Source organism: Ascaphus truei, chromosome 19 (genome assembly GCF_040206685.1).
Source record: "Ascaphus truei isolate aAscTru1 chromosome 19, aAscTru1.hap1, whole genome shotgun sequence".
Taxonomy (NCBI): domain Eukaryota; kingdom Metazoa; phylum Chordata; class Amphibia; order Anura; family Ascaphidae; genus Ascaphus; species Ascaphus truei.
The window spans coordinates 15,410,179-15,554,357 of record NC_134501.1 but is presented as its reverse complement, the minus strand read 5'-3'; the positions used below and the strand labels follow the sequence as shown (position 1 = coordinate 15,554,357).

The 144,179-nt window shown below is 45.0% G+C and overlaps 6 protein-coding genes across 7 annotated transcripts; 3 read left to right on the top strand and 3 right to left on the bottom strand.

Annotated features, from left to right (window-relative positions):
- The first annotated feature begins 8,840 nt into the window (after window positions 1-8,840).
- ATMIN (ATM interactor) lies at window positions 8,841-19,257 on the top strand. Its single transcript, XM_075576731.1, has 4 exons — window positions 8,841-9,104; window positions 16,079-16,204; window positions 16,656-16,855; window positions 17,039-19,257. The coding sequence occupies exons 1-4, from the start codon at window positions 8,910-8,912 to the stop codon at window positions 18,810-18,812; spliced, it is 2,295 nt and encodes a 764-aa protein (XP_075432846.1). The 5' UTR covers window positions 8,841-8,909; the 3' UTR covers window positions 18,813-19,257.
- A 1,511-nt stretch (window positions 19,258-20,768) lies between these two features.
- On the bottom strand, window positions 20,769-23,547 carry C19H16orf46 (chromosome 19 C16orf46 homolog). 2 transcript variants are annotated; one of them, XM_075576729.1, is made up of 3 exons: window positions 23,422-23,547; window positions 22,358-22,567; window positions 20,769-21,949 (listed from the first exon to the last, which is right to left on the bottom strand). In XM_075576729.1, exons 1-3 carry the CDS (start codon window positions 23,434-23,436, stop codon window positions 20,927-20,929), a joined length of 1,248 nt encoding a protein of 415 aa, XP_075432844.1. In that variant the 5' UTR covers window positions 23,437-23,547; the 3' UTR covers window positions 20,769-20,926. The 2 variants fall into 2 exon arrangements, with proteins under 2 accessions (XP_075432844.1, XP_075432845.1); XM_075576730.1 differs by having other exon boundaries at window positions 23,355-23,475.
- A 6,994-nt stretch (window positions 23,548-30,541) lies between these two features.
- Window positions 30,542-32,646, top strand: LOC142469940 (protein phosphatase 1 regulatory subunit 3D-like). The gene has a single exon (XM_075576728.1). It carries the CDS (start codon window positions 30,623-30,625, stop codon window positions 31,487-31,489), a length of 867 nt encoding a protein of 288 aa, XP_075432843.1. The 5' UTR covers window positions 30,542-30,622; the 3' UTR covers window positions 31,490-32,646.
- A 12,860-nt stretch (window positions 32,647-45,506) lies between these two features.
- Window positions 45,507-55,039, top strand: LOC142469938 (deoxyribodipyrimidine photo-lyase-like). Its single transcript, XM_075576726.1, has 8 exons — window positions 45,507-45,851; window positions 48,205-49,144; window positions 49,548-49,720; window positions 50,352-50,436; window positions 50,599-50,831; window positions 51,026-51,220; window positions 51,540-51,765; window positions 53,091-55,039. The coding sequence occupies exons 1-8, from the start codon at window positions 45,633-45,635 to the stop codon at window positions 53,627-53,629; spliced, it is 2,610 nt and encodes an 869-aa protein (XP_075432841.1). The 5' UTR covers window positions 45,507-45,632; the 3' UTR covers window positions 53,630-55,039.
- Window positions 54,063-63,450, bottom strand: GCSH (glycine cleavage system protein H). The gene is made up of 5 exons (XM_075576727.1): window positions 63,237-63,450; window positions 57,665-57,744; window positions 57,033-57,096; window positions 55,992-56,123; window positions 54,063-55,193 (listed from the first exon to the last, which is right to left on the bottom strand). The coding sequence occupies exons 1-5, from the start codon at window positions 63,388-63,390 to the stop codon at window positions 55,096-55,098; spliced, it is 528 nt and encodes a 175-aa protein (XP_075432842.1). The 5' UTR covers window positions 63,391-63,450; the 3' UTR covers window positions 54,063-55,095.
- A 6,625-nt stretch (window positions 63,451-70,075) lies between these two features.
- Window positions 70,076-132,364, bottom strand: LOC142469937 (polycystin-1-like protein 2). Its single transcript, XM_075576725.1, has 43 exons — window positions 132,079-132,364; window positions 130,566-130,730; window positions 128,753-128,956; window positions 125,474-125,584; window positions 124,867-125,014; window positions 123,276-123,502; window positions 121,956-122,351; window positions 121,562-121,666; window positions 121,318-121,358; window positions 120,012-120,126; window positions 117,949-118,156; window positions 113,167-113,284; window positions 111,613-111,757; window positions 109,938-110,141; window positions 108,651-108,796; window positions 108,191-108,385; window positions 106,784-106,909; window positions 104,845-105,009; window positions 104,046-104,170; window positions 101,575-101,701; window positions 98,988-99,119; window positions 97,065-97,290; window positions 90,942-91,126; window positions 90,044-90,274; window positions 89,626-89,727; window positions 88,968-89,146; window positions 87,994-88,140; window positions 86,916-87,115; window positions 86,031-86,254; window positions 85,094-85,304; window positions 83,591-83,801; window positions 82,803-83,031; window positions 81,661-81,754; window positions 79,840-79,974; window positions 79,209-79,394; window positions 77,935-78,262; window positions 76,448-76,581; window positions 75,958-76,085; window positions 75,021-75,181; window positions 74,285-74,495; window positions 73,623-73,724; window positions 72,109-72,240; window positions 70,076-70,429 (listed from the first exon to the last, which is right to left on the bottom strand). The coding sequence occupies exons 1-43, from the start codon at window positions 132,362-132,364 to the stop codon at window positions 70,295-70,297; spliced, it is 7,380 nt and encodes a 2,459-aa protein (XP_075432840.1). The 3' UTR covers window positions 70,076-70,294.
- Between the last annotated feature and the right edge of the window lie 11,815 nt (window positions 132,365-144,179).

Below are 144,179 nucleotides of genomic sequence, written 5' to 3'. Positions count from 1 at the left end.
TGCCATCCTTTTCTCCCTCCCCCGACGGCTGCTGACCTTCGCTGCAGGATGCCGTCCTTTTCACCCTCCCCCGACGGCTGCTGACCTTCGCTGCAGGATGCCATCCTTTTCTCCCTCCCCCGACGGCTGCTGACCTTCGCTGCAGGATGCCGTCCTTTTCTCCCTCCCCCGACGGCTGATGACCTTCGCTGCAGGATGCCATCCTTTTCACCCTCCCCCGACGGCTGATGACCTTCGCTGCAGGATGCCGTCCTTTTCTCCCTCCCCCGACGGCTGATGACCTTCGCTGCAGGATGCCGTCCTTTTCTCCCTCCCCCGACGGCTGCTGACCTTTGCTGCAGGATGCCGTCCTTCTCTTCCATCGCCGTGGCTGCTGTCATCCAAACCTACTTGGCCGGGTACCCGGCTACCAGGCCTGGTAATTTTTCTTTTTTCCCTGGGTACCCGGCGGTTCTTTTTAGGAGCCGGTCCATCACTATTGTGATATAGATAGCTGCAGTGAGTGTATATGGAGGTCCTTCAATATATTTGCAATTTTATTTTAATTAAAAAAGAATCTATATAACTATACAACATTGGCTGTTATTTATGAAAATAGCCTACATTTAGCCTATAATATTAATAATCCCATCAGACAGGGCACTCACTACTGGCCAATAAATTATATATATGAGAGCAAGGGCGATTTCTGTCCTGCGTAGTTGCGGGCGCAGGTGGGCGTGCCTGTGACGTCACGTGAGCGATTCGCCCTCATTGGCAGAACCGCGCACGTGACCAGGGCAAGTGCAACAAATTCAAAAGTATTTGTCTCGCCAAGCAGCTGAGTGCAGAGCGCTCATGGTCGCGCAGAGCGCTCATGGTCGCGCAGAGCGCTCATGGTCGCGCAGAGCGCTCATGGTCGCGCATGTTGGTGAACACATTGTCGTAATGTGTTTGATTGTGCTGAGCACGAGAGTGCATGCGCGCTCACTCTCGGCCTGGAGGGGGGGGGAGGAGGAGGGAGTATTTTCTATATGGGTTGGGGGGGTTGGGGTCTTTTTTTATATGTATTGGGGGTTGGGGTACTTTATATATTTATTGGGGGGTTTGGGGTATTTTAATATTTATTGGGGGGGTTGGGGTACTTTATATATGTATTGGGGGGTATTTTATATATGTATTGGGGGGATTGGGGTATTTTAAATATGTATTGGGGGGGTTGGGGTATTTTATATATGTATTGGGGGGGTTGGGGTATTTTATATATGTATTGGGGGGGTTGGGGTATTTTATATATGGTTTGGGGAGGTTGAGGTCTTTTATATATGTATTGGTTGGGTTGGGGTACGTTATATGTATTGGGGGTGTTTTATGTATTGGGGTATTTTATATATGTATTGGGGGGGTTGGGGTATTTTATATATGTATTGGGGGGGGTTGGGGTATTTTATATATGTATTGAGGGGGTTGGGGTATTTTAGATATGTGTTGGGGTACTGGGGGATTTTATATATGTATTGGGGAGGGGGGGGGGGGTTGGGGTATTTTATATATGTACTGAGAGGTGCTCCATGGGACTTAGGGGGGACCGGAGCTGTCGACTGTTTGCTATTCACTCTATAGCGATATCTACAATTTAATCAATATACTGCTGCTATGTATTAGTATACACAGACGTTTCTAAAAGGTAACATTGTACCAGCACTCTAAGATTGACGTTATCATATACATACTACCTGTGTGGTACAACAGCGCACCTAGCCAGCTGTTTTATTCTTTTTCTATGAGTTTGTCCGGTCCTCACCACCGGGGTTTTAATATTCACACACTGTAAATAATGTGCACATTATGAGTCAAGTATATATGTTAATCAATATTTGATTCTTTTTTTTTTTTATTACCCCCCTTAGAGGTAGTTATCATGACCGGTCTCTCTTATTGGTCCTAATATAGCCCATGGTAGATATTTACCTTCAAAATAAGACACCAATACCAGGTTTGTTTAAGACTTTAATAGGTTGAGTGCAGCATTTGGGGACCTTTTCTCTGATCTTCTCTGATCAGACTCATCAGTTGGAAAATAGCGATCTGATGGTAGTCTGGGACATTTGACTCCACTGGTGTTTTACCACGACCTCGCCGCAGGGACACTGCCATTGATCAGCGCAGTGCAGCACCACCTAATGGCTGGAGGAGAAATTGTCAGACCCTGCTTTTCTCTCTGCATCCGGCAAAACCGGGAGATAGAAGAAGACCGGTAGGGTGACCTGATGTCCCAGTTTAGCCTGGACAGTCACAGATTTTAGGGCTCTGTCCTGACTTTTTCGGCTGCTGTCCTGGTTTTCTGGACTCCTGGCGAGCACGAACTGCGCATGCGTGATCGGCAATTGACGACTACTCTTGCGCATGCGCGATCGGCATTTGCCGGCTGCTCGTGCGTATACGCGATCGGAAAGCTCTGATCGCGCATGAGTAACCCAGTAAACGACTTCGCATGCGTGACATTTTGTCCCAGTTTTTGCCGGGACAAATTTTGTTACCCTAGCCAGGAAGCATGGAGGTGGGGAGGGAGAGATCTGAGGGAGATGGGAGAGGGACTGGGGGAGGTGTGAGAGGGACTGGGGGAGGTGTGAGAGGGACTGGGGGAGGTGTGAGAGGGGCTGGGGGAGGTGTGAGAGGGGCTGGGGGAGGTGTGAGAGGGGCTGGGGGAGGTGTGAGAGGGGCTGAGAGAGGTGTGAGAGGGGCTGGGGGAGGTGTGTGAGGGAGATGTGAGAGGGACTGGGGGAGGTGTGAGAGGGACTGGGGGAGGTGTGAGAGTGACTGGGGGAGGTGTGAGAGGGACTGGGGGAGGTGTGAGAGGGGCTGGGGGAGGTGTGAGAGGGGCTGGGGGAGGTGTGTTAGGGAGGTGTGAGAGGGACTGAGGAAACATGTGAGAAGGATTCTCTCTGCCCTCCCTGGTCTGTCTCTGCCCTCCATGGTCTGTTTCTGCCCTGGACAAAAGAAACACTATAATGATAATCAAGTAGCAATATGTAAATATTTTACGAAAGGCAAATAAATACTTTATTTCAATTAAATGTTGTTTTTCATTTCTCACTATAACACATGAAACGTCCTCGCTTGGGACCAAATTTAGGCACTCTCTGTCGCTCTGCAACCTGAAAGAGAACAGAAGTACACAGATTTTATTCATTAGCATACACCATACTATAGACCCTTAGGGCTCCACTGTTGGCAGTGGTGACAATGTAACTCTTCAACATAACAGTATGGGAGATACTTGTAGTATTTGGGATTAGGCTTCTTTATAGCCGGCCTTCCAAATCCTTAACCCAAACCATTTTCTTTAGGACTACCCGATCTCTGACGGACCTCCATCGACATCCTTTACCTACCCTAATATGGCTTAAGGGTAACATAAAAGGGACCCATGAGACTAGGGCCAATGACAGGTTTCGGCAGAACTCTAGGATACACCCGTGGTTTCTTCGAGTACCACCACGAATGCTTCCATTGGGTTCTCTATATGGACATCAATCAAGATGATGCACGAGATACCAGACGGTTTCGGCAGAATCCCTTAAGTATGCTCACGGTCTCCCCTATTAACTAGTTACATCTGCGAACACCCCCCCAGAACACTCTCTCTCTAAACACAGCCAAACAAAGGTGGTGCACGATTACCTGACCATAGTCAAGAGGGGTCAGAGCAAAGTTCAGCACAGGGGTGGCATGGGTAGGGACATGGCGTGCTAGGGCCCGGGGGCAGGGGCATAGCAAAGTCTATGGCATGTCCAGAACTTTTCATCTTGCCTTTTCCCCATGGGTATGACAGAAGAAGGGACTCAGGGGAGCGACCACCCTTTTTCTTCTCTGCAGCCACACTGCGGGAAGTGCGGGGTAAACAGGGACTCACCCTCCCTGGCGGTGCGGGCATAGTATGAGGCAGCTCGCACGACCGGTACTCCTTGCAGTTGAGCACAAAGCAGGGTGCCTCCGCCGATAGCAAGGCAGCTTCCCGGGGTCTACCCCTGCCGCGGAAGGGGGTCGTAGCTGGTGATGGGGAAGCACCCACCGCTTCTGGGACTAGGGTGGGGCAACCAGCCTTTTCTTGGACGCCATCTTTGTGACATCATCTGCAAGGGCCAGTCTTGCGAGAGCACCAGGCCAGCACAAGCCCGGCGCCAGTGATGACGTCACTTCTGGTTAAATCAGAAGTTCGTCACCGATCTGCGCACCGGACAAGGCCGCACCCAGCGCTTCTCCCGAGTAGGCCGCAACTGAACCTGGAATGGAGGAAGACAGGAACTGCTCACCTAACACCAGGTAGGGGACATCCCTCGTCTCTCCATAGGTGGATCAAGCACAGCATCGGCTTCATCTGTGGGCGCGGATCTCCTCAGACGTCCCGGAACCTTCGCCTTCTCTCCGATGGATGCTTCTGGACTGGGACTTCGCTGGAACGGGCAGGTAAGCTGTGGGCTCTTCTCCACAGGTACCGCCCGGCTGATGTCATCTGAGACCGCACTGGATGGGGAAACCTCCGCCAGGACGCTATGACGGAGCGAGTCAATCGCCCGGGCGACCATACGTATGGAGCTACCATGCTCCGCAGTCGCCTGGGGACTCACACCCGACACCCCTGGGGCAGTCCACTCACCCTCAGGAGCAGCAACGTGGGATCCCCGTTCTGGGATCGTAGATAGGGCACACAGCCCCACCACTGGCTCCGCAGAGTAGAGACCAGGCGACGCTGCATCTTTGGGCAGCAGGGCCTGATAAGTGGAAGTAGGTGGCACCGGACCACTTGGGCATCAGGACACGATAAGGGCGAACGGGCCCACGGCATCTGTGACATTAATTTGGTGTGGTACCGGACCACTTCAATAAGGGCCCACAGCATCCGTGCCGGGGAATAGAAAGGGAACCGCACCGGTCGGTGTGACGGCTCCAGATGAGGGCTGGCTCACCTCTGTAGTTACCGGACTGGCAGACCTTAGGTAGTAGTTGTGAGTCTGCCTTCAGCCCGTGGCTGACTGTGGTTGGTTGAATTCTCTCCAGCTCCTCCCCTGGGTGGAATCGGAGGCAGGGGTAATTAGACTCGGGTGTGACCTGACTCCGACTGAGCCAGTCACGATTAGGGGCGGCAACCACTGTTTGGCACCGAGAGGATGCATTTGCTTTGCAAACTTTTGCAAATCTGAAACTTGCAACCCATGCGGCCCCGTTTTCTTGGTGGGAGCGCCATTTTGGACTTTCTTGCACCTGGTACCACGCGGTAACACTCCTTGCATGTTTTGTCTCCTTAGGCTGCAGATAATCTGTCACATCCCTCATCTAGGCAAAACTCCTTTTCAGTATACTGTACACGATATAGGTCAGTTTAAGCACCCTTTTTGACTCCCTATGCTCCCAACGACTAGAAAGCGCCACCTACTCTCGGCTGCCAGCTTCCCGAATCCTTCCCTCAGAGGCTCCTGGGGACTTACCAGGTACACCCCCTTCTAGGCATCCGGTCTACCCGCCTCAGGGTGACTAGAACAGCAATAGTCTTCTGGTTGCAGCATAATTTGTCTTGTGGGTCAGCATAGCAATGCCTTTCCCCCTTCCCTGGTACTCTTACTGACAGTATACTTTACTCTTTCTGTCTTGCTCTCTGAGAACTCGCCCTGTTTGGCATCTCCTCTGCTAAGCACTGAAAGCCTGATCTCAGCAGCGCCTCCAAATGTAACACTGTTTCCCCCACCCTCTGGGAGATCTACATTCTATTACAAGGGTTGTGGTGCAGTTACCTGTTGGATCAGGAGACTTGAGAGCGATCTGCAGTATGTAGAGATCAGGACAGGCTTTTCTGAGGATCTCTGATGTTCTTTGTTGGTACTTTAGCGCCTCCAGTTGTGATGGGCTCCAGGGATCCAGGAGATCAGTCCCAACCATAACACACTCACCCCTCCTGCCCAGGAACTGACACTCAGGCAGGGGTATTTATCAGTTGATGCAATCACTGCAGATCTTGTACTGCGGAGTACAGGTTCTTCCATGTTCCAGAGTGAAAGAACAGTGCTGACCCTGACAGTAGAGGGTCTCCTTGGGTGATTCTGAGGGGCCTGAGGTGGCACGCTCATCTTGCCATAAGAGAGACTCACAGCCTTAGGCCGAGGCCCCGCTGCATGCGCCCACCTTGCTTGCCGGCGTTGCGTGCAAGTCACTGCACCGCGATCTGCAGCTGACTTTTTTCGCACGCGGGGGAGGGGGGGTGGCCAAAACGGGTCAGGGAGGCGCGGCCATTGAGCACGGGGAGGGGTGGAGGAGCTTGTGGGTCCGCAGGAGGAGGGGTTGTAGGTCCGGGAGGAGAGGGATAGGGGCCATCTACTTTGCAGACAACACTTCCCTCCCAAGCCGCCTCCCTCCCGTAGCTCCCCTCCTTATTGGCTGACTCGTGCACCACGTGACACGTCAGCGCTTCTATAACCAGGAGCTTGCAGCTCCGGCAGGCTGACGCGTCACAGCACGCAGTCAGCCCTGTCGGAAGGAGGCAGCGGGGGCCAGCACACTCGAGATATGGAGCTGGTGGTCCGCGTGCCGCCGACCGCAGCGGGGCCTCAGCCTAAGCCCTCGTTCAGGGTGCCAGAGGCAGGAGTTGGAGGGCGGGCGTTCGCGTGTGCGCACGTCAGTCTCCTGGGCGATGTCTGCACATCATCCCCAGCAGACATTTTCAAGAGTTGAGGAGATGGGGAGGGGGCGGGGCTACAGACCTCAGCTTAGGGATGGGTGTTGCTGTCTTGAAATCATTCTCAAGAATGATTTCATTTGCTGCCAAAGTACCAGTGACGCTGCTGCAGCTTCAAAAAAACGCTACCTCTCTCTTCAGCAGCCAGAGCAGAAACAACTAAGGCCTCGGTCCCGCTGCGCTCGTTGGCGCGGGCGGCCATGTCACGAGTTCCCCACCAGCAGGGGAATCCTCGCGAGCCGGTCCCGGTCCCCCCTGGCTGCACAGCGCACTACACGCTGTGGCGCGTCAGCCGCTAGGAGACACAAGAGAATGGTGTTCCCTAGCGTCGACGCGTCACGTGGTGTGGCTGTGAGCCAATGGGGAGGGGAGGCTTCGGGAAGAGGAGAGGCAGCGGGGAGGAGTGTGGAGTGACAGCAGCGTGAGTGCCTGTCTGTGTGTGTGTGTGTGTGTGTGTGTATGAGTGCGTGAGTGCCTGCCTGTGTGTGCGCGCGTGTGTGTATGAGTGCGTGAGTGCCTGCCTGCCTGTGTGTGTGTGTGTGTGTGTATGTATGAGTGCCTGCGTGTGTGTGTTTAAACTTACCCTCAGCAGCTCCAGCCCGAGCCCGTGGAGGGAGGGAGGGGGGGAGAGTAGCGGGTCCCTCCGCTCAAGCCACGCCCCCCCTCCCTGTCAATCCTCCTCCCCCCCTCCCTGTCAATCCCCCCCCTCCCTGTCAATCCTCCCCCCCCCTGTCAATCCTCCCCCCCCCCTCCCTGTCAATCCTCCCACTCCCGCCCACCTCCCGCTCCGGCTCCCACTCCCTACAGACCGCATATCGCTGTCTGTGTATGTCAGCGCCCCGCCTGTCTGCAGTGCGGGTGCGCTGACTCTGGGAGCGGGGCCTTAGCCTAAATTGTGGTGCTGCTTCCTAGAGGAAGCGGAAGAGGCGGGCTCATGGTCTATACCTCTATTGGCTATACACAGACCATGAGTCACCACCACCTTCTGCCACTCACAGAGCAGACAAGAGGGGGTCTAATGCCCACAGGATTAACCTGTTACTCCCTGCAGCTAGCAGGAGTTACATAACAGGCAGGAAAGAAGTGCAGAAGGGGATACCCTGTTACGTGTGTGTACGTGTGTGTGTATACTTAAGTTATGGTGGGTAAAAAAAAGTGACAAAGACCCTCCACAGCAACGCATATAGCAAATGGAAATTTTACTGTATGCTCATTTGCATGTCTTAGACAGGTCTGCAACCCCGCCTTTCACCATTATCTCCAAGCACACAGCATATATATACACACACGTGCAATGGAATAAGGTTTAATTAATTCTGAGCTACGCTGTTGGGGGGAGATCATGTAACCAGGCAGTCATTAGTTACATTGTGCTCGTGCACAGCTAGATAGAGGGAGGGCAGGACTCAGAAAGGGGTGTGCCAGGGCCTCTTATATGCAAGGAAGAGGTTGAGCCTTTTGTAAGGCTGCGGTCCCAGTGACTGCTACAGCGCACGTGTGCGTTCAACCTCCGCTCCCCCAGTCAGGCCGGTCCTAGTTGGTACCCTGTCGCGCACCTTTCCCCTGCGGTGCGCGACAGGTTTTCAGGCAGGCTGTGAAACCTCAAAGTTTGAGCTCAGCCAATGAGGGCGAACCAGCCGTGGGATGTCATGGCCATGCCCCTGCAAACCCACCGCCACGCCCTCTCCCGTCGCAAGCGTTCCCTCAGACCGCGGTGTAGCGATGTGCATGCGCCGCCCCCACCCCCCCACCGGGCGCGCGTGCCGCAGTGCTGAATGGGGACTCACCCTAAGAGCAAAAATCCTGGTTACATTAGAATACATTAAAAATTGTCTTTAAAATTAAAAAGAAAATGCTACAAGTGTTTTCTCATAGTACAGAACTGATTTATTAAAACAAAACACACATGCAGGATATTCCTAGGACTGCAGCTTTAAGGTTTAACCCATGAGCGCTTTCCAAGGGGTTGCATCAGCGGTAGGTTACATCCTCAGCGCGGAGGGATATGACTAGCCAGGCGCAGCACAGTGTTGTGAGTGGCAACGCTCCCTATGCGTGACTCCGCCTTCCGTATGCAAATGAGCGGCTGTTCGACCAATTGGGGCGCGTCTTTGGCACCCTAGCCCCGCCCCCCGGAAGTGGCTCGCAGCGGCCTGGGAGTGCACGCTGTTGGTGCGCGGCCCCCGGGGGTTGCGGCTTGATGGCGGCCCGGGGAGGAGGAACCGGAGTCCGGCCGCTGCACTCCTGCGAGCATTGGGAGATCGTCAAGCCGTCCGTGAGCGAGCTGTCCCGGGAGGTTCGGACCAATATCCTGTGCACGGTGAAGGGATGCGGGAAGGTGCTGCCCAACCCACCGGCGCTCAACATGCACCTGGTGAAATCCCACCGAGTCCAGGTATGGGTGAGAGGGAGCGTGGGGAGGAGGGGGAGCGTGGGGAGGAGGGGGAGCGTGGGGAGGAGGGGGAGCGTGGGGAGGAGGGGGAGCACAGGGTGAGTGAGGGGGAGCACAGGGTGGAGGGGGTGTGTGTGAGGGGGAGCACAGGGTGGAGGTGGGTGAGTGAGGGGGAGCACAGGGTGGAGGGGGGTGAGTGAGGGGGAGCACAGGGTGGAGGTGGGTGAGTGAGGGGGAGCACAGGGTGGAGGGGGTGAGTGAGGGGGAGCACAGGGTGGAGGGGGGGTGAGTGAGGGGGAGCACAGGGTGGAGGGGGGGTGAGTGAGGGGGAGCACAGGGTGGAGGGGGGGTGAGTGAGGGGGAGCACAGGGTGGAGGGGGGGGTGAGGGGGAGCACAGGGTGGAGGTGGGGTGAGGGGGAGCACAGGGTGAAGGGGGGGTGAGGGGGAGCACAGGGTGAAGGGGGGGTGAGGGGGAGCACAGGGTGGAGGGGGGGTGAGGGGGAGCACAGGGTGGAGGGGGGGTGAGGGGGAGCACAGGGTGGAGGGGGGGTGAGGGGGAGCAAAGGGTGGAGGGAGGTGAGGGGGAGCAAAGGGTGGAGGGAGGTGAGGGGGAGCAAAGGGTGGAGGGAGGTGAGGGGGAGCACAGGGTGGAGGGGAGGGGGAGCACAGGGTGGAGGGGAGGGGGAGCACAGGGTGGAGGGGAGGGGGAGCACAGGGTGGAGGGGAGGGGGAGCACAGGGTGGAGGGGGGGTGAGGGGGAGCACAGGGTGGAGGAAGGTGAGGGGGAGCACAGGGTGGAGGGAGGTGAGGGGGAGCACAGGGTGGAGGGAGGTGAGGGGGAGCACAGGGTGGAGGGAGGTGAGGGGGAGCAAAGGGTGGAGGGAGGTGAGGGGGAGCACAGGGTGGAGGGGAGGGGGAGCACAGGGTGGAGGGGGGGTGAGGGGGAGCACAGGGTGGAGGGGGGGTGAGGGGGAGCACAGGGTGGAGGGGGGGTGAGGGGGAGCAAAGGGTGGAGGGAGGTGAGGGGGAGCAAAGGGTGGAGGGAGGTGAGGGGGAGCACAGGGTGGAGGGGAGGGGGAGCACAGGGTGGAGGGGAGGGGGAGCACAGGGTGGAGGGGGGGGTGAGGGGGAGCACAGGGTGGAGGAAGGTGAGGGGGAGCACAGGGTGGAGGGAGGTGAGGGGGAGCACAGGGTGGAGGGAGGTGAGGGGGAGCACAGGGTGGAGGGAGGTGAGGGGGAGCACAGGGTGGAGGGAGGTGAGGGGGAGCACAGGGTGGAGGGGGGTGAGGGGGAGCACAGGGTGGAGGGGGGGTGAGGGGGAGCACAGGGTGGAGGGGGGGTGAGGGGGAGCACAGGGTGGAGGGAGGTGAGGGGGAGCACAGGGGGGAGGGGGAGCACAGGGTGGAGGGGAGGGGGAGCACAGGGTGGAGGGGAGGGGGAGCACAGGGTGGTGGGGGGGTGAGGGGGAGCACAGGGTGGAGGGAGGTGAGGGGGAGCACAGGGTGGAGGGAGGTGAGGGGGAGCACAGGGTGGAGGGGAGGGGGAGCACAGGGTGGAGGGGAGGGGGAGCACAGGGTGGAGGGGGGTGAGTTAGGGGGAGCTCAGGGTGGAGGGAGGTGAGGGGGAGCACAGGGTGGAGGGAGGTGAGGGGGAGCACAGGGTGGAGGGGAGGGGGAGCACAGGGTGGAGGGGGGTGAGTTAGGGGGAGCTCAGGGTGGAGGGGGAGAACAAGGTGGAGGGGGGAGGTGAGTGTGGGGGAGCACAGGGTGGAGGGGGGTGAGTGAGGGGGAGCACAGGGTGGAGGGGGTGAGTGAGGGGGAGCACAGGGTGGAGGGGGTGAGTGAGGGGGAGCACAGGGTGGAGGGAGTGAGTGAGGGGGAGCACAGGGTGGAGGGGGGAGTGAGTGAGGGGGAGCACAGGGTGGAGGGGGGGAGTGAGTGAGGGGGAGCACAGGGTGGAGGGGAGGGAGTGAGTGAGGGGGAGCACATGGTGGAGTGGGGGAGGGGGAGAACAGGGTGGAGGGGGAGCACAGGGTGGAGAGGGGGGGAGCACAGGGTGGAGGGGGGAGTGAGTGAGGGGGAGCACAGGGTGGAGGGGGGGAGTGAGTGAGGGGGAGCACAGGGTGGAGGGGAGGGAGTGAGTGAGGGGGAGCACAGGGTGGAGTGGGGGAGGGGGAGAACAGGGTGGAGGGGGAGCACAGGGTGGAGAGGGGGGTGAGTGAGGGTGAGCACAGGGTGGAGGGGGGTGGGTGAGTGAGGGGGAGCACAGGGTGGAGGGGGGGTGGGTGAGTGAGGGGGAGCACAGGGTGGAGGGGGGTGGGTGAGTGAGGTGGAGCACAGGGTGGAGGGGGGGTGGGTGAGTGAGGGGGAGCACAGGGTGGAGGGGGGGGGTGAGTGAGGGGGAGCACAGGGTGGAGGGGGGGGTGGGTGAGTGAGGGGGAGCACAGGGTGGAGGGGGGGTGGGTGAGTGAGGGGCAGCACAGGGTGGAGGTGGGGGGTGAGTGAGGGGGAGCACAGGGTGAGGGGGGGGTGGTTGAGTGAGGAGGAGCACAGGGTGAGGGGGGTGGGGGAGGGGGAGCACAGGGTGGAGAGGGGGGTGAGCACAGGGTGGAGGGGGGGAGCACAGGGTGGAGGGGGGGTGGGCTAGTGAGGGGGAGCACAGGGTGGAGGGGGGGTGAGTGAGGGGGGGTGAGTGAGGGGGAGCACTGGGTGGAGGGGGGGTGAGTGAGGGGGAGCACTGGGGTGAGGGGGAGCACTGGGGTGAGGGGGAGCACAGGGTGGAGGGGGGGTGAGTGAGGGGGAGCACAGGGTGGAGGGGGGGTGAGTGAGGGGGAGCACAGGGTGGAGGGGAGGTGAGTGAGGGGGAGCACAGGGTGGAAGGGGGGGTGAGTGAGGGGGGGTGATGGAATGGGACATGTATGTCTCTAAAGCTGCGTTCATAGAAGGGGGAGCCGCGCTCAGCGCTGAGGTTCGTCTGCACAATCAGGAGCGATTGCATGAACTAGCAGACGAGTCAGCGTGCGCGATCAGGAGGCGGGGCACTGACGTCACTGGGCCAATCGCCCACGAAGCGCCAACAGCGCTGTGACGTTGACGCTGCTTCGCTCTGATTGGAGGTTTGGAGGTCATGTGACCCCTTAGCACGCCTGAAAGAGATATTAATCTGTCTCTGCAAGTGCCTAGCACCCCCGAGCGTACGGACTTCATTGTGCTTGTACCAAAGAGTTAAATGTCACTAGGCAATGTGCTTTGGTTACAGGATAGATTGTAGAACCATTTACGTTGATGGAAAAAGGGGCTAGTGGGCCAGATTTATGGGGAGATAAAGTATGAGCTCAGTTTTAGCCATATACCAGTTCACCAAATGATTGTGTGTAGAGAGAGCGGCTGCATTTCTGCGCCGCTTGGCGCGTCGGCACAATGAAAATGAATGTGTCCACTTAAGTTTAAACTGCTGCTCCAGAGACTGGTGACACCTATGAATTGGCATATTCCAGTGTTTATTCTCAAGAATGCTGGGGACATTACCTTTGTCGCCAGAGATCCGGTAAATGAATTACAGAGGCCTTGCGCGATCCCCTGGCATTTAATTAAAATGTTTTGAGGAAGAGCATGGCGCCTCTGTAAACGCCACCCCCCTCACCCCCAGTTTGCGCACCCCTGGTTTAGTGTATACGCTCAAACTTTGCAGGGTTCGTCAGTTTTGCAGTTGTACAGCGAATCGGAGATTATATCCAGTTTGTAGCATGATCGTTTACAGTTGGGAGAGAATGTGGGTGTAACAGTGTGTATATATGTGGGTGGTTCAGTCTTCTTGATTCCTGACTCCAGTCAGTAGTGTTATTATATTGCAAAAGTTGTCACGTTTTCCTCCTTGACACCTTTCACACACAACTACTAGCATTAAATGTACCTTAGCTGCATATCCCCCTGTCCCACCTTATAATGTCAATATCCCAGTATTCTATTATATAATATTCTGCATCATCTCGTGTGCTGTATTAGGCCTCGATTATAGTGCATGCTCCGCGTGACGTCCCGCTTGCAAACCATGCACTAGAGGCGACGGGTAGGTGTGGCGGAGGCGTGGCCATGATGTCACGTGAGCGGCTCGCCCTCATTGGCTGAACCGCTCACGTGATGTTGCCGTCGCCCGGGGAAAAAAATCAATTTCTGTGATTTGTTTAAAATTTGCGCGCTTTGCACATCTATCGTGTACACTAGGTGCGCGCTCAATTACTTGGTCTTGGCGGCACGCGCCAGCACTTGCGCGCCCCATTATAATCACGGCCTTACTGCCACAGCTGAAGGACACTTATTGGGAGTTTGAAAGCTTGTGTACTGTAAACTAGGGTTTCTCAACGGCTACTAACAGGCCAGGTGTTCAAGATTTAAATTTAGCATTGGTTGAACTTGAAGGTCATGTCTTTTTTTTCAACCTCATCTATTATGTAACCACTGAAACAGCTTGTGTAGGTATGTGTTGCCTTAAACCTGTCCTGTTGGTAGCCCTTGGGGTCGCAATGTGAGCCCTGCTCTAAACCTCCTGTTGATCCAGTGAAAGGTATAATTTGAATACTAACCTAGTTACCTGGGTTAATCCCACAATGCTGAATATAGTAACAAGTGATTGTATAAGGGCTGTTATATAGTGGGCGCGCATGCTCCGCCGTGCGCGCGGCACTTATAATTGGCTGTGGTTAGTCAGGCTTTTCTATAATAGGGCCGCTCGCGCGCACGGCAGTGTGCATGGAGCCGGCCGACCGACAGATGAGAAGATGGGGAAAAGAATCTTTTTGCGCCGCTACCGGCACTGTGGTGTGTGTGTGTGTGTGTGTGTGTGTGTGTGTGTGTGTGTGTGTGTGTGTGTGTGTGTGTGTGTGTGTGTGTGTCAAAGTTGCAGGAGAAGGAGTGGCTCAATGAGTAACGACACAGAGTTTGAAGCAGGGGAGCCTGGTTCAATTCACGGTGTTGGCTCCTTGTGAACTTGGGCAAGTCCCTTTATCTCCCTATGCCGCAGGCACCAAAAACATAGATTGTAAGCTCCACGGGGCAGGGACCTGTGCCTGCAAAATGTCTCTGTAAAGCGCTATGTACAACTAGCAGCGCTATACAAGAACATGCTATTATTATTCAACATGTTTTTTTTTTTTTTTAAAGTATTTTTTAATAAATTATTAACTCACATATATACACACACACACACACACAGTACCTTCCAACCGTCGCTCACAGCATACACACAAAAAGTGTGCGTCACGTGCACGCGCGTTCGCACAGGCGCGCGTGCGCACAATATATTACGGGCCTCGGAGGTCTGTGATACATTTGATGTGTTCCGTGTTGGAGGCGTCTGCTCATTACACTGCTGCAGGTAACCACACGAAAGGAGTTATAAAATGCAGCGATTACCGCGCATGTCTGTGCCTGTACCATCATTACTGCACAATTCAGCCATGAACAAGTGATGACTGAACCCTTTAGTTCTTATCTTGTCGCAGGAGAATGATTTTGTACCCCACAGCTCCTGAAGCCTGCCGGTGTGTTTATAATGTGCATTGATGCATGCTTGCAGAGTCATGCTAATTGGCTGAGCTGCATCTGATGTTGCACTAATCTAATCTTTGGAGCTCCGATACTGGTTGCCAGGGAAGGTCTGTCCTTCAGTAACCTGACCCCAAGGCCGGTCTTTCTCTCATTGTTGCTGGCCAGATACAGTAGCACAGACTCAGTAAGGTGATACAGGGGAATGGATGTTCTGACATGGTTGGCTCTGAGATCGCCGTCCTTGTTCCAAGTTTGTACTCTAGGAAAATGCTACATTTAGCTGGCGAGACGTTGCTCAGCTGAACATAGCACAGCAGTGTCTAGAATTTTGATTGTTATTGTGATTTCCTTAAAACATAATTTTTTTAAAATCCAAATATATCTGCCTGTTTTTTTTTTTTTTTGTAATTGTCTACAATTCACATTAAAAAAAAGTTTGACTAGGTATCTATCCATATCCATCCCTAGATTTGCATGAACTATTTAACATGCCCTGGCTATAACACTGATTGCTGCAAATAATCCTGTTAGGATTTAAAAAAATGTTAGAATACATTCCAGAATAAAAATACAAGGGGGGAAAAGTAGATGATCAACCTGTTATGACCTGGAATCAGTAATTCCACAAGTCTTGCAACATTTTGCTCAATTGTCACAATGTTACAGGATTTCAAAGAATAAAGAGAAACGCACATAGGGGGCCAGTATTACCCTCGTGAAAATGCCTGTCGGAGCAGTCACTAGAAAACTAGCATTCGCCCACGCTGTACTCCAGTGTTATCAGGGGTTATACGCAGTGGTCTCCAAGCTTTTTAGTACGAGGGACACATTGTATATTCTACACATTTTCACGGGCCGTGTGTGTGTGTGTGATTGTTTGTGTGTGTGTGTGATTGTGTGTGATTTTTTTTTCAAGTTGCTGCGGCCCGGATAAAATCTTGTGGGGGGTCTGAGGTGACCCCCGGGCCGTAGTTTGGAGACTCCTGGGTTATGGGGATAATCTGCCCCAAATGTTACATTTGTTTTTACATATCTGGAACCTCCAAAGCTGAACCGCTCCAGTTTTAGCTTTGGGGACCCCTCCATTCAAGATATACTTACTGGAGAAAGTCCTGGTGTTTCCTCATGGAGAATTAAATATGGCTGCCAGTGTCATGCAATAGGTAGCCAAACCAAAGACAGCGCAGCTTCCTATTGGCTTGCGGGTTCTGTGAGATTTGGTGGCCATATTTTCTCCCCAGGAGAGAACTTGACACCCAGTTCCAATAATGTGAAAAAAAAGAAAGCGGGATTTCTGCTTCACTTTTTATTGTAAATTTGGCGTTTGATAATTGAACTTAGTTTGAACTGAATTTAGTATTCAACTAAACTTTTCTCTTTCCTACCTTTTAGAATACTGCTCAAATAACTTCTTATTTTACTCTTCTTAGGATGGAACGAGCAATCCCACGTTACGGAAAGATTTAAAGGCATCCCAGAAGTTATACTGCTGTCCGATCGAAGGGTGCCCCAGGGGAACAAACAGGCCCTTTTCTCAGTTCTCTCTTGTAAAACAGGTGTATATAAGTTAAAAGGGCTTTATAGTCTTTGTGGGGCTCGTTATGGAATAGAAATAAATGGAACTTGGGAAGTACTAATATGTATGTATAAAATGAGCATAACTCACACCAATAAAAAACAAATCTTGATATTAAATACTTATTGGGGCAATGTTAAGTAAATTGTTTTCTTCAGCTGAGACGCTTTTTTTTCTGGCTTGTCTTGTTACCCAAAAAAGTTTGTTTTTTTGCCAAGTTAGTGTGCTGCTCTTGTAATAAAAATGCAAGAAGGAGGCTGTAGGAATACGAACAAGCATTGAACAGAACATTCTTATTCACCTGAAGAGCTTATCTGTTATGAAAATAATCTTGACATTCATATTTTCACGTTATCATGCCTGCTGCGGATGGCGTTTTGTATAGAATTTCTTTTTTTCTTGAAAGTAGCAATCCTGTTGATGTATTTCAGCACTTTATGAAAATGCACGCGGAAAAGAAGCATAAATGTGACAAGTGCGGGAGCTTGTACGGCACAGAATGGGATTTAAAGCGGCATGTTGGGTACTGTGGGAAGATCTTCCAGTGCACCTGTGGGTGTCCTTATGCCAGCAGAACAGCACTGCTGTCGCACATCCACAGAACTGGCCACGAGATCCCTGTTGAACACAGGTGAAAGCTATTTACAAAATCTAAATGATTGTCGTTAACCTCAACTATCTGTTGTGAGGTTTTTGTTTTCCTCATACTATCCTCCTATTTTCTTTAATTCTTCTGCTACTTTGTTTCCGTGTTTTTCATGCAATGTTATTTTTGATTGCCAAGCCTTTAAAATATTTGCTCCATCTCTTCCAGAGACCCCCCTGGAAAGAAAAGGAAAATTGAAGCATCCGTGCAAAACCAGAAGGCTGCAAATGAAAGGGGACTTTTCAAGCATGACCTATGTACAGTTCATGCTACTCGAGACCAGGAATCGGCAGAGGTAAAACCACTGCCTTATGGTGAAGGTTTCAGCGGCTCTTGTGTTATGGAGAACACGCCCTGGCATTCAAATCCCACTCGAAAGTTGCTGCTACCAAAGCCTAAATTGGCTCTAGTTAAACTCCCAGTAATGCAACTAGCTCATTTGCCTGTTTTAGTTCCATCTTCTGAATGTTCTATTAAACCTATGGTAGTTGCATTTAACAGTCGGGGATCTGTTATGACTACTGTACAATTACTCCCTCAGTATAATGGCACACTCCTGCCATCTCTGGAGCCTGAAGCTTCCTTACCTACAAATATTCCTTTCTCCAGACATGTAGATTACACTACAGTTGGACCTGCCAACTCTTATGTGCAAGTGAACTTGAATAAATCCCTATCTAGTACCATGCTGCCCGAGATGAGTGATGTCGCTCACAATAACAGAATCACGTTGGACGTTCAGACCGATTTATCATATTTTGCTCAAAATATAGTGCCAGAAACCACCTGGATTTCCAATGAATCTTCCGTTTCCTCTTGTTCCCAAACAGACTTATCATTTAGTGCTCAGATGTCACTGCCCATCAGTGTCGAGACCCAAACACTACAGTTGAATTCTGAGGGACCGTCTTTCTTGGGGGCTCGAAAAGAAGCTTCTGTCAATGCTTGTTTCACTTGCGGTGTTTCTCAGGAGACTCAGACTAAGAGTGTTGATTTGTCAACAGATAACATTGTACAAGTAGACCAAGCTGTCATGTGTGACAATATTTTTAGTGGTGTTCACTCTTCTTACACAGTTTCAACGCAAACAAGTCAGGCAAAAAACAATTTCATCCCTGGAACTTTGGACCAAAATGTACTAGATGCGGATGACCTCAAGGTTATGAGGGATGACTCTCTGAAATCCGCACCTTTTATCGGTTTCAACACACACAACACTGCATTCCCATCACAAAACATGGCTGATAATCAAACTCAAACAATGGAACTTTTAAGTGACCTGGAAAAAATCTTATCTGATAATATATCTGGCCAGTCCGGTGAAACACATTTATCAGCAAGCTGTACACACAACCCAGGCATAGATTTTGACATAGATGAGTTCTTTTCTGCATCCAATATCCAGACCCAAACTGAAGAGAGTGAGTTGGGGAATCTCGCCTCTGAATATCTGGACATTGAAACACAAACAGACTTTCTGTTTTCATACGACTCTACCCAATCTTACTCTAACAAAGGAAACGCTAACCTCATGGGAATGGAGATGTTTGATACGCAGACACAGACAGACTTGAATTTCTTTCTTGACAACAGTTCTCACTTGCCTTTAGGTAGCATGCTGAAACAGTCGAGCTTTTCAATAAGCACCGACTCCTCTGATGCAGAAAGCCACCCAGATGTAGTTTGTGAGAGCAAAAATATTGCATGTCACAACCTGGAAGGTCAAGTATCGCAGAACAGTGCTGAGACTCAGACTACTGATACCTGCTGTGAAACTCTAGGAAGCTTATTCCTTACGAGCAATGAGACCCAGACTGCAATGGATGACTTCCTTCTTGCCGACCTGGCATGGAACACCATTGAGTCTCAGTTCAGTTCTGTAGAAACACAGACTTGTGAGGAGTTGTTCTCCTTGTTCTCTTCTGAAAAGTCAGATAACTGATCAGTTCACCTCAGAGTTGGTGATGCCGATAGTAGTGAATGAGCTATCTCCAGCCCTCAAGAAGAAAACCCTTTTTTGGTTCTATTTAAGGCCTTGCATGTCTTACTGTGGTGTTTGAAAGAACAGAAATATTGTATGCATTAAGTGTCTTTACAAACTGATATCTGAGACATACTATGTTGACTGTCATATCACATCTCTCTAAAATCGGCTTCTACAGGCAGATATTCTGTGTTATGAGTGCACTTCATGTGGACATTTTAAATTATTGTGATCTGATTAATGCATGGCTATCTGTATATGCCATATTTGTAGAGGTTTGGTCTATTTTGTATAATGGCTGTTACACATAGAAAAGCACTTTATTTATTTTATTTTGTTGTAAATTATTTATACAGTGATAAAGAATATATCTGGCAAACAAAAAAAAAATCTGTGTCTTAATCTAAGAATGTCAAAGTTGTTTTTGCTAAATGGTTTTAAATATTACACGCAAGATTATGATGCCTAACGAGGATAAAACCTTAAAAGTGCAAGAACTTTCAATGCCACAAGGAAGTGTGGCATGCAGAATTGAAAGTCCCATGCCAGGTATGGCATGCTTTCAGTACAGGAAGTTTTACAAGGACTATCCAAATATTTACCCACTTTTAAAAATATCCAAGGATGCTATTGTTCTAACTATCGCAGCAATTATTTATTTGCCCCATGTTCTCAATTAGAGAGAAAGCAAATGCCAACAATTACAATGTTTGAATGAAGCATACTGAGACATATTTTGGAATACTTTTCATTTAATGTCATTCTAAATGTAACTTAACTAGAAATGAGAAAACAAACAAGCTTGCTTGTATAAGAATTTTTATTACAGTATAAAAAAAGGTAATAAAGCTCACTTGCATGTGAGAAAACACCGACGGGCGGCAAATCCTCCAGTCTCGGCGTCCTGCACTGAATATCAGAAGTGACGTCATGCGCACTTGGAAGTTTTTGCCTCCGCTTTCTCGTCTGCTAGCAAAAGCTTCAGACAATGAGGCTGCCACTCTCTCGACCCGCTCCTCCTATTTGGTTCTGGCGTCCGCCAACAAACATAGACTGGCCAAACAGCGTCTGGCTCTGTGCTAACATTAGGGTGCCCATCTCATAGCCTTACGCGTTTTACACACTCGGCTTGACAAAGCCGAGTGTGCAAACGCATAGGGCTATGAGATGGGCACCTAGTGTTAGCACGGAGCCAGAAGCTGTTTGGCCAGTCTGTTTGTTGGCATATGCCAGAACCAAAGAGGAGCGGGTCGAGAGAGTGGCAGCCTTGCATACCCCAACTGGGACCAGCTGAGAGATCTCTACACTCCACGATCCTTGCGCCCGTGCTACCACACGCCCGCCGGTGTTCTCACGTGAGCTTTATTACCTATTTATATTGTAATACATTTTTTGTTATACAAGCGGTGCTTGTTTTTCTTACCCAAGGTACCCCCCTCCAGGGGAACTTTGGACTTATTCACCTAAGCCCGTACAGACTGAGCACGCTGTTTATAAGCCCTTATTTATCCAGAAATCTGTATAGTTGAGCACAGCACAGTTGCATTGTGTATGTTTTTACTTAACGATAGGTATGGTAAGCAACACTGCTATATAGATCAATAAGGCTCATAGGCTGGGATTCATAAAGTCACAATAAGGAGCTGGATCCTATTTTAAATGCTATTGATTTCAATTACTGTTAACACATGATTGAGATTCAATACCCCCTAATCGGAGCTGAATAAATGCCAACCCCTGTGTCTGATCTCCCTATAAGTCTGATTTATAAACACTGGTTGATGTACAAAACACAAGGAATAATATTTTACAACATGGTATCTGTTAATACTGCAGAAATGAACTGGAAGAATATTTTCATAAAAATCTGCTAAAATATGGAAAAGGACTAAAATAGTAAATGTTCCAGGCGCATTTATGAATATTCAAATTTTATTGGCACTATTGTCATACTATACATACAATAATCGCAGAGGTAGTTAACTGAAGTAATACTGTTTCCACCTAAATCTTTTATTAGGTTTTCTGAATTGATAACGGTCAGGGAACTGCACAAGATAAATTAACTCCGGTTACAATGGTCTGTAATGTATCACTGGTATTTCTACTCTTGTAACTGTTAGGGGAGGCAGAAGTGGGCTTGTAAGCAGTGAGGTCGTCCCTGATTTTGCTCTACTTCTTAACTTGGCCTCATTAAGATGTCTGATATCCTGCCTCATATTGCGCTTGTTCTGTACTACTCTCGTATGCAGAAATCCCACTGACGTAGGATTGGCACTCTGTTTCAAAGTAAGAGCACTGGGAATAGCTGTGCTGGTTTTATGGTTTAGAAATGAGCACTCCCAGTGCAGTTCTGTGTCTCTGAGAGAGGTTTTTGGAGTACAAGGAGTGACAAAAGACACCAAATTTGGTACGTTTAACTCCTCTCTTGGCAGGTCATGCATTGCCTCAACATGTCTCCTCTCTCCCCTCAGCTCCGTTTTGTTGATAAATTGCACATTCGGGTGATTCCCTAGAAAGTTCTTTGAGGGAAGCTTCTCAAGGTGATGGACCAGAACGTCTTTGTTTTTCCTCTTTGGTGGATCTATATGACCATTGCAAGCTGCTGCTTTGAGGGGAGGCAGTACTACAGCTGAAGTACTCATCCGCAAATCCTTGGTATCACAACTACTTGCACAATTTGGGATGACCAGAACGGGGCTGGCTTCCGTCATCATGAGCGGAGACGTGCAGCTTTCTGAATCTTTCTCCTTACCTTGTTTTTGTCCTCCATGGAATACGTCGGTAGAGGAGGCTTTGTCACAAGAGGTTTCTATTTTGGAAACTACTGTAGCAGAAGAGCAGTGATCTGTATAATCACGGGGGGAGTCCTCTGCAGGGGGTAAACCATTGTGTGTAAGTAGGTGTTCAGCGCCTGATATCTCAGTGAGAGAGGCATCTGTTGTAGTTTTTGTTTCCAGGGTCCTGTTTTTATCTGTGAGTTGACACATCTCTAAGCAAAGGATGCAACTGGGGACGCCTCCGGGCTTACGTTTTTTTGGTTTCGTCTGAGGCTGCAGACAGGCAGTTGGAGAAACGGTACCCCATCCACACACCTGCAAAAAGAGAGAGGAAACTGCAGTAAACCAAAGAATATAAAACATGAATGTGTAACATTTTAGATTTGTAGTTGGCAAGATAATTACCACTCTACCCAAGACTAAATCTGATTTATTTATCTCCAGCAAGTCTTAGTTAACCCTTTCTCTACCAGGGGAGATGGAAACACATTGTTCTTTATTATGACGATCCGAAAGTGCAATACAAATACTAACATTCAGTGCATCGGCTAAATCTTATACAAAGTATTAGTTACTTTAGTCTTATATTTAGCTTACGATTGTCTTGATAATAGATTAATACATAGTATAGACAAAATAGGTTGCTGGCCCGAAGAGTTTACGATCTTTTGCCTGGTGCTTAACACACACAGGGACCTAAAGGGAATGAATGTCATAACTTACGGCTTCTTCCCATCCTGTTCCAATAAACGACTCCATTGATTTCTGATCATCTTCCAAATGTTTATTGCTGATTTCCACAAGTGTTTCAGTAAGATCCTTTTCCGTTTGGCCTTCCTTTACAAAGCAGATTTTTAACTGAATTTCCTCTGTCTCCCCAGATTTGTCTAAATTTATTTCTTCTTCACGGGCAGCCATTGTTCTGAATTCATTCTGAAATTGAAAGTGACTGTTAGTCTAGCACTATTTTAATAGTACAGATGAGTACTTGACACATTAGTTTGATGTAGTTTATGAATTAAGTTATTTATTGCACAATTACAATACAAGGGTCAATTAAACTGTTATTCTAAGTGGTGAAAGTGCGATGAATTCACAAACCAAAACGTCCACTCTGTTCTTAATTTGAAGAATGTTATTAAAAAAAAAAAACATCCGTTATATTCTTATAGAATAAATTGTGTTCGTTAACTATTTAGGGTGGCAATAGTAGACACGGCTATTGCACCCCATGTTTCAATCTAAATAATAATGGCTCAGGATTATCCTCAGGCTGTCCAAAACAAATATTTCATAAAAATTGCCTTCCACTTTACATTAATATCACTGTATAATTCAAACAGGCATGTTTCCTATGGGAGGAATGTTGATTGTAAATCATGTGATGAATAAGCGGTGTGACTGATTTACTGGACTATCGCGTGTGTGTGTATAACATTTTTTTTTAATGTAAGTGGCATACAATAACAAAGGGTTTCTGTGGGTGACATTAATAATGAGTGTATTACTAGGTGAGGTGATTAAGGTGCTCTAACACCAGAGATTAGCACTGAAAATATATTTCCCCTCTCCATCACATGACGCTGTATGGGGACCCCAGAGCACCCCCACCCACCCACCTAACAGATCCCAGCACCCCCCCCCCCCCCCAAACTGACCCCAGCAGCCCCCCCTCCGATATCAGACCCCGTTCGGGACCCCAGCTCCCCCGGTAACAGACCCAGCTCCCCCGGCCTCTCCAGCATGAGCCTGCTCTGGATCCCCCTCCTCTTTGCACCAAAACAAACCGCAGCCGTTGCCATGGGATACCGCCGGGGACACGTGTGGATGACGGAAGTGACGAAGGTGGGCGTGTTCCGAGGTGACCCTCCAGGCTGCTGACCTTGGTTCTGATCAGAAAGTGTTGGGCTGGGGGAGCTCACTGAGAACAGCTCACTCACAGGGAACCTCACTCACACACAGGGAACCTCACACACACACAGGGAACCTCACACACACAGGGAACCTCACACACAAGAAACATTACTCACTGAGAGCAGACTCACTCGCTCACACACAGGCACAGGGAACCTCACTCACTGACAGCAGCTCACACAGGCACAGGGAAACTAACTCACACAGGGCAGGCTCACTCACACACATGGAACCTCACTCACACAGGGCAATCTCACTCACACAGGGCAGTCTCATTTACACAAACAAACACCCACACAAAGCAGCCTCACTCACACAGGGCAGTCTCACTCAGACACTGAACCTCACTCACACGGGGCAGTCTCATTTACACACACACACACACACACACACACACACACACACACACACACACACAACCTCACTCACACACAGGGCAGTCTCATTTACACAAACACACACACACACACACACACACACACAAAAGCCTCACTCACACATGGCAGTCTAACTCACACACAGACCCGGAACCTCACTCACACGTGGCAGCCTCACTCACACAGATACAGGGAACCTCACACAGGACAGCCTCACTAACACACATACACACATGGAACTTCACTCACACAGGGCAGCCTCACTCCCACAGAACCGCCTCACAAACAGACACAGGGAACTTCACTCACACAGACACACACACACACACCCACACGGAACCTCAATCACACAAACAGGGAAACTCTCTCACACAGGGAACCTCACAGAGGGCAGCCGCACATACAGGGAACCTCACTCACACACACAGACACAGGGAACCTCACTCATACAGGGCAGTGTCACTCAAATGCACAGACACACACACCGTACAGCCTTGCTCACTCACACAGGGAACCTCACTCAGGGCAGCCTCACACACACACACAGGGTAGACTTACAGAAGGGAGCTCTGCACTCACTGTTGGCAGCATGTGAAGTGTAATTTTTATTCCATAAGAATGTATTACAATAACGTGTAATTTTCTATTTACAGAAAGTCCAGCCGTGGATATTTGCTTCTCTCTTATTGTTGTGAATAATGTAAAAACAGTCACATTACCTGAAATAAATGCTGTGACACCATAGATAACAATGCAAACTTTCTGGACCACATAAGCCAGAACCGAGCATGGAGCGGGTGAGGTTCTGCTTGTAACCACTGACTAAATCACAAATCATGTTCCTAGTCCTAAAGCACCAAAATAAACCTAAAAGTTCTATGAGGTAGGAAAAAGCATTATGTACATAACATTGCAGTACAACATAAAATAATACTAAATATCATATTAATATTAATATTAATAATATCATATTAATATTAGTTTCTTATGTGAGAAGCATTCATTATGTTATCCTATATGTACACAGCATTGGACACAGTTAGACAATACATACAATTAATTCCTCCACAAACATCTTGCAAACAAATTTTCCCTTGAGACAGATACAAAGATGGCAAAGTGACTTGACCACATATAAATGTATCAATGTATCTAAAATTGGAGTCCCTGTCTGTAGAGGTCACACGGCTATTCCTTATTAAGGCAAGAAGGTTTTATTGACCACCATATAATACAGTCAGTCACCTGATGACAACCATTAATGAATCACAAATATGCAAAGCTGAGAACCAAAAATCAATTGTGTTTGAGTCCATAGAGATGAGCTTCTCTGAGCCTCCATTGGTTTATTTCCAGGGACTTCTCTGACAATCAAGTGTCAAAAGGTCAGCCAGATGGTGACTGACAGTATAATGATCAATACATCCATTTCCCACTTGCAGAGCAATGAGTCCTCCGGCACACATGGGGTTAAAATGCAGATCTCCCCATGTTTGAAATAAAAGAATCCAAACCTCTCTTCCAAAGTCTTTCACCGCTGCTGTCACTGGGAGACTTGTCTCGTGCCCCCCTGGGCCGGCCTATAAAAGGAGTCACTGGAATATGACTCTGAAGAGTCTGTGCTAGCCCAGGTCCAACCCTTATGGATTTGTTACCACAATGTTGTCACTTTAAAGCAGGTTAATCAGAAAGATACAAATCATGGCAGAAGAATGTATATGTTACAATTGAGCGTAGCTTCCAGTGGTGTCTGGTAGGGACGGGGTTATCCGTAAAGATGGGCAAATCCGCCAAAATCCGTTTCCCGGATTTTCGCTGATGTTACCCTAAAAAATCCGTTTTGCGGAGTCAAATCCGCAGACGGATTTGCTCAGTTTCAATCCGCGCGGATTCATCAAAAACCGTCATTGGATGCAACCTGTGGACGGATTTGTAGAATCCAATCCGCGGATTCATCTTAAGGCCGTGCTTATAGCCCCGGCGACAGCAACGCAACGGCGTGATGTCATCCGTCACAATAGCGATTTCTGCATATAGTATAGGAGATAAGAGACTGCGACTGGGTGGCGGTGGCGTGGCCATGAGTGGTTTGCCTTCATTGGCTGAACCGCTCACGTGCTCATGGCATCACGCGGCGGTCGCCGAAAAAAATCAATTTTCATTGACTTCAGCGATTTTGGTCGCTGTGTCACGCGGTCGCACCCGCTAAAGGTGCACACGATGGATTAAATCGACTTGTTTTGACGTGACGCGCTGTCTCCAGGACTATAAGCGCAGCCTAAGAATCCGCCAACAGATTGCTAAATCCGCGTATTGGATTCTACAAATCTGTCCACAGGTTGCCGAATTCGTGGAGTGTATGGGTAATAATATTTAAAAATCCGCAAATCGACCTTTTTCAGATTGATCCGCCGAAATCCGCGGACCAAAGGAACTGGACGATCCGCTGCAGATCCGTATATGCCCAAAATATGTGCCCATCTCTAGTTATAGGCAGTTAGAAGAGACTAGCTATTTTCTATGTTCATTTTGCCCTCTTTTTAACTAGATGGCAGTAGTTATTGCAGTGTGAAGGCATCAGCCAGTGGATAAAGGTTATAGCAAAATGACCGCTAGTTCTGTTCAGATGCCCAACAGAACGGTTTTGATTCAAATGAATGACTTTGACATTCAAAGTTACATGACTTCCTGATGAAGAGCATGACTCCAAATGTGTCTGAAACCCAGCCAACAGCCAAGCTACTGTATGCCCAGTGTCTACACACCAACTCATATTTGCAGCAAAACAATTGCACCAGATGCTTTAAGGAAGAACATTCTTATTAATCTGCTTTGAAATGCCTTGTTTAGCACACTTCTGCCACATTACATTTAACAACGCACAGGCATTTATGCACAAAACACAGAATCAAATAAAAATCACAAGCAGGAGACAATAGATGGTAGAAAAGTTAGAAGTTTTGTGTTGATCTTTGTGCAGAGGAATGAGGTACGGAAATGTTAAGTAAAATAAAACAAAACTAAATTATATCTAAACTACACATTTAAATAAAGACGTGTGGCAGAAAAGGTATTTTTTCCCAAACCTACTCTTAACAATGTAATAGTCACTATCACTATATAGAGATGCTTGTTGAACAATGAATGGAGGCCTTGCCACAGGTTTCCCTGCTTCTCCCCTTCTTATTATTTGCAGGTTTCTTTCCGTGCACATTCTGAGCTTCTCTAAGCGGGGGGATCTTTATTATGGGTTTATGTGTTTTGCTGTGTTAACGTCATTTTTATGTCACTTTATGTTCTTTTTAAGCTATTCATTTATTCTTCTTTGCTGCAAAGTTCTTTGGCGTAATATAAATAAACAATAACATAAGAGGTTAATATGTTTGCAGTTCTAGCTTCACAAATGTCATTTGTTAGAATTCAGACTTTATTATATAACGTCCTTGATTTATTCACATAAATGTGCTTGCCAATGTGGGGCTATGGATGCTTGTATTGGGTTTCCCACTGTACACTTTGGTTTCTTAGTAACACACAGTTCAAGTATTCACAAATCTGGGGTAGAACAGCTATTGGTTGCTACATAGCAGAGCAGTGACGTCTGTTCTCAAAGCAGTACAATATACAGTATCCTTAGCTCTGTCCTTCATAAATGCTCATTCATTCTACAAAGTCAGACAGCTATTGCAATACACAAACACATCATAGCACAGGCTGCCTCCTGGGCTTGGGAATATGTGTTTCGGGCAAAATGCTCAGTATAATAATAACATGCTTTAACAGTGTGTTATAGGTCTCTACAGCATTGAAAAGGTTAAATGCCCATGGCTATACTTCTTCATTAAGTACAGTGCTTTTAAACATTTGAAAGCAGCTGACATATTGATGGGGTTCAGTAATGTAAGTTTTCAGGGAAATGCAAGTTTTGGTCAGTACTAATATTAGTGAATAATAATATTAACAATAATTCATTGTTCCTGTATTTGGGATCCTAAGTGTTTGATTAACCTAATCACTGTCTACAGGGGTATTCTCACAAACTACTCTGTCCATACAACATATACACACTTTTCATATGAATTCAGATGTAGATTTGGAAGGTAGATTACTGTACATCTGACTCATTCACGGGATATTACAGTTTGTGAAACTGATTGAGGAAGCCCTGTGTATTTACCTTTATCTTGGGTAGGAGTCTAGGAAAATGCTGATAAAGAAACAAACACACAAAAGAGAGGAGAGAGAGAGAGAGAGAGAGAGAGAGAGAGAGAGAGAGAGAGAGAGAGAGAGAGAGAGAGAGAGAGAGAGAGAGAGAGAGACAGAGAGAGAGAGAGAGAGACAGAGAGAGAGACAGAGAGAGAGAGACAGAGAGAGAGAGACAGAGAGACAGAGAGAGAGAGAGAGAGAGAGAGAGAGAGAGAGAGAGAGAGAGAGAGAGAGAGAGAGAGAGAGAGAGAGAGAGAGAGAGAGAGAGAGAGAGAGAGAGAGAATGATATTGCAACATAGATTAATAATATGGAGAGAGAGAGAGAGAGAGAGAGAGAGAGAGAGAGAGAGAGAGAGAGAGAGAGAGAGAGAGAGAGAGAGAGAGAGAGAGAGAGAGAGGAGAGAGAGAGAGAGAGAGAGAGAGAGAGAGAGAGAGAGAGAGAATGATGATAATGCAACATAGATTAATAATATGCAGAAAAATATATCAAATTAATAAGGTGAGAGGCATTTTAAGGGGAAGAGATAGTCAAGGAAAATGTTTTATGCTATGTGATCGGAGCTAATTAAAATCTCCACTAACCGGCAGATATCCCCTTATGTGGAAAGCTTCACTGAGGAAATAAGGATGTGCAGGTTAGAAAGCGTATTGTCAGCAGAAGACTTAACACTTGATGGTGTAACATGGAAGTCACTAACCATCTCACTGTTTGTACAAATATACAATCACTACAGTTCTTATGCTTTGGGTGAATGCATATTGCAAAATGTACCACATACCTCTATAAGTAAAGATAATAATAATAATAATTACAGCTCTTGATTATATGGACAAGAAAAAGCATTACAACTTCAGCACACACAGATCTCATTCACTTCTGCATATCTCTGTCCAGCGGAAATGCTGTATTTAGTGAAAATATTCTGAGGAACAAAATAGCATGGAAACATATATTTTAATGCTCTTTATCCAATCCCATTATTGTTCAGACACATCTAATTTGTGATAAGTAGCTGACGCCAATTCCAGGCCGCATCGTGCACTGGGAACATGTTTATTGCATGTATGTTGCTCCAATGTTACAGTGTGCAAATAATCCACGAGAAGAGGCAGAGGAGCCATGGAGAGCAGGGATTTGCAGTCAGCAGCAGAGTGCCTGGGGAAGGAGCATTGATGCTGATGAGAGGGGATGTGAGCAATGTTAACCCTTCTAGACCTGGACGTGCGTGCAGCAACACTGCTGCCCAACATTAACCCTCACACCGCCTGCTAATGCCTTGGTCTAAATTCTTGGGAGCTGAGCACATGGAAAGTAAATAAAGGGGAAACATGCATTATTACACGCTCCTCCAAAATCGGATGCCAAGCATAGAAGGGGTTAATGAGAGATTCGACATACACTTTGTAACAGAAAAGGGTAGGAAGAAATGCACTAAACTTTCTGCCCTTGGCGCAGGATGGGTTAATGCAGCCCCTTCTTGACTGCAAGCTCCTTGGTGCAGGGAACTCCTTCATCTTGTCTCTGTTTGTTTTAATATATATGTACTCTTTTGTCATACAGTGTTATTTCCCGCTCTCCCGTATTGTACTGCGCTACGGAATATGTTGGTGCCATACAGATATCATACTAATGTATTCCTAGCAGGAGAGCTGATCCCTCTTTAGCAATAAGAGGGTTAATGAGTTATATACCACTGAGTGGCTTAACAAGAAGGGCAAGACCTGATGTGCACTGGGAGGGTTAACGAGTCATACATTGAGTACAGTATTGGTTGGGTGCAGTGTCACTCCCCAGCACTGAATGGGTTAATGAGTGTGTTACATTAGATGGGTGCAGCGCCCATTTCCCAGCACTGAATGGGTTAATGACAACACCAGCATGGAGTGGGTTAATAACAGCACCAGTATTGAGTGGGTTAATAAATGGGCTGGCATGTTATGGGTTAATGAGTGGACTGGCATTTAGTGGGTTAATGGGTGGCTGCCATTGGATGGGTTAATGAGTGGGCTGGTACTGAGTGGGTTAATTAGTGGGCTGGCACTGAGTGGGTTAATGGGTGGGCTGGCAGTGAGTGGGTTAATGATTGGGTTAATGAGTTGGTTAGCACTGAGTGGGTTAATTATTTGGCTGGCACTGAGTGGGTTAATGAGTGGGCTGGCACTGAGTGGGTTAATGAGTGGGCTGGTACTGAGTGGGTTAACGAGAGGGTTGGCACTGAGTGGGTTCATGAGTGGACTGGCACTTAGTGTGTTCATGAGTGGACTGGCACTGAGTGTGTTCATGAGTGGTCTGGCACTGAGTGGGTTAAAGAGTGGGCTGGCACTGGATGAGCTTGTGGATAGAGACTCCCCTCCTCCCCCTGCGCTGGTAGGAGCCGTGTGAATGAGACGGGGAGGAGGAGGAGGAGAGATTCCTGCAGGGAGCTGATCTGCGTCAGCACGTCAGCCCCGGACTCATCCCCTCCGCCTCACACCGCTCACCCACAGCGCATGGACACCATGCCCACGCACCGCATCCTCCTGCCCCGCAACTTCAGCTGCACCGCCGTGTTATACGGGGACACCCCGGGGCCACAGGAGGAGGAGGACGAGGAGGAGGAGCCAGCGGGGAATCCCAAGGAGCAGAGCAAACCCCCCACCCGGGGGAGGGAGCCCACCGTAGTCCCTCAAAGCCCCACTTCGCGCAGGAGAGCCAAGTCCCTACCCACCCCCGCGGAGCGCAGGCGCTTGGAGGTGGCCCCGCGGAAGAAGGAGGTGCGCTTCGCCGACGCGCTGGGTCTGGAACTTATTTCCATTCGGCATTACAGCGACGCGGAGCTGCCCCGGGTCCCCTACCACGTGCTGGCCGGGCTGCGCTGCGGGGAAGCCTGCCCCGCGGGGGTGGGGCTTAGCGCGCTGCTGCTCCGCGCTGCCCCTTGCCCCTCCCACCTGGAGCCGCTCTTCCCTGAGCCGGGCTCCCAGGCGGGATTCCTGGAGAGGGTGAGGCAGCGCAGGGTGTGCCTGGAGACCGTGAGCACCGACCCCTTCAGTGTCAGCGGGGAGCTGCGGGTCCTCAACCTGTCCTTTGAGAAGGAGGTGACGGTCAGGTACACCGTGGACTCCTGGGGGACCTCTTATGAGGTGACAGCCACCTACCTGCGGGGCTGCAGCGATAGGTACACGGACCGCTTCTCCTTCAAGCTGCTGTGCCCGGCGCTGCTCACCAAAGAGGGGGAGCTGGAGTTTGCCATCCGGTACCGGGTGTGCGGAGCCGAGTACTGGGACAACAATGACGGGGGCAACTACAAGGTCAAGAGCCACAAAGCCACAGTGTCACCACCCAAGGAGTTTGATAACGCGTGGATCCACTTTATATAGGAGGGGGGCAGCAAGGTAGCCCTGTGATATTATTAGGCAGAATGGTGGGGCAATTCTGGGTCACAATCAGGCAGGGTGTGAGATCAGTGAGGTTAGGGTCAAATGGAAGAGTGAAGAAGACATAGAGCACTCATTAGAATAGTAGGCACTCATCGTTTGAATTAGTATTTATAGTAATAGGGAACTCATTGGGGTGATTAGTAATTAGAATGAGGATAACAAAGCACTCAGTATTTAGATTCCTATGTAGCCCAGCGTATAGGTGTGAAAGTGATGAAGATCCCTTTAACTTTGGGTTCCAGACCTGTCTCTTGATAATGTGTTGGAACAGCGAGGACTTCTGCCTCACCTCCCAGCTGGCACCTTGAAGACTTCCATCTCCAAACCATGGCTTTCCCTGCACAGGAAGTCTCCCACTGGCTTGTTCATCCTATTCTTCGGTGCATTTGGGATCACGGAGCTTGTGTGTGCAGATGAGGATCACTAATTTGTGGGGCAGCTTCTATTTTTTTTTAATATGGGAAGGAAATGACTGCAGTGTTTTTGTGTTGATTAACTGTATGTTCCCTTTGCAAATGTCCAGTGCTTTGGTGTTTAATTCTGTAGTCACACGACCCTAGGATCAACACTTCACCAATAATAATGCACATTTAGTCATTTAAATCTAAAATTTGCCATTATGCTGTTAGTATTTAACCCATTCATTGTCAAGAGAGGCCAGAAACCCTGTGCATAATTGACCTCTCTGACAGTGAGGTGTTTAACATACCCTGTATCTATGAATTACCAAGGTTTTTTTTGTCAGTGGCTGTTCAAACCCAACGATCCCCTTTCCTTTCACATTTGGTAGTCAAAGAATTAATTTAGTTCACAACATTTCTATTCATAATATTTCCTACGTGCAATGAATTGATATATTTCACTGTCTTCCCAGTTCTTGGACTTTTCCTTTGGCTATTTAAATGACCAGTGGGCGTCAGTGTATATATTACTTTGTTACAGAACAACTCAGTGTTCTGGGGACAGACTCAGCCAGTCCTGTTTCTGCAGATCTCCTTCTGACCTGATCTGTTTCCTGTTCCCCTCTTTGATATCTATTGAGATGGAAAAATGTACAATCTGCTCTCTGAGTTTGTTCATAAAGCTTTGGAACCGTTCATGTGTGCGGTCCACTCGCGGGTAACCCTGTGTTTCTACACGAGCAGCATCTTCAAATGGCCTTTCATTGTCCATTTTAGAACTGACATGCCAAAGAACCCAAGGCCGTAATCAGAAATAATTCAGATGGGTCTTAGGGGAGATGGAAAAAAAGCTTGTTGTATTGCAGGTCTTTTGCCTGGACTCAACACAATGGCGAGGTACCCCAAACTGATGCTAGCAGCACACTGCTGGTAATTACAGTACAGATTTCATTTTTTTAAATCCATATCCTGTAACTCAGCACTTATCCCCCAGATTCATCAAGCTCCGTTACCTGAGATAACATACCCCGAATGGGCGGTAAAAACTGCGGCCTTGGATAGGCGCTTTACCCCGTAACGCAGCTTGATGAAAAACCTGGTTGGCGTTTTGCCTCCACTTGGAATATACACCTGCACGTTTTAATGATATAAAGTTGTACCCTTCCCTTTTATTTATTTTTTATTTTTTACCCATTTATGCAGTCCTTTTGGTGTGTGGCCAGTAACAAATATAGCCAAACACTTGTCCTATATTATAATCCTCTCCGCTGATACCCAATTGAATGCTGAGGCTTTTTTAAGCAGGTCAGTGCTGAATAATTGATTGTTTTTGTACTACTCATTACAAGACTACAGAAAGCTGTTCTTCCCGCAAAAGGAATATTCAGCGACGAGGAAAGATGTGCTTCCACTTGTGTGTTGTAGAGATGTTATCTGTATCACTAATCACAATAGTGTCACAACACATTCCAGATTTAGCTTGCTAATGTTTGCACTATATACCAAAAATACCATAACATTATTACAGCCTGTGATATTCTCAATAGACAACATAACAGCATATTCTTCCAATGGCGTAGCCGCCATGAATAGCTTTCATTTGGGGTTGTGGACCCCCCCCAAAATTTTATTAAATAAATATGACTTCTATGGCCGTGATTATAGTAGGCGCACGACAGAGCACATGGAGTTGCGCGCGCCTTTCGCCTGAGTGTTCTGGGCACTCAGATCGCTCACAATAGGGGGCGTGGCAGACGTGTCACCAGCCTTGTTAGCCCTCATTGGCTGAACCGCTCAAGTGACGCGGCCGCTGCGCGGAAACACAGAAATACTTGTCTTTTGAAAAATCTGCTGTGCGTCACTTTTCAACGCGCTCACGGGCACTATGGCTGGCCTGTATCCCTGCTGCACTTTGTTCGCACAGCGTGCAAAATTGCACATGCCATCGCGCTCACTATAATCGTGGCCTAAGGGACACTGATAATAAGTGAGACTGCCTTCTAATGTGTGAGACTGAATTCTAGGGTGCGTGACCGCTCTTCAATGGATGAGACTGCCTTCTAGTGAGTGAGATGGCTTTCCAGTTAATGAGACTGCCTTTTAGTCATCCAAAATGCATGCAGGCCCCTTTTGGCAGTTACCAGACATCCACTTGACATTGTCCTGTGTGCAGTAGGCTGACTGCCTTACATGGGATACTAGCGCTGAGCCATTGTGGCGCTTCTGCTTCCGCCTTGTTACCAAGAGCACTGATATGAAATTGCACGTACGCATGAATTGGGGAGGATGGGAAAGGAAATGATTTCACACATCTTCAGACACATTTATTGGCTTGCTTCACATTTTCAGCATTGACAATAATGACAGGAGCTGTCAGAATGGCTTGTGAAGTTAACCCCTTCGGAGCCAAGGACTGCACTGTAACTCGTTGCAATGCGTTCCTTAGCACTGAGTGAGGTGGGTGGAGGATATGGGTAGAATTTAATGTAGTAGTATCTGTCATCATGAATTATTCTTCGTGTAGAGTATTTAAAGTGGCAATGCAAGTAGCTTACATTTTCTTTAAATATATGCAGCCTTTGATTAGCTTTTATTGAAAACTAATTACCTAAGCTGCCATTCAATTAGTTCTCCTGTGATCGATCAGCAAAATCCTGCTTATCAGGGTTCACTAAATGGCTGCCTTTCAGTTTCAAATCAATCCTTCAGTCAGTGTAACTCAGCAGCTACAATGTATCCGGATATTACTAAGGTAACATTATCTATTGTTACAGTTTACAGCTCAAGCTGCTGGGAACATTGGCAACAAATTCTCACAAACAGGAAAGTGTTACAAATATCTTGCACTGCTGGGGAGGTGCGTTATATAACCTACTATAGAAATCAAAGGATGCTCAGAATATTAAAACTTATTAAAAATGGCATTAAGAGTTGAATGAAAAAAAGTAGTATTATCTAATACTACAGAACTGAATTATATTAAAAAAAAACACACACATGCAGGATATTGCTTTGGATTTCTCCTTTAAACTATACTGGGCCTGAGAGTCTGTCCCTCAGGAGGAGAGGAAGTTCATTTATCATTTGTCCTGTCAGTCACCAGCTGCTCTTTGACATTTTTTTATTACATATAACCCTCCGCAGGGTATGGTGAGGTCACCCTTGTGAACCTCAAACCTCCAAATTACAATTGATTTTTGGACGTCATATATGTGAATATTTGCATTTAATACAGCGATGTCACAAACATCTTTTTACCTCAGTCACACTCATTTCTGACTGTTGGATTGTTAAAGTAATTTTTTTTTTTAACCAAATAGGCCTCATTTTGGACAGAATGGCAGTGGATGTGTTACAGTATGTGAGTTTAGAGACTTGCATTTTGTTTAATCCAATGTTTAATCCAATGTTACATTTAATCAGAATTTTCCTCTTTTGTATGGTCATTTAGGAGGAGATTTTGATGTCTGGGCCTTAGTGATGTGCACATATGTTTACATTTCCTTCACAAAAGTTTTTTTCACCTTTTTGCAAAAATGTTTGTGAAAGTTTCCATTGCTCAGAGTTTTTGCCAATTTAACATGAATTTTGCCACTTGGCAAATTGTAGCAAAAATATCAGGACATAAAGGAGCACGTTTTAAGCGGGACAATTTGTCTTTCTATGTATAGCTTGCCGATTTTGTAAAGAGAAACTGCACATTTTGCCTGATTCGCACACGCTGCAGTGAAACCCCCCCCCACGAATAAATACTTTTCACGTGGTCCAATGAATCACAACTGCTAACTCTTCTCCCAGAGTAAGATACTTCCACCCCCCCCTGCCCGACAAAGGCTGAGGTGAGCACAACACAAAATGCTATTTTTATTTTGCCCTTTTAAAAAGGACACTCACCGTTTCTGTAGGAACACCAGGGAGACTGTATGTTTTCTTTAGAGGAAATACATTGAAGCAGAATAGAGAGTTTTGTAATAGTTTGTCTTATTGGCCAAAACATGTTATTTCTTCTCCAGAAACCCAGTGAATTCTGTGTGCTGTTAGCATTATGTGTTGTAGAGCTGATGAAGGAGAAGTGGAGCACTACTAAAACAAAAGAACTACCAGAGAGTGGGTCCCAAAAATAAAAGCCGTTTTAATGGATCAGTGCGTTTCGAGCTACCCGCTCTTTCTCAAGGTGCATACATATAGATGGCGGCGAATGGCGGGAAAATGAATGTATATCAGGTAGGAGTTTTGTAAAGATCAGTATGCACCTTGTAAAGATCAGTATGCACCTTGAGAAAGAGCGGGTAGCTCGAAACGCGTTGGTGGGGGCCTTAGGGCTGTTTTTTTGTACCTATGCACTGATCCATTAAAACGGCTTTTATTTTGGGGACCCACACTCTGGTAGTTCTTTTGTTTTAGTAGTGCTCCACTTCTCCTTCATCAGCTCTACTGGACTTTGCGGAGTACCGGAAGCACACACCTGTGGAGGCATATCTCACCGGAGATCAACCAACAGTGAGTTATTCCACTCTTTCCATACACCCCAGTTATCCACATCGATGCTTCATGCCCCGACACTAGCAAGTGTGAGTTCTCACTAATCAAGAGGTGGAACTCTATCCAGTTTATCGTTATATATAGTGGATCTGGTGTATTCATCATTTATGGTTGGTCACATCAATTACGTGGGATACTGCAAGGATACATTATATAGCATTTATGCTATTATGATCTTATATAGCTTTTGCGATCTATGTTGAGCACCATACAGCTTTTTGTCTTTCTAGCATTATGTGTTGGCCATGGATGGATAGAGATTTTCTAACTGTTAGTAGATTGAATCATTTCATGGTACAGTTAACATGGCTCAGAAGATTGTCTGTGATGTGGATATAAAGGTGAGATTGTAGAAACCATCTTTCATCTTAAAAGGGCATCGCATATACGGAACATTTTATATTAACTGTAAAATGATGCTGAATATCTGCACCATGCTATATACGTTGCTCCCTTTGAAACCGTTTACAGGCGTTCCTCGGTTATCCAACGGAATCTGTCCTGGAAGTAGCGTTGGATAGTGAAACCGTTGTAAAGTGAGTCCCATGTTAATCAGTGGCGGTGAGCGTCGGATAACGCATTCCGGCGTCGAAAAACGGCCCACAGGGTTGGATTGTAAAGCGTTGGATATGCCATTCTTTGTAAAGTGAAACGTTGGATAGCGAGGACTGCCGATATACTGTTTATTTATGAATTGTAGAGGAAGGCAGAGATTTTTTTTTTCCCCCACCTAATTTGTATTTCAAAGTCTTTTTTTTTTATTTTTATTTTACCTGTCAGTTTCCCTTAATAATATTCTAAGAATTCATATTTTGTCTGCATGATAAAATAGTGCGTGGAGTAGTTGTCAGATGACTTTGTCCGTTTGTGCCCATTGGCTTTCATGTTAAATTATCGCTTAGTATTTCCGTTGATATGCATTGTTTTTACTTCTTGGTAATATTTGCACGATTGCGTGTGTATAGCAAGAGACTAATAGAACTCTGACAGATCCGTACATACACACGAGGTGAAACACAAAATACATCTCATAAAAAATATATATTATGAGCAAATACCATCACATGTTTAAACTTGAAGATTACTATTTTTATGAAATTATTATTTTAAACAAATGCAGGATTGTTTAAAAGCATGGAGCTGTCACCATGCAGCATGTAACCCTATAAACATTGGGGGCCCCATGGGGGCTATGCACAAAGCAGTGATATGTGTTTTTAAGTGAGATAAATGCCTTTATGGAGCAATTTATGGCGCGTCTTTTAGCAATGACTGTGTTTTGGTGATAAAAGCCTTTTAAGCGCGATACTGCAGTGTTATCAGTGCTTTGTGAATCGCGCTGCACACAATATTGCGCCATAAAAGCATTTATCTCAGTTAAAAACACTTATCACTGCTTTGTGCATAGCTCCCTATGTATGAAAAGGCAAATTCCAGGACAGTCGTTATTTTGTCACAACTCGCGCTGAAATATACCGGCGCCAGGCAGCGTCTCCGTATTAATCTTAGTTGCGCTATTTTCAGATATCTCTGCGTCTGCCTGCGCTGAGGGATTCATGGAGCAAGTGGGAGGAGTTAGGGCGGAGTTACATTTGCATATTGGCGCAGGTCTTTGTTAGGGAGTGTGCGTCTTGCGTTACTTGATGTTGGTTTTCTCCATTCCCTTAAAGGTGGCAAAAGTCTTCTTTTTTTTTTTTTTTTAAGGGCAAAACACGAACGCAACGTGCGCCGAGTTCTACAACAGTAGAAATACACGTAATAAATGTCACTTCTCAGACAGAAAAAAATCTAGTTTTATTTACGCCAACACGTCTTGATACATACAGCCCATAGTTTTGGCATGCTTCATTTTTAATCCATCCCCTTATGGAAGCAACATGCATTAATCCCAGGGATCCATTCACAACAGCCAATAGGATGTGAGATGTTTTATAGGAAGGGGGATATCTTTATGCTGCTAGTTCAAATCTTGCACAACATGCATGGTTTACATTTGTTCCATATGTGCACAACATATTAAAACAGATTTTATATCTATATATATATATATATATATATATATATATATATATATATATATATCTATGACACTCCACTAACCATAAACTGCCTGGGTGCAATAATATGTAAAAGTAGTGCAGATAGAGAAGAAGCCGGCACACCTGGCCCTGAAGGCCTCAGTGTGGGCTAAAACGTTGATTATTGTTAATAAACCTTTGTAATATTTATCACAAGGTGTGTCTGCTTCTTCTATGTCTATATATTGTATGTACAATGATATATTCCCATGTGAACTACATGCTGGTTAGGGAGATATATTTATCGTACCTTACAAAGAGGCTTCTTCTATTTGAGGCAACCCCTGAGCCAAGAGAGTGAGGTTTTCAATACCTAGGGTGGTTAGTCTTTAAACTGCGATAGTGCCAATCGGTGCACTGTCACACAGAATAACCCATTGTTGGGAGTCGGGGGGCCCCTACCAGGTTAATGGCAGTAGGGAGACCCCCCCCCACAGGTTAATGGGAGTCTGGGGCTGGGGCAACTATCCCCTCCAGGTGGCAGCCTTGGTGGGAGTTTCTGTACAACAGTGCCACGATGGACACTATCACAATTTAAAGACTAACACCCAGAGTGCCAGGCATATGGTCAGAATGACCTATTCCCCTATAACATTACAGATACTGAGGGTGAGTTTACATCATGTTCTTCCTGTGACACTAACCTGCCGTACTACTGTACCTTAATGTATAAATACTTTATTTTTATATAGTATGTGTAGCTCTGTGTATACCAGGATAGGGGCCTGGCGTCCCACCCTGAACACCTTTCAGTCTAATGACTTGGAACCTATGACACAAGGAGACAAAAGTCACAAGTAGTTTGCACTGCGGCCTCCCACTTCAGGGGCCAGTTCCATTAACTGCAACCCTTTAACATTAAATAAGTGTGTTCATGGTTCTTCTTCTCATTTTTGCAATGTACACACATTTTAGCAGGGTGATCTTCTTTATACAGCTTATAAACAGACAAGCTACTTCAAAGTTTTCATAATTCAAGACAACAAATGACGATTTGTATTATTTTTAGGAGTACAGGCAGCCCTCGGTTATCCAACAGAATCCGTTCTGGAAGTAGCGTTGGATAGTGAAACCGTTGTAAAGTGAGTCCCATGTTAATCCGTGGCGGTGAGCGTTGGATAACGGATTCAGGTGTCGAAAAACGGCCCTTAGGGTTGCATTGTAAAGCGTTGGATATGCCATTCGTTGCAAAGTGAAACGTTGGATAGCGAGGACTCCCTGTATTTGGTGTGCTTGAGTTGGTATTTTATTTGAAAATACTACTACAAAATATGCAGAATTACGCTCCTGCACCAGACGTGTCCACATTATCACTTACATTTTGGATACTTGAACATACTGCAGAGGAAAATAAAGAATATTTCTGTATTATCCAAGATATCTAAATTGCCTTCCCTTTAAACAGCAGAGGATGGGAGTATTATTACATATCTGGCGATACTTTTACCTGCTTTCCTGATACTGTACTATTACTATACACGAAGATGAACACTCCTGTTGGTTTTAATCTTGGCACAGAGGGTAAAGCGCCAAGACGGAGCAGCAGACCTTCTTTGGGGCATAGTTTAATAATGTAACGTGTTACAGTGTTTGAAGCTTCAGCTCTAGAAATATTTAGTGATACTATTGGTTAACAACGGAGTTGCTTATTTTTATGGATGAGGTTTTAAAACTTTCCCCTCAATCATTAAATGTATTTAAAAAGAAGAAGAGAAAAAACACCTTATTGAACTATTTTTAACTGTTGATCGATTTATTTATTTATTGATAGCAATAGTGCTCTGTGCTTGGTGGGAAACCCAAGCAATAAGTTGCCTCCAAAATATATATAGCACTATTCGAAAGAAAACACCAGAGATTACTATTTTTATCACAGTGAGAAAATGTGCTGATCCGATTTTACCGTACTGTACACGTTTGAGTTTGTATTGTGCTGTGCTATCTGTTTGGGTGTTTTCATGTGTTATTATATATGCCAAAATAACCCCACACTGTATTCTGATAAAATGTAATGTTATTTATTGTATTGTACAATGCGATGTTGTATGTATATATAGCACATACTGTATCCGTGTATTTTACATGACGAATGTTGCGCTTCTTGTGATGTGAATTGTGCAGCTTTGTTCATTATCTTTGTTGTCTATTCTTGTGCGATAGAATTTCAGGAACAAACTCCATGCTCAGGTAATTGATAAAAGAACCCTAGTAATATTCCTTCTGTGAAAGCAGAGAAGGGAGGACATCTGTTCAGGAACCTAAGTGGTTAAAAATAAAAACCACTACAAATACACAGCCCAATGTTTGGCATGGTCCTTCGTGTTTATTTATCTTGGCTATAAGGGATTCTATTTATTTTATAACCACAGCACATACGGAATTGTTCTTTTATACATTAGTTATTTTAACCCATTCAGTGCTGGGTTTTAAGTGTCACTATGTGGTTTTATGCATAGGCTTATTGTTGTGTGTTTTTAAAAGCATGTCTTTACTGACAAACGTAAATTTGGGTATAGGATGTGTGATATCAAACACCTTGTAAAATAAATCCATATGTTCCTGTTTCTAATGTGAATAAAGTGCCCTCACTGATTGTACAGTTCTGAGGGGGGTCTGGATATCAGGGCAGAAGTGGGGCAATTCTGGGGCAACAAACTGCACCATATGTATCGAGGAAAAAATCATATTGACTTTAAGAAGATTATTGCTTTGTCAAATACGGTGCAACTGTTGTGCCCCAAAATTGCACCACTTCTGCCTTGATACACAAAGCCCTAATGTAGTTATTGTCACAGAACTCATTTATACTGCGTTACTTATAATACTGCGCAGCTGCCAGCTAACTCCAGGTCTGAGGCCTCGTTCAGGGTGCCAGAGGCAGGAGTTGGAGGGAGGGAGGGCGTTCGGGAGGGAGGGCGTTAGGGAGGGAGAGCGGCAGTCTGCTGGGCGATGTGTGTTCATCCCCAGCAGATTTTTTCAGGAGTTGAGGAGACGAGCAGGGGGCGGGGCTACAGACCTGGGGGCGGGGCTACAGACCTGAGGTTAGGGATCCAAGTTGCAGCCTTGAAATCATTCTCAAGAATGATTTCATTGGCTGCCGAGGTACCAGTGACGCTGCTGCAGCTTCAAAAAAACTAATTTTTTGTTTAGTGAAACTGTAGCCAGCGTCAACTCCGGGCTTCGGAGACAGGGCAGCTGCTACCCTGACAACCACAGTTCACTTTAAATACATTGTGTTGGACGGCCGCTCGCACTTCAGCACGCCCTCCCTCCGAAGCCAGCACCCTGAACGAGACCTGAAGTGTGGGAATGACCCGGCTCGTGCTTTGTACAGATCTTTCTCTATGATGCCAAAGTTGCTCCCAGACCAGCAAATGGGAAAATAAAACCAAACTGCACCGAGATCACACTGTGAACATGGAGCTGCTTGGAATGTACAGTACTGTGTGTGTGTGTGTGTGTGTGTGTGTGTGTGTGTGTGTGTGTGTGTGTGTATGTGTCTGTGTGTGTGTGTGCGTGTGCGTGTGTGTGTGTGTGTGTGTGTGTGTGTGTGTGTGTGGTGGGTGAAAAGATGACTAAAAACTCCACCGTATAGCATAAAAATATTACTTGTGAGCACATACACATGTCTTAGACAGGTCTGCAACCCTGCCTTTCACCATTATCACCTAGCATATAGTGCTTCCACTGCAGCAAGGGATTCTGGGAAATGACATGCAAATGAGAATCCCTTGCTGCAGTGGAAGCACTGTATGCTAGGTGATAATGGTGAAAGGCAGGGTTGCAGACCTGTCTAAGGCCGCGCGTATAATGCCCGCGACCGGCGACGGGACACGTCACCCGTCGCCATCACCGCTAGCGAAAGTTATCTTTTGCTTTGCGACGCCGTCGAGGGCTTCCGGGCATTTGATTTGTTCAGGGGCTGTCACATTAGCCCTTGAAAAATCAAATATTCCCAGCTTTCTAAGTCCGCGACACGACGTCGCTCCGTCGCATTGCCGCCGTCGCGCTTACGTCGCCGTCGCGGGCACTATACGCACGGCCTAAGACATGTGAATGTGCTCACAAGTAATATTTTTATATGCTATACGGTGGAGGGTTTTTAGTCACCTTTTCACCCACCATAACTTAAATAATGTGTGGTGAAGACCTACTCATGTCTCAAATTGCAAAGCGAGTACAACCAACCTCACACTGATGAGACCCACAAGGTTGAAACAGTCTGTCTGTGAGCGGGTTTATACCCTGTGGCCAACGCATTGTAAGTCTGCTGTTGGAGGTTAGTGGCTCCTCCTTCCCAGGGTTTTAAGCTTGCCCCTCCCCACTTCCCAAGTCAGCAGGTCCTTTTCATTTTACTGGTTATAGATCCAATGTTGGTCTTTCTCCCTCCTAATAGAGGTAAATGAGAATTTTAATTCTAATAGAGGTATATTAGTATTTTATCTGGTAGTGTTAGGACCTGCACACTGGTTCTGCCTTGTCGTGGCTTGCAGGCTTACAATGCTTTGGCCAAAGGGTTAAACTAAATGACCCTTTATCAAGAGAATATATAAGTATTTTACTGTGTATTTTTGTCATATTGGAAGTAGCATTGGGCTTCTCTGTCGCTTGTTGTATACATATGCCACGCTCAGTAGCTCTCCTTTTTGACACATATACATATATATGTTGTGGGGGTTTATGTGTTCCTAAAATGAGCTTGCTAGGGTTCTGTTTGTTAACAATATTATACTGGGATGTAAATAGGGTTGTCAGGTGGCTTCTCCGAAAATACTGGACACAGTGGTGAAAGGTGCGACATGCTCAACACATACACCTCTCACCTCTCCACTCCATGCTGTTTCCTTCTCCTTGGCCCCACCCCCATGCTCCTGACACCACCTGATTGGCTGCATTACCCATTAGCAGCCAATCAGGATGGAGGAAGCTGCCCAGCCCCTTAGCAACAGCCCTGCTATCTCCCTGCTTTGGGAAATCCCACGGGCCCCCAAGCCGGTCAGGTCACTATGTCCAGAGAGGTAACACCGGACACATACATGTTCAGTATTAACTCTCATTTTTTATTGGACAGTGTCGAAATACAGGACAATCCTGGACACCTGGCAACCCTACCTGATGGCGCAGTCCTTCATTCTCTAACATTAAATAATTCTACCATTAACTTCTTTCCTTGAGATCAGATGTAACAAGTTCCATGCATTTGCTGCCAGCAAAACCTTCGAAGGAATTCACTTTCTGCAGCGGGTGGTGGAGAAAATGGCGTCATCCTGATACAAAGCTTTGTGATTGTAATAACTGGATTCACTTCTACAAGAGCCTGCAATGCAAAGTAAAGTAGGTAATTATATATGTGCAACTAGAACAGGGGCGGCCAACTCCAGTCCTGAAGGGCCACCAACAGGTCAGGTTTTCAGGATATCCCTGCTTCAGCACAGGTGCAGTCGTTGACTGAGCCACTGATTGTCACCTGTGCTGAAGCAGGGATATCCTGAAAACCTGACCAGTTGGTGGCCCTTGAGGACTAGAGTTGGCCTCCCCTGAACTAGTATAACAACGGAACCGCTCCCAGCTCATGGACATATAGACGATCACATAAAAGATCAAGTTCCCCAATTTATTCACATACTGTATGCTGTAGATTAATTATAATATGCACAATGTATTTCTTTTTGTCCTCACCCCAGTAATGCATTGCATGTCTCTTGCAGTGAAGTGGTTAATTGCTGCATTGTGCTTGTCCCTGGCTTTTATTACATATAACACCACCAGCCTTTGTCTAATCGTAAAGGAACATTACACATCTGGTGGCAAAAAGGATCGTAAATAACCTATAACATGTATCCTCATCTTCATGTGGCTTCCTCACTTTTGGCCTATCAGGAATATATATATATATATAGAATATAACTTGCATACTGTTTATTTTTTTTCCACAAGGATTTTGTACAGAGAATAAAACTCTGAGTTCTGTATTCCAAGAAACATTTCCAATGTGTGTGAACAACACAAATGTCCTGTATCGTGCCTTAAAATGACACCTGTGCTGAATGCAGCGAACATCTGTATGACACCAGATGTCCTATGATGTTTCATCTTATATTTGTAATCATTTTTTGTTGTTGTGATTAAATGTTTAATTGTTAAAAAATAAAATTAAAATAAATAAATAAAAAAATCGATTTGTCCTGTACATAAAATACATAAGTGAAAGTTTGACTGCAAAATGATATATAATTGAGTATACTTTCCTGCATGGGTATTTACGAAGCATGTTTTAAAAAAGCATTAAGGGAATTACATTAATATAATGAAATAGTTGTAGTAACCAATTGCTGCAAACCAATTTTTTTTTTACATCCTCTTGCAGATGTTTCTCAGGCCTTAGTGCTGGGGGTTGGGACAGTAAGTCAGGCCACATCTGTATATGTGTTATTATCACATTCCTGGAAGGCTCCACAAACAGCTTTTCACCAGTCAGTAATATATTGGAGACAGAGTGAGGAGGCTGCATTACAAATGTCACCTGTGATACTGTATTTGAACGAAAATATAATTTCAGGGATGTGTGTGTTTTATGCTGTGCAATTATATCTCACACCACAACAAAGTGATTGCATACTTTTTCCTACATTAGCCGTCCTTAAATCATATTAATCAAATAACACATAATACTGATTACCATATACTTGTGCAGTTATTAGGTAACATGTTAACACATTGTATTTGCTGTAATTTCTTATCACTCATTCTTTGTGTTGTTATGGTTGAAGACATTCCATTTGCGATATAATAACTTAGAATATACAGGCACATGAAATATGAAACTAGTGTTATCTTCCCATATACATCAGTGACATTATTTAGGCAGAAAGCACAATTTTCCCTTAACAAAGATGGTTGCTGGCATCAAACATCAGTCTGAGCATGTGTGAATTCTGCTGCTAGGTCAGAGGGGAAGTGTAAAGAGGAGGGAGGTTACACAACCCACAGCTGGTGCTTGTGTAACAGTGTCCCTTGGAATAAAGTAACCAATCTTTTATTACAGGAGATACAATAAGGAGAATGGCCGGAGCTGAGTGTGCAGTGGCAGATATGAGGGATATGAAGCGGCAGCTGGAGGCTGGATCTGTGCAGGCTGATGAATTCTTTTGCATGGTGCTGTCCTTATTGGGCAGTGACAGAACCCTCACCCAGTTCCCTGAGCTGGTCCGGAGTCTGGGAAACAGCAATCCCATTCTGCATTCAGAATTATTACAGATACACGCTGCCTACTTTTGCAAGGTAAGATCTGGCTGATGTGAAAGGTCCAAGATGTCTTTTTGATGGAGGTTTTGGACAGAGCTGGACATGAGTTAATAACAAGTTAGTTATACTATTTAAACTGTGCAGTGTGTGTGTGTGTGTGTGCAGTGTGTGTGTGTGTGTGTGTGTGTGTGTGTGTGTGTGTGTGTGTGTGTGTGTGTGTGTGTGTGTGTGCGCATATGAGCATACAGTAATATTTCCATGTGATTTATATATATATTAGAAAACCTCCAAAGAGATACATGACAAATATGCGTATGCACGAGTCTGGAATAAACAAAATATATCGCCCAAACCAGAAGTCAAAAGGGAATAAGTACAGAGCACGAATGGAAGAGTCAAAAAGTAAAAGTACATTGAAGTCCAAATATAGTTGGGTTTGTGTGTATTCATGTGCTGGTCTTATTCCCTCTGGCTTGTGGTTTGGGGGATGTTTTTTTTTTTTTTTTTCAAACTTAATTTTTTTATTGATATTGCGTGCATAGATATACAGAAATACAACATTAGAGGATGGTATTGAGGATACATAAAATAAAGAGATAGCGCGTGAGGGGGGGGGGGGAAACAGCACTATGGTGAATCGACTGATCATCTCGCACTGTCGGTTAAAACCAATAAACACCGGAAACAACGCCTCCTTTGCTATTAATTTGCACCTCTCCTGGCAGCCACAGATAGGACACAAAGGCATCACGTGGGAGTATGGGAACTGACACAAAGTGCCACCGATAAACACCAAATTCAAATGCGTTTTTACCCTTAACGCTGAAATATATATATATATATATATATATATATATATATATGTAAAGATTAAAACACGGAATTAAAAAATTAAAAAAACACTGATTTTATGAAAAAATAAACATCCAAAACCGGAAAAATAAATATATATATATATATATATATATATATATATATATATATATACACACAGTGGTTGACAAATCACCAAAAAATCTACTCGCCACACAAAAAAATCTACTCGCCACCTAGTACCAAACGTGTGCTGCTTGGGCCAATATTTACAATTTGTATTCACACTGATACACATACACACTCTTTCTTCACTTGCTTTCTGGAACCTTTTGACACCTCTAGCCATAAAACACATCCACACCGGGGGAAGGACCAGCACAGATAACATTCCAAGAGACACTGTTTTTAAGTATACCCTTGCTTCATTCATTGTAACATCGCCGGAAGAAGAGATCAGTGTATCTTGAAAGCTCGCACAAATAAAAGCATTTCGTTAGCCACAGAACGGTATCATCTATTTATTTTTTGATTATATATATATATATATATATACATGTTTTTGCTGAACATTTCAGTCGTAACCCCTTTTTGCCAGTTTTCTAACACTTTACAATACATTGCATAATACCCACCTAGCAGCAAAGGGGTTAATATCTATATCCTTTCTGTGATGAAAATGTGCTTGATTGGCCTGTATCGTGTCTTATGGTTTTAGCACCGCTTAGTAAACTTAGAGATGGGTAAAACCCGGCGTGTGAAACCAGAACCTTACATTCCAAAACCAAATACAAAAACCCTTTAACATTTTCAGAACCAAAACCCCAACCCCCCCCAGTGCCCACCTTCTGTATGTGTTTCTCGCCATATCTGTAAAAATGATTTACATGTATATTATTTTGTTACGATTTTAAGTTATGTAATGCTTTAGTATGCTATTGTAGCATTTCCTGCTTATTTCCATAATAACGCCAAAACCACAACCACAACACACAATTTATTTTAGAACCAAAATCAGAACACAAGTGAAAGTTCCCAATCGTAGTAAATATGTGCCAAAGGCATCCTGGCCCCTTAACTACTTCTCCTCCCCTATGAGACTTAAGTGTATGATCTTGTATGAAAATGAACAGTACAAGTTTCTCTACAACCCGTACGATAACACAGAGACCTCTGGTGGAGGTTTTCCGGTGCTGGGTTATTTGGAATTAATATATTGCTTTGGTAACTTTTTCAGGTTTCTTTAAATATTATTCTAGGCAACCACAAATGCCCAAGAGAAAAACATATCACGCGTAACGTGTTTGCTTGAAATGTTGGTATATTTAACCACTTCAATGACAGGAGTTTAGACTTTCCTTCTGATGTTAAAACCAGGAGATTACCTGTTGTTCTGTCACAATAATTGGATTACGAGCTGTTCTGTTGCCTCTATTTCTGCGATGTGCTTTTTAATGTATCTTACAAAACCTGCACGAATAAAGAGGAATGGTAAAAAAAATTGTAGGTTACCTGTAGAATACCAATCAAGCATCAACTGAGTTATCTAATTCTTCTTCTTTTTGTCTTCTTCTAGGAACCCACTGACTCAGGAACTTTAGGTTCTGATGTGGATTTAGAATTTGCCATAGCTTTATCTCTCCAAGAACATCCTTCCACCGTACACCCTCCCAGGTGTTCTCCTGTTAACCCAAGTTATGAATTTCAGACACAAAACTCTAAGCTTTCGTTTGCTGATGCTGCCAAAAGATCACCTGCTCAAAGCCGGAATCCAGATCGGAAATCCTCATTAAACCCCAAAGGTGCAACTCTAAATGATGATGTAGTCACAAATGGTTTTGCTCAAAACATAGAGAGGCCTAAAGCAATTGAGCAGGAGAGGACAGGTGTAGATAATTCTTATAGTGGTCAGCCTGAGCCGGAGGATTGTGTTCTAAACCCTGGTGACGGTGGTGGAGATTTTTTCCACGTAGAGTCTTCAACTCCAAAACAAACTAACACTAAAAGGAGCAGAAGAAGCAGAAGAAAGAAAATGTCATCTCTACCAAGGAGCCCTGTAACCATGAAACCGGCAGTAGTTTGGTTTAGGAGAGACTTACGTTTGCATGATAACCCAGCATTAATTGCTGCTCTTGAGCTTGGAGTGCCAATCATCCCTGTGTTCTTGTGGTGTTTGAGTGAGGAAAATGGTCAAAACTTCACACTGGCCACAGGCGGTGCATCAAAATACTGGCTTCACCATGCCTTGCTCCAGCTTAACCAGTCTCTACTACATAAATTTGGCAGCCATATTATTTTTCGGGTGAACAAGTCTTGCACCCAAGAACTTCTGTCCATTGTTCGGGAGACTGGGGCAGACACCGTCATAGTGAATGCAGTGTACGAGCCATGGTTAAAAGAAAGAGATGATCTTATATCAGAGACATTAAAGGAACAAGGGGTTGTTTTCAAAAAGAGCCATTCGTACTGCTTGTATGAACCATACTCTATGAGTACTGAAGGGATTGGACTTAGAGGTGAGACTTCCAATTGTTAAAACCCAAAATACTGATAGTTTTGATTAGCATTAGACACGGATTTCTTCTCTTGCCTCCATAATTTCATATTTCCATTGAATACCAAATATTGTGGGCCCGTATTTGAGTCCCTCAGGTGCAAAACTGGTTGAAATGTATCATGAAAGAAATCTTATTTTAAGTAATGGTATTTTTTGATGACTCTGGTACCGTATTTTTAGAATGATCCCAGTTTTGCAGCTGGAAGGCTGATAAAGTTGATTTTGTTCATAGACTTTGGAGGTGTAAAATGTGTCCAGCACGTTGTTGATACATTTTCTAAACCCATATTTTTGACAACACAGGCAGTACTGGATGTATATTCTGATCTACACACGTAATATTTCTGGGTGTCTTGCTCTAGGTATTGGCTCTGTGACCCATTTCATGAGTTGCTGTAAAAGGAACTGCTCCACTCCAATAGGAACGCCGATAGAATCTCCCACTAGCCTTCCCATTCCCTCTTGCTGGCCTGATTCTATCAACCTGGAGAAGCTGAATTTATCAAGAATGCCACGTAGGAAAGATGGCACTGTGGTGAGCCTTTCTCTTCGTGTTGAACATCAAGCAGTTGTTTTTTTTATTTTATATCGGACATTATTGTACATCCGTCACAGAAGTGTCAGGCATTTCTTTCAGAGTATTTTAACATTAAACCTTAAGCGAGTATCCGCCTAAAAAGGGACAGCTTTGCATTAAGCTCTTTGGTAATTCTGGATTACAATTTTGCGCAAAGCTTCGTAACATTATTTTGTTTTACTTTCAAAATGAATAAAAATTGAGTTTTCCAAAAACATGTGATTCATACGTAAGAAATCACAGCAGAATAATGGCTGAGACTTTTCTTACTAAACTGGGATGAGCGTTAAAGAATTAGCTAAAGTATGACCTGTTCATTGCTAAGTAATATCATCCTTAGGATAAGGGATACACTCTTCTTGGTAGTGATTCCTGATAATGGGAACTACTGATGCAACGGATTAATTGGAAGCCTTATTAAAAGTGACCAAAATGCATTCCATTCCATTCTCGTTATGAAGCCTTCCTGCTTGGTAGAAACTTGAGTCCCAAACGATCCAGCCCAGGCGGTTCTTCCAGTGTGAAGAAAAACGCACATTAACAAGTACAAGAATATGGAGACTATATTAGCTGTTTTCTGTTTCTGCAGATTGACTGGGCAGCTACTATTAGGCAATCCTGGGACTTCCGTGAAGACGGAGCTTATAAATGTTTAGAGAACTTCCTTGAAGATGGTGAGTGAGTTTCTTTTACAACACAAATGCACCTTAAAGAAACTCATTTTAAATCATTGGCCCCTTTTGCTTCTGGGGACCCACAGATGACTTACAAAGTGCAAGGCCAGGACACCCATTTAGAGACAGCTTCTCTTTATTCTTTTTTTTTTTCCCCCGTAGGAATAAAATACTACGAGAAGGATTCAGGCCGTGCGGACAAACCTCACACAAGCCATCTCTCTCCGTATCTTCACTTTGGTCAAATTAGCCCCCGTACAGTGTTACATGAAGCCTATTTCACCAAGAAAAATGTACCAAAATTTCTTAGGAAGCTCGCTTGGCGGGACCTGGCTTATTGGCTGCTTGTCCTGTTCCCAGACATGCCGGTGGAACCCATCAGACCTGCATATAAAGTATGAAACAAGCTGTACATGTAGTTACATTTAGTATACACTTTGTATAACAAATGACCAAGCATTGAAAGCAAGTTTAATATCTCGATTAATATTGGAGTGAATAGCAACCGCACAAGCAAATCTGACCTGTGATGTGTTTGCTTAGTTTCTTGTCCAAAATAATCAAGCCAACAAAAAAATGTTGATTTCAGAGTCAGCGTTGGAGCAGTGACCATGATTATCTGCAGGCCTGGCAGAAGGGACTGACCGGATACCCGCTAGTAGATGCTGCGATGAGAGAGCTTTGGCTCACAGGCTGGATGAATAACTACATGAGACATGTGGTTGCCTCCTTTCTGGTGGCTTATCTGCACATTCATTGGGTGCATGGTTACCGATGGTTCCAGGTGCGTTTTGAACATTCTCCAACAGTAGTTCTCAGCCCTTATGACATAGCGACACACCTAGCCAATTTGGTAAATACCATTGACTCCTGATGTTGTCCTGTAAATAGAATGTTGCTATTTTCTTTTTCTTAGACTTAGAGTTGTGTTTTCCTGTACCCCTCTACAAAGGTTTCCTAATCTTCAGCCATAGATCTTTGCAAATCGCCAGGGAGAGGGGTCGTCAGAATACCGTGGTCGAGAATAAATGTTCTAAAGACAATCTGAGCTCTGTGCTCTTGGGTAATATTATGGGGTTTTATTGCTGGTCTTTGTCCCTCAGGACACCCTTGTGGATGCGGATGTTGCCATCAACGCCATGATGTGGCAGAACGGGGGCATGTCAGGACTGGACCACTGGAACTTTGTAATGCATCCTGTGGATGCTGCACTGACTTGTGACCCCTACGGGTCCTACGTGAAGAAGTGGTGTCCAGAGCTTGCAGGTTTGTCCGATGAATACATCCACAAGCCCTGGAAATGTGCCCCGTCTCAGCTTCGACGGACAGGTAGGAGACCATCACCTTGATCATTGGCATACCGAGGTTAGCAAATGCAAAGTAGCTACAGTAGTCATCTTGTGAGCTGACAATGTCCATGTGAGATACAACGCAACTGTGTTCCTAGAAGTGCAGCCACTGTATCCCTAAGAAAAATTGTGGCTGAGGACATGTGCTTCCACAGCTTTGGTAACAATGCTGCCTGCTACCCATGTAAGATATGCAGGGAAAACAAAACATTCATTAAGACTGTGTGCAGAGTGCAGTGTGTCGCAGGCCAGTGTGTTGTGATTTGTGTGCTGTTTAGGTGGATTTGGGGGAGGCAGCAAGTTAAGATAAATTATTAGCCAAACTGTTCAGAAACTTTAGGGCATAATTGGCCTAGAAACGTCCCCAAATCAGTAACTGCTGCTAACAATTCTCAGACCAGGGCACTACTTGGTTATTAATAACCAAATAATGCCCCGTTCTTTAGGAAATTACTTAAATATAACAAAATATTAGAATTTAGAAGGAAACCTATATAAGAGACATTTTGTTTACAAGTACAGACTGAGAAGAGAGCAGAGATACTGGTTTTCAGACTGAATATAACCTCTGTGTAAGACTGTACTACAGCGCTCCTCACTTTAGAAGTATGCTGTGGTAAAAGGATTGGCCTGACATATATGGAACACAAAAGTACAGATCCTGCACTCCTACCAATTTGGCCTAAAATATACTAGTGGTATGTTTACATTTAGAACCTAAGTCTGTGTGACAAAGGAGTCATCTGGTTGCATCATTTGATCAAAACACGATTCCAAGCTGCCAACCTCAAGGTAGACTCCATTTAGTAGGTTCCTACACTGAATATATGTAATTTCTTATTACTGGCCAAAGCCAGTATCAGTTTCCTTATTATACAGGTGAACTGTGGGTGCACAAATACCCTAGTGTGAAATATTACAACTTACACATCTCTTCTTTCTGTCAGCCATAGTTACACACCTGCTCTTCAGTGGAGGGTGATGTGTAGACTGACAATGAGGTGTAAAAATCAGTAACTGCTGCTAACAATTCTCAGACCAGGGCACTACATGGTAATTAACAGCCAAATAATGCCGTTTAGGGAATTAGTTAAATATAACAAAATATTAGATTTTAGCAGGAAACCTATATTGAGATACATTTTGTTTATAAGTACAGACTGGGAACACACCAGGTATACTGGTTTTCAGGCAGAATACAACCTCTGCCTCCTATCCGATATCTCTGAACACTGTATTATTGAGAATGCATATCACATTGACATATTAAGGTTTCTTTTGTGTATTTTTATTTGTTTTTTTAAGGTGTAGTCCTAGGTCAAAACTACCCCCATCGCATAATTCTGGACTTAGAAGAAAGAAGGGAACAGTCTTTAAAAGACGTAGTAGAAATCCGTCAGAAGCACTCAGAATACATAGACAAGGTTTCTGGGTGTGATATGGTGCACATCCCTGATCAGCTCCTGGCCCTCACCTTGGGATGTCTTGACGGAGAAGATGAAGTCATCAAGAACCGCACAGACTGCTTCCTGTTGCCCGTCATCACCCGGAGAGAGTTCAAATATAAGACCCTGGAACCCAATGCAAAGGACAACCCATACGACACTGTGCTAAAGGGCTATGTCAGTCGCAAGCGAGATGAGACCGTGGCTTACATGAACGAGAGGCATTTCACAGCCAGCACCATCAATGAAAGTGCTCAGAGGTATGAAAGGAGAGAGAGGATTAACAGGATAATAGAAGGACTACCTCAACCCAAAGATCCCAGGAATAAGAGCCGGAGAACTCCAAGGCAAGATCCCTTCACAGTAATACCTCCCTCTTATCTGCATCTTGCTAATTAGAACGAACGATGTACCACTGAAACACTGCAATGTTAACCTTTATTGCTTTTCCAATATACAATATTTATATTAAGTCCATGATATTGGAAATACTTGTAAATAATGAATGCTTTCTGACAACATTTGCAATTGCAGGTTTGACTTTTTAGTTTTTACCTTTGGGACATAACATAAAAGGAAATTTAAATAATTGAGTACTCTTCTTACAAACGTTTGTCTTCTGAGTCGTCTTTTTCAATAGGGCTTTTGGTCTTCATTCTGTCTGTACCTTTTAGCACATGGTAAGTACATAGGTGTATTGGAACACTCCAATATATTCAAGCATATGAATACATGGTTTAAATGAAGACCAATGGTCCTGCTCCTGGGCGGATCTGTAGCTGCCCTTCATATAGAATGCGGTGTAGAAAAAGGAAGGAATAGGCACATCATATTTGTTCCAAATCAAAGATTTATTGTGCCATAACAAGAACTGATGCTTCGACTGATTGCCGCCTCTCTCACTGACATGGGGGACATCGAAATGTTGTTATCGAAGTTGAGCTGAAATATCGCTACTTCTTATGCCACATAAACTGTAGCAAAGCCCATAAATTGAGGCAAGTAACTAACAAGAGGGCGATTATAAAAAAAATAGACCAACAAAAAAAGATTAAGGGAAAATAAAAAGTCGGGTGGTCAATGAATCAGTTAGAAGCATAATTATTTTGGTAAAATGTACTTAGTCACACAGAGACCTCAAAATATCAGTTTCCTTGCCAATACAAATACTGTTTTTCTGCAGTGTAATGAGACAACTCCTGTCCGTCCGCACAAATAATAATCAAATTGTAACAAAAGACAAGAAACTGGTTGATAAGTCTGATTTATTCAATTCGATTACCTTTGAACCTGCAGCAAAGATGGGGCCTTATCTGCAAACTTGGCTACAGCTGATGCAATTTGTATCAAAATATGATACTTCTCTGCAAGTAATTATTCCCACACAGAAAACTAAGACACCACAGCAGGAGGCCAGTCCTTGGCATGGCAGCATGCAAAGGTGTCCCATTTAACACCTCTGTTGCTAGAGAGACCTGCAGCAATTATAAATGTGCCCAGACAGCTCCAGTATAAAAAAAACCCATAAAAATAATGAGTAATTAAGGCTATTGTATATTACCATGTTAATTGTTAAGTGCTTGTTTTTAGCTACGTTTTAAGACCATTCACCTCTATTATTTTTTAATCATTAATGTTGGTGTGTAAGAGGTTAAGTGAAAATCTCTGCTCCATAATTACTTGGTTTACGTTCAGTGCGACTTACACACATCCCCTCTGAGGGAAAACTGCGTTGTATTAAAAAAAAAAAAAACATTTCCGTGGTATGCAAGTCCCAACAATGCTGAATCCAAGACTTTCTGCACACCACTAATCTGAATCTACACGTGGCTAAGCGGTCTATCTTTGATAGTTCACGAGGCTCATCAGTCTTCGATTGACTTTATGAATTTTTCATACGCGTCTTCACTCATCAGTTCATCAAGCTCAGATGGGACATCCACGGACACCTTAATCAACCAGCCTAAAAAAAAACACACAGTGATTGGGTGTTAATACTTTAGTAGATCGAGGGCTCTGCATCACAACGCAATGCGTTAAGACAGCTACCAAAGCTAAAAGCGTTAAAGTTGCAATACCTAGTGCAGTCTAAAATTAAAAAAAGTTTTTACTTTTATATTTTAACAACTTTCTCATACAGAAATGATTTCCTTTCAGTTTGTGCACGGGTGAAAGTGTTGCTAGAATGTAAAAATATATATATTTTTTACCGAGTAATTTTGCTGCCTTGTCATTAAGGAAATTATTCTGTATCCGCCTAACAGCAGATCGGACTGTTTGTGGCTTCAATTGGGAATTACGTTCAGAAAACGCCTGCTCGACGGATATACAGTAAGGCCACAAGGCCCAGATCCACAATAGGGTGCTAAGCTTTAGCACGCCTCAGCCCCCATGCCTATGAATGGGAGTATAGTTATACTAATGATTAGCACCGTTTTGGGGATCTGAGCCTAGATGTGCTGCTATCTCCAATAGGTATTTATTAAAATAAACAACACACACACACACACACACACACACACACACACACACACACACACACACACACACACACACACACACACACACACACACACACACTTTCTAAAACATTACTTCTCAAAAGGAAATGCAAACCTTTTTTTGTCATCTACAAAAAGACGGGACACACAATAGACTTCCGGTGTTTAAATACTCCCCAGCAATGGCTGCACCGCACCACATGAGACAGACACGTCGGAAAAACTATAACACACCTGAATTGTTCTTTAGTTTTTTTTACCTTCATCATAGCAGGATTTGTTGACCAAGCCTGGATTGTCCGCTAAAGCATTGTTTATTTCAGTAACTTCTCCAGTCAGTGGGGAATACAGTTCACTAGCAGCTTTAACACTTTCTAAAGCTCCGAACTCGTCTGTAGTGAAATGGTCAAAAGAGAACATGGAAGGTTTAATTCAAGTACAGGCAGTCCTCGTTTTAAAACGCTTCTTTTTAAAACGAATGGCTTATCCAACGCTATGCAATGCATACCTATGTTCACTTTTACAACGCCAAAACGGCTTATCCAACGCTCTTACGACGCTTTGCAAAGTTGTTTCTCTGTATATAATATAAATATTATACAATATTATACTATATCATATATTATATTTTTATATTATATATTATGTTATATTATATATATAATACAGTATATGCACTATATAATTTATGTATGTGCTGCATATCTTATTGTGTGCGTAAAATATTTGGTGTATTTTAGCATTAAAAATGCCTTCAGGAACGGAACCTTTCATTTAAACAGTGTTCCTATGCGAAAACGTATTTCGCTTTACAACGTTTCGCTATCCAACGCCATTTTGAGTAACGCATTGTGTCGGATAACCGAGGACTGCCTGTACCATAAAAATGTACATGAGGGGAGGTGGGAGGAGTGCTTACAGAGGCCCCACGCTCTTCCCGTGGCTTCGGGAGACACGTTGCCATGGCAATGTGGCATCAAATTATGCAGTAGTCACGTGATGTCGCATTAACATGGCAACGCGACGTCACATGACCCCGCTGCATCATTTGATGCCGGAGACAAAGTATGGGGGGAGCGCGAGCAGGGGGCGCAGGGGAAAACGTTTGTGCACCCCGGATTTAGATCATTAGAAGGGCCAGAAGGGCACAAGTCACAAAATGCTGAAGCACATTTTCAGCAGTTTTCTAGGTGACCCGAAGGCATTTAAATGATCTATCAGACCATGCCGATTACGTCATTTTCCCTAGAATTTCACTGGTCCTACTGAAAGGATAACAAGTTTGAACACAAAATACATACCCATTTTATTCAGTTTGGTCCCAATTTCTGGAAGACCACAATAAACCACATCTCCTAATGCCTCCTAAAATAAAAATAATCAGGTCAACAATTGATACTTCGAACTACTTCGTTGTTTTCTAGTAAACAGGTGTCAATGTATGATTTGGCAAATAAGTTTACCTTAAAATATATAGATCATACAGAATAAATGATCATGCCAGATATGTTTCAATGAACTTCAAATTCCCAGTGTGTCAATTACCAACTTAAGAAAATGGTCTTAAAAGCCCAGGAATTTTTTTTTTTCTGTAAGGAAAAACATTCTACACAATACTTTATATCTACTATTTTTGGTGCAGCGTCCCAGTTTAATAAATATTCGATATATATTCACACATTAAGGCCCAAGATCACGGTCTCCAAAAAGCACTATTCCAAGTGTCACAGTTAATATAAGCTTCAACAGCAAATAAGCCTGTTTATTATTAATAACTGATAAAGAACTGCTAGGGCATTAAAAATAATACTTTGAATATAAAATAGTGCCAAAGTCCAAAAAGAAAGCCCAGCCTATGAATGAGTTTTGCATGGGATGGTTTACACATCTCAAAGATCATGGACAGGTGCAGGCTGAACAAATAAATCAATACCTGGGCAAATTTGCTGATTCCTACTGTTCCAATTCCTTTTTCAACCGATATCCATTCATGCTTGTCTGTGAATTTGCGAGCTGCAATAAAACATGCAAAATCATGTCACAGGACACAAAGAATAAACAACCTCACCCGTCATTTCCAACTTGTGGGGGGGGGGGGGGGGGGGGGGGGAGAATGACATACATGAAACTAGAGGTAACTCTCAATGTATTATTTCCTGGTAAAACATTTTATAAATAAATACAAAGGAGGATTTAGAGGGGGACATGCAGATAATGGCAGAGAGGAGGATGCTTTGAAACAAAAATAGGAAGCAATGGATCAGAAAGAGCGACAGATACACAAAGAGAACGAAGGCACAAATGCACCAATAAGACACAAACGATTCTCAGTGGTTACCTTTATCCCAGGTGTATGCTTATAGAGCACAGTGCTGTATACATGTGTAGCCATGTATTCTTTTTGGCTACTAATCTACCCTGCCCAACACACAAGCCCTGGTACCAGGGCAGGCAGTATTCGGATTAATCCGGGGTTTCCCCTGCAGAAAGCAGCTCCCTTGAGTGACATGGGGGGGTTAAAGCCTGTGTTTTGCCTCACTTAGGCTGCGCTTATAGTGCCGGCAACGGCGACAGCAACATCGCGTCGAAACAAATGCATTGCCGCCGTCGTGTGCGCTTATTGTTAGTGCGACGCGACAGCTTGGTCGCTATCGCTGGAAGTAATCTCAATTTGATTTTTTCAGCGACCGCAGCCTGACGTCACCGCCGCCGGCACTATAAGCGCAGCCTAAGAGGAGTGGGACAGCTACCCCTCATCCCATCACGGGTTGAGGGAAGAGATCAGGATAGACCCTGGAGGCCTCAAGCCTCCTGGGTTGATTCCAGGGACCATCCGGAGGAGGGACAATACAAGAGAGAGTTGTACCAGTTGTATGCTGTGTGCTGTTGGACAATAAAGTGTTCCTGTTTTATAATATACTTCTGCCTGAGTGCGCAATTGATCAGGGGGAGTAGCAGAAGAGAGTTCTCCTGCAGGGATTGCCTCCAGCATTCCTGGAGCCTGCAAGAGATGGAGGCGCTGTGCCAGCGAGAAAGAACCAACCATCACCCCAAAAGCCTGTCCCGTCTTCCCCACCAACAACGGCGGAATCTCAGAGCTTCTGTCAACCTGTAATAGTGTAATCTCCCAGAGGGTGGGTGGGGGGGGGGGGGGGGGGAAACCTGTTACACATGATATGCAACATTACAATTATGTGTGGTACTTGAAAACATTACACACTGCCAACAATGCGCCGTTCATTTTATTTGTGGATGTCTTCCAAATACATCGAATAGAATAAATATTCAAATTGAGGATTTTGCTCCAAGCACCTAATTCAATTAAAAAAAAAAAAAAACTATAAAATATGCTGTCACTTATTTATACTATATGGGAATGGGTATATCAGGCCGAGGTTTCACAGCATTACAAACATGAAACAAAAGCAAAATTAAAAAGACGGGAAATCATGTTCACATCGACCATTAGATAAGCGAAATAGTTCGCAAAATAAAATAAATGTGTTAGGCAAAAATTATTTTTTTACAGTAAGTTTGTTGTACATACACGTAATAAATAAAATACCCAGGGTTTGAGAACCCATTTGCCCCCCCCTTTCTTTTTTTTTTTTACAGAGGCAAATGGACCACTTAATTTGATTCAGGTAACTAAGCAGAATTGTGCAGAGAACAGAAACTCTTCCTATCTATATACGTTTACAAGCACAGCTAGAAACTGCTGGTTTAAACCAGATCCGGGCTCAGGCTGCCCAGAACTCGGCATGTTCAGCAGGCGCTGATCCGGACACATTGCCCAGACTTGCAGAACCTTCGCTTGATAAAAACAACAACTTGCAGTTTGAAGATCTGAGAATTAAAACCAAGCTGTTGATTATATTTTTTTGAAATAGACTGTGACAGTTTTACCATTTTTTTCAGGCAATAAGTGAATGCTTAAAGACACAAGGTCACTAATCACCTCACTCGGATGCTACATCTCTAACAGCACTAAATACTGCAAACGATTGCATGATATGTATGTATGTATGCATGTCTTTATTTATATAGCGCCATTAATGTACAGAGCGCTTCACAGCAGTAATACAGGTGACAATCATATAAATAATAAATAACTACAAGTAACACATAATGGGAAGAAGCGCTTCAGACATAAAAGTAACATTTAGGAAAAGGAGTCCCTGCCCCGAAGAGCTTACATATAACTGTGCAGATACAGCTTCCCTTCAATCTCTGATCTCCCACGTGAAATAAAGTATTAGAAACCTGAATGCTGCATTGTAGGGCTACAAAGTCGTAATCCTAAAACGCCTGCAGCATGGGAGGGGAAAAAGGTGGGGTTTCTTCCGTGTTGTGTACTGTATATGTGACAATTGTGAAGAAACAGCACACCGGAGGACTAACACTTTCAAAGGCTGCAAGTGTGGACGGAAAAGGTGCAGAATGGTAGTATAATAGCACAAAAAACAACAAATTACTGTAGTACAAATTGAAGGTTGGTGAACTCAGGGGAGCGTGAGAAAGTATTTATTCACTTAAGGGGTAGACAATGCCTGGAACACCCTCCCTGCAGAGGTGGTAGGAAAAACACTACAGATATGAAGAAATCCTAAAGCGGTGAGCAAAACAAAATGCAGAGATCACGTGGGGATGCATACCGTACGTCACTACAGGAGTTCTTAAACATTCCCATGTTGCAGACCACAAGGCGTATACAAAGCTTTGATCATCAATATATCTGTATGGCTCTATAAACACTGGCTTTAGCAGCAACGGAAAATGCCGGCTTCAGAAAAGTTCTGCTGGAGGAAAATGTTTAAAGCGTTAAGGGGACCGATCACTAAAGACTTAAGGGGACCCCCACTAAATACTAAAGAAGGGGGCCGCAGTTGGAAAAATCCTTTACAGTACAGAGAATTGGGGAAACCATTGGCCGCATCTCAATGACAGAGTTGGATTTAGAGTTCAGATGTAAGTTAAAACTTTGGCTACGCTTATAGTGCCGGCGATGTGACGGTCAGGCGACGGTCGCTGGAAAATCAAATAGAGATGTCTTCCAGCGATCGCGACCAATCCGTCGCTCCACGCTTACCGTAAGCGCACACGATGGCGGCAATGCATTTAGTTTGCCGCGACGTCGCGTCGCTTTCGCCGTCAATATAAGCTCAGCCTTAGAGATAACATTTAGATGTGTTTACCATCACTCAAAGTGCACACTACATTTTATTTATTTATAAAAATGTTTACCAGGAAGTAATACTTGAAAACGAGAGGTAACTCTCAATGTATGTCCTGGGCACAGAGTTATAAAAAAATACATGGTTACAGTAAAAGAACAGAGGTTATACATTAATCACAGAATGTTTGTGTATTGCTCAGTATTTTTGTGCTACAATTAAAAGTCCACTAATCTTACACAAATAGTAGGTACGAACCTATGAATGGATCATGGCACCATGATATGAAGCGTAACAGATACATTTCTGCACTAAGTGGAGTATAGAAAATAAAGTTGCTACGTTGTACATTTCTCACAAAGAAGCGCAAGACGAGTAAATATGGCAGTTAATTTAATATACAGGGAACTCCTTCAGCGAGAAAGGAGTTGAGAACATACTGCAAGTCCTGGACGTGTCCAACTGAAGGTGTGACAGCTGCACGGGTCTGTATATTTGACCTTGTTTATTACACGGTTTGTGACCGTGTTCCATGTCTGCTCAAATTTCTACTCTTTTTTTTTTTTTTTTGTCGGCTACGTATCCCGCGTTACCCATTTGCTTATAGAGAAACCATGAGCACTGCATTGGGAAAAGACTTGTGCGTCCACTGTGGTGTGAAGGTGTGTGGGTACTTTGTGTACTTGAGGGGACTTTATGAATAACCCCTTGAGAACCAGACAGGACTGCAACTGAATGTGAATTCTAATATAAAATTGAAATGGCCCTCCACTTCATTACACTAAAGACTAAACTAACACCTTTGGCTCCAGAGGGGCCTGCAATGTTCGTACTTCATTTCTTTGGCAAATGTTGCTGAGCAATACACATTTAACAAAAGTCCTGCTTAGGCTACTTGCCTAGATCTAGATGCATTACAGGCACTATACATTCAAATGTATGCGCATACTTTGTGCAGCAAAATAACCATACAGTTGTCAAACCTCAGTACAGTAATTTGCACAATTGTCTAGTTTTGCAGTGCACGCATGTAGTTGTGTAGCCTTCTGCAGTGACATTCTTGCAGTGTGATGCATGGAAACCAAGCTCAATGTGCAGTAATGCAGCGGTGCGCAAACTGGGGGGCGAGACTTTATTGGGGGGGGGGGGGTTGCGGCAGTTACAGAGGCCCCGCGCTGAGAGCGCTAGGCCTCTGTAAATTTACTTACCGGCTTCAGTCCACGCGTCTTCATGGCAACGTAGTGTCAAATGACTCCGTGACATGACCCCGCAGCGTCATTTGACGCTTCATAAGGGTGGGGGGGGGGGGCGCGACCGAGGAAAGCAGGAAGGGGGGGGGGGGCAGCACAGGAAGTTTGCGCACCCCTGCGAATAATTTATAGCCCGCTGTGTGTGTAGTTAGCTAGGCAGTAATAATCACCAATTTTTAAGTAAATACAAGTCTCTACTTAAGGGGGCATCGCAATGCTTTAGTCAGCCTGAGAATAACTACAATTATTTTGTTTCACACGAGACAGGCAAAGACAGAATTATTATACGCCAACATATTTTGTAGTGCTGTACAATACGGTTGGAGGATGAAAAGTGAACTAACATTGTGCATGCAGTTAGCTGGGCAGTAATGTTCATGCAGTAATGGTAGGTGCCATAAGCTTGACAGTAAAGTGCATGCAATTAGCTGGGCAGTAATGTGCAGGCAGCAGTGAGCAGGCAGTTAATGGTGCAATAATGTGCATGCAGTAAGTAGTGTGTGAATGCAGTGATATATGTGCAGATGTGTGCATACAGTAATGCGCATACAGTAATATGTGCAGTAATGTGCATGCAGTGATATGTGCACATACAGTAATGTGCATGCAGTAATATGTGCAGATGTGTGCATACAGTAATGCACATACAGTAATATGTGCATGCAGTGATATGTGCACATACAGTTATATGTGCAGATGTGTGCATACAGTAATGTGCATGCAGTAATATGTGCAGATGTGTGCATACAGTAATGCACATACAGTAATATGTGCATGCAGTGATGTGCACATACAGTTATATGTGCAGATGTGTGCATACAGTAATGTGTATACAGTAATGTGTATGCAGTAATATGTGCAGTAATGTGCATGCAGTAATATGTGCAGTAATGTGCATGCAGTGTTATGTGCATGCAGTGATATGTGCATATAGAGTAATGTGCATGCAGTAATATGTGCAGATGTGTGCATACAGTAATATGTGCATACAGTAATGTGCATGCATGGCAGAACAGGACAAAACTGAATAACTAAGTTGCCACTTCCCCCCCCTGCACTGACAGCCATAGGAATTACTCACCGGAGAGTAGCTGGGAGCCGGTAGCCAGTCTCCTTACCGAGTACACCAGCAGGGACCGGCGGTAGGCGTGGGCTGGGCTCGGTTTGGGGAGGAGGGCGGCGGTGCACAGAGATGCAATGCTGCCCCTCACACTGCTCGCCACTCGCACCGCCATGTCTGCTGAGCTCGAGCCGCCGCCACCGCCGCGCGGATAGAACGTTCTGTGGGCGGGCGCGAGACCCCAGCACTACTGCGCATGCGCGGACAGGGTCAGCAAGCAATGTCAAAATGCAATGTGATATAAGAATGCAATGTTATAAGGAGGTACAGTAATGTATTATACATTTAATGCAACATAATAATAATAATAATAATGTAATATAACAATAATACAATGCAATGATGTAATAATAATATAATATAATAATAATAATAATACATAACAATAATACAATGCAATAATGTCATAATAATGTAATATAATAATAATAATATATAACAATAATACAATGCAATAATGTCATAATAATGTAATATAATAATAATAATATATAACAATAATACAATTCAATAATGTCATAATAATGTAATATAATAATGTAATATAATAATAATGTAATATAACAATAATACAATGCAATGATGTAATAATAATGTAATATAATAATAATAATAATAATAATAATAATAATACATAACAATAATACAATGCAATAATGTCATAATAATGTAATATAATAATAATAATAATAATAATAATAATATATAACAATAATACAATTCAATAATGTCATAATAATGTAATATAATAATAATGTAATATAATAATAATGTAATATAACAATAATACAATGTAGTCATGGGGGCTGGAACTAGGGGAGTGGGGGGTTACTTCAGACCCCACTGGGTTTATACATGTTTACATTATAAATATGTATTTAGATTACTGCTTTTGTACCGTGCACCCCACAACTGGAACAATCTGTCGGAGACTCTCACAGCCGCCACCAGTCTAAGGCTAAGGTCCCGTTGCACGCGTCCGCACGGCTGGCTTGCTTGCCGGCGGCGCGTGCAACTCGCTGTACCGCGATCTGCGGTCTACAGGCTACTTTTCTCGGAGCGGGGGGGGCGTGGCCAAACGGGTCGGGGGGGGGGGGGCGGCCATGACGTGAGGGGCCGGAGCGGGAGGTGGGCGGGAGTGGGAGGATTGACAGGGAGGGGGGGCGTGGCTTGAGCGGAGGGACCCGCTACTCTTCCCCCCCCTCCCTCCACGGGCTGCCACGGGCTGCAGGTAAGTAAAAAAAACACACACACGCAGGCACTCATACATACATACACACACACACACACACACAGGCAGGCACTCATACATACATACACACACACACACACACACACACACACACAGGCAGGCACTCACGCACTCATACACACACACACACACACACAGACAGAGACAGGCACGCACGCATTCATACACACACACACACACACACAGACAGAGACAGGCACGCACACAGACAGGCACACACATACACACACACAGGTAGGCACGCACGCACTCAGACACACACACAGAGAGGCACTCACGCTGCTTTCACTCCACACTCCTCCCCGCTCCCCGAAGCCTCTCCTCCTCCCGCAGCCTCCCCTCCCCATTGGCTCACAGCCACACCACGTGACGCGTCAACGCTAGGAAACACCATTCTGTGGTGTCTCCTAGCGGCTGACGCGCCACAGCGTGTGATCAGCTGTGCAGCCAGTGGGGACCGGGACCGGCTCGCGAGGATTCCCCTGCTGGTGGGGAACTCGCTACATTGCCGCCCGCGCCAACGAGCGCAGCGGGTCCCAGGCCTAAGGCTGTGCTTATAGTGCCGGCGACGCTAATTCGTCCAAAAACAAAAGCATTGCCGCCGCCGCCGCGTGTGCTTATAGTGCACGCGACGGAGCGACATCGCCGTCGTGAAAACCCGCCGCCGGCAAAATTTGATTTTTCAAGGGCCGTCACGTGACGGCCTTGAACAAATCAAATTGCGGGAATCCCGCGATGCGGCCGACCGGCGAAACATAACTTTTGCCTCGCCTTGGCCTTAGGCCTCGTCCAGGGTGGAAACAGGCGCACTGGCGCTCCAGCGCTGCGCCCTGCTCAGCCGGGCAATTCCTGGCCGGCTAGGTACGCGGGGGGGGGGGGGGAGGAGTGCGGTCACGGAGCTGGTTCGCCCTCAATGGGTGTACCGCTCACGTGACGCGCTTGATTTTGATTGTTCGGCAAGTGGCTGAGTGCCGAGCAGGCACGCCCGCCCGCTCACACAGGCCACATGCATTGTCGCAACGTGCTGGCGCTCATGCGCGGTGACATCACGGCCCCTGCTCGGCTGGGAGATTGTTGGCCGGCTTGGTGTGCGCGTAGGGCGACTTTGGGGGCCGTGGCCATGGCATCACGGAGCTGATTCGCCCTCATTGAGCGAACCGCTCACGTGACGCGCTTGTGGATGACGAATTCAAATTTGTTTGCTCTGCAAGCAGCTAAGCGCCGAGCAGGCACTGGCTCACGCTGGCCACACACATTGCCTCAATTTGTTTCATAGCGGCCAGTGTGAACGTGCTCAGCTCCACCCTGGCTGAGGCCTACATTCTTTCAAAACTAAAGCTGTCTCACATTTTAATCTGGTCTGTAACTGTTATATACGCCTATAATATACAGTTAGGTCAGGAAATAATTGGACACTGATACAAGTTTTGTTATTTTGGCTGTGTACCAAAATAAATTCAAGTTACAGTTACATAATGAATATGGGCTTAAAGTGCAGTCTATCAGCTTCAATTTGAGGGTATTCACATCCAAATTGGAGGAAGGGTTTAGGAATTACATCTCTTTTATATGTAGCCCCCTCTTTTTCAAGGGACCAAAAGTAATTGGACAATTGACTCAAAAGCTGTTTCATGGACAGGTGTGCGCTATTCCTTCATTATTTCATCATCATCAATTAAGCAGGTAAAAGGTCTGGAGTTGATTCCAGATGTGGCATTCATGTTTGGAAGCTGTTGCTGTGAACCCACAACATGCGATCAAAGGAGCTCTCAATGCAAGTGAAACAGGGTATCATTAGGCTGCAAAAAAATGAGAAAATCCATCAGAGAGATACAGTAGCAGGAACATTAGGAGTGGCCAAATCAACAGTTTGGTACATTCTGAGAGAAAAAAAGAACGCACTGGTGAGCTCTGCAACACAAAAAGGTCTGGACGTCCATGGAAGACAACAGTGGTGGATGATTGTAGGATCCTTTCCATGGTAAAGGAAAACCCCTTCACAACATCCAGCCAAGTAAAGAACACTATCTCTAGGAGGTAGGCATATCATTATCCAAGTCTACCATAAAGAGAATAGTTGAACCCCTTAGGCACTGCATGCAGTCACGCATCCCATGCTGTTGGCGATATCATTGTATATTATTGTTTTGTTTTCTCTTCTCCATGCAGGGGAAGAAATACAAAACACAGTATAGTACGGGTAGTGTAGGGACTGCTGATAGGGTCACCCTGACATGGTTGCAGGCTCGAAATGTTATGGCCGAAGGGTCTAACTAAATGACCCACACTCGAGAAGAAAAAACAGAGTATTGAACGAAATAATTTGTCATACTGGGTGTAGTATTGAGGCTTCTTTGTCTATTGTTGTTTAATTATGTCTCTATCCTAGTAGCACTCCAATATATAGATATTGCCCCTCCTCTGGGGACTACTAAGTGATGTAATGGGTTAACTGAGTGGGATCACGCTAGGGTTGCCCCCTCTTCATTGTGCTGTAGGATGGCTGTGCAGAAGGGATTGCCCCTCCCTTGCAGGTCTTTTAACCAGTGGTGTCACCATAAGGCAATAGAAGGGTGTATATACAGTATAGCTGCACCCAATGTTCTAGAAGCCGGTTCCTCAGAGTTCTGGGAAAGGGCCTCACAGTGAGTCCTGTAAATCTGATGTAATGAATGTCACTCTCATGTAACCGCCTTTAGAGACGGAAAGGGGGGTTACATATACCGTCATTTGCGGCGCATAATCCACAGGACTACGGAACAAGCGAAAAAGATACAACATTGTCGTATAATCCGCCGCGGCGTATACCTGCGACTGAAATGTACATTTAAAAAGAAAATCCGCACATTATCTGCGGTGCAAGATAATCCACGGCGCCCTATTTGCACATTTAACAGATAATCTGTGGATTATACGCGTATAATGTAGTGGGTTTGGGTTTTGAACTGGCTAAGACTATGTATTGTGCGTCTAAGTGGGATTGTTGTTCTACAGCAGATTTCAGTTTATTTAAAAAAAAAAAAAAATTAATGGAATTTTCGATTTTTTTTTTTTTTTTTATTGCAAGCTTCTTGGAGCACGATTCTCCTTTTTTCATTGTAGCTGTGTATTTTAATGTTGTACTATTTATATCACACGTCTTGTATGTTTTTAATTATTTTTGTCTGTGCCACATCCATTGTACAGTATATGTTGTTACCTTATACACAGGGCCGGCTCCTAGCTTTGCGGGGCTCGATGCAGGGGTGTTCGCCTCTTACCTGGTCTGTCATCTTCTCCTAAGATCTCACGGCGTCACATTGTCATGGCAACGTGACGCCATTTGATGTCATGGAGCCATGGTGTCGGAACACTGTAGGAGTAGACGCCGCCGGACAAGGTAAGAGATACTTGGGCTTAGTCCATAGACACTTCGAGGGGCTTTCCCTGGCCTTAGGCCTGGACATAGTTGTTTGCCGAGTGTGGCCTTACACAGCGCGCCGTCCGTGGGCATGTCGGGGGCGGGACTGAGGGCGGGCCAGTGACGTCACGGAGCTGGTTCGCCCTCATTTGGCGAACCGCTCACGTGACCGGCCCTGCGCTCCGGCAAGCAGGAAAATCTGAAGACTCTGTGAGACACACGCTTCCGCAAGCGTGCGCGAGCCCCTGCTAAAGCCGCTCTCATTGCGGCTGCAGGGGCTCACTGGTATGCATGCGCGCGCCTCAGCACGGGTCAGCGCCGCTCCCTGCACCATGTCCGAGGCCTTTTAGGCCTCGGATATAGTAAGCGCTTAGGTGCTGCTGCTCGCTCTCGCTTGCTGACGCTCGCGCTACCAGGAGCTTTTTGCTGTCCTGTCAGAGGAGACAGCAAGCGCGATTGGGAGGCGGGTATCACTGTGTGTGTGTGTGTGTGTCACTTGGTAGCTGTCAGTGTGTGTGTGTGTCAATTTGAAGTGGTCTGTGTGTTTGTGTGTCACTGGGGAACCTGTGTGTGTGTATGTGTGTGTGTGTATATTATATAATATATATTTTAATATTTTAAAAATTAAAAAAAAAGACCTGTTGTGAGAATAAATTATTTATTAACATTGTGCAACTTTGATAAATATATTCACACACGCACACGCACACGCGCGCACAGACGCACAGACGCACAGACGCACATGCACACACGTACATTCATTTCTGGGTGTTTGGTGCTATGCTGTACGTACATACAATCCTTCCGGTCCCCACCTGACCCTGCCCGGTGTCTCCGGTTCCCCTCCTCACCCCCCCCCCCGTCTCCGGTTCCCCTCCTCACCCCCCCCCCCCCCCGTCTCCGGTTCCCCTCCTCATACCTCCCCCCCTCCCTCTCTCTCCACCCCCCCTCCCTCTCTCTCCCTTCTGCCCCCCCTCTCTCTCCCTTCTGCCCCCTCTCTCTCCCTTCTGCCCCCCCTCTCTCCCTTCTGCCCCCCCTCTCTCTCCCTTCTGCCCCCCTCTCTCTCCCTTCTGCCCCCCTCTCTCTCCCTTCTGCCCCCCTCTCTCTCCCTTCTGCCCCCCTCTCTCTCCCTTCTGCCCCCCTCTCTCTCCCTTATGCCCCCTCTCTCTCCCTTCTGCCTCCTCTCTCTCCCCCCACCCCTTCTCCCCCCACCACACCACTCCGTTTGCCCCCCCCACCACCACCAGCCCGTTTTCACACCCACCCCCCTGCACCAGCCCCAGCCCGTTTTTCACACCCCCCCCTGCACCAGCACCAGCCCGTTTTTCACACCCACCCCCCTGCAGCAGCACCAGCCCGTTTTTCACACCCCCCCCTGCACCAGCGCCAGCCCGTTTTTCACAGCCCCCCCCTGCACCAGCCCCAGCCCGTTTTTCACACACCCCCCCCCCCCCTGCACCAGCCCCAGACCGTTTTTCACACACACCCCCCCTGCACCAGCACCAGCCCCAGCCCGTTTTTCACACATACACACACACACACCACACACACACTGCCTTCTGTCTGGTCGCGTTGCTCTGTAGTGACAATGGCGGCTCTGTAGTGCTCTGTAGGGAACCGGCTGCAGCCCCATTGGATGGGAGCGGTCGCGTGACCGCTCCTCCGCTTCCCCGATCAGCAAATTTCAGTTTGCCGCTCTCGGAAGAGTTTCTCCTCCTCAGCGCGCATGCGGAGGGAGAAACTATAGCCGCGCTGATAACAGATGCAGGGGCTTTGTGCATCTGTTCAGCGCGGCTCAGCCCGCCTCAGCGACGCTGAGTGCACTATGTCCTCGGCCTAGGCTCCGCGCTCTCCTCCGGCAAATCAGTTTAATTGTTGTGGGGAAGAGCCCGGGACCTCTGTAAGCGCGGGGCTCAGTTTGATGGCACCGCCATTGCTTATACATATATGACACTAACACATTTAATAGAGAAGCAAGTTAATGTACTGAAAAGTGCACTGATTTCAATTATTACAAGAAAGAGGGAAAATCATTTTTTTTACATTGAATTCAATGGTCTTAAATGTCTTTTTACGATGAAAAACTGCCAATCTTTATTCCGCAGGCTGTGAAGGTTAATATAAAACAAAAGTGACTTGTTTGCAATGTATATAATTTATTAAGTACCATGAGAAAATCAGCGCTAAGATAGGTTTTGCTATATTTTCTGTTTCTAAAACAGTTTATTACATATGACAGAAGACAGCAGGACAATACAAAACATTTGCAACATCACCTTCTAAGCACAGCACGTGATACCTTTGTATGTTGGCATATTACGGCATATTACGGCATAACACAATACATTATATTCGGGATAGACTTTTTCATTTGTCCTGGATCCCGGGAGAGACTTGCGGGATACTTTCCCCGGGAGCGGCACTTTCTTTTTTATATTTCAACCCCAGAAAGCTGAAGATTTTCATTAGCATGAGATCTACAATTTCTTCCTCCTCGGACGCCTAGAAATAATCGGAGAATTGGCATTACGTTTTTACTGCTCAAAAGAAGATCAGGCCGGCGGGGAAACACGCATTTCTACAACAATACAGTCCAGGGCCTCCGACAGGGGGGAGAGCCGGGTCCGACCAGATGCAGAGGTCAGCCCCAACTTCTGCGTCCAGCTGCCGGGCCTCTGGTTGCTGCAGCTGGGCCCCCCGGCTCTCCCCGGCTGCTGCCTGCCTCTTTCCACGCCATGCCTCTCTCCTGCCGGTGCGCACTGGGAGCTGGGCACGCCCGAAAGTCAGCGGGAGACAGAAGCAGACCAGGCGTGGGAGAGAGGGAGGCCCGGCGGCGGCAACCAAAGGTAAGTGTGTGGTGTTTGTATCTTAGGGGGGGGGGACGGGGACGGGTAGGGGTTGTAGCAGTGTCTGTATATCAGGGGGGAGGGGGTAGCAGTGTCTGTATATCAGGGGGGAGGGGGTAGCAGTGTCTGTATATCAGGGGGGAGGGGGTAGCAGTGTCTGTATATCAGAGGGGAGGGGGTAGCAGTGTCTGTATATCAGGGGGTAGGGGGTAACAGTGTCTGTATCTGGTGGGGCAGAGGTGTTTTGTATTGGGGAAATATTGTTTTTGTGTATTGTGGGGGAGGGGGTAATTATTGTGGATGTGGGTTGTGTGGGGGGATTGTGTGTGTGTGTGGACGAGGGGGCCCAGTCGGAACTCTAGTCCTGGGCCCCGGGAAATCTGCCGGCGGCCCTGATGCTGGATAAGGTTACCAATACACTGCCACATTACACACAGAAGCAACAAATATATAAGCGTGGGGCACACTGCAAATGTCAGAAATCTCTTAGTGATCACACGTCCATTTTAATGTAATCATTTTCAGAATAGATCAGGACGGATATTAACGTTTTAGGGAGCCTCTCTTTTTTCAGAACAGGTTACTGGGGAAGGGACGGCTGCTCCGAAACATTAATACCTGTCCTGGTCTGCTCCATTACAATGGAAGTGATGTAACCAGTAAGTGATTTCCGTTTTATGCATTGTGCTTCCATTGTGTGCATGCGCTTACATGTATTATTCCCCATCTATACCAGCGGTGGAGAATAGAAAATTGACAATATGTAGGGCTGCAGCATTAGTTAGCTGGTGCCAATGAATTACCTCCAATTTACTAGTATTCTCATTATTTTAGAAACGGCAGTCTTCATTCATTTTGCATGTGTTCCTTATACTGTGTCACTCCAGAAATAGCTATTTTTAGTTTTTTTTTGTAAACGTAGCACAGGTGCAGTTGGCCCAGGAAAAAATAATGTTTTTACCATCTAAAAGATTAAATGTGTATTACAGTATATAACGTGTAAGGAGAATTTAATACAGGATGCCGGATATAAAGCATTGCTTGTTTATTTAAAGTATTCTGCAAACATATCAAAAACAAAAGATTTTTCCCAGATGATGTGCATATCATTTATATTTGTGAATGGGGCTTCTGGTCTCTTAGATCTCAGCTTCAGCACAGGTGGCTCAATAAGTCCCTTCTTCAGCACAGGTGGCTCAGTCTTTGACTGTCTTTGACTGAGCCACTGATTGAGCCTCCTGCGCTGAAGCTGGGATATCCTGAAAACCTGACCTGTTGAGGGGACTTGAGCCCCCCTGCCTTAGATGGTCAGACATGAGACGTTGGTCAGTGTACCTGGTGATGCTTCTGTTCCTCACTGAACGCAACCAGAATAACCGAGATGAAGAGATTCAGTACAACAAACGTCATGAAAATGATGCAAGATCCAATCAAGAAGGAGCCCAAAATGGGATTATAATCCAAAACCTAAACAATGGACAGGACAGAACGTTAGTTTGTCACATGTAGTGTAGCAGTAAAAGGATGAACTAACACACAATCTCAGCTGAAAGTGACCTGAATAATATTCCACTTCAAGTAAGGACATAACAAATATACATTCTACTAGTGTGGCCCCAATGACATTTCCCATCCCTGCAAGGAGACTTTGTATCCCGTAGGGGGAATCACTGTAATAATACATCCTCAAATAACAACACTATTGGATCCATTACTATTGATGCATAATATTAAGAGTCAGAGTTTATTTGCATACTCTAAATAATGAACCACTTTCATTGTTCTACAACTCATTAATATGTATTTGTTTTGCAACCATGGACACAGTGCCTAATACAAATGTAACCTGCCTTTGGGATTACTAGGGCCTTAAGGGGTTAACTATGTGGGCTCACACAGAGTAACGCCCCTTTCCTATCACATGGTGCTGGGGAGACTCAGCAAAAGTTAAGCCCCACCCCCCTCTGCTTGGAGACAGTGACATCACACTAGGCTATAAATAGAAAGGGGAAGCTTCTAGAAGGCAGATCCCAGGAGGAGGTGAAGGAGAGGGATCTAACTGTGAATAGATTATATATAGTTCCTATATTTAGGATAGGGTAAGGATTCCCTTGTATTGTTTTATAGTTAGGGAATTTACCCTGTTTATATAGAGTCCCACCAACATGGTCTTATACTAATCCCAAGGTATACAGAGAGACAGACTATGCCCAGAGGGGGCTCCACACGCCGCAGCCCATAGGCATAGACAAGCCCCACCGGAGAGTCCCTCGCTGGCTCTCACTCAGAAGGCCACATAGTGGCAGGCCGCCCTGAAGTGAGGAGGCTGATCACAGAGGGAATAGTACCAGGCCCATCAGGGGCCCTGTGGATATGGAGCGCTACCAGCGCTGCTGAGCAGAGAGACTCTGTAGAGTAGTTACAAAGCCTCAGCACCTTCCTAGCGTGCCGAGATGGGAGCTGCTAGGGAAGCCAAGCACAGAGTATAGGCCACGGACACTCCGTTGGAAATAAAAGATGGCCTCTGTATACTAAATGTGAGACTGTGCCTACAAGATAATAATAAAAGCTGCTGTTTACCAGTGCCCAGCCTGCACCCTGAATAAGGTAAGGCATCCTGAGTAGCTTTGCCACAGACCCTGATGTAACCCCACTAAGGGCTGGGCAGGGAAGTGTACACAAGCATATACAAAGCATTTCCTTTTCATTATAGAAATTTGCAGCAGTCAATAACTTTGCAACGCGTTTCTGGCCCCTCAGGTAGTAAAAAATGGTCAGAATGTGTCTGCCTACACACTGCTAACTCCGTATAAATACATGTCAAGAACAGAGCAGGACTTGCATCATACCTCCTCGTAGTTGAAGATTCCCAGCTGGAGGCTGACCATGGTTTTGGCCGAATCAAAAACAGTTTTGTAGGAATTAAGTTTCCAGCCGAATATCAGATTAGACTATAATCAGAAGGAAGAAATAGCCATTAATAAGATGTGTGTGTGTGTGTGTGTGTATATATAGGAAGAGTCTCTAATTTCTCATACAAACATCACCAAGGAGACCACAGATTAGGTGATTGGGACAGATTCGAAACGAGGATACTCTCAGCCAATATCATGATAGAACGTCACCAAATAGATCAGGCCATGCACAAAGCTGCCATTATTGGTGTCATTGATACATTACATTTATTTGATACATTGTTTACTGTGGTGCCATTCCATAAGACATCTACAGGTGAATGGCATGCAAGGTGTCGTCGGGCACCAGAAGATGTTTTATGGAATAGCACCACTCAGTAACATGGGCGGTTATGTTTTCTGAGTATTTGTAAAGGTGTGATTTATTATACCCAACTAACCCCGCCATTAATTTTAAACTTTGTTTCTTTTAACAAACATTTTATCATATAAATCTTTGTTTATCTCTCAAACTCTGTTTGCAGGGACTGCCCCGTTAATATGTACATAATGGCTTATATTGCACCAGATACATAATAGGACATTAGGGTACTCACAGCTATGGAATAGGCTAGGAACATGATTAGAATGACAGTGATAAATCCAGAGATGTCGCCCCAGGCTCTCCGGAGTGTTGATGTGATCATGTTAAGTTTGGGGTTCAGTCTCAAGAGATGCCACAATTTAATGGTAGACAGAAGCACGAGGAAAGCTATGAGATAGCCCAAGGCTGCATCAGCAGCTGCGGTCTCATTGAAACTTACAAACCTTCAAGAAAAGGAAACAGCAGCAGGGAATTAGAATGTAACTTCGGGAGTCTGCATAGTTCCTAATTTAATCTGTAACCTACCTGACTGTGTATGAACATTTGTCATAGAATAAACATTCATTTGGGATTGATAAACCCTGGAAAAGTACTGGGTTGAGGAATTACAATTAGTGTTAGAGTTTATTGGTTTAAATAAACTCATGTTCAATGTTTTTGATTATGATTGTATTACCACGACACAAGGCTTTTTATAGTAAGAGAAATAAAAAGATGTGTTTATATACATGGTATGATCCTCCAGCACTGAAGGTTGTTAATTTAGTAATATAATGCTATTAACCACTGGTAAATATGTTACTGGGGCCCATGTTACAAAGGATGTGTAATGTAACTATAATATAGGATAATCTTGGTGCTTATTTTGACCTTTCTAACCTCTTATCCCTTACAACAGCAGAAGTCCTAGTCCTAGTAGTGAATAGGTCAAAACAATAAGAAATAGTAAAAACACTTCAATAATTTACTCATCCTTGTGGTCCTGGTAATAACTGATGTCCCTTGCCCCAAGGATTGTCCTTTTCACAAAGACTGAGAGGGCACTCCAACTAATTAGGATTATTGCCAGTTCCAACAGGTTCCACTTGCTCCTAAAGTACCCCCATTTCAGTGCCCTCACGAGCTTCCCCTGGAAACGACAGATGGAGAATAATATCAGCTTTAAATCAGTTTACATGGTTTAGAGGGTTACCACATTTATATTTTTCCCTTTACCACCATAACATGGTAATAAACCTCATGGGGTAATTCTAAAGGGGCCGTTCAGCCATATACTTCAATGGAGAGACCACTTAGTCTATCAACTACATATGTGTGTCAATCCGTACTTATATCTGACCGACCTACCTTTTCTTAGTTTTAGTTAATTATGGAAACTCGGCACTAAAAATCCTGTTTTATGCGAGTACTGTGCTTATTCTCTATGTCTGTCCGCCTACCCCAGCCCCTGGGAGGTTGAGGACACTGGTATGTTGGCCACTATCAGTAGTATTCATAACACAGGTTGGGAAATGGGAACCACTGGTTTAAATGATACCAACAACGCAAAGGAATTAAATACAATTACGTCCGAAATTGATTATTTTGGTCACATGTAAAATAATGTATTAAGTAACTCATCCGATTGCTCCACAAGTCACACCCGATATTATTTGCTCAAGTCATTATTTCCCTGTTGAAGTTGTCAGTAGAGCAGAATATCGTATGATTCAGCAAACATCCTCAGGACTTTATCATGTAATGTTTGCCCGGACTGCATAATTACATCGTAGATAGTGTGGAAAAAAAGACATATGTCCATCAAGTTCAACCTATGTTACATTTAGATGAGAAACTTCTCATACTCTTCTAGGAAACGTCTGTACCAGTTACACAGCCACTCTGGGATGGATTTGCTCTCCTTACCTGCACTACCATGTAGTAAATAACAAAGAGGAAATAGATAACTTCCGCTGCGACAACAAAGATGTGTAACCCGTCAGTGAAGGAATAAAGCCGGACGCTCTGGAGATCTGTGTGGGTGAAGAAAGCCCCTAAGAGACAAGACAAGACCATTGATTACAATATGCACCTCATGTTATTTGGGTTATTGATCAATGACCAGTGGCTTCCAAACTGGGGCACAAATCTGCACAAGATTTATTAAGGGGAAAAACTGCCCCAGAAGGATTTTGCTTTTGTAAAATCTGGTGCTGTTCTTATTGCCGAGTTGGATGAATAGTTTCAGAAATGTTTTATTTTAGCCTGTAACAATCCACAGACTGCCACTGATAGCTCTGTTATTTATTAGTGTGCTCTGTAGTTATTATGTGTTCTGATGTAGAGAGAGAGAGAGTATTAGATACCCACACATACTCACTTATGGCTACAGTTCTTGTGAAAGTTGGACTCTTACCTAATGCATTTGTTTCGAACATAAGTCTGATGATGGAGAACAGGTTCACGTTGGCATTATAGATGGTGAACTCCACAAAGACAGCTCTGGTGTAAGTATCCAACCAGACATTACTGAAAAGACTCTGCAGAACTCTGAAAATCATACGGAAATGATAAGCTGACGACCAGGATCGATACACGGTACAATGTTATTGTGGCAAGCGGCTGTATTCATTCTGTTACAAATAATGCTATAGGAACAATTATTTAATTTTAATCTGTCAAAATTCTGGTTAAACCAAGAGCAAACTTGGACACACACACACACACACACTATAAATAAATATATAGTCATTAAAGATATTGCTGTGCTAATAAGAGATTTGGTACAGTTCTAAAAATGATAATTTTCTGGGCTAAAACAGTATTTTGTGCATCCTATGCAGCGGACTAACATCTTAACTATGCATAGATGTCACTGTATGTGAGCTTTATAGTGTTTGTTCAGAAGAGACTATTACAGTTAGAGATGCTCCCGTGACCCATTTTTTTTTTGTTTTGGTTCTGTTTTTGGATTTTAAATAGACACAGAAAAGCCCAATGCTACATCCAATGTGACAAAATATATAGTAAATAGTATATAGTTAAATAAATGAATAAACCTTCCCTACTTTAAAAAGTGGGGAGAGGTGAGCTTAAAACCTGGGAGGAGGGGCCATTAACCTCCAAACAACTGATGCCAGTTGAAAATTGTGTGTTTGTTTTTGGATTTTGTCAGAATATGTGAATTTCATCAGTTTTTATATAAAACAATAAAAGACATATTAAATAGATTTCAATTTTAATATTTATGAAATATATTTATATTGTAATACATTTATTAGATTTTATATATACATACAGTCACAAGTTCTGCACAATGGAGGTCTGTGCTGCGGTTTGGATTAATGATCAGGGGTTCACTCACCTCCAATGAAAAATGCCTTTTCATCAAGAGGAATCTAAATGTATATTTATTACTGCACCTCTGATTAGAAACCATCCATCTTAACCCTTTACTGCTGCGGCCGAGTTTATTCGAGCATTTGCCCGTTCTCGGCCGCAGCAGTAACCTGGCGCGCGCCGGAGGGTGCCGGGCGCGCGCCGAAGCAGCAGAAGAGCGCCCTCCGATCGGGGCGCTCTCCCTCCCGCTGCCGGGTCCGCCGGGTCCCCCGGAACCCCCTGCCGCCGTCCCCCACATCGCGGGACACCAGGGCTCCCTCGGGGAGCCCTGGACGCGCGTGCAGGGGGCGCAGGCACCCGATGACGCGTGACGCGCGGCACGCTGAGGGAGTGCGGCTAGCACGCCGGGGCATCCCCCGGCTTGTGGTGCTAGCCGTGCTCGGATTAAACGTGTCGGTAGTGTATCTGCCAGAGTGGCCTGCATTGCAGAGCGAGAGCTAATGTAAGCCCGCGAGCTGGCAGTACCTGTCTGTCGTACATTTGTGGCTATGTATAAATGGCTACCTGGATGCGTTTGTCCGATCATTTCCTAAATACACCACATAGCCTCCACCTCTGTAAGTGGTCAGTTTCCCCCAGGTTAGATGGCCTCGGAGTTTGGATTGTGTCTGATAGTGCCATGCAGAATCTGTGTCAGACGAGTTGGTTAAGGCAGAGATATTCCAGTGTACGTCATAGTGACCCATATCTTCGGCATCCAGAGAGTACGGGGCCCGGCAGTCTCGGATCGTACTCTGCAGCATATGAGATACAGGGCAAGACTCCTTCTTAACCCTGACCTGGCGGAGACGCGCGCTGCCAACAAGCTTGGAGTTGCCGTCAGTTACAAAGCCTAGATAACAAACAAATATAACAAAAAGCCATCATGTGGATTGAAATGAAATGTTATGGTTGAAGTGGCCACCGGAGCTGAACTCCAAGTATTTTAGAAGAGTATTTCTGAGATGTAAAGGGATCAAGCACAAATCTGGAGCACACACCATACTCCCAGACTCCTCTAGTGCAGTTGTGTTGTTATCGTTGTGCCAACACCTGAAGGTTTGAATGCAGAACAAAAACCACTGACCACAATACAGTACCTAAGCACTATACACATGGCTGGCACTATATAAAGATATACAGTACATACAATGACTAGAAGTGTATATTTTTTTAAATACGCAATAATACATAGGCATTTAAATGGAAGGAGATTTGAACTTGCTGTTAAATTGTTTATACTGCTTTTGTGTTGCACCTTTCTTACCCGTGTCTTATGGAATTTACCAATATGCAAATGCAACATGACCAGCTTTAAACTGCAGCACTTAAATTGCATTGAACTGGAGTTAGAAGGACAAAGAGATAAAACAGTCTGACTACACTTGTATGTTTTTCAAGGAGACTGAATGAACCGAAATAAAAATAAATGCAAAATATAGGGGCAAGGTTAAACGCCTACTAAAATGGAGCATTTTAATACTATATACGTGCTATCAGAGGGCTGGGGTTCCTTACAAACATCTGATCACAGACACGCTATTAGAGAAAGTTGGGCTTCCTTACAATGCATCTGATCTCAGACAAACAAGGTTTGTGATGATATACTTTTATTTTTGTGTTCGAATCTGCTGCAGGCTAATCACTGTAACACTGTATACTGTAAATAGAAGAATTCACACATACAAAGACAGACGCATTTTAAAACTTAATGGCCCAATATGTTGAAGGACTGGTTCTGGTTTCTCACTAATAATGTGTTTACGGAGACCTGCGTTTTGATAATGCGAATGTGGTACCTGGATAGCTTCCATATAAATTGTTCACCAAGGTTGAGTTTGCCCACGTAAAAAAATCCTGGTAGCTGAATACGTCATGAAGTCCATCGGTGAAACTGCTTTCGATGTGTTTATTGAGGTAGTAACAATTAGGGTCTCTCTGTCCGTAGGCAACTAGCAAAAGCATCCATAAAAACCCCAGGTAGGCTAGAAAACACAGAATGCAAGGAGCCGTGTTAAGCGCGGCATTTGGATGTGCAAATAAGGTGAAGCATGGTCAGATAATTTAACTGAAACCCCTTTGGTACTGGAGGAGCGTATTAATTTACGGGAGTGTTGAATGCTAAATAGATGACAGAGTGTCTCTAAATTGTGGATACAATATATATATATATATATATATATATATATATATATATATATATAATATATATATATATATATATATATATATATATATATATATATATATACATACAGTATGAGGCTTGGGAGTAAAATGGGATTTTGGTTTTGATTGTAATGATGTTTCCCAAGATTTGTCACAATTGACTAATATTACAGATGAAATCCCCTCAATAAATAATAGTTCCCGGATTTTGATATTTTCTAGACCAGACAGTCCCCATCTTTAGGTGCAGTGAGATATTACCCAGAATTTCCCGAATTAGGGCAAAGACTCTTTGCCCCTTCACGTAATTGTTCTTCATTTTGGCGATATCTGTAGGGGGAGGAGGTTGGTAGACGTTGCTGTCTCTGCGAGATCCCAGTAATGGATTAGGGTCACCTGCGGAAACACTACAGTGTGTAAAAAAATATATACACGTATCCTATTACTTCCCCATGCAAAATCAATCCTTCCATCCCTAAGTTTTGGTGTAGCATCTTTAAAAAAGGTCATCGATAGGCTGGGATATCGGTTTCCAACTGGTGTCCCACGTCCACCAAAATAATTAATAATGACAGATATTTTTTTTTAATGAAATTAACGCAAAAACATTACAAAAATATTCTACTTTATATTCTACCTTATACATTATGGGGGTCATTTATCAAAGTCTACCGGTTGCAAAACTAGGACCAAAAATGGCACACAAAGTAAAATAGTCCCGTTAAAATGAATGGGATTTTCTTGTTTGTTAAACCTGGTGCAGTATTTTCACACACTTTTTGTACTTGGGAAACTTTGATAAATGCTCCATATATGTGATATAGTAGAATGCAACTTCATTTAAGAGTGAATTGAAACTTAAAAATTGTTGGCAGATATGGATCACTTATATTAATAATAATATTAATAATAATAAAGATTTCCATTAAATAGAAACTATACAGACATAGTTAAAGTACAACACAGCACCACCTTGAGTGTTCTGTTGGTTGAAGGGACCTTAAGAAAATCAGATAAATTGTTTAAGAAGCAAGAAATCAGTATGATAATCGTCAGCTTTTTTATAAACCCGTGGACACTTAAACTCACTCAGATTGCCCATTTTCTACCTGCTGTCAAACCTTGAACCTCATTTCATCCCTGGCTTTTTATCATCCTGTTTAAGAGATTCTGGGTGTTTTTATGCGCATGAGAGTAGAAGAAGTTTTGAAAGTGTTCCATGGTTCTTAAAAGGCTGAGGGTCTCAGTTAAAGCTCCATTTTGCTCCGTTTTTGGTCAAGATTCCACATGGACTTCTTCAATAGGAAATTTCGTCTGGAAACGACCCTATTGGCAGTTTTGGCTGAACTAGAATAAGCCAATAAACCCTACTGGGCTATCAAGTGACCCAGGTGAGACTGACTCATAATCCGTTCTCTAAACTAAAGCATTGGAAATCAGTGAATCAGTTAAGGCTATTCTCTTATCTCCACTGGGGATATAGTTCTTTGACCTGTATAAGCTGAGGAAAAGTGGATTCCTGATCTGTTGTACTTTTGGTCTCTACAGAGGAATGCACATTTAGTGACAGGTATCACTTAAAGCTGAACTTTGGCAAATGTTTAACATTGTATTTAATATTATCTTTGACTTGATCTTAGATTTACCCACTTGTGTATTCACAGTACGCATTTCAGCACAAAACCTTTGACCCTCCCACATTGTGGCTCTATGCATTGCTGATTACTCCAGCAGCAAAGTCAGAGCAAACACTTCCTGGCTTTCACTTAACTTTTTTTTTTTTTTTCTTTAAATATGTACTAACGTTTTTCAAAGTGAAATACAAAAGCCCCACTGTAAATGAGGTGTAATAGAGAGAGCAGCGATTCAGTGATGAAGCATTGCAATATTTCAAGGTACCCACCACTATTCCTTTTATTAGAAAAAAAAAAAAGCAAAAGAAATCAAATTATTCATTTTTTATACACTAAATAGGCTTTTAACATCTTGCACTAACTCCCTACAAAGCACATAACAAGGATCAATTTGTCCTCTGGACGTGACTCTTTGCGGCAAAACGAAGACCAGAGAAGAAGTTCGTACCTGGTGCAGACAGTTCTCCCTTTACAGCCGTCTCCTCCTCATCTGGTTCTACTTTTTTCAAAACAAGTGCAAAAAAAGCTGCAAATCCCAATACCTAAAAAACAGAACAGATGTCACAGTCTACAGTAGTGTCGACTGATGGGACATTACTGGTGTGCTGGTGATTTTAATCATTTTAATACAGCCCAATTCTGTTAAATAAAAAGATGGCGCTTGTTGAAGCACATTTTTTTTAAATGTGCTCTATTTATTCTATATAAATAAGGAAAATGGTGTTAGTTTCAATTTGTACATGAAAAAAGTAGTTGTGCTCAGTGCCCCTAATAATAACCCCAATACCAGCACACGTCTACCTTCCACTTTGTTAGAAGTGTAAAACATGAGACGGGGCCCAAGTACAATCCTAATGAGAACACTTTTCTGGCCTGTGTGACTTAATGCTGCTATACATTCTGATGCAGAATCGTCCCATGAAAAATAAAGGGCATTGTATCATAAAGGTAGAAACTAGTTGCAGTAACAGTTATTTTTTCCTACACTGCCCAGTAAACATGCAATGGGGAGTCTTACTCGGGCTTCTCGGACTCACAGCAATGCATTGCTCTTTGGCCCGGCTCCACAAAGCTCTGTAAAATCACTTAACATCACATTAACGGTAATAGTGTATCTTTTAGGAACAATAACTGAACACTAAGCCATGTTTTCTCCAGTAAAGAGTATACTGTTAATTATAACGGACATTAGTGATGATATGCAAATGAGGCATTATCTTAACATCACCTGTCCACAAAAGGTTCGTTAATGTGGGAACTTGGCGTATGTTACTTGGAAGGTAACGTGACATTACGTCTGTGCTAACGAGATGTAGTTCAGACATTGTTTTTTTTGCATATACTGTAATTAGCTTTGCGGGTACCATGTTAACTCAGGGAACATGACGCCTGTTCCGGTTTTAGGTAACGCTACGTTCTGAGCCCGGATTTAATGGAGACTTGTGAATCCTGGCCAAAAAGGCTGATGTATCCGATGCCAACTTTATTAACAATGTGCCACAATACGGGACTAAAAGAAAACTATTTGTGCCAAGAGAAAACACAAACTTCAGACGGGACTTCTCATCTTTAGCACTTGAGCGGAGTTACTTTTAAAGGCTGCGTGATGAAGAGACTCTCAAAGAAAGAGATTGCCATTGAGATCAACCATTTGATGGAGCTGTCTTTGCCGTAGTGCAATCCATATAACATGGTGAAGAATCCAGATACACCGCTTGTGGCAGCCACAAGAAACCAGCCTATGAACGCAAACCACCAGGGCAGTCCCTTGGATGTGGTCTTCTTCCCATCCTCAGAAAGACTTCCTGTGGAAGAGCACCTGCAGATTATGGAGAGATGTAATGTTCCTTTTTTTTAATCTTTCATCTTCTAGAATAACATGAATAAGTTATCCAGTTACCTAAGTATCTTACTAATTACCACACAAAACCAAGTACATGCCAACTGAGATGATCCTCTCAAATGTAAAATAAAAAAAATCTGGATATTCTCAATTCTCCTACTAATGCCCCCTTACTTCTTGATGCCCGCGGGGGCAGTGGGCAACTCCAGTCCTCACGGGCCACCAACAGGTAAGGTTGTAAGGATATCCCTGCTTCAGCACAGGTGGCTGAATGGAAGACTGTGCTGAAGCAGGGATATCTTTAAAACTTGACCTGTTGGTGGCCCTTGAGGATGGGAGTTGGCCACTTCTTCTGACCAAGACGTTTTATGGGCCGCAGTTTCTCTGCATTACAACTTTGATCTGTTCTAATGATGCAGAAAAGACCAAATACAGAAAGGGTTACATAAGCCTCCTGTCTCAGTCACAAGAAAAAAGAAGGTTCCAACTCCTTTGCTGCCAGAGAGAAGGATGAAACAAACACATCACGTCTTACGCGTCACTGGAGGCGCTGGAGGCAACGAGTTGGTTTTCCAGTATTCCCTTCATATGTTGCACCTGCATCACAGCCTGGCTGTAACTCTGAGGTCCCAGGAATTCCAGCTTCCTCTCCACATGCTGGAGTTGTAGGTACAGGTAGCGGTTATGGTCACTGCGTGGAGGCCTCCCGCTCATCCTGTTGTCTGGCGTTGGGCTCCTGGACTCCTCTGAAAAGAAAACAAAGAACAACTAAGCTTTGCAATGATGCATAATGAAATAAGAGATTCCCAGGAGTCTGAATGCGCCGATACATTTAGGGTAAAAGATAACAAGATTGTATGAAATTCATTGGAGAAATATGTTTCAGGAAGAAGACTGGTCAGTGCTGTGTCTATCAAGGGTCTCAGATCGGAGCATCGATGCAAAAAACGACACAAATTCCATCATTTCCACTGTGCGTCAATGTGTCTGGGTGCTATGTATTATTATTATTATCTTTAGATTTGTATGGCGCCGTAGGAGACAAGTGCAGAGGTACAACCAGGGAGACATGTTTGGGGAAAATAAGCCAGGGCTTTTATTCAGCCGTAGCTTCCAACAATACATCTTTAAGGAAGCACACAGATAAACAAACATCCTATCCCTCAGGGCTTACTCACTTCCCAGTCCCTATCTGCAGGGCTGGGAGGATACGCCTCTTGCCAACCTCTGACCCCAAAGTCCAAAGAGGTACCTGTAAACAGGGGCCCTTTAGATCAGTGTCTGGGTTGGTGTCCATTGGGGGGGACAGGGGGGCACCCTATGGTGGGTTCCAGGGTCCTCTGCACCCTGGAATAGAGGGTCTGGTTTCTGGGAATCTCTTCTGGCAGCACAGTCCCTCTGTGCTCAGGACCCCCATGTAGTTTGTGCAGCACACATTTAAAGCCGCTTGATGAGCCAGGTGGAGACTGGACTAATGGACTCTAGCTACAATTAACCAGCTCCCTGCTGGACTCATCAGCTACAGACAGGCTCTATGTGTGCTGCCTTTTTTAAACCGGGGAAAGGCCCTGTCACCGGTGCCAACATATTCCGCAGCGCAGTACAATGTGGGGGCAAGGACAACATTGAACCACAAAGGAGTACATATATGTTAAGACAAACTGAGACGTGTACATGGAAAGAGAACAGAACCCAATATCAGAAACCTCCTATAGTAATTTACAAAAAAATAACATTTTATAGAAATGCAAAAACTCACAAATTAAAAACACATTAAAATCCTGAACTGAGCGCAAACTTTGTTATCTATATCAGGGACGCTCAACTCCAGTCCAAAGCCCCTCCCTAGAGACCAGGTTTTCCTGATGTCCCAGCTTCAGCCCGAGTGACTCAATCAGAGGCTCAGCCTTCCTTGGTGAGCTTTGCTGAGCTCACCTCTCTTTCAGTAACCTTGTGCTTGATACCCCATATTGTTGCATATGGGATTAGGCCCCTGACTCAATAACTTGTGAAATTACAGTAGATGTCTAAAGATTACCTTGCAAGTCTACAGAGCCCAGACTGAGGATGAGAGATCTCTCCTTCTTCTTACTGTCGTCATAGAACTCCTGCCCAGCTCTGTTCTGCTGGAGGATAATGTCCTCCACCAGGGATAACAGTTTGTTTATATCTGTGGATTTCCCCAAATATACTTCAGGTAAAGTGATCTTCTGGGTTTTAAACAGGGAGTTAGCAATTCTCCGGATATCCTAAATGCAACATGATAAACACAGAATAAACAGGAAGTCCGATGTAAAAATAAAAACGGAGTATAATGAAGTTATTAATAATAATATTTGCTCAATTAGCATTAAATATAACAATTTTGTTACTAATATTTTTCACACACACAGAGCTGGACATTGCAAGCTCTTGGAGTCAAAAACTCACCATGTCTGTAAAATTCAATCTACTTTTCCGTGTGTGGAGCACCGAGGTATAAAGGACCTTATTCACTAAGTGGTGTTAAGCCTTAGACACCTTAAAGCGAAAGGGTTTTAAGGAATTTCACAGCTTAGCACCAGTTAGTAAATGTGGCCCAAAGTGACTTCTCCGAGGTTGCAAAGCGCAAGTACTGGGATGTATGTTTGTATGACAGTCTCACTCACACAAGCTGGGATGTATATATGTACAGTAAGTATGCATGCCTTTATTTATATAGCGCCATTAATATACATAGCGCTTAATTTGAACAAATTTTCCAACCCAAAAGACTGTGGGCCATATTTACTAAGCAGTGCTTCTCCACTTGAATGGGGCCGGAAAGGTGTCTTCCAGAATGGAAGGTGTCCTATAGTACTTAGTAAATATGGCCCTGTAACTTTGCCACTGGGCTACTCCCTCTTTCTAAAAAACATCTGCAAAATTGTTTAAAAAGGTGTTATGTGCATGAGTGATTTGATGCTGATACAAACAGCTGTGGGTAATTCCCACACCTTCATCACAGCCTCTGCGGTGAGAGAGGAGCTGGAGATGTCCTGAGGGGAAGGAGTCCTGGCAGACGAGGCTGACGTACATCTCCCCTCCTTCTCTGATGACTCCTTCGCTGGTCTTGGCCGAATGTTTCTGAAGATCTGAACTATCAGGAGGTTGATGGGGAACATAAGGAGGGAACTCTCGAATCCGATCATTACCTCCTGCCAGGTGAACTCGATCTTACCTAGGAAGGTGATGCAGAGGGTTGCATGGTTACGTGTAAACGATGGCTGGACATTATCCTGCTGGGCTGCAATGCATTCATTTACTTTAATATGAGTTTCAAGACCATCTGGGGCTCAACCTCTCAGTGCCAATGTCTTACAGGACCTGTCCCTCCAAGGGCCAGCATGAACTAAACACATTAATGGCATGCATAATAAGGTGAAACGACTGTGATTTACTTTTGTTAAACTTTACAAGCATAAGTATTTTTAAAGAATGTTTCAACTTGTAACGTTTCAATGTTAAACACAAGCTTCTTACAACCTACAGCTAATGTTTGTTGGTGATGCTGTTTGTTAATCTTCCAATGCTCAAATTAGTCCTTAGTTGAGTAAATATGAGGCCGTCAGAGGACATTAAAAATGTATTGCAGCAAAATTATTAAGACATGTTCAGTCACTTAAAGCTATCGTTACTAAGTAGTAATACGCTGTAAGACACCTTTGAATGGGATGTGAGGTGTTGTATGGCTCATCACGGCTTAGTAAACATGGGCTTTAGACTGAAAATCTCCAGGTCTATGAGGATTTTCGTCCGAAAATGACTTGAACGTCCGCTTTCGGCAGATACAGAATAAGGCCCTTAATGTTTATACGCTGGCGGAAAGAAGCCTCCTTTACCCAAGTCCATCTTCTGCTCGGCTGGGTCCGTGGGCACCCCCCAGAACATGATGCTGGTCAGCATGGTGCAGAGTAGCAGGGAGAAGCAGCAGGACACTCTCTGCATGCGAGTGAAAGGGCTTCTGGGAGAGCGGCTGAAAACGGAATACCAGATGTGGCTGTCCTGGAAACCTTTGGAAGTCTTCATGAAAAACAGGTTGCTAAGTGGTTAAAGGGAAGAGACCTTTTAGCAGGGGTGTGATGGTACGGACCAGGAGCACAGGTTTTATTTACAAACCTACAGCTCCACTTTCTTAGAATAAAAAGAAGATATTATTTTAATATGCTGTGTCTTTAGAGTACACATTTTGCATGGACCTTTCTAAAATTAGATCCAAATACCCAACTAGCTGCATTATAATCTTTAACAGTTCTCTGAAAACCAGACACAGTACCACTACTTATTAAAGGACTCTGACCACTGGCTTATTACGGTCAGTTTACTGACCGGCAGCAATTGTCTTTTCCTGACTCTGCAACTCCAAGTGAGTGTGACATAGAGATAAAGGCTCCTGTCTTTGCAGTGGGAGAACATGGTAGAAAAGGTTACTGTAAGCTCCTGGGAACACAGGATACTTGTATGTAGAATTTCTGTTTCATGGTTCACATCCATCCTTATGTACCAGCTATTTTCCTCTTTGTGGGGGTGAGCGGTTGAAGGGTAGAAAATATTGGCATGTTATACAATGGAATCATTTAAGGCAGAGGTTCTCAACTTTAGTCCTCAAGACCCCCGACAGGTCAGGTTTTCAGGATATCCCTTCTTCAGCACAGGTGGCTCAATCAGTGGCTCAGTGACTGAGCCACTGATTGTGCCACCTGTGCTGAAGCAGGGACTCATTGAGCCACCTGTGCTGAAGAAGGGATATCCTGAAAACCTGACCTGTTAGGGGAGGGTACTAAGAGCATCTATAACAAATTGCCAGGCCATTTTGTAGCTCTGTAAAATTTTACATCTCTGTCGGAGTCTCACATAACTGCTATATAATTTTGTGCTCACTATTTGTTTCTATCAGTATAAAAACAAACCGCATATCACCTGAACTGTTTCATGTCCTGCTCAGTTGCGACACTGAACACTTTATCCAGCACACAATCTCCCACTTCAACGGACAGCCACGAGTTGCATAGGAAATACCATTTCTGATCCAGTTCCAAATCATGGGCCAACACTCTGTTCACATACCTGTGAGGAAAGAATATGTCAGGGCACAAAAAATGGCCGTACAGGACATACAGACACATGTTCAACATGCCCCGAAGCTGCTTTTCCATGTCAGGGAAGACTCTGAACTCAATTTTTGCTCAGAGATTTCACTGCATATTAAATAAGGGGCGTAGTGTGCAAAAGAAAACTGGCGTTTTAATGACCTTGTGAATTCCTGAAAAATGCATTTAGGTTATTATGAGAATGTTGGCATCAAATCACAAAACAAGTGTAGCTCCTGTTACTCAAAATATCACCAGAAAAAGGCCCATACACCAGGAAATAACCATAAATCACACAGAGGTGGAGACCCTCTAGTTGTGTTTGCGAATATGCTGCTTCCATTTTTATTTACATTGGCAGTTTAAATTGGCATTTCAAATACTGGTTTAATAATAATAATAATAATAATAATAAGTTCTTGTATAGCGCTGCTAGTTTTACGTAGCGCTTTACAGAGACATTTTGTAGGCACAGGGCCCTGCCCCGTGGAGCTTACAATCTACAGTTTTTGGTGCATGAGACACAGGGGGATAAAGTGACCTGCCCAAGGTCACAAGGAGCTGACACCGGGAATTGAAACAGGCTCCCCTGCTTCACACTCAGTGCCAGTCAGTGTCTTTACTCACTGAGCCACTCCTTCTCTCATAATAAAGATCCTGGGTTAGAGGAACGGCCTGCTAACAAGGTGTCAGGATTCTGACAAAGAACAAAGGCTGAGATTCCAGGAATCCCCATTAACTTATAAACTACCTGTGCACAGCTAAAGTTATTTCCCTGTTGCCGAGATGTTGTTCGGCGCTTACCAAGACGGCTTGACACCGGAGTTATCGTGCCAGAGTCGGACGCTCTGCAGGTCCCCAAGTGGGAAGAGAGTTGTGATCAAGAAAACATTGGCCCCTCCGCGTTCAAACCCGGCTCCATCTGGGTCACAGAGATGGTGAGGCTCACTCTCTCCTTCTGAACCATACAGGGTGACTGTCACCTGCAAGAAGGCATTTCCATTTTAACATGGCCCATCTAAAGGGGTTTAAGGATTCCCGTCTTCCAGCCATTTAAATACAAAATGTATGTATGTTTGGACATATGTATTCCCAACCAATGTTTCAATCTCATCCGAATGGAAGTTTGAAGGGTTCAATCGGTCTTCATCAGGGTAAAGTCCCAGAAGCCTTAGCGTTGGTTTGGAAACAATGTCACTGTATTTTAATGTACCTGTAGATGTTAGCAGGTAGCTTAGGATGTTACTTCTTTCTGATAAACTTTCCTTTTGTCTCCATTTACACTCTTACGAGTGTGTGTGTATATATATATATAATGCATATCAGTGATGCACACATCATAAGGATACAATATTATTAGTTCACACTATGTTATTTCTCATTGTGTGTCTATATAACCATGTATAGCTCCAGTTTGTCAATAAGAAACCAATGGATATTGCTAGAGCCCCTCACGGCAAACCTTAGACGTGGTCGCAGCCCCTCTGCGGTGACCAGTGAAAACCGTGATGAGGTAACGATACTGAGCAAATGGGTCATTGTCCTCCAAAGCGATTATCTTCACCTGGGTCAAGAAAAGGTAAAGAAGTCTCAGTGTATCACTGGGAGACTTTATGTCCATCCACCGCGAAGTACAACATCAAATGTACATTGCCCCATTAACAAATCCTACATACTGTATAATGAACGAAAATAACCCACAGTTGCTATAATTGGAGAGTTACAAAGTAAAGTATTTTTAAAGGCCCACGTTAACTCCTTTGTTGCCAGTGAGGCCTGCAATGGATAGCAAAGCAACGTGATGTATGTCCCTCTGGCAGGGAATTGGGTAAAAGCGAACACCAACAGATCTCTAATCACTAGTTGCTAATTTAACTTACTTTGGCATTATCTTGAATGTCTTTTCTTCTGGCCCAAATCAGCACCAGCACATAGAGGACAGCGATGCAGCCAACTGTGGTCACCACAACAGGATTGTCTACAAAAGTAGCAAAGAGTTCAGCTGTTCTGCTGACGTCAATAACATTGGGCATGACAATGAAAGAGCTTCCGAAGAAGGTGAGGTGGGTGCAGAGGCACTGGGTGCTGCTAGGAGTGGTGTTGGGACCCACCTAGAGAAGAGACAGTCACAGATTGTATGTGAGCAAACTTATAAACACATACCCATAGATACAATTAGGAATGTCTTTGTTTTCTAGGGACTAATTCCAATGACTTATTCAAGCCATCATGTACTCAAATACCCCCCAAGACATAAAATATTAATGTATTGCCTATAATGCATGGAATAGAAAAGTGTCCTGGAGACTAAATTATCTAATTTTATTGGTGCATGAGTTAATGTGGCTTGTCTTTGTGTCACAGACAGATGCCACTAAATCTCAAACTTAGTTCTTCTACTTTAAAGTTTAGTGCCAACAAGACAGCATTTCTTCCATGCTTTCTGTTCCAAAAAATACGCGCGGCAGAATAATTATCATGGTACAGTCACCCAATCAGTGCGCAGTCACAGTTTTGGAGTAGCACTATTCAAAGAGTGAGAGCCTATTAAAGTATAATAACCATTCTATTTTAATGCAATAAATCTACATTTCCGACTTCCAAAAGTTATAATCTATTGACGTCCTATGTTCAGTGAAGCTGTGCCTGTATGTACAATATACTATGTGTTTACAAATATATGTATTAATATACACGTGTCCATGGTGTCTCATGGAATTTACTGTTCTTCTGAATACATGGGAGCCTTAAAAACACTTTAATTATGATAATACTCACGTGGCATCCTGTGTTATTCCAGCTGTGAGTAACTTCATCCCAGTACACACACTGGGACGTAAAGCAGGTGACAGCTAGCGTCATATTGCACTTAGTGCCAACATCATCTTCCGGTTTCACTATCAAAAAATAGGTTCCCTCTCCAAACAGGTCCTCTGGTTTTATAATCCAGGAATAAATATTATCTTGGAGAGAAACATTGAGGTATAAGAGGAAATGTAGCGATATTAAAATCAGCAGTAGTGAATGGGTAAAAAGATAAGAGGTTAGAAATGAATATAAGATGATGCTATCGGCCACTTGGGTGAGGGGCCATGATCATTACTGCTTTATGGGGCATCATGTCTATTTTCTAGGTGGGTTTACTTGAATATGAACTGCACTGTCGTACAGTGCTGGAGGTCTGACTGCCCCAGGGTGCCACCAGATCATTCCTGGTCATGTGATCACTTTAGCAGGGATCACAAGACTACCATCACCCCCCTGGCAGACGGAAACCTAATTGGAGGATTCTCCGCTTGTGTTTTGATTGGGCCTGCCCCTCCATTGGAAAGGTGCGTTTGTGCCATGGCATGCCAGGTCCATCAGTAGGGCCTCTGGCATGCCAGGTCCATCAGTAGGGCCTCTGGCATGCCAGGTCCATCAGTAGGGCCTCTGGCATGCCAGGTACATCAGTAGGGCCTCTGGCGTGCCAGGTACATCAGTAGGGCCTCTGGCGTGCCAGGTACATCAGAAGGGCCTCTGGCATGCCAGGTACATCAGTAGGGCCTCTGGCGTGCCAGGTACATCAGTAGGGCCTCTGGCGTGCCAGGTACATCAGAAGGGCCTCTGGCGTGCCAGGTACATCAGTAGGGCCTCTGGCGTGCCAGGTACATCAGTAGGGCCTCTGGCGTGCCAGGTACATCAGTAGGGTACTATAAAGGTTAAACCCCGTTTGCTGCCAGAGGGACCAGGGATATATTTCTGTTCAATATGTTGCTAGACTCTGGTTATGTCCTACTGGCCCAGATCCACACAGCTCCATTATCGACTTAACAATGCGCTAAGTTAACATATCGTTAAGTGCTAACGGGTATCTTCAATGCGTAATAACGCAGCGTTAAGTGCTGTTGTTAGTCAGGGAGGGCATTGTGTTAACAATAATGGACGTTGGTGCTAATGATATGCGGAATTGTTCCCTGTAACAGCGCCGGTATAGTTACTGCAGGGATTTAACCAGCTGTTATTTAGGTCAGCGCTAAACGTGGCGTCACTCTCACCCAGACCCTGAGATAGGGTCTGTTACAGGGCGTGGATAAGTGTAAGAACACAGGTAGGTGTGATTTAGCTATCGTATTTTTAAATACAGGATTCTTTCCCTCTCCTGGCTTCTCCTTTTTTTAAACTTTCATTACGCTCCTATTTGGAGTCTGCATGGGAGTAACGCGCCTTTGGGTAAGACAGACATGACACCGTTTTATTTGAAGCGAACGCAAGACAGCGCTAACTTCACATGGCGTTTAGCGTACGCTAATGACACCACTATGCTAATGGCTGTTGTTTTTGCATATAATGATTTACATTAACCTCCGGGGAAATAATGTCCGTTAATGATTTTGATAATGGCCTGTTATGAGCCCTGAATTAATGGATCTCTATGGATCTGGGCCTTAGCATTTTCAATGGGTCGCATTATACCACATCATTACATTTGTTAAGAGTGCTACAAAAGGGGTCTGCTTCCCAAACCCTATTCGCTTACAGGGTTTCTTGCCTCCATTCAAAGCATACTTCCAATAACATCATCTTGTATCTTATTCATTTAGTACTAGCTGAGAGACCCGGCGTTGCCCGGGATGTAAATGCGTAATAGGTAGTATTATTTATAAATCGTGGAACAATAGGTGACTGTTTGTTGTAAAGGTTGGATAATAATATTGAAAAGAAAGATGGAAGAAAATGTAATACGATGTTGTATAAAAATGGTTTATTGTAACCACACCACAGTACAATGTATATTTTGGTGGCATAAGTGATGTAAAAATCTGAGTCGTGTGTCCTGCTAGGGTGTGAGGCGGCGGGTGGCGCGTGGGTTGTGAGTGCTGTGTGCGAGTGTGTGTCCTGCTAGGGTGTGAGGCGGCGGGTGGCGCGTGGGTTGTGAGTGCTGTGTGCGAGTGTGGGTCCTGCTAGGGTGTGAGGCGGCGGGTGGCGCGTGGGTTGTGAGTGCTGTCTGTGAGTGGGGGTCCTGCTAGGGTGTGAGGCGGCGGGTGGCGCGTGGGTTGTGAGTGCTGTGTGCGAGTGTGGGTCCTGCTAGGGTGTGAGGCGGCGGATGGTGCGTGGGTTGTGAGTGCTGTCTGTGAGTGGGGGTCCTGCTAGGGTGTGAGGCGGTGGGTCAGTGATGTCGGTGCGTAGGGGTGGGAGGCAGCAGGTGTGTGTGGCGGCAGGTATGTGTCGAGTGTGGCGGGTGTCTGTTGAGTGCGTGCAGCGGCTGTGAGGCGGTGGGTGAAAGGCAGAGGCGGCCGGAGTAAGGGCGGGTGAAAGGCAGAGGCGGGGGTGGGGAGGCGGTAAGGCGGGCATGAAGGCGAAGGGCGGCGGGAAGGGGAGGAGGGGGTGGAGGAGGGGGGCAAGGGGTGGAGGAGGGGGGCAAGGGGTGGAGGAGGGGGGCAAGGGGTGGAGGAGGGGGGAAGGGTTAGAGGAGAGGGGGGAAGGGTTAGAGGAGAGGGGGGAAGGGTTAGAGGAGAGGGGGGAAGGGTTAGAGGAGGGGGGGGGAAGGGTTAGAGGAGGGGGGGGAAGGGTTAGAGGAGGGGGGGGAAGGGTTAGAGGAGGGGGGGGAAGGGTTAGAGGAGGGGGGGAAGGGTTAGAGGAGGGGGGGGGAAGGGTTAGAGGGGGGGGGGAAGGGTTAGAGGAGGGGGGGAAGGGTTAGAGGAGGGGGGGAAGGGTTAGAGGAGGGGGGGAAGGGTTAGAGGAGGGGGGGGAAGGGTTAGAGGAGGGGGGGGAAGGGTTAGAGGAGGGGGGGGAGGGTTAGAGGAGGGGGGGGGAAGGGTTAGAGGAGGGGGGGGAGGGTTAGAGGAGGGGGGGGAAGGGTTAGAGGAGGGGGTGGAAGTGTGGGAGGAGGTGGAAGTGTGGGAGGGGGTGGGAGGGGAAAGGGGAAAAAGAGGTGGAGGGGGGGGGGGAAGAGGAGCGGAGGGGGGGGGGAAGAGGAGCGGAGGGGGGGGGGGAAGAGGAGCGGGGGGGGAAGAGGAGCAGAGGGGGGGGGGGTGGAAAGGGGAGCGAAGGGGGGGTGAAGGGGAGCGGAGGGGGGTGAAGGGGAGCGGAGGGGGGGGGGAAGGGGAGCGGAGGGGGGGAAGGGGAGCGGAGGGGGGGAAGGGGAGCGGAGGGGGGGAAGGGGAGCGGGGGGGGAAGGGGAGCGGGGGGGGGAAGGGGAGAAGTGGTGGGAAGGGGGAGGAGGGGGGAGGTGGTGGAAAGGGGGAGAAGGGGGGAGGTGGTGGAAAGGGGGAGAAGGGGGGAGGTGGTGGGAAGGGGGGAGGTGGTGGGAAGGAGGAGGAGGGGGAAAGGGAGAGAAGGGGGGATGTGGTGGGAAGGGGGAGGAGGGGGAAGGTGGTGGGAAGGGGGAGGAGGGGGAAGGTGGTGGGAAGGGGGAGGAGGGGGAAGGGGGAGGAGGTGGTGGGAAGGGGGGGTGGGGGGGAGGGGGGAGGTGGGGGGGAGGGGGGAGGTGGGGGGGAGGGGGGAGGTGGTGGGAAGGGGGGAGGGTGGAGGTGGTGGGAAGGGGGGGAGGTGGTGGGAAGGGGGGGGAGGTGGTGGGAAGGGGGGGAGGGGTGAGGTGGTGGGAAGGGGTAGGCGGAGGGAAGGCGGGGGGTGGGAGGCGGTGGGAAGGCGGGGGGTGGTGGGAAGGGGGGTGGGAGGCGGTGGGAAGGGGGGGAGGGAGGCGGTGGGAGGCGGTGGGAAGGGGTGGGGGGAGGCGGTGGGAAGGGGTGGGGGGGAGGCGGTGGGAAGGGGTGGGGGGAGGCGGTGGGAAGGGGGGCTGGGAGGCGGTGGGAAGGGGGGGGGAGGCGGTGGGAAGGGGGGGGGGAGGCGGTGGGAAGGGGGGGGGGAGGCGGTGGGAAGGGGGGGGGGAGGCGGTGGGAAGGGGGGGGGGAGGCGGTGGGAAGGGGGGGGGGAGGCGGTGGGAAGGTGGAGGAAAGGGGGGGGGAAGGTGGAGGGAAGGGGGGGGCGGTGGGAAGGGGGGGGGAGGCAGTGGGAAGGGGGGGGAGGCAGTGGGAAGGGGGGGGGAGGCGGTGGGAAGGGGGGGGAGGCGGTGGGAAGGGGGGGGAGGTGGTGGGAAGGGGGGGTGGAGGGGAGGTGAAGGGGGGGGTGGAGGGGAGGTGAAGGGGAGGTGAAGGGGGGGGTGGAGGGGATGTGAAGGTGGGGGGGAGGAGGGGGGTGGAGGGGAGGTGAAGGGGGGGTGGAGGGGAGGTGAAGGGGGGGGAGTGGAAGGGAGGTGAAGGGGGGGAGTGGAAGGGAGGTGAAGGGGGGGGGTGGAAGGGAGGTGAAGGGGGGGGTGGAAGGGAGGTGAAGGGGGGGGGTGGAGGGGAGGTGAAGGGGGGGTGGAGGGGAGGTGGTGAAGGGGGGGGTGGAGGGGAGGTGGTGAAGGGGAGGTGGAGGGGGGTGGAAGGGAGAAGTGGAGTGAGGGGAAGTGAAAGGGGGTGAGGGGAGGTGATGGGGGGTGAGGGGAGGTGAAGGCCGCTCACTCACCCGTCCGGCAGGTCCCACGTGGATCTGAGGCGGGAGGCAGCGTGTTGTGGCCGCTCCCCCGCTGTGTCCCGGGCGCCGCCATCTTGGGCACTCGGCGCCGCGAGGCAGCCTGCCTGGCCACTGGCTGTTCCCCCGCCGGGGAGGGGTGAGTTGTAGCGCCGGGGGGGGGGGGGTGGGTATCGGGGAGACACTGACACTGGAGGGGAGGGGGGGGTGGAGGGGAGGTGAAGGGGGGGTGGAGGGGAGGTGAAGGCCGCTCACTCACCCATCCGGCAGGTCCCACGTGGATCTGAGGCGGGAGGCAGCGTGTTGTGGCCGCTCCCCCGCTGTGTCCCGGGCGCCGCCATCTTGGGCACTCGGCGCCGCGAGGCAGCCTGCCTGGCCACTGGCTGTTCCCCCGCCGGGGAGGGGTGAGTTGTAGCGCCGGGGAGGGGGGGGCATGTATATGTGTGGGGGGGGGAGAGGTGGGAGATATAGAGGGGGGTCTCGCACGGCCGCTGACACTGGGTGGGGGGAAAGGGGCGCTGAAGGGGTAATAATAGTGTGTGTGTCCCGCTGACTGTAGCGGCGCCGGGGGAGGGCGGGGTCGGGGTGAAAGCGCGGGAGACACGGGGAGAGGAGGAGGTGCGCGCGGGTGCTGCTAACACTGTGAGCCCCGCTAATGTATGTAACAGTGTGTGTGTGTCACTGTGTGTGTGTGTCACTGTGTGTGTGTCTGTCACTGTGTGTGTGTGTCCCTGTGTGTGTGTGTGTCTGTGTGTGTGTGTGTCCGTGTGTGTGTGTGTGTGTGTGTGTCTGTGTTTGTGTGTCCCCCTGTGTGTGAGTCCCTGTGTTCCCTGGTGTGTGTGTGTCCCTGTGTGTGTGTCCCTGTGTGTGTGTGTCCCTGTGTGTGTGTGTCCCTGTGTGTGTGTCCCTGTGTGTGTGTCCCTGTGTGTGTGTCCCTGTGTGTGTGTCCCTGTGTGTGTGTCCCTGTGTGTGTGTCCCTGTGTGTGTGTCCTTTGGCCCGTCACTCCGCCTCAGGCCAATGAGAGGTGTGCGGGGGCGGGCGGGCCAAGGGACCAATGAGATTTCCCCTAGGGACACCGGACATCCAGGCAGGCAAACATACAGTGCTTTCACTAATATAGTATAAGATCTGGAACTATTGCTTCTCAGTGGTATTTACTGTTGTTCCATGATTGAGTTTACGCGCCTCCTTTTCTCCCATTGCTGTTTTACTTCCTGTATTTGGGGTGTGGTAGTGGTTCCAATCACTACCATACCCCAACTACAGGATCGACTAGGCCTGATATTGATGGGCTCGGTAAACACAATAGTTGGAGAGAGACGTAAAGCTCAGAACGGCCCCAATCTGCGAGTTAATGGTGTAGCTGAAGAAACTATTGCGGTTTAGTTCGATGCTTTATATCTCACCTCCAGCATACTGCCCGTTAGGCAGATGAGTAGTAATGTCATAATTTGTTTCATTTGGATGATACCCATTTCCCAAGTACAGCACCAGAGGTCCGTCCTCGCTGGGTTCTAGATGAATCACCAGAGAAGTATTGTCAGACGTCACGTTTATCAGGAGAGCTGTGAAATTCCCCAGACTCAGAATGTTCTGATCTTCGCCAGGTGTGGAAAACGTGGGCAATATAATCTGCGTGTTAGAAAGAAAATACTCCGTACAGTCAGCTGCGAGATCTTCCTGCATCACACGCTTCTTCTTGCAAAAGAGGCGCACATGTAGTGAACGCCAGTGTGCCGAAAACAGGACAAATAATCCTTTCACTGCAGGGATCTGGCCTCTCCCAGCAGGGAAGGGGTAAATAAATACATTGACTTGTTGGCTCTGCAGAGCAGGAATCTCAAAGCTGCGGACATTTAAACGTTCGGAAGTGGTTTTAGGCACATTCCCCCCAAAATGCAAATGAACCTTTTTTGCAGCAAGAAGGGCCTGCAATGCACTTCAAAAAACATGGTGCAAACCTCTCTAGCAGCAAATGGGTTAAATGCTATAAAGAAAGAACAAGCGTTTGCAGGGTGAATAAGCACAGCCAATAACAGCTTTGTGCGACATCACACAATCCTCCAAAGTGGATTCAACCCGCTTAAGAATGAAATGAATCCGTACACTGACATGATTAACGCAGACCTCCCGTGTCATCATTACGCAGCGGGGACCGGTGTCCCGATCTGAGAGATGAGATTCCCAAAGCAGTGGCAGAGTTATCGGGAGGGAGCTGAATGCAATGGCAATGTTTTCTTTAATAAGCCGGGTATCTGCTGCTGCACTCATTCTATAACAGGGGCAAGTCCTTATTAGTTACTGTTATCTCTTTGCCCTTTGGTTCCCCTCAGACCCACCCACCCCCCCAATTTAAGATGGTGAGAGTTGGGGTAATGCACAGTTAACAATTCACAAACTTCCATTCATTTAAATAATGCATCATTAACTGTGTGCTACTCCGTCTATTGTCATCATTAACGGTGTGGTACCCCACCTATTTTCATCATTAACTGTGTGCTACCCCGTCTATTGTCATCATTAACTGTGTGCTACCCCATCTATTGTCATAATTAACTGTGTGCTACCCCGTCTATTGTCATAATTAACTGTGTGCTACCCGGTCTATTGTCATAATTAACTGTGTGCTACCCGGTCTATTGTCATAATTAACTGTGTGGTACCCCACCTATTTTCATCATTAACTGTGTGCTACCCCATTTATTGTCATCATTAACTGTGTGCTACCCCGTTTATTGTCATCATTAACTGTGTGCTACCCGGTCTATTGTCATAATTAACTGTGTGCTACCCGGTCTATTGTCATAATTAACTGTGTGCTACCCCATTTATTGTCATTATTAACTGTGTGCTACCCCGTCTATTGTCATCATTAACTGTGTGCTACCCCGTCTATTGTCATCATTAACTGTGTGCTACCCCATCTATTGTCATTATTAACTGTGTGCTACCCCGTCTATTGTCATCATTAACTGTGTGCTACCCCATCTATTGTCATTATTAACTGTGTGCTACCCCATCTATTGTCATCATTAACTGTGTGCTACCCCATTTATTGTCAACAATAATAGGGGACAGTGCCTATGCCCCTCTGCCGCTGTCCCTTATTCTCTTTTGACGTTGCTTTGCCATGGCGACGAGTAAGGGACTTACAGAGGCCTTGCATGCTCCCCCATTTCAATGTTGTGGGGGAAAGCGCGGGGCCTCTGTAAGCGCCGTGCCCCACTCCCAAACATTTTTGCATGCCCCCCAGTTTGTGCACCCCTGCTTTACATGATGTATTTTACACCCATGGATGATGCACAAGTAAAACAGACCCTTGTATGCACCTCTATGTATTCACTGAGGTCCTTCACAGGTATGACTGATCCATTAGTGCTGGTGAGGGTGAGCCCGGCTACAGATCCACCGATATCAAAAGTGTCACTGGAGGAGAAGGGATTCACTGCAAAACTCACCATCTGAAACAGAGGGAACTCAGCTCACTGGCATGATAACAATTCTTCTCTCTACGTGCAGTGTACAATGATATGAATGTATCACGCTCAGGTGTACAGGACCAGAATACAATTCACCCTGTCACTGTATCGAGCTGTTTTGACTTGTACCAGCTCGTAATTTGGGGAGAATTTATAGAGAAGAATATTAGGACTAGGGGGGAGTTAGAGGATATTCGGAATATAGTTGGATGTGTGAATTGTTGCCTCCTGTGGCTCTCCGTTTCGTCTTATGGCTGGCAGTGAAACATCTTTGGTACACACTAAAATGGCCAAAAACAAATCTTAAAGTTAAAAGACTTTGATACCTAGAATCCTCATCATCGATATACACGTATAGAGGATGTCTAACATTTCCCAGGTCCAATAATGTAACTCTCTCCCATATGCTACACCTCTTATTACATGAGGAAGGTCATGTGACACCATCCCCAATATTTTAGGATTAACCATTTAGAGGGCCAACTGAATCCACTACATATTATAATGGGATAGGAGAGACTGGGACATCAATATTAGGGAGAAGGAACGGCTCAGTGAGTAAAGACACTGACTGGCACTGAGTTTAAAGCAGGGGAACCTGGTTCAATTACCGGGGTGGGCTCCTTGTGACCTTGGGAAAGTCACTTTATCTCCCTGTGCCTCAGGCACCAAAAACATAGATTGTAAGCTCCACAGGGCAGGGACCGTGTCTGCCAAATGTCTCTGTAAAGCGCTATGTAAAACTAGTAGCGCTTTACAGGAATAAACAAAAAAAATAAAATATTAATAGAACGTATTACACTGGCGACACACTTTATTCGAGCTCAGTTAGTCCCACGAATTTGGGTATACCCGGGTGTATTGAGGTTTGTGACTGTTTTCTGCCCGAGTGCATTGAGGTATTTTCCAGGCAGGGATTGAAGCATTTTATTCCCGCTGGCTGCAATACTGCACAGTATATATATATATACTGCATTACAATTCATGAATTTATGCCATCTGGTAGACACGCGAAGCATTGCAGCTTATTAAATCTTAATCATTATCATTTAACAGATCAGCCGCCCGTCAGCCAGGCATGAACCCAGGCTGGGAAGGCAAACGCAACGGGGCTTGTCAGAGGTGAGGAGCGGCGCATTCCAGGTATTTGCCAGGTACATACTGGGTATTTGCTCGAATAAAGTGTGTCGGTGCAGTATAACAAACACCTGTAAGGTGTAGACATCTCTGCTAAACCAGATGACATTATACAGTTACATCTCAATGTGGATTACAATCTCAAGATCTGGGAGATAATGTGAAAAAATTGAAAGAATTGTACATTGTGAGCCGTTTGGAGCAGGGGCCCCTCTTCCTTTTATTACTGTCATGTGTGAAGCGCTTATTCCCACAATGTGTTATATTATTATGTCACGTGTATTACTGCTGTGAAGCGCTATGTACATAAATGGCGCTATATAAATAAAGATACACACAAACTGATTCCCCTACTCTCCTGTTATTCAAAGATTATTTCAAACTGCCACTAGATGGCGATAGATTATTATCTACCGTAAATAAAAGGGGATTCAATGCGCTGGTGAGATAAGCGCCGTCACGCAGCACGAAATAAGGAGAATAAACATTTCTTTGCTTGTATCACATGTGATTAATCCCAGGTCCCGTCTGACACGGATCGTGCAGGGGGGAAGGGGGATTGCAGACGGGATCTGCGGCTTTAACACGCTCACTGCTTCATTCCTGGGTCAGTAACCCCTCCTTATGACACTAAAGAAGCGGATCCAGCAGCTGGAACGTATGGAAAGTAATTGGATACAATGATCCTCAGAGACACATTCTCCAAATTCTTCTATTGGCATCGAATAATAATAGCTTATGTCCAGTGTGTTCTCGTGTCCAGTGTGTTCTCGTGTCCAGTGTGTTCTCGTGTCCAGTGGGTTCTCGTGTCCAGTGGGTTCCCGTGTCCAGTGGGTTCCCGTGTCCAGTGTGTTCTCGTGTCCAGTGTGTTCTCGTGTCCAGTGGGTTCCCGTGTCCAGTGGGTTCCCGTGTCCAGTGGGTTCCCGTGTCCAGTGGGTTCCCGTGTCCAGTGGGTTCCCGTGTCCAGTGGGTTCCCGTGTCCAGTGGGTTCCCGTGTCCAGTGGGTTCCCATGTCCAGTGTTCTTATCTCTATGTTACATGCCCTTCTATTCAGCGCCTGCACTATTGTAACCCAGACGTGACATTTGCAGGAACCTTGGTTAAATATGACTTGCATTTCCTAATGGAGAGATCGGTGTATGTGAGGACCGTACAGAGCTGTGTATAATGTCAGACGGGTAGAAGAGACTCCTGTCATATTAATAACAGTGGATGCTCTAGGTGTGTGTCCCGCTGCATCTGTTTCCAGGCGAGGACTGAATGCCGCCTCACGTGTTTGCGGTGACAATGTGACACTTACCCGCAGATCTACCGCGTCTTGGCTTTCTATGGGAACGCTGAGGGAGGAGAGTGCGGGGAGAGTAAAGGTGGCCATGCTGGAGTCCCCAACATTCACAAAGGTCCCCTCCAAGTGGTCAGACGGCAGCCTGCGAGCAAGCGGAGGAAGGGAGAAAACCAGTCCTGCTTGTTCAACATAGTGAGAAAAGTAACAGAGATAACAGAAGTAACAGAGGTAACAGAAGTAACAGAGGTAACAGAAGTAACTGTATTAGTAAGTGTGAATTACTCCGTATCTCACTATATTAAACTCGGAAGGAAAGGACACACTGGGGACACATTATCCATTTGATGTATATTTGATCACTTTGCTCCCAGTACGGTGCAGGCTTCTCTGGGGTTAAACATACATTTAATTCTATCTGTAGGCCGCTCTAAATGTGACACGTAGCAACATCAGGAGGTCAGTTTCCATCTTTAAACATGTATTTGTTACCAAAAATAAATATGGTTCTTGATTGGACCCCAGGGAGTATCAGTGGCTCAGGCTGGAGGTACTCTCTGCGGGGAGTATCAGTGGCTCAGGCTGGAGGTACTCTCTGCGGGGAGTATCAGTGGCTCAGGCTGGAGGGACTCTCTGCGGGTAGTATCAGTGGCTCAGGCTGGAGGTACTCTCTGCGGGGAGTATCAGTGGCTCAGGCTGGAGGTACTCTCTGCAGGGAGTATCAGTGGCTCAGGCTGGAGGTACCCTCTGCTTGGAGTATCAGTGGCTCACGCTGGAGGTACTCTCTGCGGGGAGTATCAGTGGCTCAGGCTGGAGGGACTCTCTGCGGGCAGTATCAGTGGCTCAGGCTGGAGGTACTCTCTGCGGGGAGTATCAGTGGCTCAGGCTGGAGGGACTCTCTGCGGGCAGTATCAGTGGCTCAGGCTGGAGGTACTCTCTGCGGGGAGTATCAGTGGCTCAGGCGGGGGGTACTCTCTGCGGGGTGTATCAGTGGCCCAGGCTGGAGGTAATCTCTGTGGGGAGTATCAGTGGCTCAGGCTGGAGGTAATCTCTGTGGGGAGTATCAGTGGCTCAGGCTGGAGGTACTCTCTGTGGGGAGTATCAGTGGCTCAGGCTGGAGGTACACTCTGCGGGGAGTATCAGTGGCTCAGGCTGGAGGTACTCTCTGCGGGGAGTATCAGTGGCTCAGGCTGGAGGTACTCTCTGTGGGGAGTATCAGTGGCTCAGGCTGGAGGTACTCTCTGCGGGGAGTATCAGTGGCTCAGGCTGGAAGTACTCTCTGTGGGGAGTATCAGTGGCTCAGGCTGGAGGTACTCTCTGCGGGGAGTATCTGTGGCTCAGGCTGGAGGTACTCTCTGCGGGCAGTATCAGTGGCTCAGGCTGGAGGTACACTCTGCGGGGAGTATCAGTGGCTCAGGCTGGAGGTACTCTCTGTGGGGAGTATCAGTGGCTCAGGCTGGAGGTACTCTCTGCGGGGAGTATCAGTGGCTCAGGCTGGAGGTACTCTCTGCGGGGAGTATCAGTGGCTCAGGCTGGAGGTACTCTCTGCGGGCAGTATCAGTAGCTCAGGCTGGAGGTACACTCTGCGGGGAGTATTAGTGGCTCAGGCTGGAGGTACTCTCTGCGGGGAGTATCAGTGGCTCAGGCTAGAGGTACTCTCTGCAGGGAGTATCAGTGGCTCAGGCTGGAGGTACTCTCTGCGGGGAGTATCAGTGGCTAAGGCTGGAGGTACTCTCTGCGGGGAGTATCAGTGGCTCAGGCTGGAGGTACTCTCTGCGGGGAGTATCAGTGGCTAAGGCTGGAGGTACTCTCTGCGGGGAGTATCAGTGGCTCAGGCTGGAGTCACATTATGCGATTCCGATGTGTTAACCCACTCGGTGCTGGAGAAGCTGAGATGAAGGTGATCAGCACCCGCATAACTGAGGCTGAGCTCAGACAGAAGGCGATGCGAGGTGTGTGCACACGCCGTCGCAAATTTGGGTTGTGCGGTGGGAGTTTTCAAACTGAAAACTCCACCGGCGGCAAAGCGCAGCGTTGTCGCTGCGACATTTTGCCGACACAACCCAAATTGAAATTTGGGGATACAGTCGCGTGACACGAGCTGGTACAGCCAATAAAGGCGAACCAGCACCGTGACGCGTTCGGAACACGCCCTCGCCACGCCCCCAAACGCCGCGATCTGCCTCCTGCAGTTTGAGCACAGATCGCTGTGCCGCAGGAGCGCGAACGCTAGCAAGCTGCCGTAGCATCCTGTCTGAGCGAGGCCTAGGTCTCCCAGAGGCAAATCTAGGGCAGTGACCGGGAGCGGGGACGTGATGCACTTTTATGGGGATGCCTTTTTTTGTACCAGTATTTCAACCTGTGATAGACATTTCCCCAATGGCCCTGCAGATCTCCGCTTGGTCGCTAGGATTGTGGAGTCTCTCTGAGCCTTTCCAGTGAAACCAGTCCTGTCCCGTGTAAGGAGGGGTTGGCATGTTATTACGCACCTGTTTATATACATGGTAGCAGAGGGTGCAGACAGTATGGTGGGCTCACTATCTGGTAGCTTCCCCATCAGTAGAGCGCTCTGCAGGTTTCCCACAGTGCTTAGTAATTGGAGCGACACTGCACTCTAATGGAGAGATAACTGTTACAGTCGAGCTACAGCGAACCTTAAAATGTTACAGAATGCTTGTTTGTATGTATGTGTATATATACACACACACACACACACACACACACACACACACACACACACACACACACACACACACACACACACACACACACACACACACACACACATATGGGCCTGTTTACTAAAGTCACAAATACAAAACCAGTGCAAATCATCAGCACCTTTGATAAACAGTGCAAAAGAATTGCAGCAGGTTTTTTGATGATGAAGGGTGATGAAGGGTGTAAGTGTAACGTCCCAGAATGCCGACACTCTGTAACTGTATGTAGGGTTTAGGGTTAAGTAATAATCCTATTTTCACTACTAATGTGTGCTATGGGCGGTACTTTCCATGTACACACAGATAAATGTCGCTCTTAGACTTGTGATGTTATTTGTGACGCTTGAAGGTTGCAAGTACTGATATACGCCACAGAATTCGGCTTCTCCTGGCACAGCACAATCCTGCCTTCTCGTTTTTCTTCGCCCTGTTTTACAAGGCAGCGCGGCTGAAGAGATGTTTGTGCTGTTCCAGAGGAAGCAGAAGCCGCTTTATATGAGGGTCGTATCCCACAATGCTTTGCAGGCCCCTCTTGAACTGACAGGGGTAACAGAAGTTAACTCATTACCTGCACTGAGTCTGCCCCGGTGCTCTCACCACTCACAGTGGCATCTAGCACATTGCTCACAGCAATAAAGAGATAGTTTGCTGCCTCTTTCCTTGTCTGGTCTGCTTCGCTGCTCACAGTTAGTAAGGACTTGCTGACATCGTTCAGGGCACTGCTGGCTTCCACCTAAGTAGGACAGTTGAGAAGAAAATGGTCCTTATGATCAAACACGTTGGAATCCCAGATTGCAAATCCCAAACCGCAGCCTAACGCGGAATATTTTACATCTCCAAAGTCCCTACAATTTATAGAAAATGTCATTTAAAGACCAGGGGGCCTATGCAGAGAGCAGCGCTATTTCGAAATTCGCCATTTTTTGGAGAAAATCGCGCAGAAAGCAGCAGAAAATGGCGAGTTCCGAAAAACGCGCCAATTTTTCTTTTCTATTTGTAAAACTCGCCTCGCGGCTGGCGAGAACCTCAATCTCGCCAGTTTTAAAAATATCCGTATGCAGAGAGGCGCGAACGGCATCTAGCGGCTGTTCGCGCCAATAAAATGGCGCGATTGTCTCCTTTTTGCCTCGCCAGAAAAAACTGGCAAGAAGCTGCCGCTCGCGGCCATTGCAAAGGGAAAAAAAAGGCGCGAATTTGTTTTTACACGTTTCTGAAGCGCGCATCTCGCCAATTTAAACTCGCCACACGCATCCATGTTAAACATAGCAGAATTCGCACTTTTCTGCATATGGAGAATAAAACTCTCCAAAAAAGCTACTTTTTAATAAATTCGCCAATTTTAAAATTCGCTGCTCTCTGCATAGGCCCCCAGGTCTTATGTGTGTGTGTGTGACATTTTTCATTGTAAACCTGAGTACAACAGGTAAGGAATGACCTTTAGGAGCGCCATTTTCTAAACGGGAAACGTGCAAGTTTGTAATTATACCGAGTACTACTTTACATTACAGCATGTAAGATCCCAACATCAATGGCCGCTTGAATTGTGTCAATACATATAATTTTAGGTCATAAGAGAGAATTGAGAGAAAGCTGACACAGATCACTGGTATGTAGAACATCTATGTAGGTTCATTGAAGGTATCACAGGTTTACATCCTAAATCAGCGTTTCCTAATCTGGAGGGCCCAGGGCACGTCAAATGGGAGATCAGACTGACAGAAGGGACACGCATACCGGGAGAAACAGAAAACGGCTCCGGGAAAAAAGGAATCTCAACACATAGGAGGAAAGGGGCAGTTTGACCGCAGGCTGAGGCCCACCCCCCCCCCCCCCCCTTAGCCACTAAGGTAATGAAATAGGCTGTTGTTTTATTTTTATTACCTAGGGTTGAATCCGGGGGTCTCCGTAGCTGAAATGAATGTGGGTCAGCTCCAGAGACCCCCAGAGGCCCCAGGATTCAATCCTATGCACTAAAAATAAACTCTGTGGTATGCAAACCGCGATTCCGACCTCGCCACCCTTTAGCTTGTGACAAAAGAATGCACGTTTTTAAAGTATGATGTGAATAGCAGTTACTGACAAAAAATGCAAGTTTGGTTATTTTTCAGCTACCGCACTACTTGTTATAGCCAGAGAATTAACGCTTGTTAAAAAGCCGTTTAAGCACGATATTACCATGTTATCGAAGCTTTGTGAATAGCTAAGCCTGCAATATCGCTCTAAAAGGGCATTTAACCAGCATTAATGCACTTATCGAAGTTTAGTGAATAGGCTCCTTAGTCTTTCAAATGTCATTTTTTTCAGGGCCAAACTGCAAATCCCAGGGAAAAAATGTGTATCTGCTGTTCAATTGAGGGTTGGCACCAACGACAAAACAAGGGCTTTTGGGCAAGTCCAGGGTAATAAGGCTGGGAACCACTGATAAAGAAAGCCAATCATTGCACACGAGCATACTAAAGCCGTGCAGGAGCTGGGTATTAGAAGGCACGTCTTGTGTTGCTGCTCACCTGGGCTGAAGAAGAAAGCTCCTCGCTCCTGAATGTGATGTCTTTCAGCACCTCGGACATCTCAAGAGCTGTGTGCGTGGACGTGACATTCACAGCCGAGAGCGCTGTCAGCATCACCTCTCGTAACTTGCACGAAAAGAAGGGAGTTTCAGTGAGTGGTACTGGAAGTCACCTTTACCAGGGGTGCGCAAAGTGGGGGGCTCGCAAGATTTTTCAAGGGGGGTGTGGCGGTTGCAAAGGCATTTAAATTAAATGCCGGGGGGTCGCGTGAGGCCTCTGCAGTGTCTCCTACCTTATATTCGGCCGCGCGTCGCCATGGCAACGTGGCGTCAAATGACGCCGTGGGGTCAAGTGATACCATGTGACCCCGCGCTTCATTTGACGCAGGATTTTAGGTTGGGGGGGGGGGTCTGGCAGGTAGGGGGGCGCAACACACCAAGTTTGTGCACCCCTGATCTACACCATGCAGTGCCTCCTAATCTTGTCTGCCAACTAACTTTCACAGTGTGAGCCTCTTACATTCAGTAGTTAGGAGATTGACAGGTTGAAAATAGACAACCTGTGTTCAATTTAGGCGAAGAGATACGTATCCAATATTTGTATTTATATTGATCTAGAGGACGGCAAACAAAAAACCTCAGTGAAACTTTATCCAATTATCTCTCATAAGGGGAAAAATAAATTCCTTCCTGACTCCAAGCATTGGCAATCAGATTACTCCCTGGATCAACATCCTTCCCATGTTTACTTATTTGGTATATCCCTGTATACCTTTCCTTTCTTAAAAGATGTCCAACCTTTTTTGAACAAATCTATTGTATCTGCCATCCCAGTCTCCATGAGTAATGAATTCCACATTGTAACTGCCCTTACTATAAAGAACCCGTTCCTTTGTTGCTGGTGAAATCTCCTTTCCTCCAACCTAAAGGGAAGCTCCTGAGTCCTTTGTACTGCCCGTGGGATGAATAGTTATTTTGAAAGCTCCTTGTATTGTCCCCGAATATATTTATATATGGTTATCATATCCCCTCTTAGACACCGCTTTTCTAATGTAAACAAATCTAATTTAGCTAGTCTGTCTTCATAAATCAGATTATCCATCCCCTTTATTAATTTGGTGGCTCTTCTCTGCACTTTTTCCACAATGTCTTTTTTATGGAGTGGATTTTGAAATACACATTAGTACAGGAGCTTTGTAACAGTTCTTATCAGGCTTCGTACAGGATATCCGCTTGCACATCCCCGGGATTCTAGCGTCTTCTAAAGCGGATGCTGTTTCCGTACATACCAGAAATACAAATTAGAATAATTACAGCTCCCATTGCGAGCCGAAATCTTTATCATCTTTTTTTTTGCTGGCCTCTTCAATGCAAGTATATATTAACGTTCCCTGAAAAGCAGCTTAACCTCTTTCTTGGTGTCTCTTTGCAGTGACGGTCTGGGACTGTCCCCAAGAAGCTCCTGATTTAAGAGAGAAGATACCGATTTATACAGCTGGATTAGTAAGCCGCTGCTGTTCTCTCCCTTTAAGATGTCCGTTGATTTCTCGGACACGAAAGACCTCAGGGTTTGGCTGATACTGTCGGCCTCGTCATATGTCACCTGCAAGAAGCACAGGGAGCACATCAGCTGATGTCGTGGTATCACGCGTTAGCAGAACTGACTCGCATTTCTTGCAAGGAGCGGGGGAAAGGCGTGGTTTTCACGTGGATCTTACTCAGTACTTGTATCGGATGATACATTCGGCGCCATGGGTTTCTGAAGTTTAACCTCTTGGACGCCAGAGGGCGTTGCTGACCTCTCTGGTGACCCAGGGGTTAAGAGCATGATGGACTACTAGGTAATAAACAAATTCACCTATCCTTACCTTGACTGTCACTGCCGTGTGGACTGAAGCCCCAAAGTTGTTACTAGCAGTAACTGTAACGTTTAAAATAAAGTTGTTTTCCTCTTCTCCCACTGGCAGGTAGATCGAGGGAAGCTCCAGATTGGAACCACAATAGAGCTGAGAGTCTAAAACAAACATACACACAAAACAACAATAATGACATGCATGTTACCTGCAGGAGGATATACTCAGCCCTTGCAATATGTTGCACGATCTGGTAACGAAGGCGTTACTTCATACTTCCTCTAAGGAGCTTTAGATGATACAAATGTAACATGGTAAGCCAATTCTACCTGTCTCTCCTCCCTGTCACGTCAGTCCTAAGCAGTCTGGGCAGTGACAGGCTAATCCGTAGACTTTTGACCCCCCCCTACATGCTCCTCTCTGATGGAAAGTAGTGTGGTGGTGACTCATGGCCTGTGTAAGCCTATCAGGGATAGGTATAGACCATGAGCCCGCCCCATCTGGTTCCTGATGGGAGGGAGTGCCACATTTAGTCAGTCCTGGTCTGGAGGAGGAAGGGACCAGTAGGGCTGTGAGTCTCTCCCAACGGGGATGAGCGTGCCCACCCCCAGTCCTTCGGGACTGGGGGAACATCTGAATAAACCAACAGAGGCCCTGTAATACCTGGGGTCAGCACCATCTATAGGCCTGGAGCCTCTAAGACTCTGCACCGCTGGCTATGGAACATCTAATCCAGTGACTGCAATAGAGATCCTTTGTTCATCATACCCCTGTCTAAGTGTCAGTCCCTGGCAGGAGGAAAGAAGTATGCAAAACAGACACCCTGGAGCCCACTACGGCTGGAGGCGCTAAGCACCCTGAGAAGAAGCTCAGAGAAAGAACCTAAGCCTGCCCTGATCTCCCACCATCGCAGATCAAACTCAGCTCTCCTGACCCTAACAGGTACTCGCACACACCCTAGGTAGCAGAAGCTGTGTATCTCCCACTGGGGGGGGGGGGGGGAAACAGTGCTACACAAAAATGTAGAGATTAACGGTATCATTATATAATAGCCCATATTGATATGCACAATGCAGTTAAAACCACCTGTGTTTAACCCTTTATTTGCTTGGCGTGACAGATAGCCATGACACCACAAAGTTATGATCTCTGGGTTTTGGTTTTGGGGGTGAGGGGTTGTTCTTTATACACCAGCTATGCATTATTTAATTACACTTGCAGTACTCTGTGTGTATTTTGATTACTTGCAACGTGTAATTAGCCCCATCTGGCAACGAATGGGGTTAAACCAATGATGCTTACTTGGCTTGGGGTAGACGCAGTAAGTGGTGGAGACGCGCTCGTCTTCGGTACAAGAGCGCGTACGAGAACAGGGAGTGAGGCAGGAGATTCGGAAGCGGGTCAGTACCGAGCCCTCTTCTGGAGTAATAGTACAGGTGGGTATTTCTGGAGGGGACACGGTGCTCACGAGTAACGTCTCCTCTCCATACTCACGGGAATTCATAGCTAGAATGGGTAAATAGATCGCAAGAGGTTGTCACGTTCATAAACTACAAGTGTCAGGACCAGCACGAGGGAACCGGAAAGTATGTCCGTTTTTTTTATTCAAACATTAATGTTATTTGGTTTTTTTTGTGAGTTCCTGGACCACTAAGCTCCTGGAGTTTTAAAGATCAAAATGAGAAAATCAGTTTATTTCCAAAGCAGTTTATACAATTTTGTTTGTATGTTTTATTAACATTTCATATGTATGAGGATAAAACTACCCACCGCACACCGGGAAAGCTATAATGTGTTTGTATTTTTTAAAATCCCAATGTTGACATTCTTGTAAGTGGAAAAACAAGTAGTGTAAGAAATTTATCCGAAATCATCGTTTTCTTGCATCTTTCTTTCGCTGCACCTTTAAATGGCCAAAGAGAGACCTGATAATGTTTCCTGATTACAATTTGCAACTATATACTGGCATAGCACCATTGAATAAAGTCATTAAACGCAGAAGTCCAAGCTGGGGTTTTTATTTATTTATTTTTTCCCTTTAATTTGTGCATCAATACAAACCAGACAATGATAAGTAATTAGCTAAGTTGCCGATCGATTCGTTCTCCTGTGATTGATCGGCAAAGATTCGGCTCGAGGGCTCACTAAATGGCTGCAGAGGAGTATTCTGCAGCCAGTGGAACGCATTTGCATATTAATATGACAAAGTTCTATGGGGAAGATCATGTGACCAGGCAGTCACTAGATACAATTGGTGCACTGCTAGAGAGAGGGCAGGGCTCAAAAAGGGGTGTGCCAGAGCCTGTTTCAGAAGCGGAAGGGGATGTGACTTTGTAAATGGTTGCTATAGAAACAAAAATGCTTGCACACTGTAATACATTAAAATGTCAATCAGATTTGTTTAAAAAATTAACAAAATGCTACAAGTATTTTCTTATAGTACAGAACTGATTTATTTTACACACATGTAGGATATTGCTGGCACTGGAGCTTTAAAAGTAAAATCCCGTCTATTCAGAATATAAAGGAGACAACGCACAGATTCTTTGTAAAAATACCCTTACTTTTAAGTTATTACATTTTTTAATATTTCAGATTAGCAGAGTAAAAATACACATAGCGAGTCCTTTGAGAATAACCTGTGTACCAGCGCTAGGTATGTTATACAGCCCTAAATTCTTTTATGGGTGTTTCACCTTGTTTATATCGAATTACGTTTGAACCTTTAAAAAGTTACAAACCCCCCCCAAACAGATATACTTGAATACATGAAATTAAGGATCTAAGCCTTAGGTGGAGATTATATTTCAAACAACTAAATTAGAAAGAACCAAATTATAACAAAACAATTACTCATATTTCACTGGGAAATCCCAAAAAAATTACTTTTAGCAAGTGGGATTGGTCATGGCCTTAACCCCCATCTAGCAACGGTTGAAGGGTTACACCAAACTAATATACAGCTGAGAACACCTACCTGTCAACTTTATTCTGAAGGCGGCTTCTGATTGGCTCTTTATGACCGTACTGTTCAGTACCAGGATGGATGTGCCACTTTGTAACAAAGCCAGAGAGCTCTGTCTGAAGTCATGAAGGTGACAGGCGGCTGGAAGCGGCACGGGCTGAAGAATAAGAAGAACAGAGCTTGTCTTTATAAACGTGTGCAAAACGACCATGAACACCAATAGCAGCACACAGGTGCACGCAAGGACCAAAATCAGGCATGTTTGGGGTTTTGGATCAAAAAATATTTTTTTTTAATTGGAAAAGTGCTTTTTTTTTTATTAGTGAAACTCCACTGATGCTAAAATCTGTGAGGCTGACACCAAATGAGTGAGACGCGCAGAAAATCAGTGAGAGTGACATGTGTAGGCGCAGTGCGTGGGATGTGTGAATAACTTGAATTGGAAAGGCCTAATAGAAATCGACAAACTGCAAAAGTAGAGGTAGTGTTATCATTGACGTAAATACCTCCCAAAACCCTCTATACAACACGTGGAGAGATACGGTGAACACACCTGAGAAATCACCTAATTTGAATATGTAAATTATATTCAAATGATTTAAACTGGGCTCTTTTGCAGGTATCTCAGGTGTGCGCACAGGTACCTAATCTCTCTCCTCCCCTTTGCAGGGTACGGATGGGAATAACGACACCTTCAGGTAACACAACGAATGTAACGTTAAGTCCCTGTGTGAACCTTGACGGACCTTTGTGAATGTTTATTTTTTTTATTTATAAAAATATTTTACCAGGAAGTAATACATTGAGAGTTACCTCTCGTTTTCAGGTATGTACTGGGCACAGAGTTATAACAATACATGGTTACATTCAAAGAACAGGGTTATACAGTCAATTCACAGACATTTCATGGACAGATAAGAGTTGAAAAATTGGGTACAGGGGATAAAGGGCTTGTGAGTTTCAGATTGAAATAGAGAAGCTTTAACATCACCAAACATCAGGAAACGGCTCACACCCATTAGCTGCGCCAAAGGCTGTCCACCTTTGGAGCGACGCAGATGTACACTGAAGGGGCTCAGGCTGAATGCAGCTGTGAATTCAAAGTTGTTTGTGTCCTTTTGGCTCATTAACATTCCAGTGGGTGGGGTTGACGTTCCACAAAGTACAAGCAAATGTTAACCCTTAGCACGCTGGTCCATATGTGCTGTTAGGAGGAATGCCTCTTTTGCATATAATATTATGTTTATAGTATAGTTAATGCAATGCTGTTTCGAGGTGAAAACTTGATTTGATGTTACGTTATTGGCCTTTGAAAATTAAGGCAAAACATTAACTCACTTTTCCAAGCTCTGTGGATCTGAGCCTATGTATTCCAAGTTGTTGTAGCCATAATTGTCCTGGAGAAATGCAGATTCACTGCAGGTTGTGGTACCTTTTAGCGATTCAACAGTTCTTCAAAGGTTAAATTGTAGTGTATAGAGGTCACACACCATCATTATTTAACCAGTACATATGCATCAGATTGCACGCAGAGGTGAGTAATTAACCCATCAACATTTAACTCACCTTTATGGGGAAGTTGGTATCAAGATACCAATTGTATTTGGCTCCTTCACAGTTGTCACAACTAGCGCTAAAAACCATGTCCTCATCCAGGTTTATTTCCTTACAGTTTTTCTTACAACTGCAAAACAAGGGAGGCGCTTTGTGAATCATGCATTGCAAAGTGTTATTGTACTAAGACAACTTGAATACAACCATATGGGCCATACTAACAGAAAGGCTGCTGGGAATTACATGTCCACACTAACAGAAAGGCTGCTGGGAATTACATGTCCACACTAACAGAAAGGCTGCTGGGAATTACATGTCCATACTAACAGAAAGGCTGCTGGGAATTACATGTCCACACTAACAGAAAGGCTGCTGGGAATTACATGTCCATACTAGCAGAAAGGCTGCTGGGAATTACATGTCCACACTAACAGAAAGGCTGCTGGGAATTACATGTCCATACTAGCAGAAAGGCTGCTGGGAATTACATGTCCATACTAGCAGAAAGGCTGCTGGGAATTACATGTCCATACTAACAGAAAGGCTGCTGGGAATTACATGTCCATACTAACAGAAAGGCTGCTGGGAATTACATGTCCATACTAACAGAAAGGCTGCTGGGAATTACATGTCCACGCTAACAGAAAGGCTGCTGGGAATTACATGTCCATACTAACAGAAAGGCTGCTGGGAATTACATGTCCACACTAACAGAAAGGCTGCTGGGAATTACATGTTCCACAGTAACAGAAAGGCTGCTGGGAATTACATGTCCGTACTAACAGAAAGGCTGCTGGGAATTACATGTCCATACTAACAGAAAGGCTGCTGGGAATTACATGTCCACACTAACAGAAAGGCTGCTGGGAATTACATGTCCACACTAACAGAAAGGCTGCTGGGAATTACATGTCCACAGTAACAGAAAGGCTGCTGGGAATTACACGTCCGTACTTCCACACTAACAGAAAGGCTGCTGGGAATTACATGTCCACAGTAACAGAAAGGCTGCTGGGAATTACACGTCCGTACTAACAGAAAGGCTGCTGGGAATTACATGTCCATACTAGCAGAAAGGCTGCTGGGAATTACATGTCCACACTAACAGAAAGGCTGCTGGGAATTACATGTCCACACTAACAGAAAGGCTGCTGGGAATTACATGTCCATACTAACAGAAAGGCTGCTGGGAATTACATGTCCATACTAACAGAAAGGCTGCTGGGAATTACATGTCCACACTAACAGAAAGGCTGCTGGGAATTACACGTCCACAGTAACAGAAAGGCTGCTGGGAATTACACGTCCGTACTAACAGAAAGGCTGCTGGGAATTACATGTCCATACTAGCAGAAAGGCTGCTGGGAATTACACGTCCATACTAACAGAAAGGCTGTTGGGAATTACATGTCCACACTAACAGAAAGGCTGCTGGGAATTACATGTCCACACTAACAGAAAGGCTGCTGGGAATTACATGTCCATACTAACAGAAAGGCTGCTTGGAATTACACGTCCATACTAACAGAAAGGATGCTGGGAATTACATGTCCACACTAACAGAAAGGCTGCTGGGAATTACATGTCCATACTAACAGAAAGGCTGCTGGGAATTACATGTCCACAGTAACAGAAAGGCTGGTGGGAATTACATGTCCGTACTAACAGAAAGGCTGCTGGGAATTACATGTTCCACAGTAACAGAAAGGCTGCTGGGAATTACATGTCCGTACTAACAGAAAGGCTGCTGGGAATTACATGTCCATACTAACAGAAAGGCTGCTGGGAATTACATGTCCACACTAACAGAAAGGCTGCTGGGAATTACATGTCCATACTAACAGAAAGGCTGCTGGGAATTACATGTCCACACTAACAGAAAGGCTGCTGGGAATTACATGTCCATACTAGCAGAAAGGCTGCTGGGAATTACATGTCCACACCAACAGAAAGGCTGCTGGGAATTACATGTCCATACAAGCAGAAAGGCTGCTGGGAATTACATGTCCATACTAGCAGAAAGGCTGCTGGGAATTACATGTCCATACTAACAGAAAGGCTGCTGGGAATTACATGTCCATACTAACAGAAAGGCTGCTGGGAATTACATGTCCATACTAACAGAAAGGCTGCTGGGAATTACATGTCCACGCTAACAGAAAGGCTGCTGGGAATTACATGTCCATACTAACAGAAAGGCTGCTGGGAATTACATGTCCACACTAACAGAAAGGCTGCTGGGAATTACATGTTCCACAGTAACAGAAAGGCTGCTGGGAATTACATGTCCGTACTAACAGAAAGGCTGCTGGGAATTACATGTCCATACTAACAGAAAGGCTGCTGGGAATTACATGTCCACACTAACAGAAAGGCTGCTGGGAATTACACGTCCATACTAACAGAAAGGCTGCTGGGAATTACATGTCCACACTAACAGAAAGGCTGCTGGGAATTACATGTCCACAGTAACAGAAAGGCTGCTGGGAATTACACGTCCGTACTTCCACACTAACAGAAAGGCTGCTGGGAATTACATGTCCACAGTAACAGAAAGGCTGCTGGGAATTACACGTCCGTACTAACAGAAAGGCTGCTGGGAATTACATGTCCATACTAGCAGAAAGGCTGCTGGGAATTACATGTCCACACTAACAGAAAGGCTGCTGGGAATTACATGTCCACACTAACAGAAAGGCTGCTGGGAATTACATGTCCATACTAACAGAAAGGCTGCTGGGAATTACATGTCCACGCTAACAGAAAGGCTGCTGGGAATTACATGTCCATACTAACAGAAAGGCTGCTGGGAATTACATGTCCACACTAACAGAAAGGCTGCTGGGAATTACATGTTCCACAGTAACAGAAAGGCTGCTGGGAATTACATGTCCGTACTAACAGAAAGGCTGCTGGGAATTACATGTCCATACTAACAGAAAGGCTGCTGGGAATTACATGTCCACACTAACAGAAAGGCTGCTGGGAATTACACGTCCATACTAACAGAAAGGCTGCTGGGAATTACATGTCCACACTAACAGAAAGGCTGCTGGGAATTACATGTCCACAGTAACAGAAAGGCTGCTGGGAATTACACGTCCGTACTTCCACACTAACAGAAAGGCTGCTGGGAATTACATGTCCACAGTAACAGAAAGGCTGCTGGGAATTACACGTCCGTACTAACAGAAAGGCTGCTGGGAATTACATGTCCATACTAGCAGAAAGGCTGCTGGGAATTACATGTCCACACTAACAGAAAGGCTGCTGGGAATTACATGTCCACACTAACAGAAAGGCTGCTGGGAATTACATGTCCATACTAACAGAAAGGCTGCTGGGAATTACATGTCCACACTAACAGAAAGGCTGCTGGGAATTACACGTCCATACTAACAGAAAGGCTGCTGGGAATTACATGTCCACACTAACAGAAAGGCTGCTGGGAATTACATGTCCATACTAGCAGAAAGGCTGCTGGGAATTACACGTCCGTACTAACAGAAAGGCTGCTGGGAATTACATGTCCATACTAGCAGAAAGGCTGCTGGGAATTACACGTCCATACTAACAGAAAGGCTGCTGGGAATTACATGTCCACACTAACAGAAAGGCTGCTGGGAATTACATGTCCACACTAACAGAAAGGCTGCTGGGAATTACATGTCCATACTAACAGAAAGGCTGCTTGGAATTACACGTCCATACTAACAGAAAGGCTGCTGGGAATTACATGTCCACACTAACAGAAAGGCTGCTGGGAATTACATGTCCATACTAACAGAAAGGCTGCTGGGAATTACATGTCCATACTAACAGAAAGGCTGCTGGGAATTACATGTCCGTACTAACAGAAAGGCTGCTGGGAATTACACGTCCGTACTAACAGAAAGGCTGCTGGGAATTACATGTCCACACTAACAGAAAGGCTGCTGGGAATTACATGTCCACACTAACAGAAAGGCTGCTGGGAATTACATGTCCAGACTAACAGAAAGGCTGCTGGGAATTACATGTCCACACTAACAGAAAGGCTGCTGGGAATTACACGTCCATACTAACAGAAAGGCTGCTGGGAATTACATGTCCATACTAACAGAAAGGCTGCTGGGAATTACATGTCCATACTAACAGAAAGGCTGCTGGGAATTACACGTCCACACTAACAGAAAGGCTGCTGGGAATTACACGTCCATACTAACAGAAAGGCTGCTGGGAATTACACGTCCATACTAACAGAAAGGCTGCTGGGAGTTACACGTCCATACTAACAGAAAGGCTGCTGGGAGTTACACGTCCATGCTAACAGAAAGGCTGCTGGGAGTTACACGTCCATACTAACAGAAAGGCTGCTGGGAATTACACGTCCATACTAACAGAAAGGCTGCTGGGAATTACATGTCCATACTAACAGAAAGGCTGCTGGGAATTACATGTCCACACTAACAGAAAGGCTGCTGGGAATTACATGTCCACACTAACAGAAAGGCTGCTGGGAATTACATGTCCATACTAACAGAAAGGCTGCTGGGAATTACATGTCCATATTTATTATTACATGTCCATACTAAACAAAGTGTCCCATTTTGCAGCCAAGAGCTGCTTAGTGTTGCAGCTGTGAAGAAATCTTCATTTGAATGAAGCTAACCTCTTTTCCAGCATGGACAGATATATTCACTGCATATTACAAATGGGCCGTAGATATTTCCTTTTGGTCACAAACTGTAGGAAAATATTTACCACTGCAAGTTACACATTTCATTTATTTAAAAGTAGCAGTGATGGTCAGACCTGATTTTGGGGTGTATTTGGGGTTTTGCAGTCACATAGAAACACTGTTCATCCTGCGTGTTTTCCTCCTTGCTGAGTGTGACCGCAGCTTGGACAGTGAAGGCCGAATTTGGAGGAGGCAGACAGGCTGCGGGGATTACGACCTTATCCGAGGTGGTGTTAATTAGATTCTGCTCCACACATTGAAACCATCTGTGCCAGCAAGACCCTGTGCAAAGATAGCAAGCAATATCCTCACAGCTTTATAATGAATATCCGTAAGGCTGCTCCTCTGTGCCGCTGACCGCGCTCATGCTTGAGAGCGGCGACGTCACCAACTTTCCAAGCATGAGCGCTCGGCTGTCCGGCATATTTTTTTTAAGCCGTTGCCGGGGGCGTGGCTGAGCAGTGACTGGCGCTGGATTGGTTGAGGAGGTCATGCGACCCTTCAGCGCACCTGAAACACAATTTTAGCCGTCTCGGCAAGTGCCTGGCGCCCGCGAGCGTACGGGCATGGGCGTGCCGCGTGAGTGTGGCCGGACACATGCACATTCATTGTGCTGACCACGCTAAGCGCCAAGCGTGGTCAGCGGCACAGTGGACGCAGCCTAACTTAGAGCATGCAGGCAGTAATGGTTATTCCACTGACAATAGGAGCCGAGGCGTACTAAAGCTTAGCACAGGGGTCTCCATCCCAGCTTTTATGTATGTCCCAGCTTCAGCACAGGTGATGCAGTCAAACACTGAGCCACTGATTGAACCACCTGTGCTGACGCAGGAATATCCATAAAACCTGGCCGGTTGGTGGCCCTTGAGGACTGTTGAGACCCCTGACTTAGCACCTTTCTGTGGATCTGGGCCACGAAGTCAGTGCCACTAGCAACTCGTTAATGACCCATATTCACTTGAAGCCTTCTGATTGAGACACAGAGATTCTGACTAATTACGGTTCGCCAAGATGTTAAAGAGCAAGTAAGTTTTAAAGTGACAATACTGTAGCTGCAAAGTATAAACCTTGCAGTCAGAATTCCTCCCTGCTCCCCCCCCCCCATCCCTGATTCTCAAATAACGCGCAGAATACCTGTGCACGCGGTTTAATTACGGGCTGAGTGATAGTAAAGCAAAGTTACAAACTTTAATAATATTTTTTTTAAAAGATGTCCCAATAAAAAGGGACAGAAAAAGCTGCCAAACAAAGGTGAATAAATAAACAATAATCTGAAATAAAAGCTCTGCTAGAGACCTGTTCCTTGGAATAGGAACAGCCGGAGTGCACGAATAGCGTTTCCACGTAAACATGCGCAATATCCAGTGGCGGATTTCAAGATCCGCCGCCCCGTGGCACTTACAGTACACGTGGCGGCCGCCTTCTTCTAGATGTATATGGGGGCTGACATTTTTGCTGCCCCCACATTTTGCCGCCGTAGGTCCGGGCCTATAGGAAATCTGCCGCTGGCACTATCGCACAGGAAAACATCTCGCTGCATTTATTAAACTGTTCTCGCATGTTCAAGCCATGCGAAAAGTGTCATTTATGTCGCGATATTGTCTGGCGCTTGACTGTCCCTGCAAATGGTGCGTGCAAGTGAGGAAATCTCACCCAACGAAGCATTCACAGTCTATTTAATAAGATGCCAGATAGAAACTTACAGGGACAATCTCACAGTCCCCCGCTCTCCTTAGCCACTACTAACAGCAGTTTTACTATTCAACTGCTGGAGAGAAGTATTGAAAGAAGAATTATACTTCCATATAAAATTAGTTGTATATTGTGACATATTGCATACAGCAAATGAAAAAATATCTGTTGTTGAGCCACTGATTGGACCACGTGTGCTGTCACTTTTTTACCCTCCATAACTTATGTAAGGTGCGGTTGATACATATTGCATCAAATGTTCTGCCGTTTTCAGCGGATTTTAAACAGATTTCCTCGCGCTGTAATGAAAAGCCTCTTTGGCGTCTCCCTTTCCGCACTCTCTTTGCAGCTACAGTAATTTATTGATGTTGAAATCTTTTTTTAAATATCGAGATTGTACAGAAAGCCTCCGGCCCTTCACACTGCCAACAGGGGAAATTCTTACCACATGACCAGGTAATATTAGGGTTCGGGGTGCCAGGCCAACGCAGGGTAATGTTGGTGAAAGGCGTCACGTGTCTCCGGGGCTCAATTTGTATTTTCTGTTTTCCCTTAACACCCTGCAGACATAATACTATTAGATAGAGAACAGTAGCATCGCAGATATACATTATACATACGTATATACACAGGGCCGTTTTAAGACCTTTGTAGGCCCTAGGCAATTTTATTTCTAGAGGCCTGCGTGTCCGATATTTTTACTCATTTTTATACTAATTTCATCGTTTGCTTGTTTCTTTCGACACTAGCGATATTTGGCATCGATACTTTTGTTTCGATATTTAAAGGTATCCATACTTCGAAGGCATTTTAAATTAAAATTGGCTGTTATCTCTTATTTTGTGATTTTGTTTGTTTAGGTATTTTTTCAAGTGAAATATTGTAGGCCCTAAAAGGTTCGTAGGCCTGAGGCACTGTGCTGAGCCGGCCTAATGTATAAAGCGGCCCTGTATATAGATTACCTAACAGGGCAGCCTCAATTTAAACACTTCTGTGTAGAGATCATGGTTCTGACTTTACTGTGGATTTAATTTTATGTTTGGTTGTCGCTAGAAACTATGACAAATAGACATGAGTATAGATGGGCGATTTGTTTTTTTTTGCGTATTTGGATCCGCAACGGATCGGCTGGTTCCGTTAGTCCGCGGATTTCTGCAGATCAGTCTCAAAAATGGCGATTCGCCTTTTGCGGATTTTTTTTTTTTTTCCATCGACAATCCATCCGCAATCCGCCGACGGATATTAACAATCCAATTCGCGGAGTCAGCAAACCGTCCGCGGGTTGCTGAATTCGCAGATTGGATCCTTAAAATCACAGGCGGATTGTATCCGATGGCGGTTTTGGATTAATCCGCACAGATTGAAATTGGAACAATCCATCTGCGGATTTTACACCGCGGAACGGATTTTGAATGGAAAACTTGAGATGGATTTGGACTGGTTCGTCCATCTCTACATGTGGGCACCCCCTTGTATATAGAGCAAGCAATGTCTACACGCAGAGCTATAATTTGTTACATTTGCAATATTCAACAATGGTTCCATATTCCCAAATAGCAGTATTTTCTTTATTGTCATTTTTGTGACGTGATTAGTCGCAAAACACATCACCTTACTTGGCCAAGGAATATGAACTGGACTGAATTGCATTTTGTGTTATTATGGAAAAGCTATTTCATATTTAACCTGTTTTATTGGCCAACAGATCAGAAGCAGAAAAACAAACTCCAACCCCCAGGTACAACACTCACCTTGGAGTCTTCATCATTTATGCCATACCTGTCTTGGTTCACTATGTAATAAGAGAATATGTGTAAGAAAAAATGTATCATGCCGAAAACAAACGTATAGATAACTTAGAAAAGTCCAAACAAGTCCCTGTAATCTTGGTAATCTTTTAGTTCTCAGAGTTTCTGCAATTGATATCATTTCTTTGGCTCTGTATGTTACGTAGCACAGTGGAGCCGATGCTTTAATAAATATTATACTCATTACCTGTACGTTGAGAGACGCTGCTCAGTACTGTGATGTTTCCAATGTCCAGGCTCATGTTCGAGAAAACATTTCCAGCAACAACTGTGACCAAAAAGTTCCCTGAAACTGGCAAGATGACACAAAAATACAGTATGTCACATATTGTATTTGTATCAAACCATCTCCAACCACATGTATGCACCGTTAATGGCGACGACTTACAGCAGACTACCCCAAAAGGGTAACGTTTAAAATTATATATTCATTATATATTTTTTTCAGTTTTTGAGTGTAATTCATTTAGTGTTTTACATCCTCAACCAATAACAAATTCCCTTATTCATCTCTGATTAACGATAATTTAATATCAAAAGCGGATAAGATTACAGAGAGATACAGCATGTGTATAATATACCTTTCCGGTCAACGGGGATGTTATATACGGTTGGCTGTCCTGATGGGTTCTCCCTTGTGTGATTGAAGGTTTCACTGGAACCTCTGATTTCAAAATTCAGCTCAACCGGTGTCCCGTGAGCGACAGTCACATTTATCTGTAGCTCTTTGCCAGCCTCCAATGTGGTGGGGGAGAGCACCGCCCGTAAACCAGAAACTGGCTCCACTAAATGAATAGTGATGGCGCCGGTGACTTTGGATGTTGTTCTGTTGTTGGATGCCATTATCTGCAGCTGGTGAACTCCTGGACCGATTAAGTGTTGTGATGTGGTATTCAGGGTCAAATTGTGCTTTGCCTGGGATTCAGTCAAAGTTATGTTATCTGCTAATAAATAATAGGAGAAGTCGCGGTCTGTGCCTGCAACAGAAACAGAAGGACACATTATAAACGTTATAAACAGACACCTGGTTCAACGTAAAGTAGCCCTAGAAATTTCGTTAAAATCTAGTTAATAGGTTATAATGGTGGAAAGCCATTCACGGTTTGATTTCATATGTAGTATTCTTTGGTCAACAAATATCTCACAGGGGGAGATGGGAATGGGTTTTTCCAAAATTCCAATTTGCCACAAAAAATTGCATTTTTTTCCACCAGTCTTCGTCGATGAAGTTCAAATATTTGAAAATAGGAGAATATCTGAATATTTGCAAAGAACATTGAAAATTTGCACAAATGGAATTTTGACACATTTGCGCATCTCCACTCACAGGTGATAGTTTGGACTAGAGCTATTAAATTGGAAAGAAGCCCCAAATTCAGTCGACAAGCCATCTCAGGGGTTTATGCAGCCTTACTTAAACATGGACTCCACCTTCCTGCAAAATTCTAATAGCTGAGTTGAAAATAACCTTCTGACTACAAAATAAGTATTAGATAAATGACTGGCATTGATATTCTGGTTTCTCCTATTCAAAACAAGGTCACCGAATGTTAAAAAAAAAAAAAAAGCTAAAAGAATAGGAATACTAGATCTAGTTAATTTTGCTGTCATTGCACATTATAATGATGCTACAGCTCCACCCCGTTATAACGCGATCCGTTACAACGCGGATCCGCTTATAACGCGATGTAAGCGTGGCTCCCAATTTTTGTATTTATGAATACTTTACAACACGATTATTGGTATTTTAAATACTTTATTGTACAATGCATACAATTGTACATTATTTCTAACGTGATCCGCTTATAACGCGATGTGATTCTTTGGACCCCAAGCACAGTGTTATAAGGGGGTTGAGCTGTATTTACGTGAGTTTTGCTCACATGCAGCTTGTCTCTCACCTTCACTTAATTCTACCTGTATCCACAAGGTCTCTCCATACAAAGTTCTACAGGTCCCATCCTTGGATTCATACTTGCTGTAACACCCGGTAACACTGACGTTACCCCCAAGTTCTTCCACAGTGATAGCTTTCTGAGCTGTAACGTGCCATTCACTGGTTGAACATTCCACAAAGACAGCAAATTCCCCAGGCGATGTGAAGCTGTGCGTGATACTGCTGGACAAACTGTAAAACAGCCAATGTATAATTAGCGGAGATCGGGGCTAATATTACATGGATTTGTGGTTTGGTATTGTAATGAAAGTAAACACTCATTAGCATGTCACATGAAGGTTTGTCTATCCCAATCTCTTAAACCCAAAGCAGGAGTTTTAACATCATCACAGAGTCTAAAATGTCCGCATTTGATAGTTGGAGACATGGCATTGAAGACATTGTGGTTACACTAGGGTGCAAATAAGCAGATCTATTGAGTTGTATGTATGTTGTAGTTTAGCGCTGTGTACATAACGCTTTCCAGCAGTAATAGCCGTAACAAAATAACTGGAGATGCAATATATGATGGAAATAAACACTTCAAACAAAATGAAAGATTAGGAAATAGAGTCCCTGCCCGGAAGAGCTTACAATTCAAGTTGGTGAGGTGGTATGTAGGGAGAACTTACAGAGACAGTAGCAAGGTGTTTTGGTAAGTGCGTATGGAAGGATTAGGGTTAGTATTTTGGACCTACTGAAATGCTACGTTACATAGGTGAATTATGAGTTAGCGCCTGTGAAGGTGGAGAGAGAAGGTGCTTGGCGGATACTGAGGGTTGGGGCATTACAGAGGTGCGGGCAGTAAGTGAGAAAGTAAAGAGGGCTTTAGATACCAAAGAGGGAGACCGAAAACATCCTTGAGCAAAACGTAAGAAGCAAGTTGGGGTATAAAAGGCTGAAATGTAAGGAGGGGCAGGGGAGTATATAGCCTTGAAAAAGAGAAGGAGAATTAATACGGGATTTGATCGGAAGCCAGGAGAGGGAATTCAGCAGGAAAGATGTTGAGACAGATTTAGGGGAGAGTAAGGTGATTCTGGCAGCAGCGTTTAGGATAGATTATTGGGGAGACAGGCGAGTGTTAGGAAGGCCGAACAGCAGGAGCTTGCAGTAATCAATGCGGGAGAGAATGAGGGCCTGCGTTACTATTTGAGCAGCTGAGTGACAGAGGAAAGGGCTTATCTTTGCAACGTTATTGAGAATAAATCGACAGGTTTTAGTGATACAGCTGAACCCCCTTATATCGCTGTGCTTGGTTTCCAAAGAATCACATCGCGTTATAAGCGGATCGCGTTACAAATAATGTACAATTGTATGCATTGTATAATAAAGTATTTAAGATACCAATAATCGTGTTGTAAAGTATTCATAAATATGAAAATTGGGAGCCAAACTTGCATCGCGTTATAAGCGGATTTGCGTTGTAACGGATCGCGCTATAACGGGGTTGAGCTGTAGCATGAATGTGAGAGGAGAATAAAATGTCTTTCATTCGCACTGATTTCCATGACGTTTTTGTCCTGCACTTTAACCTTTACACTGTAGTTGTAACTTACTTTTGAGGCTGATAGGGGTCGATAGTATGTCCATCTCCAGTGCTTATTATACAGGACAGATTCCCAGTGTAAGGCGATAGGAGCCATTTCAAAGTGAGCGTTACATTTTCAAACACCAGACACTTCTCCACCAAATCAAGCTGTAAACCTGGACAGCATCACACAAGAAAGGAACATTAGCCCAATGTCAGGACACAGAGGTACCATACGGGGACTTGAGTTTTCTAAAAGGCTTTTATTTGACAGGGAAGCCCCCTACCAAGATTAACAAACGTGAGACCCGCTTTCACTGGGCAGGGATGTGATGCCTGAGGAATATGAGATAAGTACCTTTTCCATAAGTATAAAAATGCAGATTTTGTAAAATAGTGATTTATCTTTGACCACTAATGAAAACAATAGGAATGCTGGTAATAGGGAAGTGGGGCATGTTTACTAAGCTGTGCTAATCCATGAGACACCTCTGGCAAAAGACACCTTGAATGAACAGTAAGGTGTCTTCCGCTACCATGGAAAAGCACTACTTAGTAGACATAGGCTTTTTGGTTTTGTACGTACTTATCCCCTTGTGAACCCCAGGGCAGTTTGGGAGTAAGATGCCACTTACCTTCCATGCAGGTATAAGTAATAGACAGGTAACTGCCAGAAACTGGACACGGATCTCCAAATAACGCAGCATCTGTTGCAACCTGACAAGCCTGGAGCCCGTGACATTGACCTTGGGGACAATCAGGGTGTCATTGTTATGGGGATCCTCATTACAGAGCTGCTACCTCTGTCACTTAGTAATAGCTATCTGTGCTACCTCTATCACTTAGTAATAGCTATCTGGGCTACTTGTAACACTTAGTAATAGCTACCTGTGCCACCTCTATCAATTGGTAATATCTATCTGTGCCACCTCTATCACTTAGTAATAGCTACCTGTGCCACCTCTATCACTTAGTAATAGCTACCTGTGCCACCTCTATCACTTAGTAATAGCTGTACCTGTGCTACCTGTAACACTTAGTAATAGCTATCTGTGCCACCTCTATCACTTAGTAATAGCTATCTGTGCCACCTCTATCACTTAGTAATAGCTACCTGTGCCACCTCTATCACTTAGTAATAGCTGTACCTGTGCTACCTGTAACACTTAGTAATAGCTACCTGTGCCACCTCTATCACTTAGTAATAGCTACCTGTGCCACCTCTATCACTTAGTAATAGCTACCTGTGCTACCTCTATCACTTAGTAATAGCTATCTGTGCTACCTCTATCACTTAGTAATAGCTACCTGTGCCACCTCTATCACTTAGTAATAGCTACCTGTGCCACCTCTATCACTTAGTAATAGCTACCTGTGCCACCTCTATCACTTAGTAATAGCTGTACCTGTGCCACCTCTATCACTTAGTAATAGCTACCTGTGTTACCTCTATCACTTAGTAATAGCTACCTGGCCACCTCTATCACTTAGTAATAGCTGTACCTGTGCCACCTCTATCACTTAGTAATAGCTGTACCTGTGCCACCTTTATCACTTAGTAATAGCTATCTGGTCTACCTCTATCACTTAGTAATAGCTGTACCTGTGCCACCTCTATCACTTAGTAATAGCTACCTGTGCCACCTCTATCACTTAGTAATAGCTGTACCTGTGCCACCTCTATCACTTAGTAATAGCTACCTGTGCTACCTCTATCACTTAGTAATAGCTATCTGTGCCACCTCTATCACTTAGTAATAGCTACCTGTGCCACCTCTATCACTTAGTAATAGCTATCTGGGCTACCTGTATCACTTAGTAATAGCTACCTGTGCCACCTCTATCACTTGGTAATAGCTATCTGGGCTACCTGTATCACTTAGTAATAGCTACCTGTGCCACCGCTATCACTTAGTAATAGCTACCTGTGCCACCTCTATCACTTAGTAATAGCTACCTGTGCTACCTCTATCACTTAGTAATAGCTACCTGTGCTACCTCTATCACTTAGTAATAGCTACCTGTGCTACTGCTATCACTTAGTAATAGCTACCTGTGCCACCTCTATCACTTAGTAATAGCTACCTGTGCTACCTGTAACACTTAGTAATAGCTACCTGTGCCACCTCTATCACTTAGTAATAGCTGTACCTGTGCTACCTGTAATACTTAATAATAGCTACCTGTGCCACCTCTATCACTTAGTAATAGCTATCTGTGCCACCTCTATCACTTAGTAATAGCTGTACCTGTGCTACATGTAACACTTAATAATAGCTACCTGTGCCACCTCTATCACTTAGTAATAGCTACCTGTGCCACCTCTATCACTTAGTAATAGCTACATGTGCCACCTCTATCACTTAGTAATAGCTGTACCTGTGCTACCTGTAACACTTAGTAATAGCTGTACCTGTGCCACCTCTATCACTTAGTAATAGCTACCTGTGCTACTGCTATCACTTAGTAATAGCTACCTGTGCCACCTCTATCACTTAGTAATAGTTATCTGTGCTACCTGTATCACTTAGTAATAGCTACCTGTGCCACCTCTATCACTTGGTAATAGCTACCTGTGCCACCTCTATCACTTGGTAATAGCTACCTGTGCCACCTCTATCACTTGGTAATAGCTACCTGTGCCACCTCTATCACTTGGTAATAGCTACCTGTGCCACCTCTATCACTTGGTAATAGCTACCTGTGCCACCTCTATCACTTGGTAATAGCTATCTGGGCTACTTGTAACACTTAGTAATAGCTACCTGTGCTACCTCTATCACTTGGTAATAGCTATCTGTGCTACATCTATCACTTAGTAATAGCTACCTGTGCTACCTCTATCACTTAGTAATAGCTACCTGTGCTACCTCTATCACTTAGTAATAGCTACCTGTGCTACTGCTATCACTTAGTAATAGCTACCTGTGCCACCTCTATCACTTAGTAATAGCTACCTGTGCTACAGTACCTGTAACACTTAGTAATAGCTACCTGTGCCACCTCTATCACTTAGTAATAGCTGTACCTGTGCTACCTGTAATACTTAATAATAGCTACCTGTGCCACCTCTATCACTTAGTAATAGCTATCTGTGCCACCTCTATCACTTAGTAATAGTTATCTGTGCTACCTGTAACACTTAGTAATAGCTACCTGTGCCACCTCTATCACTTAGTAATAGCTACCTGTGCCACCTCTATCACTTAGTAATAGCTGTACCTGTGCTACCTGTAACACTTAGTAATAGCTGTACCTGTGCCACCTCTATCACTTAGTAATACCAGTAGCTACCTGTGCTACCTCTATCACTTAGTAATAGCTATCTGTGCTACCTGTATCACTTAGTAATAGCTACCTGTGCCACCTCTATCACTTGGTAATAGCTACCTGTGCCACCTCTATCACTTGGTAATAGCTACCTGTGCCACCTCTATCACTTGGTAATAGCTATCTGGGCTACTTGTAACACTTAGTAATAGCTACCTGTGCTACCTCTATCACTTAGTAATAGCTATCTGGGCTACCTGTAACACTTAGTAAATGTGTATCTATGAACAGCACATCCTATTTTCAAGGGCGTTCTGATTATTAGGGATCAGCGGACACAGAGCCATTGTTGTGGCTGATTTTAAGAGATCCTAAATCTGTGAAACAACGTACACATCTTTTGACCACATTTATGTTATATTTCAGTTAAAAAAAAAAAGACCAAAAGCCCATTTTAAGATACTTTATTTTTCCGTTCAAATAGAAATGACTGAATACATAGGGTTTAAATAAATGAGTAGTGGTCTTTATTAAACACGTACAAGAAGAAGTTAATCACTAAGAGCTTGGTCATGTTTTATTTGCCCATCTCTTTATAGATAACACTATGCACCTACCATGGGAGATAATAGTCACTATTTTACCTGCTACTTGGTCCTTCACATTAATCTCGCTGCAGCTGCTCGGGGTCTGCGGTGGGGTCTGCGGTGGGGTCTGCGGTGGGGTCTCCTGGGTGCAGTAGTGGCGGTTCTTACGGCCGTAGAAGCTGTCGCTGATCTGGACCACTTCCCCTGACCCACACTGCACTGTGGCATTGTAGTTATCACAGGCTATAGTATGACCGGACTCTACAATGTAGAAACAAACTTGTTCTAATGCTTCAGTCTCAGATACCTGCTTAAAAAAAAAAGTATATTTCTGTATATATATTTATTTTCTACCGTGTATATTGTCCAGTGTGCTTAATATATATAGTATGTGTGTGTGTGTGTGTATATATACATATATATATATATATATATATATATATATATATATATATATATATATATATATATATTAGATGGACAGCGCCCAATATGCAATGTGGAAATATATGTTTGATGTACAGTATGTCAAATGACCTATAAACATCAAAAACTTTATTAATAGTGGAGTAAACCAGTAATGCAATGTGTGAGGTGTATACAATGAATCAATTGCTGTTAACCATATACTAATTAAATAATGAAGTCATCACACACGCCAAGAGACGTCACTGCGTCTTCACGCCGGAAGTGCGAGAAAAGCACAAATAGAAAGGGTACCGTATTCCATGTGTCTCCAGTTGCCTGAGGACAAGACTCAAAGGTGCTACTACCAGTTCCGGTTTCCGGAAACACGGTCGGCGCCCCGGAGCACGACGATTATCAATATCATTGTTGCGGTGACAGAGTTTGAGTTTCACTCATACATGCGCAAAATCATTTAGCGTTTGTGAGGGAGATGATTTTAGATTTGTCCAGTTAATTAAATTGTCACATTGATTTTATACAAGGAGCGTGCGCTTTCTTTTCTTGATATATATAGCAAATGAAAATATCACTTGTGAGCACATTCCCATGTCTAAGACAGGTCTGCAACCCTGCTTGTCGCCATTTTCACCTAGCATACAGTGCTTCCACTGCAGCAAGGGATTCTGGGAAATGACATGCAAAGGAGCACACAATGTGTCACCTTTTGCCTGAAATCCATTTCTACATGGAACCCTTAAGCTAATGCTCGCAGCACATATATATATATATATATATATATATATATATATATATATATATATATATATATATATATATATATATATATACTGTATATATATATATCTTTTTATTTATTTATCTTTTTATTTATTTATTAGAAATACCATTCATTTATACATTCTTATCACACGCTTCATGGTGGAATGCTCCAGCATTTTTCTATTTTTAAGGAATATTGACGCCATATAATATTTTCTGAGCTACGGTAAACAAAAATGCCATGAAGAGTTTGCTTAGTAAGTCGCTGATTAATTAATTCCTCCGTTAGGTAAAAGCCATATAAATAAGGAAAGATACAACACTCTGTATTATATACTGATACCATAATAAGGAAGCATACCTTGTGTTAAACTGAAGTTCTTTAATAAATAGAAATCACTCTGAGCAACAAAGTGTTAACACGGGAGGAGCAGCTCAGGGGAGCCTGGTTCAATTCCCAGTGTCAGCTCCTTGTGACCTTGGGCAAGTCACTTTATCTCCCTGTGCCTCAGGCACCAAAACCGTAGATTGTAAGCTCCACGGGGCAGGGACCTGTGCCTGCATAATGTCTCTGTAAAGCGCTACGTAAAACTAGCAGCGCTATACAAGAACATGCTACAGTATTATTATTATTAACACACACCTCACATTTATAATGGATTTTTTAAATTGTTTAACTCACCAAATTGACAAACGAAGTAGAATTCCTGGCTGCAGTTTTCACTTGTGCCCCAGTGGTAGCCAGACTCTCTCACTAGGTAGCCACACTTCCCACGAATAGCAGCGGGGCCATCAGTCAGCCAGTTTGTGTAGCTTACATTGGAGTTATCCAGCCAAGTCAGAGATCCTGGTCGATACAATGTTTGGTTTTTACATCTGCTTCAGTTTGGTCATTTCTACGTCATTAATACTGACAACATTTTAACAGATTAAAAAAAGATTGTTAAACCCCAGAAAACAAAACAATATTTTATATGGAAAAGGACACAATAATGTTTTAACCCCTTAGCTGCCATTGTTTTGCAATGCGTTGCTCAACCTTCTGGGATAAAGAGGGTTAAGAAGACGCTATTTTGTCATGTCCCATATAAAAAATACTTAATTTACCAAATTTGCGTTGTGTGAGTAAGAAGAATTGATTCCAATTCTGATGTTTTTGGTTTCTAGTTGAGTGTAGCTAGTGATCGGTCTAGCTGCACATCCGGAGTAGCACATTCCTTTCCTGATTCATACAAAATTCACACATTGAGAGGCATTTTTATCTTGAATGTCATCAATATATCAAGCCATTTTTTTTGTACCGCTTTAGTTTACACCGTAGCAGTGTGTGACATGGAGAGAGGTTACATAAATAATTAGTACTGCTTATGCTTCAAAATGTAAGTCACTTAAGAATGCTTCAAAATGTAAGTCACTTAAGAAGAAAACAAGAGACGCCTTATCCAGCACACTAAACTCGATGAGCCCTTAGTAATCCTTGTAAACACACAGATTTGTAAGTACTACTGGAAGTGAGAGAGCTCAATAAGCTTTATTTTGGAGTGTTGGTTATAGAAAAGATCAATAGAAATTATCATACACATGTAACATATTTTGTGTGTATTCAATTCTGCGCCTCACACATTTTCCCCTTTTCTCACCTTCAAAATTCTTCACCAAATCTAGATTAGTGTAAACTCCTCTGATTAACGCTCTGCATTGAATATAACTAAGACACCATATTAACAAGTGTCTTACATTACACGTAGGGGCAACCTCAACACATTTTATTTAGGGGGTTATTCATGAAAGTCCGATAGTGCCAATCGGGTAATACTGCACATAATTACCTGTTCAAATCAATGGGAGTTTCCATGCGATTGTGCCAAATCTGCAGTAATGGATAACCCCTAGGGGTGGGCAACTCCAGTCCTCAAGGGCCACCAACAGGTAAGGTTTTTGGGATATCCCTGCATCAGCACAGGTGGCTCAATCAGTGGCTCAGTCGAAGACTGCATCGCCTGTGCTGAAGCAGGGATATCCAGAAAACCAGACCTAATTGTGGCACTGAGGACTGGAGTTGGCAATCCCTGCTATAGACCCTCATTAAATTCACTCACTCACTGCTGGTAAGTGGTTAGGCAGCTTCATTCCATGTTTGATTAGATATATAATCTTTACACCACAAACACAAGATGTATAAATATATAATTTACCTTCATTTGACTCGTTGGTGGGCAGCAAGCTGTGGGTTAGTCCAATCCACCAATCTCTGTCCTCAGATAAATGTTTCCCTAAAAACTCCTGAGTTCCCTGATCATCAATGAAGACCAGATGTCCACCTCCCCTCTCACACCAGCTCTGGGCACTGTGGAAGGAGCGCTCAAGTTTGACAACCTCATAACACGAATGGTTGAAGGATACTTGATACTCAGAGCAAGGTGTGGAATCCGCCTGAATGAAAGAAGCAAGAGAACACAGGGCTATAATTCGGAGCCACATTCTGATCAAGGCATCCAGAAGTGGTATGTTCAAGATGTCCCTCTCAAATGACGCCTGCAACCAGTGTCCCTCGTCTCTCTATCGCAGTGATGGGGGATGTCACTCAATATATCACCTATCCTTCCACCCATTGTGTTCTGGCCAAACCATACAAATGTGAAAGTAGAGGATGCTAAATCACTGGAGTTATTATGCTTTAGATTACACAATACTGGACATCACTAAGAAGGAACGACCACTGGAGTTGAAAGAAACCATTGTTCAGATGGCCTGCCCATCTATAATTACCATAAAACATTGTGCAGGAGGGAGAAGATAAGGATTCATTCTTCTTCCTCTGCAGCTGGCAATAGGAGATAAAGTTCACTTTTCTCCTGTTTGTTTTCCTGGCCATATAATGTGTTTGGTGAATTTGGAATAACAGGGAATTGGTGATGTATTGCTTTCGTAACAAACAGATTCCTGACTATGGGAGCAAAAGAACCTTTATTTAGCAGAATGAGGCAGGATTGTAATTAAACAGAACTTAGCCTCTGGTGCTGGACGCAGCAACTCAAATGTAAAGATGGTGATTTAGGGGACAGATTATAATTACTAAGGATACTCTAATATAGAAATCTGCATTTCTATTCTTTCATACAAAGTAGAATATTTAGGGAAACGCCTCCTTAATTATGGTCTTATAGCACAAATCTTGACTAAACCTTTGGAAAATAAGGTCGCAAAGAGTTTGAGCCTGTCTTTAAAAGGATGAAACCTTCTTGCTATTGAGAACAGTACCTGCGAGATTGAAACGGATCCTCCGCCTACGGTAGCCTGGCCTTGCAACCGTAGGGCCCGGAACGGATGTATCTTTTATTTCTTGTAAGGCAACAGAGTCGTTGGCGCTACAAGCATGTAGAAATGCTCAACATCATTACATACCCTCCAACTGTGCCTACTTAGCAGGTACTCTGTCTGAGTTTTGTGTCCTGTACCTATTCAAGCTGCAGACTAGTAATATCCTACGTGTGTGTGTTTTTTTAAAATAAATGAGTTCTGTACTATGCGAAAATACTTGTAGCAATTTTTTTTAAACCACTCTGAAAAACATATTTAATGTATTATAATCTAACAAGCATTTTTGTTTCTATAGCAACCATTTACAAAGTCACATCCCCTTCCTCATCTGAACCAGGTTCTGTCACATCCCTCTCTTTAGCAGTGCACCAATTGTATCTAGTGCCTCCCTGGCCCACACAACTTTGCATCTTTGGTCCTCTTCTGCTGCACTGACAGCCATTTAGTGAACCCCCTGAGCCGAATCTTCGCTGATCGATCACAGGAGAACGGATCGATCGGCAACTTAGCTAATTACTTATCATTGTGTGGATTGCATTGATGTTAAAAGGGGAAAAATATTAAATAAAAAACGGCAGCTTGGACTGCTTCTTTAAAACTCAGTGCATCTATTGTACTTATTTCTGCCCTTGCGCAAGAGACGAGTAGCGCTTCACCGCCTGTCTGCCATTGGTTGAAGCTCGGAGCCTTCAGCTAATCACAGCTGTTCAATGATTGATTTGGCAAATGATCAGCGTGCTATAGAAAATGTATCACTACTTCTACTTTAAGTAAATATTAGTATATACAAATAAACCCACAAATACAAAGTCTTTTATTCTTGGAACGATCTTTGTATATACTGTAATATATATTCGTATTTTTTACAGTGACATCATTGTAGGTGGGTGCGTGCGTGCGTGCGTGCGTGCGTGCGTGCATGTAAGCGCCTGTATCCTGCAATCACTGAGGAAATAAAGTGTACCTATTTTAATTTCCCAATCTTGGACTGTCTGTCATTATATAGTGCCGCTGGTACTGCAGATCTTCATACCACCCACTTTGCTTTTGCTGTCTCTGCTGATGTCAGCAACTGTTCCTACATTGATATACAGGTTTTATATATCAACCAATCCAAGTGCACTAACATTTCATAAGCTACAGCAGATATTCTAACCAAACATGCTGATGTCCTGCTGACCTGACTAATATTGTAGAACAATCACATATTTCATGTTGCTTATGGGGTTATTTATAAAAGGAATCCAAGGGAAGGCAACTGCTTATCTTCCCCTAGTTTTGCAGCTATGGAAACTTTCACAAATGACCCCCATACAATTAGTGAATTAGGATTATGCCGTTTGGGGTTAAACCTTGGCATGCTAGTTGGCTCCTCATTTTTTTGCCAAAATATGTTACCAAAAAAAAAATTAACCTATGAGTTAACAAGAAAAAAACTGTTTAGTATTATATTAGTTCTGTTTTCTATTGCAGTTCCTAACAGCAATTACTCTGGGTGTGGATGAGGTTACCAAACTGTGGCATCACGTTGAAATGTATTGCTTATTTATTTATCAAATGTTTTACCAGGAAGTAATACAGTGAGAGTTACCTCTCGTTTTCAAGTATGTCCTGGGCATGGAGTTATGATGACAGATACATGGTCACATTAAGTGAGCAAGGTTATATATTATATACAAAACATTCCATGCACAGTAAGAGATCATATGTTATAGGCGTATATAACAGTTATAGATCAGATTAAAATGTGAGACAGCTTTAGTTTTGAAAGAACTTAGACTGGTGGCGGCTGGGAGAGTCTCCGGTAGAATGTTCCAGTTGTGAGCTGCATGGTAAGAGAAGGAGGAGCGACCGGATACTTTGTTGAACCTTGGGACCATGAACAGTCTTTTGGAGTCAGATCTCAGAAGATAAGTGCTGCGTGTGGTAGGGGTGAGGAGCTTGTTCAGGTAGACGGGTAGCTAGTCCAGAAAGTATTTGAAGGCAAGACAGGAGAGATGAACTTTGCGCCTAGTCTCAAGTGATGACCAATCTAGTTCTTTGAGCATTTCACAGTGATGTGTGTTGAAGTTCCATTGGAGGACAAAGCGGCATATTGAATTGTGGAGGGTATCAAGTTTGCCAAGGTGGGTTTGGGGTGTCGTACATATACTATGTCCCCATAGTCTATAATTGGCATTAGCATCTGCTGTGCGATACACTTTCTGACCAGCAGACGTAGGGAGGATTTGTTCCTATAAAGTACACCTAGTTTGGCATAGGATTTGGATGTCATGGTATCAATTTGCATCCCAAATGTTAAATGGGCGTCAAACCATATGCCCAAGTATTTGAAACTAGTAACAGGGGCTAGGATGGTATTAGCGTTGGTTCTGATCTGGAGCTCAGTCATTGGAAGCTTTAAAAATGTAGCCTTGGTCCCAAATACCATTGTTACAGTCTTGTCAGTGTTTAAAAACAATTTGTTTTGGGAAATCCAATTTTCAAGTCTCAAAAAGTCAGATTGAAGTATGTGTTCAAGGTCGGAGAGGGTTAGGGCTGTGTGCATATAAGATTGTGTCATCTGCATGCATGTGTACTGATGCCCCCTTACAAGTTGTGGGAAGATCATTGATGAACACTGAGAAGAGTAGGGGCCCCAGAACACAGCCTTGCGGGACACCACAGGTGATATCCAAGGGGTTGGAATTAGAGCCTGAGATGGACACAAGTTGGGATCTACCTTATAGGTAGGAATGATACCAGTTTAAAGCATGCTTCCCTATTCCAGAGCACTGGAGTTTGTTTAGCAAGATAACATGATCAACAGTAATCAAAAGCCTTTGCAAAATCTAGGAATATTGCATCAGTATTGTCCCAGTTCCATTCCACACTGGATCTCATTGTAAACTTTTAGGAGGGTAGTTGCCGTGGAGTGTTTGGGGTGAAAGCCAGATTGGAATTGGCTAGGGAAATTTGTCTTTGTATAGAAGTCGCTTATTTGGGAGTGAACACATTTTTCCATGACTTTGGATAGTATTGGGAGAAGAGAGATTGTCCTGTAGTTTGAGACAGTGTTTTTGTCCCCACTTTTGAAGATTGGGACAACTCTAGCAGTTTTCCAGGTTTTAGGGATATGGCCTGCAGACAGAAAGAGTTGACTAGGGAAGCAAATCGGTTTGGCAATGGCTGGGGCACCAAGTCTTAGGAACTTAGATTGCAGTGTCAGGTCCACATTGGCAGCTTAGTTTTAGTTTGAGGAGCGCTTCTGTAATCTCCTCTTCAGATACTGGGACAAATTGAAAATTGCGAGCAGTGTTGGGAGAGGGTGGGACTATAGGGGTAATCCCAGAATGAGGTTCATGTTGGTGTTTTCAGTTGCGCTTTGCTAATCAGTTCGTAGCACACCCCACAAAGTATTCATTGAATAAATTTGCAATGTCAGTGGAATTTGTCAGAGTAATATCCTCCTTAATGATATTACATAGTTGTTGATGGCTAGAAGGCTGGAATATATTGTTGATAACCTTCCAGAAGTTAGCTGGGGTTGGTGTATTCTAGCGAAGACTGTCAGAGTAATATTGTGCTTTTGCATGCCTTGTTTGCCTTGTGCACATGTTCCGCAGGCATCTGTACTTATTAAGATCCTTGGTAGTGCCAGTTACTTTGTAACTTTTCCACAAGGCATCCCTAAGATGGTAGAGCGCTATAAGGTCAGTTGTAACCCACAGAAGGTTTCTAAATGTTCTAGTGAGGAGAACTTTAGGGCTTGATTGGGGTGGTCCTTATACAGTACACTATTGCATGGTCACTGAAAATGTCACGATGGATGCCAGAGGACTGGATTCTGCTGGGATTAGAGGAGAGAATCCAATCTAGCAAGGAATGGTTGTGAGATTTCAGGTTTGTCCGTGTGGGTTAGGAAATTAGTTGCGTTAGGTTAAGTGACTTAAGTTGTATCTGGATTTTGTTGTGTTTCGGGTCCAGCCAATTGTAGTTGAAATCCCCAAGAACTAGCAGTTCACTTTTCTCATTCTGAGAGAAAATTGACAAAGGTGTTAACCATTAAATTGAGATTCTGTACAATGAAATGTAATTGCATCAGCAACAACTTTTACTGTTATTTCAACATTTATGGCATTGTAATCTCTTATAATCACTTTCAACATTTTTGCTATTACAACATTTTTTTTTTACTGTATGTCTAATTGGTACAATTTAGATGGGATCTTAATTGGTAGTGTGTGATAAGATATGTGTTGGCTTGCTACGTATTTAGATAGGTAGATATTGTGTTTCTGAGCTGTTGCCTACAATTTAACACTTCCCAGTAGTGGCTCATTAGACACTCAGCTAGAGGTGTCACACTGATACCCCAATATACTGCAATACACAACAGTGCAGAGTTAGACTGTACACCATTACACAAAATATATTTTCTAACGTTAGAAAAGCTTTAAAAAATGAAACATATGTGAGTTATCTCATTGTACTGTAATGGATGTGAACCATGGACTCTAAATTCAAAGATAATTCAGAAGCTTCAGACTATTCAAAGAAGTATGGAGAGATGCATGCTGGGTATTACCCAAGAGACCAGGAAAAGAATGAATGGGTTCGAAACAAAAACAAAAGTCTGTGACATCATCACAAGGGTGAAAAAATTAAAATGTTGGCGGGCCAGACATATCACAAGACGCAAATGACCATCGATGGACAAAGATAGTACTTGACTGGTTTCCAAGAGAGATTAAAAGACCAAAACGACAACCCAAAGTAAGATGGGAGGATGAAATCAGGAAATGTGTTGGAGCGACGTAGAAAAGAGGCTGCAACCGCAGTACCTGAGAGATCATTGGAGAGGCTTCAACCAGCAGTGGGGAGACAAGAGCTGAAGATTATATATATATATATATATATATATATATATATATATATATATATATATATATATATATATATATATATATATATATCAGAAGAATGACCTAGGCGCACGGGGAGACAAAAGAGAGATAAAAACATAGGGTAATATGTCTTAGAAGTTTAACCAATAAATGGTAAGATATGCACTCACAGCGTGTTGAATTAATTCAGGCGTTTTATCCACCCTGGGATCTGGAACTCTGTCAGTATATTAGGAACGTCTTTGAATCTGTGTCCTTGGATCCTACGACACTTCTTTGTGTCTTCCGGTACCTCCGTCAGACGTGGTGACGTCACTGAGCTTTCGCGTGAGCACTCAATAGTATACCAAAAATAGTTTAAAAAATGTTTAAAAAACGTTTAAAAAAACGTGTAGCTCTTAACACTACCATCCACTAATGTGCCACTAAACACTGTATAGTCCACGCCCTACACGTTTCTCCTTGCGGCTTCGTCAGTGACGCCCCACGTGGGAGTGCAGAGCTCACGCGAAAGCTCAGTGACCTCACCACATCTGACGGAGGTACCGGAGGAGCATAGAGGACGGAGGAACCGGTTGCTGAATGCTGGAGAGCTGGAGAGCTGTGGCAGTGACACACGCCGTGTGTGGAAACAAAATACTAGGACTTTAAAGTCTCGCAAGTACCGTGAGTACCAGGAGTACTGAAAGTGCGGTGAGAAACCTGAATAGGACTCACCATAAGAGAACTGCACTAGGTCTTATTAGTACTGAGAGTATCGCAGCTATTGAACAGTATTTCTGCACAATACCATACACCAGGATAACAACTCAGGTGTATAGGAATACCTATATGTCATCAGTGACTGCTATAAGCCCAGCTGGGAATCGCTATTTCATATGAGTGTGAGAGACTCTGAAATTCTCAATTGTTTTTAAAGAGCTCACAAAGTGTGAGTTTTTTACTTATTGTGATTCATTTATTTTTTTATGATTAAAACTGTGTTACACTATCCTGTGTGTCCTTTGCCTCTCCCTATATATACATCACCGCCCATGAGGAGGAGACTTGGCTGAAAAGAAGTGTCGTAGGATCCAAGGACACAGATTCAAAGACGTTCCTAATATACTGACAGAGTTCCAGATCCCAGGGTGGATAAAACGCCTGAATTAATTCAACACGCTGTGAGTGCATATCTTACCATTTATTGGTTAAACTTCTAAGACATACTACCCTATGTTTTTTTCTCTCTTTTGTCTCCCCGTGTGCCTAGGTCATTCTTCTGGTATCTTTCCTTTACAAGCTTGTGGAGCTGTAGACCTAATTGGCAGCAGACAGAGACAGGGACAGGTAGATTGTAAGGGTTAAATACCCCCTACTATATCTATATGTGGTAATAATTGGTTAGATATCCCTGTGTGATTGTGCTGTATGTTTCTTTTTTCTAATATATATATATTTATATATACACCCACTTCAAAATATGAAGATAGTGGGTGCTCTAATAGTTCCAGAATAAAATAGAAATCCTCAATGAATGAATCCTATGAATACAACTCTTAAATGGAGTGGGTATACTATTAAGTGAGTGACCAATGTATAGCGATTCCCAATTCTCCTGAAGGAAACTGTCAAAAATGATGTGTTCACCTTGCTGTATCCTCACAATATCTTGCAGTAAATCCTGAATAATAATATCTTCATTTCTTCAATGGATCTTACCCACTCCTAGAGCCTCATATATTATGTAGTGGCGTGTCCAGCCGCTGATAGAAATCCAAAGAGCAACAAAAAGGGAGAAAGCAGCGCACTGCCCATGGAGCCAGGTGGTATAAAAATATAAAGCGTCACTGATCGTGGCAGCCTTTTTTTATCGCGATCCCGTTTATAACGCGGTCGGATCGGGTGGACCCTGTGGACCGTGTTATAATGGGGTTCAGCTGTAAGTCTGTCGCCAGCTTTGAACAGATAGTTTCCCATATTGCATATTGCTCCTCAAGGGATTTTGCAAAGGGCCAGATTATAAACACATCAAAGGGTCAGTAACATATTGTAACTATTATACATATCCAATAAAAGACAATACTTCAACATTTTGTAAGCATTGAAAACATTTGTACCATATATTGTAATCACTTCAGGGACTCTCAAAGCCGCTTCCAGTTTAAGTTCTTTCAAGACTTCAGCTGTCTCACATTTTAATCTTGTCTGCAACTGTTAAATACGCCCATATCATATATTATCTCTAACTGTCCCTGAAATGTCTGTAAATATAGCGTGCAACAATGTATTGCCATTATAACTCTGTGCCCAGCACACACTTGATAACGAGAAGTAACTCTCAATGTATTACTTCCGGGTAAAACATTTTATACATAAATACAACCAAACTTTTATAGTGCATTTTACTATTTTAGTGTGAAAAAAAGTGAATTTAGCAGCCTGAGAATCTGCAGTGACATTAGCAGAGACAGACAGTCCGAGGGCCACACCGAGATCCATCACAAGACAGACAGTCCGAGGGCCACACCAAGATCCATCACAAGACAGACAGTCCGAGGGCCACACCAAGATCCATCACAAGACAGACAGTACGAGGGCCACAATGAGATCCATCACAAGACAGACAGTCTGAGGGCCACACTGAGATCCATCACAAGACAGACAGTGCGAGGGCCACACCGAGATCCATCACAAGACAGACAGTACGAGGGCCACACTGAGATCCATCACAAGACAGACAGTGCGAGGGCCACACCGAGATCCATCACAAGACAGACAGTACGAGGGCCACACTGAGATCCATCACAAGACAGATAGTGCGAGGGCCACACCGAGATCCATCACAAGACAGACAGTCTGAGGACCACACCGAGATCCATCACAAGACAGACAGTACGAGGGCCACACTGAGATCCATCACAAGACAGATAGTGCGAGGGCCACACCGAGATCCATCACAAGACAGACAGTGCGAGGGCCACACCGAGATTCTCCACGAGACAGACAGTATGATGACCACACCGAGATCCATCACAAGACAGACAGTGCAAGGGCCACACTGAGATCCATCACAAGACAGACAGTGCGAGGGCCACACTGAGATCCATCACAAGACAGACAGTGCAAGGGCCACACTGAGATCCATCACAAGACAGACAGTCTGAGGGCCTCACCGAGATCCATCACAAGACAGACAGTCTGAGGGCCACACCGAGATCCATCACAAGACAGACAGTCCGAGGGCCACAGCGAGATCCATCACAAGACAGACAGTGCGAGGGCCACACCGAGATCCATCACAAGACAGACAGTGTGAGGGCCACACTGAGATCCACCACAAGACAGACAGTACGAGGGCCACACCGAGATCCATCACAAGACAGATAGTGCGAGGGCCACACCGAGATCCATCACAAGACAGACAGTGCGAGGGCCACACCGAGATCCATCACAAGACAGATAGTGCGAGGGCCACACCGAGATCCATCACAAGACAGACAGTTCGAGGGCCACACCGAGATGCTTCACGAGACAGACCGTACGATGGCCACACCGACATCCATCACAAGACAGACAGTCTGAGGGCCACACTGAGATCCATCACAAGACAGACAGTGCGAGGGCCACACTGAGATCCATCACGAGATGGCCATCTGAGGGCCACACTGAGATCCATCACAAGACAGACAGTGCGAGGGCCAAACTGAGATCCATCACGAGACAGACAGTCTGAGGGCCACACCGAGATCCACACCACGATAGACAGTGCAAGGGCTACACCGAGGGGTCCATCATGAGACAGTCTGAGGGCCACACCGAGATCCATCACAAGACAGACAGTCCGAGGGCCACAGCGAGATCCATCACAAGACAGACAGTGCGAGGGCCACACCGAGATCCATCACAAGACAGACAGTGTGAGGGCCACACCGAGATCCATCACAAGACAGACAGTGCGAGGGCCACACCGAGATCCATCACAAGACAGATAGTGCGAGGGCCACACCGAGATCCATCACAAGACAGATAGTGCGAGGGCCACACCGAGATCCATCACAAGACAGACAGTGCGAGGGCCACACCGAGATCCATCACAAGACAGATAGTGCGAGGGCCACACCGAGATCCATCACAAGACAGACAGTTCGAGGGCCACACCGAGATTCTTCACGAGACAGACCGTACGAGGGCCACACCAAGATCCATCACAAGACAGACAGTACGAGGGCCACACCGACATCCATCACAAGACAGACAGTCTGAGGGCCACACTGAGATCCATCACAAGACAGACAGTGCGAGGGCCACACTGAGATCCATCACGAGATGGCCATCTGAGGGCCACACTGAGATCCATCACAAGACAGACAGTGCGAGGGCCAAACTGAGATCCATCACGAGACAGACAGTCTGAGGGCCACACCGAGATCCACACCACGATAGACAGTGCAAGGGCTACACCGAGGGGTCCATCATGAGACAATCTGAGGGCCACACTAAAGTACTTCAGTAGCCGGATATAGTCCACGGGCCATTACAAAGACCTGCCTGGATATCTCTTCTCAGTGAATGCTGCCTGAATATCTATCTCCTCATTGTCTGCCCATTGGAATCCATTGTAACATGTATGCAGATGGAGATCTCAAGTGGCTTTTTGCTACATTGCTAAATTAACCATGTTGTTTTAAATTGTAAGATTGGTGCATACGACAGCGTCAATTTAATGAACGACATAACCCCAAAAGCTTTTAGTGAGAATGTGTTTTTCTTTGATAAATATTGTGCTTTTTTTTTTTTTTTAACCAATTTTGCAACTGGGAGACTTTGATAAATAGAATGACAACCCTTTGGTTATGTTTCAAGTAGTGAATAAAGCTTTGCCATAGTGAGCAGCAGTATACGAGGAAATGTGGTAGAATAATTAGTGCTGTATAATTACTCCTAATCCAACCTGTAAATGCCTATGTTATACTGTAATCTGTCCAGGTTACAAACCTTTGCTCCAGTTGTACCGTGCAAACCACAAATAAGACCTCATATGCCTTCAGTAAGTAATAATGATAAGATTGATCACGTCCACATAGAAATATTTAACTAACACAACTAGACTTTGCTTCGTCTTTTATAAGCTGATAGCAATTGATACTCTTTTCTAGTAACCGTTCTTCTTGTGCAAATTCATATCATCTCCTTTATAACATTACTGTATCTGGTGGTGTAATATGGGATATCCGAGTGCAGGCATATGACTGAGATTTGTATATATTAATGAGAATATAGGTGCACTCAGGAACAATCAAAATACTTGCGGGTGCTTGAAACTCAATGGTGATACTCCATAAGTGTAATCAAAGATGAAGTCAAGTCGCTAGCATTTATTGATCCGTCCAACACGGCAGACGTTTCTCAAGTTTGGACCTTAAATGTTGGCCGAATAAATGCTAACCACTTGACTACTTGTTTGGAAGGTTACTCTTTTAGATGACACTTTTGTCTATATTGCCATGAGTCTGTATTGTGCAATTAGTTTTAGGAATAAAATGCAAAGGAACTATCAGAAATAGCTAAGAAATTAAAGTTTAATTTTAAAAAATAAATCTTTTTTATAGGCATTTCCAGCAGATAATAACAATGGCCCAGAACCCCTTTTCTGCTCTTTCCCCCATATATTGCATGCAGATGTGGCAGGTTTGCATTGTTCTTTTTGCTGGGGATCTGTGCCATCCTTGGACACACTGTGGCATTCTGCAATATATCGCAACATTATGTTATCTGAGGGAACAATGACGCCGTCTGTATATGTTATCTACAGACACAACATGGTTCACTTTTCCCTGTAAGGCTGCACTTATAGCGCCGGCGCCGCGAAGGTCGCTGGAAAATCAAATAGAGATGACTTTCAGCGATCGCGACCAATCCGTCGTCCGTCGCGTCGCGCTTACTATAAACGCACGCGACAGCGGCAATGCATTTGTTTTGCCATTACGTCGTGTTGCTGTCGCCGTCGGCGGCACTGTAAGCGCAGCCTAACTGCATTCAGGCGACCATGTATTTTCCATGAGAACCCTAAACAACCGCATAGTGTAAATGTATCAGCAGTATCAATC

Coding starts and splice junctions, on each gene's coding strand:
- ATMIN (XM_075576731.1), top strand. CDS start 8,910: ATGGCGGCCCGGGGAGGAGGAACCGGAGTCCGGCCGCTGCACTCCTGC. Junction 9,105..16,078: donor TGAAATCCCACCGAGTCCAG/GTATGGGTGAGA, acceptor TACTCTTCTTAG/GATGGAACGAGCAATCCCAC. Junction 16,856..17,038: donor GAGATCCCTGTTGAACACAG/GTGAAAGCTATT, acceptor CATCTCTTCCAG/AGACCCCCCTGGAAAGAAAA.
- C19H16orf46 (XM_075576729.1), bottom strand. Junction 21,950..22,357: donor GAACAGGATGGGAAGAAGCC/GTAAGTTATGAC, acceptor CTCTTTTTGCAG/GTGTGTGGATGGGGTACCGT.
- LOC142469940 (XM_075576728.1), top strand. CDS start 30,623: ATGGACACCATGCCCACGCACCGCATCCTCCTGCCCCGCAACTTCAGC.
- LOC142469938 (XM_075576726.1), top strand. CDS start 45,633: ATGGCCGGAGCTGAGTGTGCAGTGGCAGATATGAGGGATATGAAGCGG. Junction 49,721..50,351: donor GTAGGAAAGATGGCACTGTG/GTGAGCCTTTCT, acceptor CTGTTTCTGCAG/ATTGACTGGGCAGCTACTAT. Junction 51,221..51,539: donor ATGGTTACCGATGGTTCCAG/GTGCGTTTTGAA, acceptor TTTGTCCCTCAG/GACACCCTTGTGGATGCGGA.
- GCSH (XM_075576727.1), bottom strand. CDS start 63,390: ATGGCGGTGCGAGTGGCGAGCAGTGTGAGGGGCAGCATTGCATCTCTG. Junction 57,745..63,236: donor CGGCTCCCAGCTACTCTCCG/GTGAGTAATTCC, acceptor GTTTTATTGCAG/CTCGCAAATTCACAGACAAG. Junction 57,097..57,664: donor GAATCAGCAAATTTGCCCAG/GTATTGATTTAT, acceptor TTTTTATTTTAG/GAGGCATTAGGAGATGTGGT.
- LOC142469937 (XM_075576725.1), bottom strand. CDS start 132,364: ATGTGGCTCCGAATTATAGCCCTGTGTTCTCTTGCTTCTTTCATTCAG. Junction 125,585..128,752: donor TGTGAAGGACCAAGTAGCAG/GTAAAATAGTGA, acceptor ATTGTCCCCAAG/GTCAATGTCACGGGCTCCAG. Junction 104,171..104,844: donor CCGGGGCAGACTCAGTGCAG/GTAATGAGTTAA, acceptor TCTCTCCATTAG/AGTGCAGTGTCGCTCCAATT.